We start from the raw sequence: 113,470 nt of genomic DNA on the forward strand, positions 1-113,470 counted from the left end.
GTTCAGGTCAGAATTCAGAGTGCTTGTGGCATTAATTTAATAGTAAGAGAACATGTTGAAATTCACTAATACTGTTCACCTCTAGATAAAATGTAATACATCACAGTTTAGAGCCTTTATGGCACTCTCTTATTTGGTCAGAAAGTTGTTGTATAAAGAATATTCTGGTAGTTTTTGATGTAAAATTAATTATCAAGGTGTGCTATTTGGGTCATATTCACATGGGAAACATGAAGTTAAAAATTGTGCAGTCAGGGCCGGCGCCATGGCTCACTTGGCTAATCCTCCGCCTGTGGTGCCGGCACCCTGGGTTCTAGTCTCGGTTGGGGCACCAGGTACTAGTCCAGGCTGCTCCTCTTCCAGTCCAGCTCTCTGCTGTGGCCCGGGAGGGCAGCAGAGGATGGCCCAAGAGCTTGGGTCCCTGCACCTGAATGGGAGATGGGGAGGAAGTACCCGGCTCCTGGCTTCAGATCGGCGCAGCGCTGGCTGTAGCAACCATTTGGGGAGTGAACCAACAAAAGGAAGACCTTTCTCCCTGTTTCTCTCTCACTATCTATAACTCTCTCTCTCTGTATCTCTCACTGTCTAAATCTGCCTGGCCAAAAAAAAAAAAAAAAATTGTGCAGTTGTTTAAAACTTTTAGGACACAGACAATCATGCTTTCTTCTCTTTAGCTATCAAAATTTTTAATGAAAATCTTATCAACTTTTTTTTTTATTTCAGGTACACAAGTACAGAAAAAAATCCTCTATGGATGGAAGGGATTCATAGGTTTGAATTCATAAAATGAAATGTGGTGCAAATTTACCAGTTTTATTTCAATAAACCCAGCTTACCATAAAATCTCCAATTGTAGCTGCACATTTAGGAATTCAAGTTTTAAACTTAGTCATTGCCCAGTTAAAAAATATTCTTGGCCAGCGCCGTGGCTCAATAGGCTAATCCTCTGCCTGCAGCGCTGGCACACTGGGTTCTAGTCCCGGTCGGGGCACCAGATTCTGTCCTGGTTGCCCCTCTTCCAGGCCAGCTCTCTGCTGTGGCCAGGGAAGGCAGTGGAGGATGGCCCAAGTGCTTGGGCCCTGCACCCCATGGGAGACCAGGAGAAGCACCTGGCTCCTGGCTTCGGATCAGCGCAGTGTGCTGGCCGCAGCCCACCGGCCGCATCGGCCATTGGAGGGTGAACCAACGGTAAAGGAAGACCTTTCTCCCTGTTTCTCTCTCTCACTGTCCACTCTGCCTGTCAAAAAAATAAATAAATAAATAAATAAATAAAAAATTTTCTTGGGGTGGGTGCTGTGGCACAGAGAATTAAGCCACCACTTGTGAAGCGTTCATCCCCATGTCAGAGTGCCAGTTCAAATCCCTATTACTTTTCTTCCAATTAACTCTGTTAATGTGACTGGGAAGGCAGTGGAAGATGGCCCAAGTAGTTGTGACCCTACCACCAACATGAGAGACCTGAATGGGATTCCTGGTTCCTGACTTCAACTTGGTCTTGCTGTGGCTGTTTCTGGTATTTTGAGGAGTGAATCAGCAAATAGGACACTTCTCCTCTCCCTATGCCTCTCCCTTGTTTTCTACCACTCTGCATTTCAAGTTAGTAAATTCTTAAAAAATTTATTCATTTTACCTTACTTTGAGTAATTTTTTTCTCTTTCTTCTCTGTATTTCTTCACTGCTCTCTGCACAGCATATGAAAAGGTTTCACTGAGGTTTGGATCAAATGTCTCTGCCCCATGTCTTTCCACTAGGTCCATACTGATAACTGCTTGCTGTCTTCCATGATGAGTAACTAGCTAATTGCTGGATTCCATGATAATGTGCTTAGTTTCTCACATGGTCTCCACCTGCAAGGAACACACTGTGCCTTCCTTCTGCTGAAACCACTTTCCCCTTTCACTCTTCTACCTGCACTGTCAGCATTTTCAAATTCCCCATAGGATCTTTTTGAAAACTGTAGATCTTCCTCTTGTCCCTAGATTACTATGAGGAATTCTGGAGAGGGTAAGTGAAATATGTCCCAAGGATTTCTCTATCTAAATAGTCATATTATTGCTTTTATTTTATCCTGTTCACTCCATTTTGTCAAATGACAACATACAACTCATTTTCTCCAAGAGTTCCAAACCACAGAAGCACCACAAGATTTCTCTGCTTTTATCTCACCTCACAATTTACTTAAGATTCCCATCATGTTACTCTTTCCCCACTGCTTAGGTTTATAAGAACTAAAGCACCAGATTCTTTGTTAATGACTCCAGCAGTGTTTTAATCCTGGTCTTATTGGCTATATAGTTATATAGGAAATGACTCAACACTTAAAAAGATTTATTTATGTATTTATTTGAAATGCAGATTGGCAGATAGGGGGAGGGAGAGGCAGAGGCAGAGGCAGAGGCAGAGGCAGAGGCAGAGGGAGAGGGAGAGGGAGAGGGAGAGGGAGAGAGAGAAGGAGAAAATCAATCCATGGATTCACCTAAGCCAGGGCTGTGTTAGGCTGAAGCTGAGAGCCAGGAATCCCATCCTGACCTCGCACATGGGTGGTAGGGTCCCAAGTACTTGCACGATCTTCCACTGCCTTCCCAGGTAGATTATCAGGAATGCTAAATCTGAGGCAGAGCAGCAGGAAATCAAACAAGGCTTCTGATCCAGGATTGCAGGGGATAGCTTAACCCACTGCACCATGATACTGGCCCCCTGCCCAAACATTTTTGACTTTTTCTTTCCTGAATATTACACTATTTTTCAGAAATTATATGCTTTGTGCTTTATTTTTCTGTGATTTTTTTTTGCTTCTTCTTAACAAAAATAAAGCTTGCTGATATAATGTATAGAGAGTCTCAGGATAAGCAAGAAGCAAGTCTCATGGTACAATTCTTTGGGACTGAGGTCCTTCATGGGAAGTTAGTGCACAATGACTCTTGGTGTTTATTTAACAAATAACACTCTTATGTATGACATCAGTGATCAGCCATGGCTCTTGATATGAGCTGCCTTGGGTATGGAAGCCTTTTTGGATCCACTAGCTCAACAAAGCAATAAGCAAAGTGGAAGTTCATTCTTCCTATCAGAGAAAAGTACATCCTTCTTTTTTGGCCACTTCTTTCCACTGGGGTCTCACCTACAGGAGTCTTTTATTTTATGTAAGATGTTTTTGACCAGAGTGTCTTGGCTTTTCATGCTTGAAATGCTCCCCTGGGCTTTCCAGCCAGACCAGAGTGCCTTAAGGGCTGAATCTGAAGTTGGAGTGCTACTTAAAGCAGTTGTCTATGACCACTTTTAAATTAAGTCATAAAAGGCTTTTCTAGGTCATGTGACTCACAAGAATTTGAAATTCAAATCCTTCCATCCAAATGCAGTCTTAGTTTGTCAATATCCCTTGCTTTGTTTTATATTGGATGTTTGTAGATAGGAAGATTTCATGATTGTATGGCCTACAGTATTTCCAGAATAACAAATATTTCCTTTCCTTTCTCACTCACTGCCAATTTATGTTCATTTCATAGGCAGAGGCATTCAGCTTCCACTAGTATGGGGTGGGAGAGCATTTTGTGAATATTTCTTGTGAGTCTTACTTTCTCTGCACAAAGAAGTCTGATAAGATATAATTGTAAGCAACAACAGTTTGGATTCTAAAATAGATTTCAATGACATCTATGTTTCAGTGCTATTTTCTTACACAACTTCTTTGGTTTTTCCAAGATTTTACTCATAAATCATTAACAATGCAATTTTTAGCAAGTTTTTGTTTGATCTTTCATTTGGAAGCATTTTTAAAAGTATTTTTTAAGAGAACGTACGCACAGTTGGGTTTTTCTTTCCTTCAGTATTGGAGTCCACCAGACATTATATCCAGCTTTCTAAAGCAATGCCATTCAAAGTGTGGTCTGTGTAAAAATATTGGTCCATGAGCGTTTGTTATTAATGTCTGGTGAAGTACAGATGCAGAGTGTCTCAAAACTTTCACAGTAATTTCAGAAATATCCAGAATTTAGTAATTGACTAGCCTTTTTCAGCAGGTTACAGCCTAGTTGTGTTGATGGTAAACTCATGCTGGTCTTTTGTGCAATAAGTATGGATAGAAGAAACTTAAAAGTCCATGGAAATTGTAGGTGAAGAGATTAAAAACCAGTCCCCTATAAAATATAGTTTGAGAAATATTGATCTAAGCAATAAATGGCATTTTATATCTTCCTATAGACTCAAAACATTTCAGCTGGAGGCATATAAGCTATTTAGAATATATCACCAGTAAGACTCAATTCTAGATATTGTCCGTTATGGAACAATTTAAAGTTGAGCACCTACATGTCTTCTAAATGCGCTTTAGGTCACATGATGTAATAAAACACTCAGGTTGTAGACATAAATCTGTCATGTGTATTGGAAACAAAGTACATGTACCACTTTCAGTTGGTAGTAGGTGTGATTATACTCTGTGATGATAGTGTAATGACTGTCACCACCCAATACAATGTAGACTGAGAGCTTAGAATCCAGGCTCTGAAACAATAATGCCTGATTTCAATTCTGGCCTCCACAGTCCAGTAGTGTGATACTGTTACTTGATAGAAATCACATTTCTACTTAATAAAGTTACTTGAACTCTTGTACCTTCTTTATAAAATAAGGGTCAAAGTAATGGTTCCATGACATTAATTTGTTTGCAAAAGAGTCAATAATTATTTCTGTAATCGTGCTGGTTATTATTTCACTGGAAGCATGGAAAAATACTGTGGCAATCCTCATTTTAACACAGCATATATATTTTATTTTGAGTTTTAACAGTAGATATAACAAAATGGAAATATGCAAAGATTAACTGTTTAGCTTTACTCTATTCCTTTACTTTTTCCAGCGCAATAACTTTTTTTTTTTTTTTTTTTTGACAGGCAGAGTGGACAGTGAGAGAGAGAGAGAGAGAGAGAAAGGTCTTCCTTGGCCATTGGTTCACCCTCCAATGGCTGCCGCGGCTGGCGCGCCGCACTGATTCGATGGCAGGAGCCAGGTACTTATCCTGGTCTCCCATGGGGTGCAGGGCCTAAGCACTTGGGCCATCCTCCACTGCCTTCCCAGGCCACAGCAGAGAGCTGGCCTGGAAGAGGGGCAACCGGGACAGAATCCGGCGCCCCGACCGGGACTAGAACCCGGTGTGCTGGCGCCGCAAGGTGGAGGATTAGCCTAGTGAGCCGCAGTGCCATCCAGCGTAATAACTTTTTTCCTGAGTCTTCGTTCATCTCCCAAAATCTTATTTGTATTCTTCCTCACCACAATTTTTAAATGTTCTCTTTGTCGCCATTCTTTTACTATGGACATTTATTAAGTACCCTCTAGGTGCCAGGCAGTGTTATTGGCTCTTGGCATAAAGAGTCATCTCAAGGACCATTTCTAGCTACCAGAAACTTATAGTATAACATGGATCATAATACATGAAGTGAAGATGAGTAGTAAATCTTCTGAAGAAAAAAATCCATGAATGGGGCATAGTAGATTAAAATGAGTTGTCTCAAGATTCTTCATGAGAGGGTCAGTTTGGTAATAATAAATAAATTAGGTGATGGTTAGTTGATCTTCAAAAATAGATGTGCTCTTTAAATGGGTACAGTGTAGCGAGGTGAAGTATTTTTTACCAAGCTAATTCAATGCAAGTACATTGGGGAATTTTATTTTTTAGAAGAGGATGTTTGGGGCTGTCACTGTTGCATAGAAGGCTAAGCCTCCACCCGTGGCACCAGCATCCTAAATGAGCGCTGGCTGCTCCTTTTCTGATCTGGCCCCTGCTCGTGGCCTGGGAGAGCAGTAGAAGATGGCCCAAGTGCTCCCATTCACATTGCAGCCCCAAAGAATCTCCTGGCTTTAGACTGGTGCAGCTCTGGCCCTTTGCTGCCATTTGGGGAGTGAACCAGCCATGGGCGCCCTCTCTCTGTTTCTCCCTCTCCCTCTCTGTAACTCTACCTCTCAAATAAATAAATAAAATCTTAAAAAAGAGATGTTGTTGGCAAACACAAAAAGCTCACACTTAGATCTAAAGCTGTGCTGAAATACCATCCCTTAACTTTTCAAGGCATGAAAACTATCACTGGTTGAACTCATGCTTTCCATGTGATCATTCATTTTTAAGAAAAATATTAATTATCACTATTGTACTTGCTTTACATTACCAGAGTCAAACAAAGTAATGAAAGAAAAAAATGACAATATTTCATAAAATGAAAAGAAGCTTGTTTTTAGCTTTGAGTAGAGAAGCAAAGTGGGGAAATATGCCTAGTCCAGGATAGAAGAGAGAAGGCCACTCACTACTGAGCAAGGATGACCAGCCCAGGTCTGCAGTGCACCAGGGAGCTGCAGGACAAGGTCTCAAGGAAACCTAGATTACAATGAAGCAGGGGAGAATTTCTGCACTCAGTTAAGTTACAGGGAAATGCTAAGCTAAAGAAATAACCCTTAGTGGAATGCACATTTCTGATAAATTATAAATTGCATAACTTTTTAGCTACTATCACTTTCCACAATTTAGTTCTGATTTCATTGCACATCTTTTCAAAGGAGAATGATATACATGGCAGAGGCTAGAATTTCCAATTCACTTTGTTTATTTTTCCTAAATGTCAATTTTTTAAGGAGACATATACAATAATGCTTGTATTTCTAATCTACACTACTTTGGCTAAATACTATCAAGTCTAAAGAGAGAACGCAAAGCGTGTTTACACAAGTGAGCTAGTTGCTTCTGTTAATATGTGTTCTTCTGAAATTAATTTGTCTTTATATTCAGTCTGCACACATAAACCCATATAAAAATAAATTCATGCATGTATGTATTCCCACATGTAGAATGAGAATATTATAGGCACCTTTGATTTATAAACTACAACTAAATAACTAATATAAACCTTCATCAGAAATTTGGAAAGAGGAGGAAAATAATAAAGATTTCAGCTTTAATTTGTGAAAGATCTCGCTGCTTGTTGTAAGTCACGATGGAGAGTGGAAAAGGCTCCCTCTATGAAAACTGGGTTTTGTGTGACTGACACATACTGCATTTTTAATAACACAGACTGAAATGCATTATTCAGAACTCAGTGTTGTCCAGCAATTCAGCTCTGCTGTAGCTCTTCATACTTCTAGTGAATCTGTTGTCTGTAAAAACTCAAATTCTTTTTGTGATCAATATTAGTAGCCAAGATCCTATTTGTTTGCTCCAGTAGAACATAGTGAGCTAGAAAAATGTGTTTGATATCTTATTTCAATGTATCAGATAATTGTGAATGAGTATTTAGTGTGAGATAGCTCAGTGAATATCTAAATGTATCTAGCCATTTTGATTTGATTTATTTTCTTTGGTGAGAAAACATCACATTTACACAAGAGATGTGTTCTATTTCAGGAAACTAGGCTTGAGTATAGATATCACTTCTTAACAGCACAACAGAGTTCTGCTACTGTTGCAGAAATTCCTGAAGCTCAGGGATCATAATTTTAAATACAATTTTAGTTATTGTCATTCATCTACTAATTAATAGATTATCGACTTTTTGGGATCAAATATATCTATTTTACAGTGACCCAGGTTACAGCCTACTATTATGATTGGGTGCGTGAAGGCTAGATGCATCTTAACAACCCCTCCCTTGTTGAAATTAATATTTTCATACACAGACAGTAAATCAGTCATGTTAAACTCAGAATAAGGAAAGTTTGATTCAATACCCAACTAGAGTACATGATAGTTGCTGAGTGACTTTAAGTCATTTATCCTATGTGACTGTCAATTTCTTCTTCTGAGAAAGGGGGGTTATATAATTCCTACAGCACAGATTCCTGTGAAATTCAAATGAGATGATATAATAGGTATGCTTTGGAAGCAATATTGTAAAGCCCTGTACAGGATACATTTTAAATTATTGTTATTGGTTTTGTTTTTAATTTTATTTTTATTACTACAAAGAGAACAGATTTCATGTGTTTCATAGATACAAGTCTAAGAATATGATACTTCCCTCCTTCTTCTTTCCTTTTTAAAATTTTTTGCAATAACATACTTTCAATTTACTTTGTAATCACAGGCTTAATGTTCATTATAGACAATGTTCCACAAGTAAAAAGTAAAAAGACCATTGTTCTGTAGGAACATATTTTGCTTCTATTATTTTAAAGCATGCTTTCAATATCAAGATTTATAATGATCAATTGTCAGTAACTTAGAGTTCCAATCTCTTTATACTTTGTAAAATTTTCAACCTGAACTCATTTGAGAACAATGTGTTAAAAGCAATTAAGAAAAACAATTAGCACAGTTTCAGAATATTTACCTTATATAGACACAGATCTACAAGGATAATGTGGTTGGTAAACCACACGTTCTTTGGTATTTGATACTTAGCATTCATACTTACTCCTTTCCAAGAGTGAACACCTGTAAGTTCATGATCTGGGTAATTTGAAATTGGGATTGTGTTATCTACTCCAAGGCATATCAAGGTAAATAAGTAAGGTTATGTATCTAAAAATACTTAGTGAAAATATGAATGAAATCTGACAATGTATGTTGAATATGTGGGAATGCAGGATTAGAAAGTTAATGATCTTAGGCTACCACTGATAAATTGTCTCAAAGCATGCTAGGGAAAAAAATTCAAATTGATTACAAAAAGTTCTGTGTATTTTTCTTCTTTACATAGGATACCATAAAGCACAATATATTTTTGCACAACAATAGCTATGTTCATCTATGAACAAAACTCTCCTATAACTGCTTATTTTATTCATATTTGGAACCAATACAGGAAGGTAAAGAAAAGAATAGAGGAGAAAGACAAGTAGAGGAGCAAGGAGGTGAACGAAGTGAGATGTGATATGGTAGTTGAATGAGAAAGAAGTAATGTTTAAGATGTGGAGGCTGCATTTCCACTCTCCATCCTCAATATTCTTTTAAAAAATTTCATTTAAGTTATACAAGTTTCATGTATTTCATATATACAAATTTAGAAACATAGTAATACTTCCCTCCCTACCCTTCCTCTCACCCATGTTCCAACTCTTCTTCTTTCTCGCTCTCCCATTCCCACTCTTAATTTTTACAAAGATTTACTTTCAGTTTACTTAATGAGCATTAAGTTAATCCTACACAAAGTAAAAGTGTTCAAAAAATAATATAAAGAAAAAAACAATCCAAAACACTTTTCCTCAACAGCAGAGACAAGGGCTGTAAACAATCATTGAATTTCAAAATGTCTGTTTCACTTCAATACATTACATTTTAGGTACTCTATTAGTTACATCAGATAACGGAAAACATAAGATATCTGTCTTAAAAGCTATTATTAATGATGAAATTAAAGCTTGATTGTATTTTCACAGAAACAAAGTTAAGAAAGTGTGATGATTTAGGTATCTATAAGATTCAGCAGTGACAATATTCTGGCACTGTTTTTTAGGAAAAAGGACCAGTATTTGGTTGTTCATTGAAGACCTGAGCCTTTTCACACATTTGCGCCTTTGAACATGTAAGCTATCATGCTTGTTGGAACTCATTTCCTCATTCTTGGACTCAACATGAACCTAAAATATTAGCTGCTTCATGAAGCATGTTCTTCTCCAGTCGGTAGCTTTTTTTAACCACTTTATTCATGTATGATTGGCATTCAAAGTACTGCAATATGAGTACTTAGTGTTTACAGTTTAATAAGCTTTGAAATAAATATACAAACATGGAATCATTATCACTATCTGGGTTATAATTATATATATTTTTTCAAAACTTTTCTCCTGCATACTTTGTTTATTATTATTTTGTGATGATAGAATAATTCAAATAAAATGTGCCCTCTTAGCAAAATTTTAAGTATACAAAATAATGTTGTTAACTAATGGCAATTTGCCGTGCAGTAGATCTCTAAGACCTGAATAATTGAAACCCTGTCCCCTTGCCCTGAAACTTCTCAGTTTCCTCTGGGTTTCCACAATAAATACTTTGCACACACTTCTATGTTAATGGTTCTCATTATATTGACATTATCTGTACAAACATGCAACAGATGCTTTGGGGGACTATTCCTATACTCCTTCAACACTGTAAGACACTCCTTCTACCAAGTACGGGAATGTTTGCTTGTTGATGACTTCCAACTGTGTCTCTCTCCAAGAACTGCACTCAGCTAAATGAGATTGCCTTGCCCCCTTCCCCAGGGAATCCCACATCCAGTAACTGTTTGATGTAGGAGTACAAAGGTTTGGCCCAGTGGTTCCAATGGGAATAACTCTGAGGGAGGATTCAAGCTTTGGAACTCCCTTGGGGAGTGGCTGAGTTTACTGTTGAACTGAAGTATAATTCAATTTCATCTTTTGCCTGAGCTGCTTCACTGTTGGAACCAGAGCACTCTATTAAATCTGATGCATACATATCTCTGATTACTTAAAGAAATCGATCTTAACCACGTGACTGTCTTTACCATTACACTGTATTACTAGAAAGAAAAATAAATATTTCCGTTTTTTCCATAGAATTACTCATAACTTGCTAACTTTTTTTAGGTGTTTTCTGTGGCTTAGGAATCATCATATATAATTTTTATAAAAACTCTTGAGATAGATAATACCTTATTTCAATGGTTCCAAAATCCACTAAGAAGTGCTTCGTAAATCTGTAATGGCTATTAGGGATTAAAAGGAAACAATTATGTAACAATAGTATATGTCCCTATAATTACATAAGAACATGTACTTTCACCTTTCACCTTTGGTAATTTTTGTTGTATATATAACTGTATTCCCTTTGTATTTTAATTAGCACTCAAAATTATACACATTTATGAAGTACCAGGTGATATTTGGATGTACATATACATAGTGAATGTTTATTTCAGTATGTCTACCTCCTCAAACATTTATCATTTCTTTGCTTTGAAAAGATTCAAAATCCTTTCTTCTAACTTTTCTGAAGTATGTAGTATATCATTGTCTAGAGTTACCCAACTGTGCAACAGAACATCAGAACTCTTTTCTACTCTCTGTCACTAAGTATGCCTTGACTAGCATTTCTCTATCCATTGTTTCATCTGTGCTCTCCCCAGCTTAGGTTAACTATTTCTCCACTCTCAACATCTATGAAATTAACTTTTAAAAGGAAAGGCCTCCTTCATTTTCAGTATAATCTTCTTTTTAAAAATTTTATTTAAGGTACAATTTTCATGGATTTCATATATGCAGATTTAGGAACATGGTGATACTTCCTACGTCACCCTCCCTCCCATCCATGCTCCAACCCTTCTTCCTCCTCTCCTATTTCCACTCTTAATTTTTATAAAGATCTATTTTCAGTTTACTTTACACTCGTAAGATTAACACTACACTAAGTAAAGAGTTCAACAAATAGTATGAAGAAAAAAACACTGTTCCTCAACAGTAGAGACAAGGTTTGTACATAATCATCGAATCTCAAAATGTCAAGTTCACTATAATAGATTACATTTTAGACAACATAATCTTCTAAATTTGTTCACCCCTTAGGAATAATCAATACTCACTTACATTACCAATTCAAGTTTAGGAATTTGAATTATTTAGTAACTTTCAGATTATCATCAAAAATTAAATGCATGTCTAAAAAATCAGAGTTTTACTTCTTTTTCTGTATTGTGAGACTGATACAATGTATGACTAAATGGAAACTATGCTTTATTGACATTAAAACACAGCATCTAAAAAGCAGGAAATTTGAATAGATTGATATTAACCTTTCTGAACTTAGAAAATCTAGTGTTGTATTTTAAGATGCCTCCTCATTTTTGCTTCCTTTAATTAGATTTCCTGGCATGTAGCAGTCATAACTCAACATAAACACAAGCACATCTCATTTTAGTATTGAATTATTATAGTATCACTTTAAGGATATTTAAAACAATGATTAAAATTCAAATTTAAGTAAAATTGCTTCAATAGTATGTGGTGATATCAATATAAAGGACTCAAATGAAATACGGTTTGGATGAACAGGTACTATCTATATTTTGTTGGTTCTACATGTATGAGCAATAACCAAAATGTCAAAACTCAGTCAGAATATCAAGATTACTCAGACAAGTGGCTGTAAACATTCAATTAGCATCACTGTTATATGCATCTTAATTTCAAAAAAATTATAATGTGAAAATATTTTATGAGATGAAACAGCAGTAGACTGAAGTTTGGAGAGATTAAGTAACCTGAAGTCACACAGTCTGTAAATGACAAAGCTGGCATTGGAACCCACATTTGTCTGATGCTAAAATCAATGCTCTAATGTCCTGTATAAGGTCTAGACTTATATAGGATCAATAAATGAATAAATTCATAGATCTAAGAATATTAACCTGAGGTATCCAAGACACAAAGACATCTGAACATATTTCAGTTTATTCTATTGTAATGTTTAAATTTAACTACCAATAATATTAAAATACAAATGGCATGTTATAAGACTAGAAAACGGATATTAGTCTGATAACATAAAGAAGAGAATGAAAGGTGATAGCTTTAATCTTTTTTTTTTTTTTTGAGACATTGAGAAATGTGGGTTGAACCAAGAACAATTTGACAGGCTAAGCAGAATCTTGTGGAATACAGAATTTTGAGATCTACTTGTAATTGTTAATATTCAACTAAAATCTTGAAAACTAATGTGTTCACTGGGAAACTTTGTTGGTCAAGCAACTTTCCTAAGTATATTTTTAATACATTAGTCATGTCTAAAAGTTAAAAAAAAAACAATCATCAGAGACTAATATGAATTCACCTTTAGGAATTTAAAAGATATTCCAGCATGAAATGCATAGATGAGGGTCCTTAGGCAATGACTTGTTTCACACTGTAGCAGATTATATTGCTGGCATTAATCAGGCATGTGTATCACAATGCCTTGTACAACTGCTTAAGGCCTTGGGACCTTATTTACAAAATGCATGTATGCTTTTGGTTGGCACATTTATTATTTTACTCATTTTAAGTACTTATCACTGAACAGACATAGTCTCTTAGTAGAATTGTTTTATTATTTTAGCATGGATTTTATTTTTTCTCCCCACTATGCTATGTAACACCAGGAACTTACAAATACCATGAATTTCAGTAGTGATTTTTTTTCAGTAGCCATTTATAAAAAAAGATATGTTTTGCGATTCCAAAGAGGTCAAAGAAAATAGATTTGTAGTCTCATTCAACCCTATTAAACTTTATATTCCAAATCAGCTATTTCCTATGTGAGAACTTTTGATGGCATTTACCAGGAATGCAAACATTTAGTGTAGGGCTTAACATGTTGGTTAGGAGGCCTATGACTAGTAACTCTGCTCCCTGATTCCAACTTCCTTTTAATATGGACCTTGGGAGGAAGATTTCTATTGTGATTCCAGTTTTTGGCTTCAGCCATCACCATCTTTTACATGCATTTGAAGAGTGAACCGGCAGACAGGAGTGCCCACTCAGGTCTATCCATCTCACTCTCTATCATTTATATCTGCCTTACTCTGTATCCAAAAAATCTGAAAATATTTAAAAATGCGTTTATCAGGATCACTTACTTGGTCAGGAATATTGCATAAGAGCATGTGTGTCCTTGGGGTAAGAAATAATGTTAAATATTTTATGATACTGTAAAAAGGTATATCTGGAGATTATTGTTATTTACCATTATTGATACCTTTAGTATAAATAAACTAAAATATGATATGGAAAAAATAATTATTTTCATATAATTGCATATGAATTAATCAGTGAAGTATATACTAACAAATAAACACATTGAGGAGGGAAGGCATCTGGCACAGCAGATAAGATGCCATTTAGGAGAGCCACATCTCTTATTGGATGCTTGGGTTTGAGTCCTGATTCCACATTCCTACCAATGTGTACCCTGGAAGGCAGAGGGTGATGGCTCAGGTGGTGGATCCCTGCCTCCCACTCATGTGGAGGACCCAGCTTGAGTTTCTGGTTCCTGGCTTAAGCTTGACCCAACACTGACTGTTAGGGGCATTTGAGGACTAAACCAGTGATGGACGGACGATCTCTCTCTCTCTCTCTCTCTCTCTCTCTCTCTCTTTCTTCTTCTTCTTCTTCTTCTCTTTCTCCTCCTTCTCCTTCTTCTTCTTCTTCCTCTTCCTTCAAATAAAATAAACAAAAATTTTAAGAAGTAATTTCCCTCTTCAACTCTTAGCAGGATATGCTTTCTCTGTAAAGCATGAGATATACATTAATTGGTTGTGTATTCCTGAATCTCTTGTATATGATGGATTTAGGATATAGCATAGTGAGCTGACAAGTGCAAAATATGGAGAAGTTAAAGAAAAATGATATATCCAGCTATGGGTAAAAGCTATCTGATATTAAGGTTTTAAAGAATAAATTAATATCTGTTTTGTTCAAGACTTTTCTAGAGTATAAAGTTAATATCCAATAACAAATTTTAAACACACATAATTAAAAAATTATAATGGGAAAAAAGACAGGGAGAAGAAGTTTATAACTGTAAAGCTGTATAGTTCTGTATACATTCCTACAGACTTACTTCTCTTTTTAAAAAATATTTATTTATTTATTTGAAAGTCAGAGTTACACACAGAGAGAAGAGTCAGAGAGAAAGAGAGAGAGAGAGAAAGAGAGAGTGAGCGAGCAAGCTATTTCATCTGCTGGTTCACTCCCCAATTGGATGGAGCTGCACCATCTGAAGCCAGGAGGCTGGAGCTTCTTCAGGGTCTCCTATGGGGGAGACCATCTTCTACTGCTTTCCAAGGCCATAGCAGAGAACTAGATTGGAAGTGGAGCAGCTGGGACTTGAACTGGTGCCCATGTGGGATGCCGGTGCTGGAGGTAGCAGCTTTACCCACTACACAACAGCACTGGCCCCCAGAACTTACTTCTAAGGATATAATTTAAAAACTTGCCATGGGACCCCAAATCCCATTAAGCTGGGTGGTAAAAATGCCATCTTAAGGGGCAGGCACTGTGGTGTAGCAGGTAAAGCCACCACCTGCAGTGCAGGCATCTCATATGGGCACTGGTTCGAGACCCGGCTGCTCCACTTCTGATCCTGCTCTCTGCTGTGGCATGGGAAAGCAGTAGGAGATGGCCCAGGTCTTTGGTACCCCGCACCCATACAGGAGACCCGGAAGAAGCTCCTGACTTTCAAATAAATAAATAAATAGATCTTTAAAAAAAATGCCATCTTAAGTGTTAAGGTGATCACATTAAGTGTTAAAGTGAGCATATAGATAGGATTAAGTGCTAAAGTGATCATAGAAATAAGATCTAGTGCCTGGTAATAATAATAGAATTAAAAAGGAGAGAATGTGCCAACATGGGAAGCCATTAACACAGCAGACTCATAGAATGACAATTGCTATAAGTAGCACTCTGGTCTCAGAATTAGCCCTTAAGTCTTCCTGGTCTGGCTGAAAAGTCCATGAGAGAATTTCAGGCATGGAAATCTATGACACTGTGGCAAATAATGTCCTATATGAAGGACCTTGGTGAGTGAGCCCCCAATGGAAAAAAGTGGCCATCAAAGAAGGATGTAATTTTCTCTGAAGGGAGGAGAGAACTTCTATTTTGCATATGGTCTTATCTAAGTACTGATGGAGAATGTGGATTCAAAAGGCTTCCATAGTTTAGGTAGCTCAAGTTAAGAGCTTCAGGTGATCACTGGCTTCATACATAAGAGTGTTAATAGTTATATAAACAACAGGAGTCCCTGTGCACTAACTTCCCATAGAGGACCTCTGTCCTAAATGAGTTGTACTATGAGAGTTAACTGTAAGACTTGTTCTCAAACAGTTTCTTTTTTTTTTTTTTTTTGGTGTGTGTGTGTGTGCGCACAAATTGTTGAAATCTTTATTTAGTATAGAGTTGGTCTTCTGTTTACAAAGCTAATTAAAAACGAATCTTAATGGAGAATGAGACTGGGAGGGGAGAGGGAGGAGGTGGAGGGATGTGGGTGTACTTATGAAATTCGTGTTCCTTAAGTAAAAGGTTTATTTGGGAAAATAAAAAAAATTTAAAAATTTAAAAATAGAAATATTTACATTAAAAAATAAAGAAAGGGAATGGGGATCACCGAACATTACACAGGGTCACAGGGACACTGCTATCTGCCATTTCCTTATGTGATGGGGAAAAAAGTTGCTTCCCTCTGGGCTTAGTCATCATGCCATATAACTAAGAAAAACATCCTGTATTATCACCATCCAACTAACATGAACTTAACAATAAAAATCACTCAAATTCCTGAAAGACTATATATCCATTCTCAAAATCAAAGAATAATTTGTAGAGGTTCAAGAACACATTATGAATCTTTTTACTGTATTCTATGTTTAGGCTAAATGATAGCTGTGAGAAAACTACATTTTCATTTTTTTAAATTAATTTTAACAGATTCAATATGATTTGTAGATACAAAATTAAGAACATAATGATATTCTCCTCTTCTCTCCTATCCTTCCCCTCACATCTTCTTTCTCTCTACCTTTCTTTCTGTCCTTTTTCTAGCATTTGAGATAATATTTTAAATTTATATTACAGAAAAAATAATCTCATTGTTCAAGCAAACACCAAGAATGTTGGAAGAATCAAAATCAGTATAATTCTATGTGAAAGTGCTACCATAATGAAAAATGGAAACCATGAGCTGTCCAGATATTAATCAGTACATACTTATGTCATCTATTATCAAAAATATCTAAAATAGGAAGTAAATGTCTCTTTCTTCCTCCTTTACTGAAACATAATTAACAAAAATTGTATGTTGTTGTTAAGGTATACAACCTGATGTCTTGATCTACATTTACATTGTGAAATAGTCACAACTTGCTAATTAACATATCCATCACCTCGTATAGTTACCACTTTATTTTCTTATATTTGTGGTGAGAATACTTAAGATCTGAAACTTTTTATTATGAGATAATTATAGATTCACAAGCACTTGTAAGAAGTAATACAGAGAGATGTCATTAATCACTTACTCAATTTTCCCAGTAGGTGCCATGCACAACCATAGTACAATATAATAACCAGAATACTTATATGCATAAAGCCAAGATACAGACAAATTCTCTCCTTGCAAGGGCTCTTCATACTGTTCTTTTATATCAAATCCATCCTTAACCCCTCCTTAAATCTTGACAACTAGGAATCTGGTTTTCACTTGCCCCCCCCCCCCCCAGCTTAACACTTTGGAGACCCATTCGGGTTGTCTCATGAATCAATAGCTTGTTTCCTTTCACTTAGTATTCAACGATATAGGTAGAGTGATGTTTGTTTAATTAGTCACTGTTGAAAGACATTGCCTCCTTTACCTATTTTGAGACTTTTATGAAAAGTCTACCATTAAACATTCTTGTACCGTTTTCTTTTATGAATATAAGCCTTTCTCTGAGATAAATAAATGCTTAAGGGCACAATTGCTTGGTTACATGGTAATTGCATGCTTTTTTTTTTTTTTAAAGAAATGGTAAAAGTTTTTATTCATTGATTATTACATTTTACATCTCCACTAGAAATGTTTGAGTGATTCAACTTCTCCAAATATTCATCATCACAGGGTGATATTACGGTTTTTTTGTCTTAGCCCTGTGTACATGTATAGTAATAGATCGGTGTATGTTTTAAATTTTCATTACCCTAATGGATAAGGCTGTAGAACAAATTTTCGTGGACCATCTTGGTAGTCCCTTTGTTGAAATATCTATTATGATCTTTGAAATATTTTTAATTATTTTAATTATTTTTCTGTTGAATTTTAAAAAAATTTAAACTTTATTTCAAACTTTATTTTAGTTTTAAACTTATGAAACAAATATTGTAAAGTAGCATAAAAAGATCCCAAATACCTTATATCTAACTTCCTCAATTGTTAACATTTCATATTAGTCTAATATATTTATCACAATTAATAAACCACATTTTTTCATTTTATTTGAAAGGTAAAGAGACACACAAGGAGAATCAGAGACAGACAGAGAAAGACCTTCCATCCTTTAGTTCACTCTCCAAATATCTGCAAAATCTGGAGTTGTGTTACATGGAAGTCAGGAGCCTGGAGCTCAATCTATGTCTCCCATGTGGGAGACAGGGGACTGAAGTACTTTAATTATTACTGCTGCCTTATGGAGTGTCCATTAGCAGGAAGCTGGAATGAAAAGTAGGTCTGGACACAAACAAGCACTCCAGTGTGTCAACCATTGCACCACATACCCATCTCTCCCATTGTGTTCTAAGAGTTCTTTAGATATTTTTGAGAGTCTTTCTTTGTTGGATTGCAGTTTACAATTGTTTTCTACAAGTTTTTAACTTGTCTTCATTGTCTTGACATAACCCTTTGAAGAACTAAAGTTTTTATTTGGGATGAAATCCAGTTCAAAAACTTTTCCTTCAAGGGTTGTATTTTTGGTGTCAAAGAGTTTCTTCATATTTGCGAAATCTTTCAAAAAATACCTCAGCCAATTTGTTAGGGTCAGTATCAAAGTTGTAAGCTATATTGAGTATGTACACTTGATGTAATGTGATGAAAATTGTACTTAATCTCTGATTCACTCTATATACAACCCACTCCAGTCTTATCAAGAGAAAAGCATTAGACAAATTCCATTTCAGGGACTTTTTACCAAATACATGTCAAAGTTTCAACACTGTCAAGTTTAACCCAAGCAAGTAAAGTCCAGAAGAGCCTAAGAAGACATGATTATTCTTGTAATATGCTATGCCAGATAGGACTGTGGAAAAGGATGTAATAGGTAAGGACACTTGACTGCTACGTGTAATAGACTATGGTGGCTGGGATTTTGGGACAGAAAATAATATGTAAGGGAAGACTAAGGACATCTAAATAGCACATGGACTTTGATTAATAATAATTTATCAATTTTAGTTGTTTAACTGTAGCAAATGTACTCTACTAATAAAATATTTCATAATCAGAGATATTAAGTATGATGTTATGAGAACTCTGTATTGCCTTCAAAATATATACATAAGTATAAAACTCTTCTAATATGAAAAATTTATTTTAAATGCATATTTATCATTTTTTGTAAATTGACAATTTCTAGATACGATAAACAACACAAGAACTGTTCTAGCACTTAGTGGAGCAGGATCTGAGATTTTCTCAAAAGGAAACATAGCTAAGTTTTAATAGTTGCTAAAATCATATAAATTTGGGCCAGTGTTGTAGCATAGCATGTAAAGTCCTTCCCTGAGATGCCAGCATCCCATATGGTCACAAGTTAGTGTCCTGGTTGCTCCACTTCCAATCCAGTTCCCCGCTAATGGCCTGAGAAAAGCAGTGGAAGATGGCCCAAGTGCTTGGGGCCCTGCCACCCATGTAAGAGATTTGGTTGAATCTCCCAGCTCCTGGCTTAGGCCTCACCATTGATACCATCTAGAAAGTAAATGAGTGGTTGGAAGATGTCTCTCTCTCTGTAATTCTGACTTTCAAATAAAATAAATAAATCTTTAAAATTATATGATAAATAAAATTCCTTCTCCATCATTCTCTCTACTTTCATGTATTCGAGAAATCTACATTTAAAAATGAAAAAAAGTATAACTTAAAATAGTAGTGCTATTTAATATGCATTGCTTTTTATGACGTGAGATTGTTTATAACTGGCATAGATGGACTAATATCCTATGAGCTTTAAGCGGTAGAGCCACTAACCCACTAACAGCTATCCATTTCCAATATATGTAAGAAAATCGACCAGTCTCTCTTAAGGGACAAAGACTTGTGACTCCAAATTGCTTTAACTAATAAAATGTAATTATACCATTCGCTTTATTTGCTTTTTTAAAAAATCTCTATTTACTTATTTGAAAGACTTACAGAGAGAAAAGGTGAGACAGAGAAAAAGAGAGAGAGGGAGAGAGAGAGAGAATCGATCTTCCAGCCACCAGTTCACTCCCCAAATGGTTGCAAAAGCTAAGGCTGGGGCAGCTGAAGCCAGGAGCTTGGAACTCCAACCTGGTTTCCCACATGGGTGTCAAGGGATGAAGCACCTAGGCCATCTTCTGCTGCTTTCCCAGGCACATTAGCAGGGAGCTGAGTCAGAAGTGAAACAGCTGGGACTTGAATTGGGGGTCATACAGGATGTCGTAACGAGAAGTGGAAACAACCCTCTGTGCTACCACACTGGCCTCAATAGTTTGTAGGGAAGATATACCCAGAGAGTTACTGAGACCTCCTTCTTCTGTTGGATGATATTCATGATTAATAACTTGTAGAAGCATAAAAGTCTTCCAAATTAATTGCTTCCTTTCTATTCTTTTTTTTTTTTTTTTGGACAGGCAGAGTTAGACAGTGAGAGAGAGAGACAGAGAGAGAGTTATAGACAGTGAGGTAGAGACAGAGAGAAAGGTCTTCCTTCCGTTGATTCATTCTCCTAATGGCCGCCACAGCCAACGCTGTGCCTATCCGGAGCTAGGAGCTGGGTGGCCGGGTGCTTCCTCCTGGTCTCCCATGCGGGTGCAGGGACCCAAGCACTTGGGCCATCCTCCACTGCCCTCCAGAGCCACAGCAGAGAGCTGGACTGGAAGAGGAGCCACCGGGACTAGTACCCGGCCCCCCAACTGGGACTAGAACCCGGGGTGCCGGTGCCACAGGCGGAGGATTAGCCAAGTGAGCCATGGCATTGGCCATCCTTTCTATTCTTTAGTTATAATTTTGTTTTTCTTTGGAAAAAATATGCAGGTTCCATGATTTGTTTTATAGAAGTAAACACAGATGACATCAGGCTAAGTTTATGTAAATTATGCTTTTTTTTTTTTTTTTTTTTTTTTTTTTTTTTTTTTTTTTTGCTGTTGCAGGGGTATACTTATGTATGCTTCACATCCAGGGATATGCACATTGAATGCTAGAGCCATACATTGTTGGAAACCTCATGTAAAGCCTGAGACCATCACCATTTCTCATTGACTCCTTTAGACACTGCCCTCTTTCTGCTCCTGCTGTCTCATATTTGTCTCATATTTTAAGATCATCCACTCTTCTTTATTTCTCAGCATATCTAGAGTGGTCACTCAATTTTACATGTTATCCATTCCAGTCAATCATTTTTTGTCTATAACCTCTGGCACTATGGGCAATATGCTACTTGTTGATATGACCTGTCTCTCCTTTTTCAGAATCTGAACTAGGAAATATTTTCAGTTTATTATGAAGTCAATTTATAATGTCTATTCATGTGATTAGGGAAAATTATATGTGGCATCAGCCAATGATATAGATTTTAATAAAATTTCATGGAAAAGCTCCCCTTTCACATTATTAAATATTATTCTTTTAAGGAAGTGTATTACAAAGTTTGCTACTTTGTATTTAGTGTCACATTATGTCCTTATCTTTCTACAATTTGTTTTTTGCTTTTCAGCGTCTTTGCTCAAAATACAATTTAAAAAAGGAAATGAGAATACAAACAAATCCCTCTATGCCAGACAACAGGGGCTTTCAATTCCAAATCTGCTGTTGACACACAGCTCTTCATACATACAGAGCTATAAGGTCAGAGAGTACAGATTTTCTATTTCTCACATAGCTGAACTGACAAAGCTATGTATTCTTGTTGCATTAACATGATGGAGGAAAAAAATCCTATCTTTACTATTCATGCTATTTTCATGAGCTTTCCCTTTGTTTTACACTCCATTGACATATGAAACCCATGGTCCTATACCAAATCACTATACTGTAGCATACAAACACACATATAATAGTACAGTGTAATGGGAACAATGTAATCCCTGCATTGTAATGCAACCCTAAAGCTAATGATGACACAAATAAAAGTTAACCACCCTGATTAGTATTTTTGATTTCTTTGTAAAAATTTAGTTTTTAAAGATTGTCCCAAATTAAGGTGTTTTACACTTATAAAATTATAAAGAGGCTATTCACTCACACCCTGCTCTTAAAAAAGATGTCTTGAATTATATATTTTCATTTCATAAGAGTTTAATGATATTAATACTTAAAAGTAACACAAAACCAAGCTTCACAAACAGTAGGCCATGGAACTAGAAGTTGAGATTGAAAACTGGTGATTAGGAGACCCACTGAACCCTTAGGTAGAGGAAAGGGACACTGTACAAGTTGGGGAAAGTTTGCATAAGTACCAGGAACAAATGTGATTACTGCTACCTGATAGGGATACAGGGAAGTCTTCCTAGAACCCAAGGTTTCTGTAGTGTTACTCTTTCACTTTTCATGCACCATGAAAACATTTAATGACAGGTATCCAAAGAGCAAAGATTTGGAAATTTTCTACCCCCCCCCTAAAAAAAATGTCACACAGTTTGAATTTTGGCTAAGGGCAAAGGGACCTAGGAATTGATGGTAGAAGCAAATATTATTAAAGACCAATTGTGACTTTATTACTAGTTCCAGAAATGACAAATGTAATAGAAATGGATATTTTCTTTTTGAATTGTATATTATATAGCATATTATTAGCACCATTTCCTCCATTTGCTTCTTTCTTGGGGGTACACAACTTTATCTACATACTTTAAATATTATTTATTTATTTATTTATTTATTTTGGGAGACAGGGAGAGACAAAAAGAGTCCCTATCAGCTGGTTCACCTCCTCAAAATACAGCAGCTGGAGCTGAGCCAGGACAAAGCCAGGAGTCAGGAGCCAGGAATTCAATCTGGGTCTCCAATCTGAGTGTCAAGGATCCTTGAGTGTCAAGGATCCAACTACTTGATCCATCACCTATGGCTTTCCAAGGTATGCATTAGCACAAAACTGAAATCAGGAATTGAGCTGAGCTCAAACCCAGGTAATCTAATATGGAATGTGGGCATTCATAGCATTGTCTTAAGCACTACTATTTACAATTTTAAAATTTGGTTTTTCTATTATATATTTTAGTTGGATTATGACTAAGACTATAAATTATTCAGTTTTAGGTAAACTACAACAGATATTAACCTTACAAGGAGTAGTAATTGTCACGGAATGACTGTCAGGATTTCTCATCTTCAGTTTTTGAGGGGAAGTAAATGTATTTATGTGAATACTGGTTGCATTTTAACTGGTGGATTAAATAAATTATTCCTGCTATAATGAAATAATTAATATTATTTAATTATTCATAGGTTCACATACACTAATTTGACCTAAGAATAATGATACATGGTAAAATACTAGTTTTCTGAATCTTTGTCCCAGAAATCTATGTACAGTTCCCACGTTACCCCTTTTAGTTTATTTTTCTCAATTTTGGGGGTAGTGATTGCTTCCTACAGATACTAATCTCAGAGTTCTCCAGCATATACATCCAGCTTTTCAACCAACTGGCACTTGAGTAACCAGTTTTCTTTATTATTATAATATAAAGACCAAAGGGATGTTAATAAGGGTATATGGGATGCCAACATTGTAAGTAGAAGCTCAACCCTCTGTGCCACAATGCCAGCCCTGAGAATCAATATCTTTCCTGATGATGGTATTCTTGCTGCATTATCATGTGATAGGAAGCAGAAAGACAGGAGAGGATGAGAGGAGCACCAGGGGTCTGAACTTTTCCTTTGACAAGAAACTCACTCCCACAATAATGACATTAGTCCAGTCATTAGAGGGATGCCCTCAGGACTCCAATACCTTCCATTCGGCCCCATTTTCCAATATTACCACAAAAGGAATCAAGTTTTTGACACATGAACTTTGTGTGTGGTGGTGGGGGGGCATTCAAACTACAGCAATTGTTTTGATAAGCTATTTGACGGTATTTATAAAACTAGACTTATGCATACCTTAAAACTAAGCAAATTTTACTTCTAGGCTTGTGCTTCAAAGTAGTGTGTGTGTGTATGTGCACAAAAGACATGAACAATAAACTTTATAGCTACATTATTCATAATAGCCTCAGCTGCAAACAACGCAAATATTTATAGAAGAATAAATAAACTATGTGTTATATTCATACCATCCAGTCAATGAATGACAGAGTGAATCAGAACTACACACAATAATATGGATTGTCTCATGCAATATTGAAGACAAACTGAATTAAAAAACATTATATATCTAATGATTCTCTCTATATAAAAGACAAAAATCAGCAACACTCTGCTCTGTATTGTGTTAAATGTCCTAATAATGGTTACCATTGGAAAGGAGAAAGAGCATGGTGAGTGGGGGCTTCTAGAATATCAGTAGTATTGATTGGCCAGGGTAGAAGGTCAATGAGGCATTCATTTGATTTAATGTACTGCACAGTTATGAATCATGTATTTTATTGAAATGAAATTCATAAAATATGAAATTAACCTCTTTAAAGTGTAGATTCAATGGCATTTAGTACATTCACATTGTATTGCAATTATTATCTGTACCAACTTCCAAAACATCTTCAAACTCCTCCTTCCAAAAACATTCATATACTGATTTAGTCACTTTCTATTTGTTCCTCTCCCTTCCCTGTCAATCATCAATCTGTTCTCTGTCTTTAAAGATCTGTTTTTATCCTATTATGAATATTAGAATTATACAGCATGCGACATTTTATGTTTGATTTCTTTTGCAACCAACTGTTCCCAAAGTTTGTCTATGTTGTATCACGTGTTAGTACTTCATCCACTTTTATGGCTGAATTATATTCTGTTGTATGCATATGGTATTTTATTTATTGATTGGTTGATGAATATTTTGCTCTTGGGATAGTGCTTCAATGAAAATTTGTGTAGAAGCTTTTGGTTAATTTCATGGTTTGGATTTTGGGGGGTATATAATTAGGAATGAAAATGCTGGGACATATGGGTTTTATGGGGAGTGGGGATTCATTAGCTTATTTACCACACTGACTGTACAGTCTTACGTACTTACCAGAAATGTATAAGAACACTTCAACTATTTCATGGAAAAACTGCATTAAAAAAAATTTGCGGGGCCAGCACCGTGACGCACTAGGCTAATCCTCTGGCTCCTGGTCTCGGTTCGGTGTATCTCTGGCTGTGGCAGCCATTTGGGGAGTGAGCCAACAAAAGGAAGACCTTTCTCTCTGTCTCTCTCACTGTCTGTAATTCAAATAAAAAATATTAAAAATCTTAAAAATAAAAAATCTTATAAAAAATCTGCTTCAATTTCAGATTATTTTGCTCCAAAGACAGCACAGCATTTAATTTTACCTTCCTAAAAACTTTTTGAAGTTCCGTAATATGAGGATTCCAATCGCTTTACACCCCCATCAATACTTTTTTCCATTCATTTAAAAAACTATTATAGCTACAAAAGTGGATTAGAAGTGGTATTTGATTTGTACTTCTCTAATGACTAATGATGTTGATTATCTTTTTTATGTGTTTCTTGGGGTTTCAAATCTTTGTCTCAATTTCAGTTCTTTGTTTTCAGGTAGATTAATTTTGTTAATTTGTTGTTGCGATGTTAGAAGTTTTTTTTGGTCAATATATTTAGGATATAAGATCTTTATCAGATATATAATTGTAAATATGTTATCAGAATCTATTGGTTATCTTTTCAAACTGACAGTAACCCTTGGTGCATAAAATGTCTTAAAATTAATTCCAATTTATCTACTTCTGTTGTTTATACTTTTGATATTATATCTAATTAGCCAATTCAAAGTCATGCAGATTTTACTTATATTTTATAGGAATTTTATTCTTTTAGGCCATTGATTCATTTTCAATTGATTTTTATTTATGGTGATGGTATGGATCTAATTTTATTATTTTATATATGGGTAACAGGTTGTCCCAACATGATTTATTGAAGAGACTGTTCTTTCTCCATTAAGTTGTGTTGGCATCTGAAAATCAATTTCATGTTGATTTTTTAATAAGCATTGAATATGGGTTTGTTTATAAACTGTAAATTCTATTGCATTAATCTATGCTATTATGTATATATATATATATATATATATATATATATACACACCATACTGCTTTGATTATTGTATTTGTATAGTAAGTTTTGAAACTGGGAAATCTAGGTTATTCATCTTTGTTGCTTTTCAATATTGTTTTGGCTGCTCAGGGTGTTCCTGGCTCATGGCATTGGCCTTTCCAAGCCCTGGATGTTATGGCCACTTCAGGGGTGAACCAGTGGATGCAAGATCTGTGTGTGTGTGTGTGTGTGTGTGTGTATCTTTGACTTTCAAATAAATAAATAAATCTTTAAAACAAAATTGTAAGAAACTTCAAAAGGAGTTACAAACCAAAGATGTAATAATTCTGGCTTTTATGTTTAGCTCTGTTGTTGTCTTTACTGAAGTTACTTATTTCTTCCAGTGGCTTCAACTTATGTAAAATTTGCAGGGGCAAATTTTTGGTGTAGTTTGTTAAGATCTGGCTTTGGATTCCCACATCTTCTGCTGTAGTGCCTGGGTTGAAGTCTGATTCTGGTCTCAATTGCAGCTTCTTGACTAATGTGCATCCCAGGAGGCAGGTGATGTTGCAAGCACTTGGATATCTGCCATCCATATGGGAGACTTAGATTGGGTTCCCGGCTCTTGGATTTTGCCTTGGCCAATCTGGCTGTTGGGAGCATTTGAGAGATGAACTAGTAGATGTGAAATCTCTGTTTGCTTATCTCATCTCTCTCTCTCTCTCTTTCCCTCTCTCTTTCTCTTTTCAAATAAAATAAAATAAAATAAAGTAAAATAAAATAAAATTCTGTTCAGTTTTAAATTTTATTAATTGCAGTTTTCAGCACCAGAATTTCCTTCCGTATCTTTTCTTATTATTCATGTCTTTCTAGTAATATTTCTTGCCCATTCACCATTCTTCTGATTAACTTTACCTTTGATTTGCTATACTCTAAAAACATTTCAAACTGGTAATTTTAGTTTTCATATTGAAAGTCCAGAGGCTTTCTTAGGGCCAGTCATCTCTGAATAGTCCTTACTTTCCTTTTAATTTACATGTTCCATTCTTTTTCTTTAACTACTGGGAATTTTGAATATGAGAATGAAGTTGTTCTGTAAATCAAATTTTTCTCCCTCTCTCGGGTTTGTTTTGTTTCTTTTTCTGTATTGTAGCTGTTGGTTTGTTTAGTGTGTTTTCTAAGCTATTTTTTGTGAAGACTGCATTAGGTTTTTATGTATGATTTCTGGAGTTTCTTTTTCCTTAGCTTGTATTCTGCTAGCTTCTTACAGATATTTACTTAGGCTTCTAGTGCTTTCTCTTCCCTTGCACTAAAGAAAAAAGCAGGGAACAAGGAAAATGGAGATGGGATGGGATAGAGGCAGGGACTAGAACAGGGAGAGAGAGAGAGGAGACACTTGACAGAAGATACAAAGAAAAGTTCTCTCATCCCTGCAAGCTGACTCGGCATTGGGGTCCTCTTTCAATGCTTCTTTACCAGACCGTTTTACGTTCAGATTTCATATTCATTCATGACTGGTGCTGGTTTAAAGTTAAACCAAAGGGGGGCCAATGCTGTGGCTCACTTGGCTAAACCTCTGCCTGCAGCGCCGGCACCCCAGGTTCTAGTCCCGGTTGGGATGCCAGATTCTGTCCCGGTTGCTCCTCTTCCAGTCCAGCTCTCTGCTGTGGCCTGGAAGGGCAGAGGAAGATGGCCCAAGTCCTTGGGCGCTGCACCCGCATAGAAGACCAAGAGAAAGCACCTGGCTCCTGGCTTTGGATTGGCATAGCCGCGGCCTTAGTGGCCATTTGGGGGGTGAACCAATGGAAGGAAGACCTTTCTCTGTCTCTGTCTCTCTCTCACTGTTTAACTCTATCTGTTAAAAAAAAAAAAAAAAAGTTAAACCAAAGGGAAACTTAGGGTCTTTTCGTATCTTTGCAAAACATTCATCCTGCGGTGGGTATAGGGACTGCTTTCTGCCTTTTTCAGTCCACGTAGACACTGTTAAGTGCTCTAATTTACCAAAGAAATGATCTCCCTAGCTTTTCTTCTCAAGAATGCAGCACTCTTATATGGCTATATTTGTAATCCCTTGATCAAGACAGCTTCTGGTTGTTTCTCTGCTTCACTTGGGTTTTGAGAAATGCCCACCACTTCTCTGCACTTAGTGGGTTTGGAGTTGGGCAGAACAAAGGAAGGCATGTGGAGAACCCCTTCCCTGGTTAGATCAGACAAACTTGATTTGTGGAGAATGCTCTGCTCTGCCTCTCTGTAACCAAATTCTAGGGTCCCACATGAGTGATATGGGCTGCCACCCTCATGACTGCTGCAGTGCCAGAGAAGGTGGTGGTGAGTGTGTGTTGAGGGGCAGGGTGGAAGCAAATACAAATGCCCTACAGCTTTCCTAATGTTTGTAAGTTGTCTTCTGCTTAATTAAAAATTTTCTTGGCTGCTATAAACTTTTGGCTGCTTTACAGAATTCGGACAAAATTGATTCTAAAAGTTTTTGCTTGAGTTTTCTACAGAAGATGGACCCTTGGAATTCATTCCTCTGCCATTTTTTTCTGGTTTCTGTCATATATATATATATATATATATATTTACAGGCAGAGTGGACACTGAGAGAGAGAGAGACAGAGAGAAAGGTCTTCCTTTGCCATTGGTTCACCCTCCAATGGCCGCTGCGGCCGGCGCGCTGCGGCCAGTGCACCACGCTGATCCGAAAGCAGGAGCCAGGTGCTTCTCCTGGTCTCCCACGCAGGTGCAGGGCCCAAGCACTTGGGCCATCCTCCACTGCACTCCTGGGCCACAGCAGAGAGCTGCCCTGGAAGAGGGGCAACCGGGACAGAATCTGGCGCCCCAACCGGGGCTAGAACCTGGTGTGCCGGAGCCGCTAGGCAGAGGATTAGCCTATTGAGCCGTGGTGCTGGCCTTCTGTCATATATTTTTAAAATATATGTTATATTGGTAGTAGTGCTGTGGTTTGCTACAGAAACTGTCCAACCAGAACCAGAAAGTGCCCAAAGGGTTGGTGCAGATCCATCAAAGCTAATTTCTTCCTTGGAATTTCTCTGGGTTGAAGGAAAATGTCTCTCCTAAGACCCCTGGAACCAGGTCATATCTAATGAATGACAAGTCAGTAAGGAAGAAGAAAGGCTTGACCTTCTTGTCAAGACATCCGATGACTCAGGACAAGTCTAAGAGTTTACCACATGTTCAGATATTTTAGGATTGTTGAACTTTTTTCACATTGTAATGAATACTATTCACTTTTCAATGCAGACAATCTCCAATTCATGATGATCTGACTTAAAATATTTTAACCTTATGATAGTACAAAAGTGATGCACATTCAGTAGAAACTGTGCTTTGAATTTTTAATTCAATACAGGAGAGCAACGTGTGGTACAATCTTTTCTCACTTGGCAGGGGTTGGAAGATGCAGCTTCCCAGGAACTATCCGATCATAAGGGGACACATTTGATACCCTGATACTTTACAGGGTGTTGTGTTGATAAGCAAAGATGTTTGGTAGGTTAGGTGAATTAAATCCATTTTTGACTTATGATATTTTCAATTTAGGATTGGTTTAATGGTTCATAACCCCATTCAAGTTGAGGAGACTGTATAATTTCCATAAACAGAATATGAGTCGCAGAGTCTTTCTTGTAATATGACAAAAATCATAGCTAAATTCAAATAAAAAACTGAAGAAAATGCATTTTGTTTGTGTTAACTTGCACCTTTTACTTTTGCCTTGCTTCTGGCCATTAATTATTATTTTCCTAACTCCTCATGGTTAATATTTAATGTTTTTTTTTAAAAAAAGTCCCTAGGCTAATTACGAAATTAGATAGTTTATGTTACTTATCTTCCTTCCTTTTTTGAAAACCAGGAGGAAATACCTGTGCTTATTTTTGTAAATTTGTTCAAAATTTTTTCAATGGTTATATATACAAGTCAATCATCTCATTTCATCCCATGGTAAATACTTAGTTACCACATAAAGTTTATCTTTTTCAAACTTATATATTTAACTGATATAGTGAAAATTCTCACTTCCTACCCCAATAAAATCTTATTCCTGATCTCATTGTAAGAGAAAATAAGACAAATAATATGTTACTAAAATTTTATTTAAACTTTATATTTTTTTGAAAGGCAGAAAGAAACAGAGTCAGAGCACTCCCATCTACTGGTTCACTACCCAAATGCATGCAATGGCAGGGCCGGGCTAGAGCCAAAAAATAGGTCTAAGGAACTCCAATTGTGGATGGCCAGAACACAATTACTTGAGCCATCCCTTCTGTCCCCCAGGACCTGCATTGGCAGAAAGCAAGAGTGAGAGGCTGGACATGGAAGGTCTTCTACCCACTGGTTCACTCCCCAAATGGGCACAATGGCTAGGGCTGGACTAGGCTGAATCCAGAAATCATGAGCTTAATCTGGGTCTCACATGGGTGCAGAGTCCCAAAAACTTGGACCATCATCCACTGCTTTCCCCAGGTGCATTAGCAGGGAGCTGGATTGGAAGTAGAGCTGCCAGGACTCCAAACAGTACCCAATAAGGGATGCCAGTGTTGCAGGCACAGGCTTAATTTATGACACTACAACCCAAGCAGAATTTGGATGTCTTAATTGGCATTTTGAATGCTAACCTGAACATCTACCCAAATTCTATTTTTAAAGTCCATATCTATATCATTTTCTCACTGTTGAGGATATTGATAAAAAACAAAGTAATTTTGATTAATGTAAACCTTTAACATAGGAATTGATGGGCAAAAGTGGTAAGTTTATTTCAGCCTCTGGGTTCAGTTTATTTCTATGCTTTGATTTTATTGATGCATTGTTGAAATAATCATTATAAATAAGAAGTTTAAAATAGAAAATTAAAAAAAATTGCTATAATGTATTTTGTCGAAAAAGATCAGTGAAAAGTAGTGCTCTACTTCTATATGAACATTGCTTATGCATAGGCTAAATAACTGGGCCAGAGAGAGTCTGGAATTTCACACATAATCTTCTAGTCTTGCAGTGTGTCTGAGCCTTGAAGCATTTGGAAAGAAATCAAAGATATTTTTAAGGGATATGCATTCGCCAAAGCAGTTAAGACACTGCTTGAGTTTTCTGTCAACCATTTGAGTGTCTGGGTTTGAGTCCAGGTGTGTTTCCCATTTGAGTCTCCTGATAATGTATACCCTGGAAGTTGCCAGCAAGAATTCAAGATTGATGTAATCCTATTTGTTAATTTTGGATTTGATTTCTTGTACTTCTGGGGCTTTTCCAAGAAGTCTTTTCCTATGCCATTGTCTTGCAGAATTTTCCTAATGTTCTCTATAATTTGAAAGTATCAGGTCATAGATGTAGATCTTTGATCCATTTTGAGTGAATTTTTGTGTAAGTTGTAAGGTAGGGGTCTCCTAGAAGGCAATTATACATTCCTTTTTGGTATAATGGTTTAAACATGCCTTGGAATTAATTTTGAAAAATAAGTAGGGCACATTTAAACCAAAATACCAAAGAAGAATGCATAATTGCCTTCTAGGAGAAGAAATTCATCGTGGAAAGAAGGAAGGAAGGAAGGAAGGAAGGAAGGAAGGAAGGAAGGAAGGAAGGAAGGAAGGAAGGAAGGAAAGAAGGAAGGAAGGAAGGAAGGGAGGGAGAGAGAGAGGAAGGAAGGAAGGAAGGAAGGAAGGAAGGAAGGAAGGAAGGAAGGAAGGAGAGGAAGGAAGGAAGGAGAAGGAAGGAAGGAAGGAAGGAAGGAAGGAAGGAAGGAAGGAAGGAAGGAAGGAGAAGGAAGGAAGAGAGGGAAGGAAGGAAGAGAGGGAAGGAAGGAAGTGAGGGAAGGAAGGAAGAGAGGGAGGGAGGGAGGGAGGGAGGGAGGAAGGAAGGAAGGAAGGGAGGAAGGAAGGAAGGAAGGAGAGGAAGGAAGGAAGGAGAAGGAAGGAAGGAAGGAAGGAAGGAAGGAAGGAAGGAAGGAAGGAAGGAGAAGGAAGGAAGAGAGGGAAGGAAGGAAGAGAGGGAAGGAAGGAAGAGAGGGAGGGAGGGAGGGAGGGAGGAAGGAAGAGAGGGAGGGAGGGAGGGAGGGAGGAAGGAAGGAAGGAAGGAAGGAAGGAAGGAGAGCCTTGTATGTGAGGATACCTCAAAATGTTTACAGAAAACTAAATTTAAAATATTTAAAGAATTACAAGATAAGCTTATTTTGATGTAAAACATTTTGAAATCCGTGTATATGAGGCATTTTGAAAACAGGCATATTTTCTAAATGTATATTATGAAAACATTATTCATGGATTTCAAAATAAACTCTTTTACTTACATTTTTACATGAACTTCGTGAAAATCTCTCTTTGACAAATGAGCCAAAATCAGTCCCTGGAGCAAGGACAGTCTCTTCAACAAGCAGTGCTGGGGAAACTGGATCTCTGTGTGCAGAAGTATGAAACAATGTTTTTAAATCCTTATTATTTCAAATTATAAAAATTCATATCGACTTTAAAAAGAAACTTTAATGTTAGGATGATATTGGATTTGGATTTACAGAAAATTATGACTTTAGTATTGCAAATTACTGTATAATTTGCAACCATTTTGACTACTGATAACATCTATTGATATGGTATATTTGCAAGATTAATGAAGCTTTATTGACATATTGTTATTAACTGAAGTTCATATTTCATTCAGAATTCTACTAAATCTTTTTTTTTTTTCTATTCTCAGATCTCATCCAAGATACTACGTTGCATTTAATTTTCCTGTCTTCAAAGAGTCCTGTTGTCTTGTGACATTTTCTCTTTTTCTATGACTTTGACAGTTTTGAGGAGTACTGGACAAGTATTTTGCAGACTGCCTCTCAACTGGGATTTGTCTGATGTTTTGCTTCATGATTCAGTGCTGGTTGTGTGTTTTTGGAAGGAAAATTACAGAGTTACAGTGTCAGCCTCTTAATATTCTATCAAGGGTATATACTATAAACATGACATTTCACTGTTGATGTTAACTTTGATCACCTAGTCTGAAGTAGTGTTCATCAGGTTTAACCATTGCAAAGTTGCTGTTGCATTACCTCTTCCATGTAATAGTCTTTGGAAGATCACTATACAGAGCTCAGACTGAAAGAAGGGAAAGCCATGTTCCAAAGGAAGAATACCTCTACTACAAATTATTTGGACTTCTCCATGAGACATTTGATTTCTCCTCATTATATTTATTAATTCAATTCTCTTGTATCCTTTATTGACTAATGTAACACTTTCGAAATTTTGTTTTTAAGAATACTTGTCAATTTTTAAAATTTATTTGAAAGACAGAGTGCATTTAGAGAGGGAGAAAGAGAAAGAGGGAAAGAGAAATCGAGAGAGACCTTTCATTTGTGCTTTAATTACTCAAATGCCTACAGTAACAGGGACAGCCTGGGTGGAAGCCAGGATCCAAGAACTCCATCTAGGTCTCTCACATTGGTGTCAGGAACTCAAGTACTTAAGCCATCATCTGCTGTCTCCTGGTCACATTAGCAGGAAGCAGGATCTGAAATGTAGGCAGGGCTTAATCCCATGTGTTCAGACATGGGATTTGAGTGTCATAACTGGCAGTTTATGCCACTACACCAGAAAAACTGCCCCATTAATAAAATAATTTTTATATCACTATGGATTAAAGGATATATAATTTATTCTTTAATTATGATAACATACTGATTTGTCTGTTTCTCAAAATCTTCCACCTTTAGCCAGTGTAGTTCATGTGTCCTGCACACTCATCATGAAATTTTGCTCTTAATTTTTGCTTAATTTTTAGTAACTTTATATTTTCTGACATTATAAGATGCTCCAGGTTCATCTTGTGTGTTTTATAAAGCAGTCCCTGAGTCAATATTTCCTGATTCAATCCCAGAGTCAGAACACTGGGGCATTTCAAAGGAGAATGGTATCAGAAATAGATTTGGGAACTAAATGTCCCTGATTCTTCAATGCTGTTTTTGCATCTAGGTACTCTTGATAAACAGAGCAAGGAGACATTACAATGATACGTCAAAATGTTTATTTAAAATTAAATCAAAGGTAAGTTTATTTTGCTGTGAAACATTTTGAAATTCTTCATATGAAGGGTATTCTAAAAGTTTGTACAAAATATATATTATGTAAAACCTATGCACAGATAACAAAATATTTTTTCACCAAAATAAACTTGTCTCTTAATTCCATTTTCCACATTTGAAGTTCTCTAAGATAAGTATATAATATGCTATGTGTATGCATAAAATATTGTAGTATTTACAGCTGTATTAAACTAAAAGTGAATTAACTTTGTTGCATCCAGCCCTAATTCACTACCTACCTTCCTCTTCCAACACTAACTGTGTGAAAACTAATTTCCACTATTTTCCATACATTTCCTAAATTGCTCCATTACAATAAACATGGATTGTGGGTTTAGGTCAATAATCCATACCCTCATGGGAAATAATTTCATCAACTAATGCACAGGTTTTATGTACAGTCATTTTGACTTTAAGTTTGCAGACTACATTCATTTCAAAAGTTACTTAGGTCAGAACTTGGTTCTTCAACTCCTTTTAGTGAGGATGTTTAATAATTTTTAACTATATTTAGATTTCTTGTCAAATTCTGCATTCTATCCTGTGTTTCCTCTGTCTACAGATATTTTTAAAAATTAGCATATGTTAAGGTATATTCTTTTTGTTGTAAATTTCTGAGTTTTAGCAAATGAATAATATATGCATTTACTTTTCTGATATAATATAGAGCTGTTTTGCTACTCTAAAAAAATCCCCTGTCCTTTACCTATTCAAAACTTCTCCTTTCCCTCAAACTGAAAATTAACAATACTCAACATTTCTATAGTTTTACCTTTTCAGTATGTCATTTTATTAGGATCATAGGGTTATTTTGCCTCTGAATACTGATTTCTTTCATTTAAGTAAGAGTATTTTAGAATCCTCTTTGTTCTGGTACTGCTTGGTAGGTCATATACTTTTAAAACTAGTTATTACTTCTTTTTTATTTGAAAGGCAGACACATAGACAGATAGAAATCTCCCATCTTCTGCTTCATTCCCTTAATGCCAGTGACAGCTGGGCTAGACCCAAGGTAGGAGTCTCCAACTCCATTTAGGTTTCCCATGTGGATGTCATGGCTCCAATGGCTTCTGCTATAGATAGGCAAATCTCTTCTGTGGCTCTACATGAATGCCTGTTTCTTTGGATTTTAAAGGTGTCGGTTTTCTCTGAAATCTTAATTCCTTGATGGAACCAAAAAGTCATTGATTTTTTTCCCCAGTGTTTTCTCATGGCAAGTACAGGAATAATGACTTCTAATCATTTTATATACTAAGATTGAAAGTGGAAATTACTCAATAATTTACTCCAAACAACTTTATTCTCAACTTTATTCTGAATCTTTTCACATTTCTTTTTATAAAGATTGCATTCCATATGCACGCACTCTGAAAACCTTAGGCCCACTATATTATACTCATTTGGGCAATCTCAATTTTGCTTAAATTCAATTATTTTTCTATTCCATACAGCATTTGTGTAATTGAGTTATAACTTTGATACATTTTCTTACTTGAAATTCTTGCTAATAGCTATAAATAAGTCTAATACTACTCACTTTAACCCTTTGAGTCCCTTCACTTCCTGAAACTGCTGGGCAATTACTTAATGTTCTTTTTCCTACCCTAATTCCTCAAAGTTTCCGCATTTTCTTTTCCTTTTTAACTTCAGCAATATGAATAGAATTTCCATGCAATTCCTTTCACAACCTCTAATAACTCATCTCCCTCCATGCATATACATTCTACCTTCTCTCTGCTTCAAATGGATACATCTCTGTGCTTCTGGACAAGAAAGAAATCTCCCCTGGTGCGCTGTATTCCTTCCTCATAACATGCAATGGCTTTAGCCATTTTGTCTCCTGGCCTCTGTATCATACCTTTTCCTCTTTCTTCTAAAATATTGTTAGTGGTATTAAGTTAGTAATGTGTTGCTTCTCCAACCTTAAATTTACAAATTATAACAATGCTTCTTGGTTCTACTTCCTTCATTACTATGTCTCCCTGTTTCAATATTTCTCTTTAGTAGTTTCACTGCTGTCTTGTTATAAGGTATTCTCACATTCTCTAGTAATTCACTACCATATAAGTTTGGTGTCTACCATTAATCTGAAAATGTTCTTGTCAAAGTGACCAAAGACCTTTATGTTGCAATATTGGTGATCTTTGAATTGTTTTTATTTATCAGAATTATTTGATAGAACTGATGTTTTTGTCTAAATATACTTTCATGTTCTGGTTTCCAGGACACCACAGTTTTTTTACTTACTTTCTGCTTCATTGGTTCATACAATTTCATTTCATTTTCTTATTCCTATTTACCCTCCACAACCTCCTCTATGAAAGAATTATGTCTTCAACCTGTTTTTCTCTATTTATTCTATTGGAGTTCCTATCCATTAAATGACATTTTCCAAATTTATGTCTGCATCCCAACTTCATCTAATATGTTAGTTGTATGTGTAGTTATCATCTTAAATTTAACATTTCCAAATTAAAACCCGCTCTTCCTCTCACAAAGAAATAATACAAATACCCGAAATCACAATTAACCAATTCTTTTTCCCATATTCCATATCTGACACATCAGTTCATTTTTTAAAAATTTATTTATTTATTTAAACATCAGCGTTACACAGAGAGAGAAGGAGAGGCACTGGTTCACTCCCCAATTGACCGCAATGACTAGAGCTGTGCTGATCCAAAGCCAGGAGCTTCTTCCCAGACTCCAAACGCGGGTGTAGCGGCCCAACGACTTGGGCCATCTTCCACTGCTTTCCCAAGCTATAGCAGAGAGCTGGCTTGGAAGTGGAGCAGCAGGGATCCAGACCAGTGCCCATATGGGATGCTGGCACTGCAGGTGGCAGCTTTACCTGCTTCACCACAGCACCAGCCCAAATCAGTTCATTTTAAAGTATATACCCAGAAATGAGTGCTTCTTAATACCATCACTGCCACCCTGACTTCACAGCACCATCAATGCTTATTCAGCTTTCCCTAATATCTCTTATTACTGATCTTCTTGCTTAGTGTCAAGGTCTATAATGAACTCCAGGTGTTATTATTTCAAGTACATTTTTTCTTCCTTTCCTATGGTGCCCTTGTATTTTTTCTTTGTTTGTCAGGATTATAATTATATAATAGATTTCTATAAGTCATACATGATTACTTAAAATCTGTCATATACAAAAGTACAAAATTATCCAATGACTGAGTATGGTTTCATCAATTACAAAGCAAAAGTAACCCTGATACACTAAAAAACTAAAGCTAAGTACCTTTAGGAGGAGCTTTGTTCAATGTCCTTAATACTAAAACTTGGATAAATTATGCTACAGTACTCTTCCCTATACAGATTTTCATTTTCTGTAACTGAAATTGTGTTTGATGTCTCTACTTTCCTCGTTGTTGACATAGTTTCAACATGATCACAAAATAAGAAACTCAAGAATTCTCCCTAATTGCTACCTTTTCCAGCTTTATCATAATAACCCTTACTGATCAAATACTGTTAATTCACTTAGTAAATATTTCTGGAACACGTTCTTCCCATCTTCTAACTGGCCTGCAGTGTTAGCCTGTTAGTTTTTCCTTTGAGCAATCTCCATCAAGTCTTTAATACAACCTTCACAGAAGATGCATTTGTACTCAAACTTCACTACTTATTCTTCAATAAACAGATAGCATATATTTTAGACTTTGGACTATATGATGTCTTTCAGACCTCTTAAATTCTGCCATTTTGGTGCAAAAACAGAGCAGACAAAGACAATAAATAAATGCGTGGCTATGTTTCTACAAATATCTATTATAAAAATGGAATGTTAGTCAGATTTACTTCATGAGCCAGAGTTATTAACCCCTGTTCTTATCTATACCATCAGAATCTAGAATGTATGCAGTACATGGTTGAAGATATGAAAGACAATATTGAAAAATAAATTAATGATTCCAAAAAAGGAATAATTAGTGTTTGAGCAAATGTCAAAAGTCTATTCTAAGAACCTTTTGTATAAAGCAGGGTATTGACTTAATCATTCATTTGGAAAGAAACTGTTTAGAAGGGAAAAAGATGTAATTTTCATGATGTGTATAACTAAAGTTCTTCATAATATAATTAGTAATGGTTTGGTAGATTTTTAGGTGGAGATATAAATTTTGGAGTTGGTAATCAGTTCCTACCATGCAGTCAAAGGCATGAAGAACTAGAATGAGCAAACAAGTAAGCACCAAAAAACAAAAGAAAGGGACACTTAGTGTAGAGCATGTAAGATGAAAGTAATGAGAACATTCAGTGCTAAGGTGCCAGCAGTGAAAGCGGATTCTTCACAGAAAGGTCTGAGAGGTAAGACGAAAAAGACAGAAACAATTCAGAAACAATTCTGAAGTTCATACCTTACTAAAAGACAAAGATAAAATGATTTTAAATTATAAGGAAGTCAGCAACAGTAGTAAATGCCACCAAGACATTCAGCTAAATTCATTCTGAAAATACTCATGAATTTTTAATTTGGAAGTCATGAAATGGATGGTGTTGTGGTGCAGTGGATTAAGCCACTGCTTGGGAGTCTCACAAACCATATCACAGTGTTGACTTGAGTCCTGCCTCTATAACTGATCTAACTTCCTGCTAATACATACCCTGGGAAGCAGCAGGTTATGGCTCAAGTATTTCAGTCCTTACCTTTCAAGTGGGAGACCTGGATGGAGATCCAGGCTCTTGGGTTTGACCTCACCCAGCCATGGCTATTGCAGGAATTTGGAGTGTGAATAGATGATCTCTCTCTCTCTCTCTCATTCTCATCTTTTTATCTTTGTTATTTGCTTTGCAAGTCAATAAAAATAAGTAAAATTCACAAAAAAGAAGTCATGGAACTTTATTAATTTAGAGAAGCGAGGGGGAAAGCTAAATGGCTATGGGCTTAATAGTAGATAAGTAATAAGACATGACAGTGAAGGTGGTGACATTAAAAACAAACGAAAGGGGCCGGCAATGTAGTGGATAAAACCACCAGCTTCAATGTTAGAATCCCATTGTTTCTTGGCTGCTCCATTTTGGACTCTGCTCCCTGCTAACAACCTGGGAAAAGTGCAGATGGCTCAAGTGCTTGGACTCCTGCCATTCACATGGGAAACCAGGAAGAAGCTGCTGGTTCTTGGCATTGATCTGGCCCAGCCTTTGCAGCCATCTAGGGAGAAAACCAGCAGATGGAAGACCTCTCTCTCTCTCTCTCTCTCTCTCTCTCTGTTTCTCTGGCTGTCTTTCTGTCTCTTCCTCTCTCTTTGCTTGTCCTTCTATTTTTGTAATTCTTACTTTCAAATAAATAAATAAATCTTAGCAAAAGAAGACAAAGGTAGAGTTATCATGGTATGCTAGATCATGAAGAGTTTATTGAATGTTTTTTATTGCTTATTCTTGTTTCTCTAATATAAATATTAAACATTGTGTATGTATAAATGGTTAGGAGTAATCAATACATAAAATGAGACTGAAGGTTCATCAAAAACTGGGAAGCAATGTTGGATAAAGTTCTCAAAATGGAGAGTGGTGAAAATAGCTAGGACAGAATTGGCTTAACAGAGCAGAAGAGATATATTATTCTCTGAAAATATCATCAGAAGGTGGAAGTAAAGATAAATATTTGGGGGATAAATAAATAAGTGAAAAAATTAAGTAAAATAGTACTGATATTTCATAAGGAATGAAAACAAAGCAAGCTGAGAAAGAGACTGAAAGGAAAAGTTTAGAAGTAAGAGAGATGCAAGTTTCAAGGAACAAATGAGGATTTGTAGTAAGGTGACAAAACAATATGGGGGGCTCAGCTTAGAGTAAATCATAAATCTTCAGTGATGAAACATGCATTGTTAAGAGATTTTCTTTTGTCATATTCAGTAGCTAGTTACAGATGCTTGGAAATTAGATGTTTGAAATTATCTATGATTAGCCATTAAGAAGAGGAATACTGCCAATAAACACTGGCTGAATGATGTTGCATAGTTGCCAATGTCATCGTGATGGACTCCAAGAGGCAAGGAAGATGGTTAAAGTAGAAAATTGGAATAATGGATCACTACAGACTGAAGGATAAGTCTAATAAGAACAAAGAAGCATATCAGAAAGTTAAGAAATTATGTTTAGAAATGAGAGGACTTTTTTCTTCAACTCCAAAAGCAGAAAAGTTATAGGCCATGACAAGGATCCAATTGCAGCTACAATTAGAGGTGGCTGAGGTAGTGTGCAGCTAGAGTCAAGCAGAACTTATGGCATCAATACAACATGAGGCCAGGGTGTTAAGATTGCCATTCACCATAGCTGACGCGTAGCAACCTGTCCTGCTTTGCCCCTATTCCCTCACTCTTACAAATGACAGCCAAACTTTTAACTGCCATCCTTTGCACATTTTCTTGTATATGGGTTTTCCTTAGCTCTTGGAGTCTGCTTTGATACCTGTAATAGGATGAAAGTGCTAGGAAATGAGTGTCCTCTCTTACCTAAAGCTCTCAACCAGTGAGGGAGCTGGTCCACTCCCTCCCTTGAATGGCATCATGCCGAGTGTGTAATTTGCCCTGGCATGAAGGTTTTCTCCACCAGAATTCAGTTTCAGTCTTCAGGGGTAGCTGGCTTGAAAAGACACTGTTCACTTTATTATCTATCTTGTTATGTCTCCCACAAATTCTTATCTTAGGGTTCTGCTTTAGTCAGAAGGTGTATATTTGTGTTTGAAATGGAATAGTAGGAAAACAAAAGGGGAAGTTATAAAGAGGGGTATACAGAAACCCTTTTCGTAGTGACACTAATATATGACAAATGTCCACAGGTGAAAACAAAAGGCAAGATGGTTCAGAGAGCAAGATTACATTATTCATCAGACATTTATTGAGTATTTATTGTGTGCTAGAAACAACCTAGTGCCAGAGACACAAAAATAAATCAAATGTATTCGTGACCTTAACACGAAGTAAACATGTATTCAGAAAGTTCGAAGGAACTGTGAAAGTAATGACTAAAATATCCATGGTGTATGGGCGTACCGAGAAAGACACCTTAAAATCTATGAAACCAGAGAAGACTTCATGAATGAGGTGTTACTGAAAACAAGAGCCAGAAAGAAATTATAGCTGTTAAGGTGAGTTTGTTTTAAAAAAAATTGCAATTGAGGAAAAGAATCTCTAGCAGAACTCTGACCTTAATTATGAATTCAGGACAGATAAGGATTTAGAGTCATAGAGGAGGGTGGGTCTCAGTAGATGGAAAATTACTAAGAGGAAACATAGGCAGTAATTGAGGATGACTCGATATGGAGGTGGGGGATTCTCTCTAAACCAACTTAGCAAGATTCCTACTAAAAGTGCGTAATACAGGGCAAGTTGGGATAGAGGTCAATGTTAAGGCCTAGAAAGCTTATAGAAACCTCATTAAAGTTTGGTTAAGGAAAGTCTCAAAGGTTATTTCTAAACTGGGTTTTACAATTAAGTACATATTAATCAAACAAAGGATGGGGTAATGAGAGTGGTTGTTGTAAAAAGAAGGGATAAACAATACTGAGGAGTGTCACAATAGTAGGGTATATGTAGTATACTACAAGTGGTTTAATGCTTTTGGAAATTAGATGGAGGAAAAGAAAGTCATGCTAAAAAATCAGGCCAGGTGTTTTAAAACAATCATTCTTCATATGCTGGCTCAGGGAGTTTGGAAATCTATTCTTAGACCATGAAGTATAAAAATTGGGAAAATTTGAATAAGTGAAGAAATTTGCTAACACCTCTATTAGAATATAGAATAGTGTTTGTGCATGTGTGTGTGTGTGTGTTTGATAAAAGTTAAACAAACCAATAAATTCATGAATAAGAAAAATAGAGATTAATAGAGAATTTATATTTGGTGATGTTGAAATATATAGATGATTTCTTTAGCAGTGTTGGCTCTGGGGGCTCCTGCTGTGGTGCAGCAGGTTAAGATACTGCCTACAGTACCAGCATCCCATTAGGGCACCAGTTTGAGACCCAGATGCTCCTCTTCCAATACAACTCCCAAATAATGCACCTGGGAAAGTAGTGGAAGATGGCCTACTCCCTGGACACCTGCAACCCTCATGGGAGATGAAAAGAAGCTCCTGGCTTCAGCCTGGCCCAGCCCTGGTCATTGCAGCCAGTTGGGGACTGAACCAGTGGATGGAAGATATCTCTCTGTCTCTCCTTTTCCCTCTTTCAAATAAATAAATAAATAAATCTTTTTAAAAATGAAGTGCTTGCTTACTAAACCATCACTGAAAAAGCAGAATTTAAGATGTAATGATAAAACTTATGAAAATACAGTTAGGCATTATAGCCAGAGAATAACTAGTTCAGAGTGCCTGTGATATATTTGGTTTTCCCTGCCTGATGAGTAGAAATAAAATGATACTGAAGGACAGTGGCTATGAGCAGAGTAATCAGACATGAAAGTGGATGGTAGGGAAAAACCTAATTCAAGTAAGGTTGTAGAAGCCAGAGTAAACAGTTGACATTTTGTTCTAATTGGGATCTTTGAAAGGCAGAATTAGTGGGTCCCCAAAGAGGTACATATCCTAATCCTTGAAGCTTGTGAATATATTACATTATATGGCAAAGTGGTATTATGGTTTTAATCAGCTGATCTCATGATAGGGAGATTATCCTGAGTTTTCTGCAGTGCACCTTTAACAGGGGGAGAAGAGGTCTGGCGCTGTGGTGTAGTGGGTAAAGCCGCCGCCTGCAGTGACAGCATCCCATATGGGGGCTGAGAGGAGTCCTGGCTCTCCACTTCTGATTCAGCTCTCTGCTACAGCCTGGGAAAGCAGTAGAAGATGGCTCAAGTCCTTGGGCCCCTGCACCCATGTGGGAGACCTGGAAAAAGCTCCTGGCTCCTTGCTTCAGACTGGCACAGCTCCAGCCATTGCAACCAATTGGAGAATGGATCAATGGATGGAAGACCTCTCTCTTTCCCTGCCTCTCCTTCTCTCTCTGTGTAACTCTGACTTTCAAATAAATAAATAAATCTTTTTTAAAAAAAAAAGGTGTGGGGAGAAGATGGCAGGGCAGAGTCAGAGGAAGATATGACTATGGATGAAAGCAAAGCACAATGCAATGATGCTGACTTTGAATATGGAGGAGGCGCCATGAGCCAAGGAGTGTGATGATCTGTAGCAACTCAGAAATGGATCTTCCTTAGAGCCTCACAAGAGAACAGGGCCCTACTGACATCTGGTTTTAGTTCAAAGATAATAAATTAGTTATTTTAACTTATTACATTTGTAGTAAATTGTTGCAGGAATAATAGAAATATAATACAGATGCTATTGGATATTAATAAGCAATGGGGTCACAATATCTGGGTATGGTTTCATTTTTATGCTGAAAAATATGTATTAGAGACAGAGAGAGAAAACTCTCATTTGCTGGTCCGCTCCCCAGATGCCTGTGACAGCTGATGCTGGGCTGAGGCAGAAGCTGGAAATTGAATCTAGGTCTCCTACTTCAGTGACAGGGACCTAGTCTCTTGAACCATCACTGCCGCCTCCAAGGGTATGCATTAACAGGAGACTGGAATCAGGAGCAGGAGGTGAGGTTTTTGTTTTTTTTTTTTTAATTTTTTTTTTTTTTGACAGGCAGAGTGGACAGTGAGAGAGAGAGACAGAGAGAAAGGTCTTCCTTTGCCGTTGGTTCACCCTCCAATGGCTGCCGTGGCCGGTGCGCTGCGGCCGGCGTACCGCGCTGATCCGAAGGCAGGAGCCAGGTGTTTCTCCTGGTCTCCCATGTGGGTGCAGGGCCCAAGTACTTGGGCCATCCTCCACTGCACTCCCGGGCCGTAGCAGAGAGCTGGTCTGGAAGAGGGGCAACCGGGACAGAATCCGGCGCCCCAACCGGGACTAGAACCCGGTGTACCGACGCCACTAGGCGGAGGATTAGCCTGTTGAGCCACGGTGCCAGCGGAGGTGAGTTTTGATGCACTTAACTGCTATGCCAACACTTGCTCCTGCACATGGTTTTAAAGCTCTTTCTAGGATTAATATATAGAAATAGATTATGGTATAAGAATAACAAAATCATGAAGTCCAGTTATGAGATTATTACAGTAATTTAACTGAAAATGGACAGGTTGGACAAAGTTATTCAGAGTGGATATAAAGAAAAGCGGATGGATTATGATATGTTTTGGAATTAGCAATGGGGATATTTTCTCATTATATTTGTAATGAGAATTAAAAATAGCTATCAAGAAAAATGTATAAATTATAGCCTTGCACAAATAGGTTGATTGTGATGCTACTTACAGATAGAGCTGGAGAAGAAAGTGCAAAGACAAGTTTAAGAGGTAAAAGAGGAGCTCTGAGAGCACAAGGCTGTTTTACATCCCTGTGGTTTTATCAAATAATTAGTTGGTTATATAAATCTGAATTCCTGGGAAGAGCTCAGATATGCAGGTTTAAATTTGAGAATCATAAATATAGAGGTGCTTTTTAAAGTCACAGGTCTAGATTCAGTCACCAAGGGAGAATATATAATAAGAGAAAAGAAAGATATGTGAGAAATAGCCATAGGGTATTCCAGAAACTAAGGTAAAAGGAAATTACCCAAGAAGTGAGGAATCCAGAGTTATAGGAAGAAAATGAGAGTTGCTTGGTATTATAGACATGGAGGAAAATGCTTCTAGATCAATATGGTCTCTCAAATATTGCTAACAGTTTAATAAAGTGCAATGAATCCGTTAGATTTCACAGCATGGAAGTCATTAGGTACCTTCTAACGACAAAGTTTCAGTTAACTGGTGGGAATGGAAACCCAGCTGAAGTGAATCAAGGTTTGAACAAGAGATCAGGAAGTGTACACAGTGTATTCATGGCAATTATTCAAATAAATTTTCCTGGAAAAGTAAGTGGTATAATGGTATAGCAATCCTGGTGGGATGTTTCTCCTTGTTAACAAAATAACTCCCACAAAACAAACTAAATGTTTTGCACATTAGTTTTACTACTCCCATCTCATCTTGAAATATAGTCATTAATTTGCTTTCTGCCTCAAGTAGAATTATTCATTACTAAGTCATTTATTTACTCTCTAATTTCCAGTGAATATATATTGAATATCTGCAAATATGAGAGGAATTGAAAAGTCACGAGAAAATGGAGTGGATTTTTTTATGGGCTCAGAATCCAAGGTGAATATCCCTGGCTCACACAGAGTGCATAAGCATACCTATGGGGCATTAGCCCCAAACTCCCACAGTTGCAGGTGGCAGAAAATATGTATTTGCCCCCCATGTTGCCCTGAGTCTGACTATGAAGCCATTAGCAGCAGAACAGAGGCATGCCGCACGACTTTTTGCTGCCAAGTATGGCGCTCTGTGTGGGTGGGGGAGGAATGGAAAGCAATGAAGCTTCCCTACTCCAAGCCCAGCAATTGCTCAGACCCTAGTTAGCTCCCCAGGCTGAAGTAAAAGTCAGTGGGTGACTGCAGACGTTTCTCTTAGCTAAAATTTCAAGCAGCGGGATGCTCAGCAATTTCTTCACAATCTCTTGCTGCCTCGACATGGTGAAGTGGAGCCTCACAGCCAGCAGCTGGCTGCATCATGTAGCTGGTGGCAGCAGTACCTGCCTTCGCTCCTCTTGGCCCACGGAGTCTTAGCTATTTTTTTTTTTTTTTTTTTTTTTGTTCTCTTCTTCACCAACAATTTCCATCAGACAGACCTTTGGAAATGTAGTCCTTCCGTTGTTTTTTTTCATTTGCCAGAGTATCTTAACTTAGTGTGGTGGTGCCTTATTCAGCCATCTTGGATCTCAATCTCTTGTATTTATTTTGAATATCCTTTGTTCTGTTCTTCCTTGTTCATTGAATTGACATGACATGACTCCTTTCTACATCTCTTTTGTGCATCTATGTGTTAGTGGAATTTTTTGTTGTTGTTTTCATGTGTTATCCTGACAGTAGTTATCTTTATTTTATTTCAGCATGTTAATTATATTTCTGTTTTGTAATCATATTTTCTAAGTCCAGTCTTGCGGTGATGAATTTCCTCAGTTTTTGCTTGTCTTGGAAAGTGTTTATTTCACCTTCATTTCTGAAGGATGATTGTTTTATTATTTCTGTTGTTGTTTTGATTGATAATTTTATTCTGTCAGAATTTTTAATAGGCCATGTCTTCCCGGCCTATAAGGTTTTTTTTTTTTTTTTTTTTCTGAGAAATCTAATGTTAGTCTTATCTATGGTTCATTTAAATGTGACTTGGCCCTCTTCTCATACCATTTTTACACTTCTCTCTTTTTCTTGTGCTTTTGACAGTTTGACTATAACATATTGTAGTGAGGATCTTTTTCTGGTCATGCCTATTTGGTCTCCTATACTTGGATGTCTGTATTGTTCCCACAGTTGAGGGTATTTTCAATTATTATTTCACAGAATATCCTTTCTATGACTTTCACCCTTTTGGCACTTTCTGGAAGGCTCCAGATTAGAATTAACTTATTTAATGATCCTCCTATGGTTTCAAGGGCTCTCTTTTTTTTTTTTTTTAATTTATCTTCTTTTTTTTTTTTTTTTTGCAGTACTTGGGAATATCAAAATACTTGTATTCAACTTATTATTATCTGCAAGTTCAGATATTCTTTCTTCTGCTTGATTTAGTCTATTGCTAAGGCTTCTGAGAATATTTGTATGAACTTACTGAGTTCTTAATTTAGATTATTAACTTAGATGGAGTTCCTGGTCACTGGCTTTTGTGGCCATTTGAGGAGTGAACCAGTGGATGCTCTGTCTGTCTGTCTCTTCTCTCTCATTTTGTCTGTCTTCCTCTTTTTCTCTCTTCCCTCTCTGTTCAATGCTCATCTTTCAAATAAAAAAAATAAATCTTTAAAAATAGTGGACTGGCAGCATGGTTCTGCCCCAAATATTTTGCAATTCTGGTAATCCTGTGCTCTAACTGTTGGAGGGAGGCAACATAAGAACTTTCCTTGAAAGAAAGTTAAGGTATAGTCTCCAGTTTGCTTCCCTAACTGGGCTGCAAGCCTGTGATACGTGGGCACATCTGTCGCTAGAGTTTCTGGCATCTGCAGTGATGAATTCTGATTTTTTCTCTATAATGAGGAATTCTGCTGGCTGGGGAACCACAATTGCTAGTGTACTTTACTCTCTACGTTCATATAGCAAGTGCCTGTCTTACAGAGTTTCTGTCTCTTCCTTGCTGGATTCTAGTGTCATTCACCTCAAAATGCAACTATTTATTTCTTGCTATGATTCTTTTTTTGTGGAGGAGAAAGCAAGCACTGTGTACCTCTATTGTACCATCTTATTCTGGCCTCTTATGAACTTCTTCAATATTTTATATCTTCTAGACATCTGAAAAATTCATCCAGAAGGGATATTGGTTTGCTTTAAGTTTTTGCATCCATTTTATATGTACTTCATATGTGGTTCCATCATATTGCTGACCATAGCTGGAAGGAAAGATGGTAATTATCTTTCACCACGCTCTTGAATGTATTTTTCCAAAGTGCTCAAACTTAGTAACTCTTCACTTTTAAAGATTTATGCATTTATTTGAAATAACTACAGAGAAGGAGAGGCAGAGAGACGAGAGAGAGAGAGAGAGAGAGAGAAAGAGAGAGAGAGAGAGATGCAGTCATCTGCTGCTTGCTTCCCCAAATGGCCACAACAGCCAAGGCTGGGCCAGGCCAAACCCAGGAGCCCATAGCTTCTTCTGGGTCTCCCTCATGGGTGTAGGGGCCAAACACTTGGGCCATACTCTGCTGCTTTCCCAGGTGCATCAGCAGGGAGCTGAATTGGAACTGGAGCAGCCAGGTGTTGAACCAACATCCATGTGGGATGTCAGTTTCCCAGGCAAAATCTTAACCTACTGTGCCAAAATGCCAGCCCCAAACTTAATACCTTGTAATAAATATACACTGAATACATATTCTGAAGTGCTTCATGGAATAATTAGGGAAAAGCAACCCAGAACTGAGCTCTCAGCATGATGAAATTATTGATTTACTAGAGGCTACATACAAACAAATCCCTCCAAATCTAACTTAATGAAACAAGATCCTACAAATTCTCAAAGGCAGTTTTTATTGATGTGTTATTCAGAGAATTGTCTTCTTCCCTTTGGCTTTTAGTTATTAGAAGAAATAGACAGAATTCAGATAGACCCATTCAAACGTGCTTTTAACATTATAGTCAAATGCCATTGCAAGTTCTGAATAATGGAATTATACTTTGAGAATTTATGTTAAATAACTAAATACATCATCAGCACTGCTGTTTATCAGTGATGCATTGTTTTAGACATTGAGATGTGAAAATTATTCTTGAAAGAAAAAAAAATCCACAGATTCTAAAAAAGGATGATTTAAATAGAAGCAATTTTGAGTTTCATTTTGGAGGGAATTATAAAAGATCAGACTTTTCCCATAGGAGTTATAGTACTTCCAGATTTGGGTTTCAGTTATAAATATCTCAGAAACTACCTTACTCATGATGTTTCAATTTATTCCCAGTTGTGTCTCTTACTGAAACAAAGATGTATGGCTATACCTGTATATAGTAGTGGGAAAAATTCTCCATGTCTTTGAAAAGGTTACATTGAGTTCAAGTATGGATCTGGGCATTACATGAACTAAACTTGCTTTTCAATAATTATAAAAAGAAGAGGATTCACTATTACTTTTACCTTGTGTGTGCATTTTATTTCCTCTGAAATTGATCTCACAGCTTCTGAGACTTCTTATGTGGGTAGGGTAACTTTATAAATGTCTAAAAGTGTCATTAAGACAAATGGAAAATGCTTCTCCATTTTAGCACTTATCAAATTTCTAAATTATCATTAAATAATATTCTATTAAAATAGAAATTTATTTGTGTATTGTGAGACAATGTGGAAATGCAATAAATTAGAATTCCTTATTTAATATCCCTAAGAGTTAGCATGTATTGTTATACTGTAGATGATATTTTTAAATTAGCAAAAACAATCAAAAAAGAAAAGAAAATGAAAAAATTAACTTGAAATCCATATAGAATTTTGAGATAGTGTTTGAAAGAAGAATCAATTCATTACAAAGAAGAAGCATTTCATAGCAACTAGGTAATATGTTTTCAGCCTGAATCCCAGAGGCACTATCTCTGAACTTCTTAGTGGTAAATAAAATAGAATCAGCAAAGGAAAACTCATCTATTCTATAAGCAGGTTAATAGACAGTGTTAGCTATATGTCAGGAGAAAAGAAGATAGCTTTATTTTTTGAGCACTAGAAAATCACAACCATAAATATACATTGTCAACCTCTTATTTGTGGCACTATTAATTATTTTTTATTTCTTTGATTCATAAAATGGAAAATATTTCTTTCTTCCTTAAGTCGTCTACCATTATAATACATAACTTAAAATTTAAATGATTAAAAACTGTATGTTTTGGAATAATAAGTAAGACTTCATATCTTTAAGACCAGCCTGGTAGATGTCAGATTGTGTCAGCTGCATTGCACTCTGCTGATGACTATACAGCAATTAACAGTTGATCCATTCCCAATTCCACACAAAGAACAATTTAAGAATGTAAGGTTTTGTGGAGGAAATTTGGTAAGTGGAATGATTTGTAGGATACAAAATAAGCTGTATAGCTCAAGAGATCTTTAGGTTCCTGATTCACAGATTGATCTACTCTAGCTTCTGGTACTTCTTGCTAGGAGTTAAGAGTCATATATGACCCAACACATAGGAAACTTAAAGCATATTGCCACCTGAAAAGAAACTAGTCACAAAATAGCACATATTATATGATTCAGTTTTTATGAAATGTTCAGAACAAATGCACAGAGACAGGAAATAGCTTCCTAGTTGGCAGCAGGAAATGGGCAATGCCTGCTAATGAGTATGGTGTTTCTTTTAGAGATGAAAATGTTCTAAATTAGATAATAGTGAGAGTTACACAACTCTATGAGTATATGTATTAATAATAAAGTAATTGAATTTCAGAAAGTGAATCTTATGGTACCTAAATTATATCTCATGAAAGATATCAAAAAGAAGGTGACAAATTTTGAGTATACAGGCCTTGATTTTCCTTTGGTTTGTAACTGGTCAACTAAACTATTTGTAATATTCATAATAATGCTATCATTATTTTTAAAATGATCTTTTATATAATGTTTTTCCAAATACATATCACTTTTTTTTTTTAAACTTTTATTTAATGCATATAAATTTCCAAAGTACGACTTATGGATTACAATGGCTTTCCCCCCGTACCGTCCCTCCCACCCACAACCCTCCCCTTTCCCACTCCCTCTCCCCTTCCATTCACATCAAGATTCATTTTCGACTATCTTAATATACAGAAGATCAGCTTAGTATACATTAAGTATGGATTTCAACAGTTTGCTCCCACACAGAAACATAAAGTGAAAAATAATAGATGATTTTTTAAAATGATGATGAAATCAGAGCAGACCTATTGTCATGTTTAATCCCAGTGAGAGTCAAGTTGGGAATTGATAATTTCTTTTTTTTTTTTTTTTTTTTTTTTTTTTACAGAGGATCATATCTCTCTAAAATGCACAACAGCCCTATTACTAAAATCATTATTCTCATTTTAAGAAAGATTTTAGGGTTAAGGAAAATGAGTGATTTCTCCAATATTAATTGAGCTAGTGAGTCACATAGTTGGGACTCTTCTCAAGTCAAGCTTTATGGTATTTCCTTACATCACAGATGACTTCTGGAAGATTTACTGACATCATCATATAAATGAATATGAAAGAAATAGAAAGGGTTCCAGAAGGGACTACTGTAGTCTCTGTTGTCTTTAGGGAAAAACAGGGGTGGTACAAAATGAGAAGTTGGTTGCAATTTACTGTTTAATTTATAAATTCCCAGAATATAAATTACTCTATGTTGGATTATTTCTTCCTGTGTAGAAACAAATTACTTAACATAGATTAGACAGATAAGGCTGTTTTATAGGAGTGTTAAGAATAGCATTTATTCAGTATAATTTAAAAATACAAATATGAAAAGTAGTTCAAGTAAATAAGATTTAACTTTCAGGAAAACTCCTAAGTAAGCATTAAAGAAATTATTTTAATCATAAAATAGCCTCAGGATTCTTTATAAGGGCTAGTTGACTAATTCTGGTGTAGGAATGTGGGCAGCAGTCATTCCTACACAGAAATGAAAAACCAAAGTAACCCCTTGATCCTCCTTTCTCTCGTTTGCCTTTGTTCTGCTGTGGTGACATTGGAGCTTTCATATTCCATATTGCACACAGCCAGGACAGGGCCAGCCAAAATTCAGGAGTCTGGAACTCAACCCAGGTCTTCCATATCAGTGGAAGGGAGCCAAGCATTTGAACCATCCCATCATCTGTTGTTTCACATCATGTGCCTTAGTAGGATGCTGAACAGAAAGCAAAGTATGTCAGACATGTTTCCCAATCAGCGTTTTAACTGCTGCAAAAATTACCCACCCCATCTTCCTTTTTAATTTTTTTCAATATGTGGCATTGAGGTAGCAATGGGCAAAAGCAGCGGAGAAGCTAATTACAGCCTTGAAATATGGCAATCCATATTATCTTCAGGCAAAAACAGTAAAATCATTACTTGATATAACATTGAAGCCAGACTACTTTGCCTGTTAACTGCTTTGGTAAAGTATCAAAAAGAAAGAAATATAACTAAGAAATAATTAACAGAATTGTAAGCATAAATGGAAAGAAACAGAGAGAGTTTCTCAAATTTAGAGGCTTACCCAGTTGGGAAATATTCCTAGAAATTCTGGGAACAAAGGTCCAATAGATTTCCTCAGTTGATGCAAAACAAGAATGTACTTGAGGATGTGATCTTTATATCAGGTTTGATAACCTCTAGCCAGCCATCATTAAAATGTGGAGGAGATTCCAAGATGGCGGTTTTGGAAATGACATACTATGCTAGGCTAGAAATAAATAGTAAACAAACAAACAAACAAAAAAACTGTAGGAAGTGCATTCTCAGGAGAATTGTAGAGAAAACACGGTGGAAATCCTACAACAAGAAGAGGCAGAGGAACACTGTGGACCTGAGTGGAAGGTGAGGACACACAACACAAACATGATCACAATACACAACTGCCGAGAGCCAGAGCAGGTGGCAGCTTGCAGATGGAGGAGAGTGGACTGCAGCAGCCCATGATAATATAGCCAGAAGGAGAGCATGGCATGACCCTGGACTGGAGCTCTGCAGGCTAGCAGTTGCTAGCAATTACTTGTGGACTCAGTGGAAGTAGAGGGGGAAAGGTTTATCTTAATCCAACTTCCCCACAGCAGCACACACTGCCTGGCTGAGACATGGCAGGCACTGTTTTGGGTTTGGGCAGGAGCTGTGGAAGAATTTGTGCAGATGCACAGCAGCTGGCTTAAACTGGGTTCCATCTTCTTGGCAGTTACTGGCAGCAGTGGAGGGGAGAGAGCATTTGGCCAGTGGCTTTTGTGTATGCATGTGATCTAGAGATTCTAGTGGAGGGAACAACCAGCAGTCCCCACTGACTTTGAGCCTGGCTGAGATGTGGCTGGGCAACCACATAGGACGGCAAGGCGCCTGAAACCTCCCATGATTTAGATACTTGGGCAGAGTTGTCTTGGGGAATATCTGCCTCTTTTGACTGGACAGGCTGGCAAGGCAGAGAGAAACCTCTGCACCCAGTGACTGTGGGAGACTTGTGTGCAGAGACCATAGGGACTCGGTGGTTACATGAGAAGGTACAGAATGTAACAGGGCCTTGGGCAATCACTGGGTACTGCTACACATTCTTGGAACTCCTTGGTTGCCTAGAATAGGTCATTGCAGTGGAAACTGCGCTCACAGTAAGGACTGCACAGATCATTTGTGTGGTTCATATGTGGTGCAGAACACACTGAGGGATAACACCCAGGCATTGAGATATGCCATGCCCATCAGATTACCCTGGGTACTTGCCCTACCCTGGTGCATTGACCAGAACCCTGGCCACACCCACCATATACTTCTTGGCATTCATTGAAAGTGCAGACATTCCACTAAGTCATAGAATCATAGCTTGAAGATAAGAGCCATCAAAGGAAAAAGTAAAGAAAAAAATCAACTCCACAAATGCCTAAAAACAAATGCAGAAATCTAAAATAAGAATAAGGAAGACATCATGATATCCTTCTCAGAACTAGAAAAAATATTAAAATTCATATAGAAACACAAGAAATTCCGAGTAGCCAAAGCAACCTTATACAAAACAAAAACAAAAACTAAAAACAACAACAAAAAAAAACAAAAAACAAACAAAAAAAAAACAAGCAAAAAAAAAAAAACCTGGAGGCATTACAATGGCTGATTTGAAGATATTCTACAAGGCAGTTATAATCAAAACAGCCTGGTACTGGCACAAAAACAGATTTGTAGACCAATGGAACCAAATAGAAACTACAGAAATCAATCCACACATCCACAACCAGCTTATCTTTGACAAAGGAGCTAAAATCAATTCCTGAGCAAGGGCAGGCTCTTTAAATAATGGTGCTGGATAAACCAGATCTCCATGTGAAAAATTATGAAACTAGACTCCTATCTTACACCTTACACAAAATTCCACTCAAAATGGATCAAAGATCTAAATCTATGACCTGATGCTATCAAATTATTAGAGATCCCCTCCACAATGATTCTGATAGAAAAAAGAAAATGTCCAAAGATTCAATTCAGGAAAACATCAAAATTAGAAGTTGGTTAAAAAAAAAGAGAGTAAGGAGTATTCATTTGGATGGGATAGATAGAGTTCATAAGAGTAAATGATGTATTTTAAAAAGAAGGAATTGATCAAACATCTCAAATTTTAGTGACAAGTTAATTCAGATTCAGACTAAAAACTGGCCATGGGACAGTGGTGTTGCCCTGAGTAATGTTATAAAATGGTGAATCTGCATCTGAGTAGAATGTAGTCAGGAGAGAGAGAATGAGTGAAAGTGAAGGCACAAAGTATGGACAAAAATTTTTAATATGTTTTGCTGTTAAAAAGTAAAGTAAAAGGATTGTTGCTGAGCAATGAAATTCATGGGTGATTTTTAAAAGACTGGAGATAATATAATAGTATGGGAATTATTTTATTTTAATGGAAAAATTGAGGATGCAGAAAACAGAAAGGAAGACAAAAGGTCTTTCGATAACAGGAGACAATATAGCTCTTTTTTTAAAGATTTATTTATTCAGATTGTATTTTTATTTATTTATTTATTTGAGAGGTAGAGTTACAGACAGTGAGAGGGAGAGAAAGGCCTTTCTTCCATTGTTTCACTCCCCAGATGGCCCCAATGGCTGGAGCTGTGCCGATCCGAAGCCAGGAGCCAGGAGGCCCTTCCTCCTGGTCTCCCACACGGGTGCAGGGACTTAAGCACTTGGGTCATCTTCTACTGCTTTCACCAGACCATAGCAGGGAGCTGGATTGGAAGAGGGGCAGCTGGTACTAGAACCGGCACACATATGGGATGTTGGTACCACAGGCGGAGAATTAACCTACTGCGCCACGACACCAGCCAGACAATATAGTTCTTTACGTAGGTGAAGGTTTTGGTGTAAGAAAGGAACAAAGTCCAGAGAGAAAGTGTAAAATGACTGTAGGTATTGGTAGCACTGTAAGTATGGGGAGGGGGGGGGGAGAGAGAGAGAGAGAGAGAGAGAATCTCCTATTTGCTGATTCACTACCCAAATGCCCACAGTGGTTGGGAATAGACCAGACTGAAGCTGGGACACAAGACCTTCATCCAGGTTTCCCAAATGGATTTCAGAGATCCAACTACTTGAGCCATCTCTTGCTGTTCCCCAGGGTGTGTATTAGCAGGAAGCTTCTATCCAGGTACTCAGAAAAAGTGTGGATGTCCCAACCAGCATCTTGGTAACTACACCAAACATGTATCCCAGTTTGTATTTATTTTTGAGAAGAGTATGTAATATTCCCTTAAAATTATCATTTTATTCAAGCAAAATATGAAAGAAGGGAATTATCTAAGGCTAACAAAAGAGGAAAAACTGTAGGAGGTTGTAGAAGTGAAGTTAAATTAGATATCATTTTTGGGTGTATGGAAAAGACAATATACAATGACTGCCTGTCCTTACTAAGAGGTCACCTGAGGTAATAATAAACACCAAGTATAGAAAGCTAGTGTGGTTTGGGGGCCAGTGTTGTTGCATATTGGGTAAAACTGTCCATTGTGACACTGGTATCCGATACAGTCACTGATTCCAGTCCCAGCTATTCCACTTCCAATCCAATTCCCTGCTAATGACTCGGGAAAAGCAGCAGAAGATGGTCCAAATGCTTGGGCCCCTGCTACCCACATGGGAGACCTGGATGAAACTCCTGGCTCCCAGCTTTGGCCTGGCCCAATACCAGTCGTTTCTACCACATGGGTAGTAAACCAGCAGATGGAAGATCTTTCTCTCCCTGTCTATCCCTCTCTCCCTGGAAATTTGACTTTCAAAATAAATAAATAAATCTATAAAATTAAAGTGTGATTTTGAATTCTACTTCAGTTATGCTAAAGTTGCAGGTACTGGGTGAACAAACAATTGAATTTATCTAGATTTGTGGTATTTTTAGGTAAGTACACTAGAAAGAGAAATGTTAAAGGAGCAATTCTAATGATAGATCATGGCATATAAACTGGAGAATTACATAAAGTAGCATATGGAAATAGTGAAGAATACAAAAAATGTAGCAGGTCAAAGGAAAGGCAATTCCAGTGATGTGAAGACATTTTTGAAGTTAGACAATTCATGAATTGATCTGGAAATTTGCAAGTTTGTTGTGTGAAAATGCAACTACTAATGATGTGTGGGTATTGAAAAAAATAGCCCCAAGCTCAACAAGAAAATAAAATGAAAAGTGTTTCAGAAAGAGACGTCACAGTGGATATTGAAATTATAAAGAATTGTGGTAGAAGTGTTAGAGAAACAAAAAGAGGAGAAAGAGAATAGGGGAGTGGGAATAGAGTAGACAGAGACAAAATACTGTGTTTTAAGATATTCAAGGGGAGCTGGCATTGTGGCACAGAAGGTTTACCCATATGGGCACTGGATGTCCTGGCTGTCCACTTCTGATCCAGCTCCATGTCAAGGCATTGGAAAAAAGCAACAGAAGATGGCCGAATCCTTGGGCCTCTGCAACCACGTGGGAGACCTGGATGGAATTCCAGGCTCTTGGTTTTGGCCTGGCCCAGTCCCAACCATTGTGGCCATTTGGGTAGTGAATGTGGGGAAGGTAGGTCTCTCTCTCTCTCTCTCGGGTAGTGAATGTGGGATGGTAGGCCTCTCTCTCTCTCTCCTTCTCTCTCTCTCTCTCTCCATTTCTGTCCCTCTGTCTCTGCAGCTATGCCTTTCATATGAAAATAAATCTTTTAAAATATGATATCCAAGGAATATGTTGCCAAACAAATTGTGTACTAGCTGCTGCAAAGTGAGGTAATTTGTGGTGTTGTATGATAACAGATTAGTCTCAAAGCATTTGTATTTCTTTTGTTAAATGCATCATATATCTTATAAATAGATAAATTATATAGCTAATATTTGACTGAAAACAAGTAATTCTAAATATGTTCCTTGAAATTTCAGATTTATTTTCAACTTTATATCCCTAAAACTTTTAAAATATTGCCTATTTCATTATAGACACTAAAGATTTTCTAAAACTAACTAATCTTTTCCAATATGATCCAATATGTAAAGAAAGTATCATCTCTTTTCTTAACAAACAGAATTATGATACACTTACATAATCTGTAATTCATCCATTTAAAGTGTACATTTTTATTTATTTTAATATAGTCACAGACTTGTGCAACCAGTTACCACCATCAATTTCAGAAAAATTTCATCATTTCAAAAGAAAACTATTTCCACTAGCAATCACTACCCATCTGTCCCTAAATTCCATAGCCTATAAAATACTAATGAACTTTCTATTGCTGTAGATTTGACTTTTGTGGATATTTCATATTTTGAATAGTACAGTATGTAAGCATTTGTGACTGGCATGTTTCTCTTGTGATGTTGTCAAGGGTCTTCTATGTTGTAGCCTGTAGCATTATTTATTTTACTTTTGTGACAATATATAAACATACCACATTTAGTTATTCACTCATCAATTGATGGGTATTTAGGCTGTTTCTACTTTGGAGCTATTGTGAATAATGCTACTAAGAATGTTTCTATATAGGTTTGTGTAGACAAATATTTTCATTTCTTTGGAATGGATATCCAGGAATGGAATGGCTGGCTTGGTCCTATGGCAATTTTCTGTACAATAATTTGTGGAATTACCATTACACTTATTGAAATAAGCCAGTACCCAAAAGAAAAATATCACAAGTTTCCTCTGAAATGTGGTGGTTAATTCAGAATACAAAAAAATGTAAAGGAATGAAATGGATATCTTGTAATTTGAATGTTGTTTTTAGCCTCTTATACTATTGTGGAACAGTGGTCTTTCTAGTTTTTACTTGTTGATATTATGGTTAATGGTGCATTAAGCCTGTGATTATAGAGTGGATTGAAATTATGTTTTTGCAAAAATTAAAGAAAAGAAGGAAGGAAGGGAGAAATTGAATTGAGAGAGGAAAAAAGAAAGGGAAGGATGCATAGTTATTTCAGAATTGTACCTATGAACACATGAAATATGTCCTCTCTATATTAATAAACATTTAAAAAGTATAGACCTGCCAAACTATTTTCTAAAGTAGTTTGATAACATTATTATCCCTGCAATGCATTAGGGTTCCTCTCCACATCTTTGAAAAAATATTTATTATCTTTTTATGTGGTCATTCCAGAATGTGACATATATTTCATCCTACTAATGACTAACAATATTGAACATATTGGCCACTTGTACATCTTTTTTGGAGAATTCCAAAATTTTCATCTATTTTGATTGGATTATTCATCTTTTTATATTGGATTGTTTCTTGTTTCTTGAAATTCTAAATGCAGCTTATATAACTTGCAAATGTTTCCTTTGATTTTGTAGGTTGTTTTTTGCTTTCTTGATAATGTCTCTTAGTACACCAAGGCTTTAAACTTTTATGAAGTTCAAATTATCTATTTTTTTCCTTCCTTGTACTTTAGATGTTAAAGATAAGATGATTTACTTAATACAGATTCAAGAAGATTACTGTTATATTTTGTTCTGCATATTTTATAGTTTTATTCTTATATTTAGTCCCATAATCCATTTTGAACTAATTTTTGTGTAGAGTATAAAGAAATGATTCAAATTCATTTCTTTGCATGTGACTATCCAGTTGTCAAAGAACTCTTTGTTGAAAAAATTACAATTTCCTTATTAAATTATTTCAGTGTCCTCACTGGAAATACTGTGACTATAAATTCAAAGTTTATCTGGCCTCTAAATGCTATTTCATGTTTTTATATGTCTATCCTTATGCCAGTAATATACTGTCATGCTTATTGCAGTGTTGTAATAAACTTTGAAATTGAGAAATGTGCATAGTTTAACTATTGAAGATTTTTTTGCCAATTTGAAGCATAGAATGTTCTTGAGTTCTAGGATCAGATTATCAATTTCTGCAAAAAAAAGAGGATCATGTTTAATCTGTAGATGAAGTTGAGTAATAGTGCCACTTGAAGAAGAGTAAGTCCTTCTAAACTATGATCATGAGATATATTTCCATTCGTTTACACCATCTCCAATTTCTTTCACAAATGTTTATGCGGTTTTCATAGTACAAATTTTGGACATCATTTGTTAAATGTATTCCCCCTTGCGGCGCCGGCACACCAGGTTCTAGTCCCGGTCAGGGCACCAGATTCTGTCCCGGTTGCCCCTCTTCCAGGCCAGCTCTCTGCTGTGGCCAGGGAGTGCAGTGAAGGATGGCCCAAGTGCTTGGGCCCTGCACCCCAGGATAAGTACCTGGCTCCTGCCATCCGACCAGCGCGGTGCGCAGGCCGCAGCGTGCTGGCCACAGCAGCCAATGGAGGGAGAACCAACGGCAAAGGAGGACCTTTCTCTCTGTCTCTCTCACTGTCCACTCAGCCTGTCAAAAATAAATAAATAAATAAAAAGAGTGAAATTGACATTTGAAATCCTATGATTGTTTACAGTCCTTGTCTGGGCTGTTGAGGAACAGTGTTTTTATAATTCATACTATTTGTTGAACTCTTCACTTATGTAGGGTTATTTTTCTGAGTATAAAGTAAACTGAAAATAGATCTTTATAATTAAGAGTTGGACTAATATAGAGAGGAGGAATAAGAGTGGAAGCATGGACAGGAGGAAAGGTAGGGTTTATTTTTGCTTTTATTGCCTGTGCTTCTGGAGTTTTATCCAAGAATTTTTTCCTAGGCTAATTTTCCTAATTTCCTAGGCTAATTTCACTAGCTATAATGATTTACAATTACATCAATTTTGTTGCAAAAGATAGTAGTATTCCATATTTTCTTTATCCAGTCATCAGTTGATGGACATCTTGGTTGATTCCATATCTTAGCTATTGTGAATTGAGCTACAATAAACATGGGGATAAAAATAATTTTTCAAATACATATTTTATTTCATTTGGGTAAATTCCCAGGTATGTGATGCCTAGATCATATAGTAGATCTATATGCAGATTTCTGAGGAACTTCCATACTGTTTTCCATAAGGTTATGCTAGTACACATTTCCACCAGCAGTGTATTGGGATATTGTTTCCCACATCCTCAACAGCATTTTTATTTTTTTATTTTTTGATGATAGCCATTATAACTGCAGTGGATGAAACAAACCTCTTTGTGGTTTTTATTTGCATTTTTTGATGATGAGTGATCCTGAGCATTTTTTTCATGTCTGTTGGCCATTTTATGTTTCTAAATGAAGCAAAGTATAAAAATCAACTATTTTTTGTTTTCAAAATTAGGATACACTAAGATGAAAAGTTAAAGGGATTGTAATATCATTAATGCTGTTTTATATAATGTACAAAAATGGTAGTATCAAGCCTTATGCTCCTAAAATACATTGGTTTCTAACTTTCAAACTGCTTTTCTTTGATAAATTCAAGAATTGTGAGAGTGATATTTGAAGGCACCTCTTCAAAGCGTAAGTTGTTGGCAATCTTGATTATCATTATGGAACATGCTATTTCCCAACCCAGTTTTCCTCGCCCCTATGTTGCAGGGGTTAACCTTTCAGATGAAGGTGAAAGAATACACAGACATCTATAAACTTCAACATAAAAGTGCTGAATAGCAACACCAGTGTCCATCATTGCACCTCCTGAAGGTGGGTGTTTATGAGAAATGTCCAGAGGACAAAAGTAAGGCAAAGAATTGAACGACCCCCTGTTGGTAGCTTACATCCTGAAACAAGAGATTTGATTACCCTTATCATTATCTCTGCTTGCTGAGCAGAGCTCCCAAAGCTATTAGTGGTCATAAAATTACCCAGCTGTTTTTTAAATTCAGCTGTAGTATTTGACTCAGTGACCTCTTTGGTCAATGAATTTCACAGGTTGACTATACACATTCATAAGGCATTATTTACCTCAATTTGTTCTGAATTTACTGCCCCTTATTGTTATCAAGTGTCTCCTTGTCCTCATCTTATTATGGAACAAGGTTAAAAAAAGTCCTTGCAATTTTGAATATTTCAATCAAAGACTTTACTAAAATATACCAGATTTTAAAATCTCTTAAGAAAATGAAAAGTCCAGCTCTCATCCATCTAGTCTATGTTAATATTTTATCTCACCATGATTTCATTATTTGTGAATTCAATTCTTGTTTTACATCATCATTCTATTTCTGTATTATTAACAACACGTCAATAACAATCATGAATAGATAATATTTCTAGTAAGAAAATTCAAGTTTGTAATGATGTGAAAAGATTAAATTCTTCCTGATACTATATTTTCTCAAAGTATTTTTCTTGTAAAAAAAAACAATGTTTTCAAAATATTTAAATGTATATGGGTTATATTGATATTAAAATTTAGAACAGGTTCTTTCTGCTAGATTTTTGTGGAATAATTTGAATCCACCAAAAGCAGAAGAATAGATAAGCTGATCATTTAGTCATGTGATCCCATTATAATTCATGTGACTAAATGATCTTGTATTCCACTACCATGTTGCTTTTCATGAACTGGGCCTGTATTTCTCACCACAATATTCAAAGATACACTCAGTACTCAGAGAAGTAATTTGTTTTTATAGAATTTATGAGCTTTGCAGTGTCTTTTTTTATAGTTCTAAATAGCTTGGCTGAACTAAAATTGGCAATCTTCTAGTGCATAGTTACATACGATTTCATTTTACACAGGGCAATTTTTCATACTTGAGAATGTTTACAACTCCTGTTGTGTGTCATGTTCATTCTATACTTCTTCATTCATGCAATAATGGTATACGATGCTACTTTAGACCTAAAATGGGATACAGTGCATGTGTACAAACAATAAAAACACAAGACAGCACATATTTACTCCTTGTTATTCAATCGCTCTTAACAGGTAGTTCAGAGAACATCTGCTTAGTAAAGACACACATCTCTGGATTCCATTGCAGACCTATTAAGTCAAATCCTCTACAGAGTGGAACTCAAGAGCCACCTCTTAACTGACTCCTACTTTGTGCTCACCACAATTCTCTTTAGGTATCTTCTCAGGTTCAGCTCCATCCCTGCAGCTTCAGCTACATACCATTGCCTCCTAAAATATCTCCAGCTGGTGCTTAGTTTTTACCCAGTTTTCCTTGGAGCTATTTCATTATCAAACTGGAAGTAGTGGCTTACCTCGCAGGGACTAGTTATACCACTTAAGTGTGCAAATTAGAAACTGGTGATCATCCTTTTCTCCTCTTGCCTTTTAAAATTTTTATGTAGTAACATCTATGTTATCCATTATTGAATTGCTATTGAATTTTTTTTAAAAGATTCATTTTATTTATTTGAAAGACAGAGTTAGAGAGTTAGAGAGAGAGAGAGAGAGGTCTTCCATCCACTGGTTCACTGCCCAGATGGCCGCAACGGCTGGAGCTGTGCTGATCCAAAGCCAGGAACCAGGAGCTTCTTCTGGTCTCCCACGTGGGTCTCAGGCCCAACAACCTGGGCCATCCTCCACTGCTTTCCCAGGCCCTAGCAGAGATCTGGATTGGAAGAGGAGCTGATGGACTAGAACTGGCACCCATATAGGATGCCCTCGCTTCAGGCCAGGGCTTTCAATCCACTGTACCACAGAGCCAGCCCTGTTTTTGGATTTTAAGTTTAGAAAATATACTCATCCCTGAGGTAGGATTAACCATGAGTTTTCATTTATATCTTTATGTATTAATTTCAAAGAGAGAGAGAGACCTTTCATCTGCTGGTTTGCTTGTTTACTTCTCAAATCCCCATAACATCTGGGTTTGGGATAGGCTGAATTGGAACTGTGTCTCCCATGTGGTTATCTGGGACCCAAGTACTTGAGCCATCACCTACTGCCTGCCCTGGAAGAAGCTGAATCAGAAGCAGAGCCAGGAGTCAAACTCAGGGACTCAAGTACATGATGTGGTTTTCTCCAGTGTTATCTTAACCACTGCACCCCAATGCCAGCCCTTTATGGTGTTTCTTAAATGATGGAGATTGCTAATTCTGGGTCTGGGTTAGATCCAGAATGTACCTCATAAAGCTGAAAAATTCACAAGTCAGGTCCTACTCTTGAGGTAAAAACCCAAGATGTTTTTTCATCAGTAAGTTTATAAACAACAATCATAATTAATATTAACAGAGGATGAATTGTGCACTTATTGAATATAAGAATCCTAAGAAATTAAAATAAACCACCTATATCGCAGTGACTTAGAAAAAAGTAGATGAAAAATAGGAAAGCTAAAAATACCTAGATGTCTATGATATAAAATCTTATGGTTAAGTCAATATTTCCAAATTACCCATTTATAAAAATTATAAAGAATTCAAATTAACCAAAATTTAAAATTATAGCTAAATTACTATTCTTATAATCTTATAATTTTCAACAGGCTTATATCTAATTTCATGAGCTAATAAGACCTTAAATTTTCTGCTTTTGCAATATCACTATATAGCTTAGTTATCAAAGTTAAAATAAATGAATAAGAAGCATTTCATTCTTTGGGATAATAGTTATAAGGCTGAAATTATTGGTTTTTGCATAATAGTATTTTCCTGTTAAATAATAATTAGTGTTTTTTAAGATTTATTTATTTATTTGAAAGGCAGAGTTACAGAGAGTCAGAGGCAGAGGCAGAAAGAGAGAGAGAGGTCTTCCATCCGCTGTTTTATCCCTCAAGTGACTGCAAGCTGAAGCTGAGCCATTCAGGAACTAGGGGCCAAGATCTTCAGGTCTCCCATGTAGGTGCGGGGCCCCAAGGACTTGGGCCATTCTCCGCTGCTTTCCAAGGATATAGCTGAGAGCTGGATCAGAAGTGGAGCGGCTGGGACTCGAACCAGTGCCCATATGGGTGGGATGGAGGCACCGCAGACAGTGGCTTTACCACCTATGCCATAGTGTTATTCTCAGTGTTTTCTTTGAAAGAAGGTAATTTATTACAGATACAAATAGATCAATCCTATAACTTTTGGCATATTCTCTACTGTAATTGAATATTACTTTGCTTCTATTTCGTTTTCTATCTCCTTCTTGAACCTAACTTAGATAATTGTTAGTCATGTCAATTATATCCTAAATATGACTTGTGGGGAGCAACTCGGACTAGACTAAGTTACTGGAATTAAGACTTATTCTATGCATCTGCTCTCCCACAATATGGCACTGAGAAGGGAGAAACAGCTTCTACACAGCTGCCTCCAGTTCAACCAATAAACTGTAGGACCTACTCCTGATTGGAGGAGAGCAGCGTACTCGGAGTGTGGGTAGCAGAGTTGGGATTGGTGGAAGAGGACTATAAAGGAGGAGAGAGACAACATGCACCAGGAACATCTAAGGGGAACATCTAAGGGGAACACCTGTGCAGCCCCCGAGAGAGCCGGCCGGCGGTATGCCGCTCCCCCGCGGAAGTGGGGAATGTGGCAGGGGGAACCGCCCTGCCACGGAGGTGGAAGGGACGGCAGCCAACCCGGGAAGAACCAGCAGCAAACCCGGGGAGGGCTGAGCAGACAAAAGAACAGCGCAGGGTCCTGTGTCGTTCCTCCACGAAGACGGGGAGCGACAATGATTTAACCTATCCTATATATGTTCATAATCTTATCTCCCGGTATTTTCATTTTGAGTAATGTCTCTGTAGAGTTGTTCCTGTTCACAAATTCTAACTCCACTTCTCTCTAACTTACAAAATAAGCCATTCTAAGAGTTGAGTGATTATGCTTTAATTCTACATTTTTACTTTCCCAATCAGCTTTAATAAAGTTGCTTTTTTATGATATTTTCTTTTCTGATGTGTGATTTATCTTTATATTCATTTTACCATTTTACTCTTTTATTGTATTATATTGTATACTATATGATAATTCTGGTGTCTGGAATTCTTGGAGTTTAATGTTTTGCTTCTATATGTGTATATGATCTTTAATTGTAATCTTTTAATTGTTGGTTAAAACTGAAAAGAGTCTTGGGGACTAAATTATATATTTGTTCCTCCAAAAAATTTAAATTTATTTATCCAAAGAATCAAAGAACACAATAAATCTATGATCAATTTAGCTCCTTTCCAGACTTAATTTTAGAGTTTTAGTTTCTACACTGAGCCAAAGGTCTAAGAGTTAGTAGACAAAGCCCTTGGTGATGGTTAGAAGCTGTTCTGACTACTGTTGGAGTGTGTTATGCCTGGCCCACAAGCAGATTATAGACTTTATCAATATAATCACAAATGTACCATATAATTAATTAAGAAAAAATAAGGGAAACATTATTATCTTATTTATCTTCCCCAGTGGGTGATTTCTAATTTATAAATGATTTTGCATTATTAATATTACCACAAAATACCCTAAGGTTGTTATATAAAAGAGGTTAGATAATTACTAATATTATATTATATTAATCATAATAAAATACCCTTTGGGCATTATAATTCCTCTTAAAATTTTTAGAAATTTTAAGATAATAAACAATATAGAGTAATACATAAATTATCTGTACTGTAACTATTCGAATATATTGAATAGAATGAAAAAGTCCATAATTAAAATAGGATAAATTTTGCATACTAAGTATATTTACTCTATTATAATTTTATATTACACATAGTGAAGGAACTCCTTACTTAATAAGCTTGGCACAATTTAAAAATTTGAATTTTTTTTTCAACATCACTATGCAGTAAACAAGTAGGAAACAGGCAGGTAGTAACTTATGTTATTAGTCAGACACCCAGGATATGTTTAAGTGACACAACAGGGAGAGTCTATGAAATTATTAAATCTAGTTGTCAACCTGAAGAAAAAGTAATCACTTCAAAATATTCAGTCTTAGAAATTACCACTTTGAGTGCTAGAGATGAAAGCAAAGTTTGTAGCTGTCTGTTCTCTAAATTAGAGTATTATAAAAATCACAATTGTTAAATTCAGCTGTTTTACAAGTCAAAAAACAGATGTGTCATTATTTTTCAACAATCGCATTAATAACTGAATTTTAAGTGTAAAATTAGTTACTTTTTCCAAAGAATTTTTACCGTGTTTAGCACTGTGTTGTTCCTTTTTTTTTTTTTTTATTAATTATGATACCTAGACACTTCCTTTATAATTAGCAGCTCCTCTTCAGGGATGCTCTTTGTGCTCTGATCCCACAAAATACAGTTACACATTTGGAAAAAAGCAAGATTTAGAGAGAAAATGAAATCTGCTTTTCCAATTCTGCTCTTCCTGTATTTGTCCTTTCTTTCAGATCCTAACAAGTCCTTTACTCCAGTCTTTTCTTTTTATTTTTTCCAGTCCAAGACTGGTTCTACAAGTTCCTGGAAAAGACAGCTGAGTATAGAGTTATTGCAGGGGCAACATCATGGAAACAAAGAAGGAAGCAAAATCAGACAGGTTAATCAGGTAGATATACCCAGGCGCCATGTCAAGTTCATGGGAGCTCTGATGAGCACCATTTTGACAGCGGCCAGTCAGGGCAACCCAGCTTTCTGAGGAGGTCTTAACCTCCACCACACACACACACACACATACACACACACACACACACACACACCATCTAGCTTTGCTTGCCTAGGCTTCTGCTATGAAACGCGGACTGGCTTCTTTCATAAGGCAAATCTTCTAATCCCCTGGGGTCTCAGTGCACCCAGGATACTTAAGTCTCAGAACAAGAAATGTTTGTGAATGCGTTCAGAATGCTGAAAATCAGAAATGCAGCTGGCTGGGGTTTACTAGATACAGAGGAGGAAGGCTACTCCATTTGGCTTTCAATTGTTAGAATTTCTGTCATAAAAATCGAGTACATTGTACCATTCTTCCTTTCTGGGTGGGGACCAGAAAAGGGCACCCTGCCTTTCTCCCTAGGAAAAGCTAATATGACAATACTTAGAAAAGCTTCAGAAAGCCTGAATTGTGTCAATGTTTTCAAAAACAAATGTCCAGCTGAGTGAGAGTAGAATCAGAGGTAAGATGTGAAGGAGAAAGAGAAGACAGAAAAAAGAAAGAATATCATAGGTTGTATAGAACGCTTTAAACATGAAAACAAATGAACGAGTACATACAAAATAACAGTGAAAGGCAAATGTCTTTAAAATTTCCTTTTATTGAAGAATCAAATTCTATCTTGTGAAGAAAAGGGAGGATGAGTGAGATGGGGAGGAATAAAAGGAAGGGAGGAGTATAAATTCAAACTTAGGAGTGTAAAAGAAACTGAAATGTTAATAATCTTCTTAAATAACACATTATTTACACTTTTCACTATGTGAGAATAAGTTAAACAATTCTCAGTCTCTTTCAGACACACACACACACGTTGACATTATGTAGTTATTTTGTTCAGAATGTTTTAAGAAATATGAAATCATCTGCTAAGTCTTGACCACTTAACTTTAGATATTGTTTCATTGCTCTGTTCACTGAGGGGCCATTTGAAGAGTAAACCAGTGGATAGAATGCCTCTCTCTCTCTCTCTCTCTCTCTCTCTCCTCCTGTCTGTAACTTTTTCTCTCAAATAAATAAAAATTCTTTATTTAGGGGACTACTACTAAGAGATTATTGGAACTCATAGAAGAGTTTGGCAAAGTAGCAGGGTATAAAATCAATGCACAAAAATCAACAGCCTTTGTATACACAGGCAATGCCACGGCTAAGGAAGAACTTCTAAGATCAATCCCATTCACAATAGCTACAAAAACAATCAAAAACCTTGGAATAATCTTAACCTAGCACGTTGAAGATCTCTACGACGAAAATTACAAAACCTTAAAGAAAGAAATAGAAGAGGATACCAAGAAATGGAAAAAATCTTCCATGCTCATGGATTAGAAGAATCAATATCATCAAAATGTCCATTCTCCCAAAAGCAATTTATAGATTCAATGCAATACCAATCAAGATACCGAAGACCTTCTTCTCAGATCTGGAAAAAATGGTGCTGAAATTTATATGGAGACACAGGAGACCTCGAATAGCTAAAGCAATCTTGTACAACAAAAACAAAGCTGGAGGCATCACAATAGCAGATTTCAGGACATACTACAGGGCAGTTGTAATCAAAACAGCATGGTACTGGTACAGAAACAGATGGATAGACCAATGGAACAGAATTGAATCACCAGAAATCAATCCAAACATCTACAGCCAACTCATATTTGATCAAGGATCCAAAACCAATCCCTGGAGTAAGGACAGTCTATTCAATAAATGGTGCTGGGAAAATTGGATTTCCACGTGCAGGAGCATGAAGCAAGACCCCTACCTTTCACCTTACACAAAAATTCACTCAATATGGATTAAAGACTTAAATCTACGACCTGACACCATCAAATTATTAGAGAGCATTGGAAAAACCCTGCAAGATATAGGTACCGGCAATGACTTCTTGGAAAACACCCCAGAAGCACAGGCAGTCAAGCCAAAATCAACTATTGGGATTGCATCAAATTGAGAAGTTTCTGTACTGCAAAAGAAACAGTCAGGAGAGTGAAGAGACAACCGACAGAATGGGAAAAAATATTTGCAAACTATGCAACTGATAAAAGGTTAATAACCAGAATCTACAAAGAGATCAAGAACTCCACAAAAACAAAACAAACAACCCACTTAAGAGATGGGCCAAGGACCTCAACAGACATTTTTCAAAAGAGGAAATCCAAATGGCCAACAGGCACATGAAAAAATGTTCAAGGTCACTAGCAATCAGGGAAATGCAAATCAAAACCACAATGAGGTTTCACCTCACCCCGGTTAGAATGGCTCACATTCAGAAATCTACCAACAACAGATGCTGGCGAGGATGTGGGGAAAAAGGGACACTAACCCACTGTTGGTGGGAATGCAAACTGGTCAAGCCACTATGGAAGTCAGTCTGGAGATCCCTCAGAAACCTGAATATAACCCTACCATACAACCCAGCCATCCCACTCCTTGGAATTTACCCAAAGGAAATTAAATTGGCAAACAAAAAAGCGGTCTGCACCCTAATGTTTATTGCAGCTCAATTCACAATAGCTAAGACCTGGAACCAACCCAAATGCCCATCAACAGTAGACTGGATAAAGAAATTATGGGACATGTACTCTAAAGAATACTATACAGCAGTCAAAAACAACGAAACCTGGTCATTTGCAACAAGATGGAGGAATTTGGAAAACATCATGCTGAGTGAATTGAGCCAGTCCCAAAGGGACAAATATCATATGTTCTCCCTGATCGGCAACTACTAACTGAGCACCAAGGGGGAAACTTGTTGAAATGAAATGGACACTATGAGAAATAGTGACTTGATCAGCTCTTGTCCTGATGGTTGATGTACAATGTAATACTTTATCCATTTTAGTATTTTTTTGTTCTAGTACCATTGGTTGAACTCTGTAATTAACACACAATTATTCTTAGGTGTTTAAATTTTAACCGAAAAGTGTCCCTGTTAGGAAATTGGAAAACATTATGCTGAGTGTAATAAGCCAATCCCAAAGGGACAAATACCACTTGTTCTCCTTGATAGGTGACAACTAACTGAGCACCAAAAAGGAAACCTGTTAAAGTGAAATGAACACTATGAGAAACGGTGACTTCATCAGCCCTCACCCTGACTGTTGATGAGAAACTTGATGTTATCCCTCTCAGTATTTTTTGTTTGTTTGTTCTACTTAATACTTTTGGTTGAATACTGTAATCAATACACAATTCTTCTTAAGTGCTGAAACTTAACTTAAAAGTGATCACTGTTAAATGTAAGAGTGGGAATAAGAGAGGGAAGAGATGTGCAATTTGGGACATGCTCAAGCTGACTTACCTCAAACGGTAGAGTTAGAAACATACCAGGGGATTCCAATTCAATCCCATCGAGGTGGCATGTACCAATGCCATCTCACTAGTCCCAGTGATCAATTTCTGTTCACAAATGATCATAATGATAGGACTAAGAACCAAAGGGATCACATAAACAAGAAAAGTGTCTGCAAATACTAGCTGATAGAATCAAAAAGGGAGAGAATGATCCAACATGGGAAGTGAGATACACAGCAGACCCATAGAATGGCAGATGTCCTAAACAGCACTCTGGTCTCATAATCAGCCCTTAAGGCATGCGGATCTGGCTGAAAAGCCCATGAGAGTATTTTAGGCATGGAAAGCCAAGACACTCTGGGGAAAAAAAAACAAAAAAACAAAACACCTAAATGAAAGATCTCTGCGTGTGAGATCCCAGTGGAAAGAACAGGTCTTCAAAGGAGGAGGTACCTTTCTCTGAAGGGAGGAGAGAACTTCCACTTTGACCATGGCCTTGTCTAAATATGATCAGACTCAGTGAACTCAGGGGGCTTCCATAGCCTTGGCAGCTCATGACAAGAGCCTAGGGTGATTACTGAGGCCATAAACAAGAGTGTCAATTTGTTAAGTCAACTACAGGAGTCACTGTGCACTTACTCCTCATGTAGGATCTTTGTCCTTAGTGTGCTGTACATTGAGATTTAATGCTATAACTAGTACTCAAGCAGTATTTTTCACTTTATGTTTCTGTTTGGGAGCAAACTGTTGAAATTTTTACTTAATGTATGCTAAACTGATCTTCTGTATATAAAGAGAATCGAAAATGAATCTTGATGTGAATGGAAGGGGAGAGGGAGCGGGAAAGGGGAGGGTTGCAGGTGGGAGGACGTTATGGGGGGGAAGCCATTGTAATCCATAAGCTGTACTTTGGAAATTTATATTCTTTAAATAAAAGTATGAAAAATACTTTAAATAAAAGTATGAAAGCAAAAAATAAATAAATATATATATATTATTCATACCAAAAGACAAACAAGTTTACTAAGGGAAAGAATTTGACATTTATATAGTATGTGAAATTATGATTTCTGTAATATACAGAAATACCTTAAATACATTTAAAACAGCAATTTAATTAACAATGGGCATAGTATGCAAAACAGAAGATTTAAATAAATATAAAAATAAAAGATAAATATAAAATGTATATTGAAAACAAACAAAAGATAATCACCTCAACAAAATCATGGCAAATCAAATCTAGCAACAATAAAAAAATAATTATAAACCATGACCAATGAGGTTGATTTTACATCTGAAAGTCAATTCATGTATTATATATATTATATATCTAATATATAGATTGTGGTTATTAATCCTTTATCAGTTTCATAGCTTGTAAATATTTTCATCCTTTCTGTTAGTTGCCTCTGCATTTTGCTGAGTGTTTCTTTTGTAGCACAGGTGCTTCTCAGCTTTATGTAATCCCATTTATCGATTTTGACTTTGACTGCTTATGCTTTTGGGTTTTTTCCAAGAAGCCTAAGAAGTCTTTGCCTATGCCATTGTCTTACAGAGTTTTCATAATATTCTCTAGTAATTTGATGGAATTGGGTTGTAGATTTAGACCTTTGATTCATTTTGAGTGGATTTTTGTGTAAGGTGTAAGACAGGGGTCTTTATTCATACTACTGTATGTAGAGATTCAGTTTTTCCTGCACAATTTGTTGAAGAGACTGTGCTCCAGGAATTGACTTTAGCTCCTTTGTCAAAGGTAAGTTTGATGTAGATGCATGGATTGATTTTTGAAGCTTCTATTTTGTTCCATTTGTCTACATGTTTATTTTGTTGCTAATATCACGATGTTTTGATTATAGCTGTCTTGTAGCATGCTTTGAAATCTGGTATTGTGATGCTTTCAGCTTTGTTCTTTTTTGTATAAGATTTTTCCATTTTTAATGTCTTCTTCTATTTATTTCTTTAGTTCTTTGTAAATTTCATCTTAGAGATCTTTGACATTCTTGGTTCAATTTATTCCAAAATATTTAATTCTTTTTGGAGCTATTGTGAATGGGACTGATCTTAAAAGTTCTTTCTCAGCCATGACATTGTCCTTGTATATAAAGGCTATTGATTTTTCTGTGTTGATTTTATATCCTGCCATGTTACCAAATTCTTTTATGAGTTCTAATAGTCTCTCAGTGGAGACTTTTTGATCCCCTATATATAGCATCATGTCATCTGAAATTAGGGATAATTTGATTTCCTCCTTTCCAATTTGTATCCCTTTGATTTTTTTCTTGCCTAGTGGTTCTGACTAGAATTTTTGGGACTATATTAAGTAGCAATGGTTAGAGTGGGTACATAAACATTTAGTTTTATTCTTCACCTATTTTAACAGTTTTTATGTTAAAATCTATTTTGTAAGTTGTTAGGATGGCAACACTTGCTCTTTTTTTGCACTCTGTTAGCATGGAATATCTTTTTCCATCCTTTCACTTTTAATCTGTGTGTATCATTGTTGGTAAGATCTGTTTCTTGTAGGCAGAAAATAAATGGGCCTTATTTTTTATCTATTTATCCAGTCTGTGTCTTTTAACTGGAGAGTTGAAGCCATTTACGTTCAAGGTTACTATTGACAAGTAACAAATTGACGCTGCAATTATTGCATAAATATTCCTATTGTTTATTTGGATTTCTTTTGTACTTTTACTGGGGGATTTTTTACCTTCATATTCTTTCATAATAATGGCTATCTTTCTATGTTTCTGTGTGTCACACATCCTTGGGCATCTTTTATAAGGCTGGAGAAGTGGCAAAAAACTCTTTCAATTTCTGTCTGTTATGAAATTTTTTAAGATTTATTTATTTATTTGAAAAGCGGAGTTACAGAGAGGCAGAGGCAGAGAGAGAAAGAGATGTGTATTCCATCCACTGGTTCACTCACCAAATGGCTGCACAGATGGAGCTTGGCCTATCTGAAGCCAGGAGCCAGGGGCTTCTTCCAGGTCTCTCACATGGGTGCAAAGGCCCAAGTACTTGGGCCATCTTCTACTGCTCTCCCAGACCACAGCAGAGAGATGGATCAGAACTGGAGCAGCAAGGTCTTGAAGTGGTACCCATACAGGATGCTGGCACTGCAGGTGGCAGCTTTATCCACTATGCCACAGAGCAGGCCTCTGGAATTTCTGTATTTCACCTTCATTCATAAATGAGAGCTTTGCAAGATACTGTATTCTGGGTTGACAATATATTTCTCTTAAGACTTGGATTATATCTTTCTGTTCCCTTTTAGCCTGTAGGGTTTCTAATGAGAAGTCAGCTGTGAGTCTAATTGGGTATCCTCAGAAAGTAATTTGGCATTTATCTCATGCACATTTTAGAATCTGGATCTTTTCTTTATGTTATACTGTGGGAAATTTGACTACAATATATTGTAGTGAAGATCTTTTCTGGTCGTGTCTGCTAGGAGTTCTATGTGCTTCCTCTATGTGGACATCCCTTTCTTTCTCCAAATTGGGAACATTTTCTGTAATTATTTCACTTAATAGGCCTTCTAGTCCATTCTCTCTTTCCATACTTTCAAGAACTCCTAAGACCTGTAGATTGGGTCGTTTGATAGTATTCCATAAATCTCCAACACTGTTTTTAATTTTTCTATTTTTTTCTTTTTTTGTTTTGTTTTGGTCTGACTTTAAGTTTTCCAAAGATTTGTCTTCTAGTTTGGGTATTCTTTCTTTTGCCTCTCCAAGTCTGCTGTTAAGGCTTTCCACTGAATTTTTTATTTGATGTATTGAATTCTTCATTTATAATATTTCATTTGATTTCTCTTTAAAATCTTAGTTTCATGGGAAAATTTCTCATTCATGTCATGTACGGTTTACTTTAATTTGTGGATTTGCTTCTGACTGCTTTTGAGCAATCCTATATTTAAGTTTTTTAATTCCATTTCTAATAATTCCTCAATCTCTTCATCTTCACAGTCTAATTTGAAATGCTGTCAAATTCCATGGGGGAATTGGATTGTGGTGTCTTCCTTGTTCTTGTTTCTTGAATTTCTAAATTTGTTTTTAGCATTTGTGGGTTGATTTTTGTATTTTTCTTCTGATGGCATTTATCTTTGGGCTATGTCTCTGTGGCTTAGTGGAATGTCTGCAGTTTCATTGAATACAAAGAGATGTGTTATGGGTGTGGGCAGGGAGCTCTGGTTGGTGCTCCAGGATGGGGCAAATATCCAGGATACCACCCTTGATGGACGTGGTTGATCTCAATGTCTGCGTGTTATCCTTCAGTGTGTTTTGCACCACCATATGAACTGCACAAATAACCATCCTGTGAGAATAGTTGCCACTGCAATGACTTGCTAGGCAAAGGAGCTCTGAGCATGTGGAGCAGCACCAATTAATTGCTCAGAGACCCAGGTACACCTTGCACCTTCTCATGTAACCACCAAGTCCCTACGATCTCAGCATATAATGCTCCCACAGTCACTGGGTGCAGAGATTTCTCTCTGTTTTGCCAGCCTGTCCTTTCAATAGAGAGGCAGGTGTTCCCCAAGACAGCTCCGCCTACGTGTTTTCATCCTGGGAGGCTGCAGGCACCTCACCATGCTATGTGGTTGCCCAGCCACCTCCCATCTAGACTCATAGTCAGTAGATACTGTGGAATTTTCTCTCTGCTAGAATCTCTGTTTCACACGTATACACAAAAGCCACTGGTTGATTGTTGCTCTCTTTACACCACTGTAGAAAGATGGCATCTTATCTCAGCCAGTTTCTGTGTATGCACACAAAGTCTTCCACCGTTCTCTCCCAAAACCAAAATGGTGGCTTCTGTTTCTCAACCAGGCAGAGGGTGCTGTTGTGGGGAAGCTGGGATGAGATAAACGTATCCCCCTACTTCCACTGGGTTTGTAGGCAACCGCTAGCAACTGCTAGCCCCCAGGACTCCAGGACTCACACCATATTCTCTTTCCAGCTATATCACCATGAGTTGCTGCAGTCTGGTCTCACCTCCATCTCCAAGCTGCCACTCACTCTGGCTCTCAGCTGCTTGTTTTTGAGTTGAGTTGTATTTGAGTTAATGCTGTGTGTCCCCACCCTCCATGCTTGTCCATGGTGTTCCTTTTCCTCTTTTAGAATTTCCAGTGTGGTTTTCTCTTCAATTCCCCCCTTAGAGTACACTTTCTACAGTTTTGTTTTGTTTTTTTTTTTTTTTTTTACTGTTTATTCTTAGCCTAATGCAGTATGTTGTTCCCTATTCCACCATCTCAGAATCCTAGTAAGAAATAAATTTTCTGCCTTCATATTCTTTCATGATGTTGATTTTTTTCTGTTTCTGCATGTAGTACATCAGTAAGTATCATTATATGTCTGTCCAGGTGGTGACAAATTCTTATAATTTTTGCTTTCCTTGGAAGGTGTTTACTTCACTTTCATTTATGAATGAATGCTTTGCTGGGTAAAGTATTCTGGGTTGGGATTTTTTTTTTTTTCTTTTTAGTGTTTGGACCGTCTCTCTCCGTTCTTCCCTGGCTTATAGGTTTTCTTTCTTTCTTTCTTTTTTGTGATAAATCTGTTGTAAATCTGGTGGGAGTTGCCTTGAAAATGGTCTGCTCTTTCTTGCAAATTTAATGTAATCTCCTTATGTTATACCTTTAAAAGTTTGGCTATAATGTATCATGGTGAGGATATGCTCCCTATTTGTGTTTCAATGTACTTCCTGTATTTGGTGTCCATGTCTTTCCCCAATTTGTGAAAACTTTCTGCTATTATTTCACTAGGTTTTTTTAAGCCATTCATTTTTTTTCAATAATTTCAGGAACTCTAATGACTTGTATATTTGGTCATTTGATGGTTTCCCATAGACCTTAAACACAATTTTTCTTCTTTCTAATGTTTCTTCTTTTGTTTGAGCTATTTCAAAAAAAAAACCTATTTTATAAATAATATTTTCTTTTGTCTACATTATTAAGGATGTTTTTAAGACCTTCCACTGTATTTTTCAACTCACTATTTGAATACTTCATTGGCATATTTCTGTTTTTTCAATATCTGTGTTTGTTGAATTTCTTGTCTAAATCATGTACTGATTTCCTAATTTAATTTAACTGTTGCTGTTTATTTTTAAATAAACTTATAATCATTGTTTTGAATTCTTTTTCAGACATTTCATCAAACCCCCCTTCTTTGCAGTCAAATATGAATGCATTATTTTGTACTTTTGGGGAGTCAAAATAGAGTTTTCCAAAGCTGTTGTACCATTTTACATTCTAAGAAATCTGGTGGTTACACATCCTTTACAATACTTTGTTTGATCAGTATTTTTAAAATGTTAACCTTTATAGGCTGATAAAGGTAGCAGTTAAGTTAGATGCTTCAGTTATCACACCACACAGACATCAGTTTGAATAGCTATTTATATATCAAATCACCTTCATAAGAATCAAGAACTTAAGTCAAAGACCACAGTGCCTGCTTTTAGTATAATAATAAAAGACATGCTGAAGAAAGCGGGGGGGGGGGGGGCAGAGTTGCCCATATTACCCTTTTTCAAAAGTACCAGTACAGCCACCCATCCAGTGCACCAACTCACTCCATAATGTTTCCCCTCTCTCTACTGTGAGATCCTTCCCCTGTGTGCAGGGAGCTCTGAGTCTCTGCATTCAGGTTGGGTTCATGAAAGGGGATCAAGCTGAAACCCATTACATTTCTAGCTCCAGGCTTATGCCCAGAACTTCCATAGCCACATGGCACAGGAGGTCAGCTCTCTGCCCTGCAAGCTGCCCTGTTTCAGGTTCCAGCAGCCTCTGACAGCAGTGGGACTGCGTGTGGTATTCTGAATCATAACAGAGTTCAGTAGTGACTCTGCCAACAGCAAGACTGAATCTGGTACATTGACGCAGGGAAGGAGGGAGGCAATGTGCTTTCCCTTTTCAGAGCAAAGTAGTAGCTCAGAACCCTGTCAACTCCATAGGCTGGTCTGGAAGTCAGGGAGGACTGTGGAATTCTCCTGAGTTAAGTTGCCAGTGCCAGGGGCTGTGGCATCTTTCTCCTACACTCTCTTGACAAGATGCCATATCCCAGCTAGAAGGCAGTCATGTAGATTCAGGGTTGACTGGCAGTGTGGCCAGCAGCAGTGGAATATCTGTCCTCTGTCACTGCTGTCCCCATGGAATCTCTGTTCTGTCTCATGCACAAAAAATTTCTCTCAGTGTCCCAGGAATGTGGTTCTTCCTTTGTTTAACTGATCTCTTTCTGCGGTTGAGGTCAATGTGACTTCTCCCTATTTTGACATGTTGAATCCCTCCTAGTTCAAAACTTTAAAAACTCTCTTGAAATTTTGCATTTGATCCATGTATTATTTAAAAGCATGCTGTTTAATTTCCAGGTATTTGGGGAATTGCTTAGCTATCTTTATGTTACCAGTCTAGCCTAAATCCATTGTGGTCTGATTGTAGAAATGTTTTACATCTATCATTTTAAATTTGTTAATTTATGTTGTATTGAGGTCAAGTGAAAGATGTATATTAAAATCTTAAATGTTGATAGCATTCTTATTTCTACCTTTTTGATTATTTCTCTTTTAAATTAATTATTTTATTCTTCTTGTATTTCTTTGCATTTATTTACCTATTTAACAAGTTTACCCATTATTAAAGGCAGTCTCCAAGTGGTATATTTTGTGTCTAAATATTCAAATATTTAATGGATATTGAAATCTAAGGGGCTAAGTAATGAATTTGAATCTAAATTCTTTCATCTACTGAAGACATTTGCTTCAGTTATTCAGGCATTTCTGAGGTTACAGTAGGACCTTCGATTTTCCATTTCAGAGTATTCTGATTTTTTTCCCAAAATATGGATAATTTAAGAAATGTGAGAGCAAACATTTACCTCAGTGAATGTAATTCTATTATTTTATGCCAGATTTCATTGTACTTCACAAATTCATACTAATGGAGTAAAAAAGAAGCAGATTAGGAAAGTATATGCTATGTTTTTATATAGGAATGAAGGTTTCTCTTTCTCAGCATGAGCTGAGAAATCTGGCTTTGAGCATGCCTCAGTTTACAGTTCTAGGAAACTTCAGCGAAATGTGAGTATGGCAGTGATTGCATTATTCAGCTTCCCTGAGGAACCTCTTACCTTTGAGAAACATTCATTTGTAAACTTTTAGCTGTGTTTCCGTTGGGTGTAACACTGATTTTTGCTATTGTTTTGCTATTGTTCCAACAGAAATTGAATTATCTGTTTTGGTAAGAGAGTAGGAGGGGAACATAGAAGCTCTTCTTTATTTCTCTTTGCAACATAACACACATTCATTCATAAATTGTTGTTTTTGGTAAATATTAATCACTCTACTGAATGTGGAACAGGAAAGAAGCTAATTGAGGCATTTTCCATTGGTGAGTGTGGAAAACAAAGTCTTGGTCCAAAAATGACAAGGAATGAAGCCAGAGGATGTCTTAAGGTAGTTTGTGGGAAGAGAAACAACAATAGCATCTGAGTCGGCATAAAAGAGTATAACAACTGGAGAGAGAAATTGTAGAACAATCGCTCATAAAATTGTGTAATGAATACAGAGAATAACTCTGGGTACTCGGTGATAGGGTACTAAGGGCAAGATAAAGCCAGAATCAGTAGCATGAGCCATGATCACAGCTAAAGCTCTGTACTTAATCTGTACAAGTTACTATGCTATGGACTACAGAGAGATTATTTTTTTTAGTTTCATGAAGTAGGTACTATTAGTGATGAAATGAGGAAAACAAAGCATACAGTGGTAATCTGCCCTATGCCAAACATCTTGTAGTGAGGTAGCCCCAGAAGTGAGCTTTGAGTGTGACTCCACAGCAAGTGCATGTTAATAACCAGTAGGCACAGGCTGCATCAAGCATACAAAGAGCTAAAGGAGGAAGAAAAGTAGAAAACCAACGACGCTAGTAAGATATAGCCAGAGCCCAGTTTCTGTGTAACTGAAGAATATGTGTCAACCCCTTTGTCATTATTCACTAGTAAATATCTTTTTCCAAAAAAGTGCAAGTAGCTATATAATATATACAAATATATAATATATGTAAGTAATATATATATATATATTTAGAATTTGGTTACTGGTAATGTGCTTTATATAGCAAATTTAGTGATTTCATTGTTGAATGTGTGTTAAGCAAATGCACTTTATTGAATGTCCAAATTTGTATACTGAAATAAATTTTACTCTAAAAACCCAGGTAGAAACTTTATCATCTGGACTATACAGCAGAGACTGTACAGAGACTCTTTGCCCCATTTGTTATCTGGCTCCCAACTTTCAGCCTCCCTAATAACAGGAGAAATAAAAGCAGTTAATTTTATACAATGAAAACCATAGAACAAATTATATTAGTCGGGTATTTTAAGTCCACAGATTAAATCTATATTTGTCTGGTAACCAGAAATTATGAAAGCTCTTGTTAAATGATGAAACTTACAACATCAAAACAAATGATTCAGAGTGGTTGAAATGTTAAATAGCTGTGCCTTGTATTTCTAGGACAATGAAACAATTAAGAACTTAGCAATCAGAAAGACCTAGACGGACACAATGTCCCCATAAGTGTGAGAAATAACCATTTCCACTGTTATTTCCTGTCAAAAATTATATCATGACCTACAAAACATCAAGGGTCAACTAAGTAATGACTCATTCTCCCATTTTGAATCTACACAAGAAAAATATTTTTTTTAATTTTGCTTTGTTTTATTTCAGATGATATTTTTTACTTTTTTTTTCTGTTTTATCCTTTTCATTTTAGTATAGTAAATGACAATCCCAGAATTACTTTGAGTCCTGCCCCCGCTAACAAATAAATCTTGGTTTGTGTGTTTTTTAGTTTTGTTTTGTTTTGGTTTTGAAATCAGATACAGATAGAAGGAATAGATGTGCTGCCTGATCTTTCCCTAGCAAATAAGTGGCTCAGTGCTATATATTCTCCATTTTCTCAACAGATTTTTAATGAGGGTATGTCATATAATAAGCATTGGAGACATAATATTGAGTATGGTCAACACTTTATCTTCACTCATTGAGATTACATTCTAACGAGAGAAAGATAGTTGGAGCACCTAGGAACTCAAATTTATTATTTTTAAACGTATTATTAATTTGTTATTTATATTATTTTTATTGTAGTATGTATCATAAGACAAGTGTAGCAGGTTACTTAGAATGGAGACTGAATCTAGACTGATCAGTGGAGTAAGAAGTTAAGGCAGGCTTTTCTTAAAAATGTTATTCATTTCAAAGGCAGAGTGGAAAGAGTGAGGGGGTGGGGGTAAGAGAGAAAGAGACTGAGACAGGGAGACAGAGACCGAGAGACAGAGAGAGAAGGGTAACTTGCATTTGCTGGTTAGCTCTCCAAATGCCCATGACAGCTGGGAATGGACCAAGACAAAGCTAGGAACCAGAATCACCCACATGCATGGCAGGAATCAGAATATTTGAGCCACCATCTGTTGCCTCCAAAGGGTACATATTGTCAGGAGCTGGAAAGGAAGCAGAGGCAGGACTCAATGCTTGGCACTCCAGTATGGAACGCAGGTGTCCCAAATGGAATCTTAACCAGCTACACAACAACACCTGCCCCAGGAAAGGCTTTTTTGAGGAAGGGATATTTAGTGTAAAACTCTGAAGGATAACTAACAATCTGTGTACAGAAAGATGAAGAAGCAGTCAAGATCTTAGGCAAGAGTACATGCAAATGTTAGGAAAGCTGGCATGAACCCAGGAGGTCACTGATGCTAGAATAGAGAACATGGGGACAAAAATGATGCGGGAGTGGACCCATGGACATCGGTGCCATTTAATAGTTATACAGAGTTAGCAACAACCCGAAAGCAGAAAAAGGGTTAATCTTTGTTTTAAAGGCCACAAATGTCAGCAATGACCTTCAAAGTAAATGTCCTATACTATTAATAAGTTGATTACAAGAAAAAATATTGTGTTGTTTTCTTTCTAGCTTCAATTTCCATTTTACTCTTGGTCAAGGCTGTCTTGTACCAGAGAGAAATAAGAAACTCAGATGCTAATTGTACTGTATTTTTGCAGCACTCAATTTATATAAAATATTTAAAGATTAAAAATGATGTACCTTTCATACAGTAAAGTTGTTGACATATTTCTTGTTAAAATGATGAAAATTAGAGGGCTAAAACCATCTGAAATGGAGACAAGCTTACTAGCAGGCCAGTTGGTAGGGCTTGGAAATAGTACTACCACTTGAAGAGTAGCTTGAAGAAATGTAGTTACTGTAATTAGGCTGCATCAGTAGACTTTAACATTTTAGTGCTTTTGTTGTCTCCATTAAGGAGTATTTGAGTAATGAAGGTAGAAAATGACTCTTACCACAAACTAGCTTTAATTGTATTTACATCCTGATCTACAATAGTCGGTTACATGAGTCTGTCTTGCCTACTAAAATATGCCTGAGTTTTACTCCAAAACCTCTTCTCTTCAGTTTTGGTATCGAACAAGAAATGAACATACAAAAACATTGATTCACTCAAAAATATTTCCAAGTACTTATCTTATGTTGATCACTTTTAGATGTTTTGCCCTTCAGATAAAAGAAACAGTTTCTATCCTTAAGATATTAGGGAAATTTAACTTTCTTATAAGTCAAATATAAAAGATGGCAAGATATAACTAATGGAACAGAGAAATGCTATAACAGATTGGAGGAAGAAACCCTCAATTGAAATGGAAAATGAGCTAGAGAAACCTCACAGTAAAGGTAGCATTTGCATCATCATTAAAGGAAGAATGGAAACTGATGACATCAAGACAACAAAATAGAAGCTACCTTTATTGACTGCCAAATGTCTGGCTCTGTGTGAAGTATTTTACAGACATATTCTCATTCATTTCTCTCTGGAATTCTTTGAAATGGCATTGTTATCCCTATTTCAGTGATGAAGAAATTGAGTGTCAGAGAGAGAAAACAAGCTGTCCTAGGTTTTAGCTGGGAAATTTGATTCAGGCATGTCTTGCAATAAAATTTGCCCATTACTAGTTTTTCACCTCAAGTTGTGAGTTCAGAAAAAAAAAAGATATATAAAAGTTCAAAGCATAAAGCATATCCTGAAATACCAGGAGTCCTGTAGTTGGCAATGTAGAGTACAGATAAGAAAGCAGTGCACTTTATAGTCTGAAACACAAGCTAAAGCTAAATTTTAGAGGACTTTGAATGCCAAACTAGAAATGAAACTATTTAAGAGATCATAGAGGAAACTAAAAACTCTGATTAGAAGAATGATATCACAAATGTACCATTCACCAGGATTAGTCTGGTCAGGCATGAAAAGTGTATTAGAGCAGAAAAAGAAGAGAAAGAGTGAGATCAAGATCAGTTCAATAGCCCAGGAGAATGACACTCTGAGTCTGAGTTTTTGGTAGTGGTTATGGGAATAGGAAGAGAAAAACACATACAAGAGACAGGGGAAAAAAATTTTTTTTAAAATGTTAGTGAGAAGCTTTGAAAGGTTTTTAATTCAGGAATCCATTATTTTTTAATGTTTTGGGAGACATAAAAGGTCTCTGAGCAAGAAAATAAATAAATAAATAAATCATCTTTCAGGGCTTTCCCTTCCCATCTAAGCAGTCCAGTTTTATTTGGGGGAAATGCCCACTGCTGTGCTTGCCGGGCTTTTGCTGGGCTACCTCATTATTGCTCCTGCTTTTGTGCCTTGCATGTTCAGATGGATGGCTTTTTCCATCATATATCATCACCATGACAGCACAGGGATGATATACTACAGCAAGCGCTGTAACCCTGATGATGTGGATGGTAGTAATAACACAGCCTACTCAGGGGAGAGAAAGGCAGGATTTTTTTTCTTAAAGGTAAACTGAAAAGGTGCAGAGAAGAAAAGTGAACTAAAATTTAAATACTGTCTTTTCAACAATTCGAATTAACTATGCAGTGTTGGCAATGGTCGCTGTGATATGGCAGAGATCATAGAGAAATAGAACACTTTGGTTAATGCTGACATTCATTGTGGGTAGCACAGAGGTAGAAATCAATTTTAAGATTAAAAAAATGAACTGGGTAGTCCTTGAGCCATATGGTGATTGAATTATATGCATCTTGGATCTTAATTAGAGTCACATACCCATCAGGTAAAAACCTCCAGTATGTATAAAGCAAAAATAACATTTAAACATGTTCTTAATTAAAACAGAATAACTTGAATTTGGAATCAGTACTTTCTAAAAATTATTTTCCTTTTAGTTTTTATTTATTAGACCTTGAGAAAAATCCAATACCTAATTTTTAAAAAAATTTTAAATAATTAATTTACTTTATTTGAGAGGCAGAGACAAAGAAAGAAAAATCTCTCATCCACTGGTTCATATCCTAAATGCCCACAGCAGCCAGTGCTGGTCAGAACAAAGTCTGGATCCTAAAATTCGACTCTGGTCCCTGATGACAGGGAACAAGCTACCTGAGCCACCACCTGCTGCCTCCCAGGATGTGCATTTGCAGGAAGCTCACTTCTGAGTGGAGCTGGGCCTCAAAGCCAGCACTTTGATAGGGGATATAGAAGTTGCAAGTGGTATCCTATCTGCTATGCCAATATCCTTCCCAAAGTCCTGATTTTTTTAATTGATAAAATAAAATATTGTCGAAACATTTCATTTAAATACTCATCAGGAAAACAGATAATGCTGTAAATCTTAATTTTTTGTTTGAAATTCTAACAGAAGTCAGATTAATATTTTAGAATAAAAGCCATGCTCTTTAATTCGGTCCTTTTACATCTCTTCTGAACAGATCCAGTATTTTCCTTACCTAAACACTCTGGACTACTTAATTTTCAGATTTACAGCTGTGGCTTTAAGGAGTTTCTCTTCCTTCCCTTATCCACACTGATCAATGTCCCTTGGGTGCTGGTGTCTTAATCATATAATCATTTAGGTTGGAAGGACCTATGCTGGGGCACAAATCTATCCTTGTGAATCACAGCAGGATTGATTTTATTATTACTAAGTCATTTCTGATCAATGGGTGTGGGGATTCAGCCTTTAATCTCTCCAATGATGGTGATTCCACAGCCTCCCCTGGCTGCTGGTGCCATTCCCAACTATTCATATTGTTATAAAGATAGTTCTTATATTTAACCTAAATTTTCCCTCCTGGAATTGAAGCCTATTACTTCTTGTTCTGTCCTCATTGACTAATGAGAATAGGTCCCTCTTCTCTTTCTAACATTCCTTAATGAACCTTCAGACAGTTATGTTTCCCCCCAGTCTTCTTTTCTCCAGACAGAACATGCCCACTTGCCTTAACCTTTCCACACAGGTCTTATTTTCCAAACCCTTTATCACCTTTGTGGCTCTCCTCTGAACTCTCTCTATTCTGTCTCTGTCTCTTGAAATGTGCTGTTATAACCTAAATGCAGCATTTCACTAGAGACCAAAACCACAGAGTGGGGAGAAGAAAAACAGCTTTTTGTTGTTTTGCATGACACTTAACCTGTATTAACTGCTTTATTGCCAGTTAGTAGAACTAACAAAAATTAAAATGTATGTAAGTATATTTGCAACAAGATCCTACTACTTGCATAAACTAAGTTAGTGACAAATCTGGTAACATTGACTCATATGAATTTTTGAAACGGTTATTGACTGGAGAAGTATTGTTTCATAGTTGAAGCAACCTTGAGATTCTCTGAACTTCAATTCTTTCAGTTCTAACACCAGCAACACACAGAGAGAAGCAAAGTAAAATGCCCAGTAAATTACAATGCTTAATGGTCATTCACTTTTAACATTTTTATTGGTTGTACCTTTGTCAAGGACTCAAAAAGGAAATCATACAAGGAAATGGATAAAAATCGCATTATGTTTTTAAAAGAAAAATGTTTTAGAGTTTCCTTTTTTCAGGTGGGTATTTTTGTATCACTTGGATGTAGGCTTTTAAAAATCACAATTCAATATAGTGATAAGATTTCCCTAAATTTCACTGCCAAAGTCAATAGTAGAACTCAACGAATCTTAGAATATCAGATCTGGAGGAAGTCATAAAAATATACTAAAACCTAACACAGAGAGATAAAATCAATAGTTTAAAATTGATTAATTAATTAAATAATTTACCAAAAATGTAATAGTGTGCCTAATAAGTAGTGTGCATATTAAATGTTGGTCGAGTCTTAGTACACGAAAATATAAAACAAAATATGAGATGTGTCTTATCCTTAAACAGCTTATTAGTTGGAGTCCATGTCTCCTAACTCTTTATTTTCTGTTTGAGAAATCTTCACTTTTCTTATGACCTTCCACTTTTCTCAAGCAGTCAGTCAAATTGGTCAATTCAGTCCATATGCCATTTAATTGGTCAATATAGTATGTTGTTTGTTTAATTTTCTGGGGTGTTTTTCTGAATATATAAGTGGATTTATTTAGACTATCATACACTCAGTAGACTCTAAATGTTCTGTTCTCTGGAACAAAATATTTGTGTAAGGATTAGAGTGAGTTCTCTGGGGCGCTGTGGTGTAGTGAGTAAAGCCACCGCCTGCAGTGCCAGCATCCCATATGGGTGTTGGTTCGAGTCCCAGCTGCTCCACTTTCGACGCAGCTCTCTGCGATGGCCTGGGAAAACAGTAGTAGATGGCCCAAGTCCTTGGGCCCCTGCACCCATGTGGGAGACCCGGAGGAAGCTCCTGGCTCTTGGCTTCAGATCGGCACAGCTCTGGACGTTGCAGCCATTTGGGGAGTGAACTAGTGGATGGAAGATCTCTCTCTCTCTGCCTCTCCTTCTCTCTGTGTAACTCTGACTTTCAAAAAATAAATAAATCTTTTAAAAAGAAAGGCTTACAGTGATTTCTCAAAAGATTTCCCCAAATGCCTAATTTTTTCTCAAACATATACTACTCATTATAATCGCAGAATATCTCCCATTTAAAAACTCCATCAAGACTTGAAGTTACCTTAGAGAATATCTTTTTATTATTGGACAATTTTTTTATTTGACAGGTAGAGTTAGACAGTGACAGAGAGAGAGAGAGAGAAAGGTCTTCCTTCCATTGGTTCACTCCCCAAATGGGCACTACAGCCAGCACACTGCGCCAATCTGAAGCCAGGAGCCAGGTGCTTCCTCCTGGTCTCCCATGCAGGTGCAGGAGCCCAAGCACCTGGGCCATCCTCCACTGCCCTCCCAGGCCACAGCAGAGAGCTGGACTGGAAGAGGAGCCACTAGGACTAGAACCCAGAACCCATATGGGATGCCGGCTCCACAAGGCAGAGGATTAACCAAGTGAGCCATGGTGCCGGCCCCTTTTTATTGGACAATTTTTAACAGATAATTTTTTACCTTACAAAGTCTAGGGAACTCTAAGTTTACAGGTAGGAATAATATTGGAATTTTTCTTATATAACCAACCATTGATAAGTGGAAATATTTGCAAAAGAGCTGGGAACTGATGTCTACTCTTCATTTCATGGATTCTTTTAGATAATATTTTAGATTAACAATTAAAATAATTTGGTTTATTAAATCTATTTATTTGTATGTTTTATTTATTTATTTGATGAGGGGGACTGGGTGAGAGAGAGAGAATCTTCCATCCACAGGTTTCCCCCCAAATGCCCAAAACAACAAGAAATGGGACAAGTGAAGTCAACAACCTGCAACTCAATCTAGATTAAGTCACCACCTGAGACTCCCACCTTCCAAATCAGAGTGTCTAGGACTGATTTCTGTTTCCACTTCTGATTCAACTTCCTACTATTGTAAATGGGAGTTGGCAGATGATAGCCCTATACTTGGTTTCTTGAGACCCAAGTGAGAGATCCAGATGGAGTTCCTGGCTCCTGGCTTAGGTCTTCTCCAGCTCCAGATTTAGCAGGTATTTGGGGAGGGAACTATACAGAAGATCTCTTCCTCATTACCTCTGACCCTCCAACTCCCCCCATCTCTGTTCAAACAAATAAGCAAGTCTTTAAAAATAAATGTTATTTGAAGTTATTTTCCTAAATCTCTGAGTATAAATTGCCATTAAATTATCTGTGTTGGGGCAGGTGATGTGACAGAGTAGGTAAAGCAACCACCTGCTGAGCTGGCATCCCATATGGGCACCAGTTTGAGTCCTGGCTACTCCATTTCTGATACAGCTCCCCACTAATGCACCTAGGAAAGTAGTGAAAGATAGCCCAAGTGCATGGGCCCTGGCAGCCACTTAGGAGACCTGGAAGTAGCTCCTGGCTACTGACTTCAGACCAGCTGAGCTCCAGCCTTTGCTGTCATTTGGGGAGTGAACCAGTAGATGGAAGATCTCTCTCTTTCTCTAACTTTGCCTTTCAAATAAATAAATAAATATCTATATACATATAAATTTAAAAGAAATTCTCTATCTTGATTGTTGTATCTAAGTTTCTACAACTCAATATTACCTATATTTATACAAAATTCTAATAATATTGTTTATCAGCATATTCTTCCTTATTCTGTGTTGTGTAGAGTGGACAGCCTTGCCCCTAGAGACTGTCTCATTTCCTTGGTGGTGCTTCTTATCTTTGTTATTTGGGGTAATGTGAGGCAAATATATCATCCAGTTACTTGAACGTGAGATTGAGGTCGTTGCATAAGCTACTAAACATAGTTTAAGGAGTCAAAGAAGAGCAGATATGTGGAGCACTCATGGCTTCAGGGCTAATGCAGAGCACCCAAGAAAGTCTAGGAGAGGCATAATGACATCCAGGGCCACAAACTGGATCTTGTTTTAGAGGGTGCAGTTCTGCCTTCTTGATGCTGGAGAAGTTGTTGAAACAGTACATGTCTAGTACTTACCAGAAACTTTGTCAGGGGGAAGTGTAACACTTCACAACTTATTGTGAAGCCAAGTAAGGTGATGTGCAGAAGCATCCATGGACAGAGGAACTCACAGCGGGTGACAGAGAAAGCGAGCTACAGAAGTCTAGAAGGATGACACATCACACATCCAAGGGTCTACCAATGATGAAGCTTGCCATTATTACCTCACAAACTGATGAGGAAGAAATATTCCAATATTGCCAGCAAGACAATGAAGGATGGCTATGGAGTGAAGAGAAAAGAAAGATTGGTAATCGAGACAAATTCAAACACCATACTCTCACAATCTGTCCATTACTGCTGGCTATATCTTATTTATTTATTTATTTATTTGACAGGCAGAGTGGACAGTGAGAGAGAGAGACAGAGAGAAAAGGTCTTCCTTTGCCATTGGTTCACCCTCCAATGGCTGTGGCGCCGGCCCTGCTGGCTATATCTTAAGATATAAAAAAAAGATAATAGAATGATGGAACTTTCAAACATGGGAGAATATTACCTAAGCTAAAATGAGTACTGCTAAATATCTAATATATATATTTAATATTTATAATACTTATCAAGTATTATTGGTGGGGATTTTAGTATGTTTTCTTATATTTCCTTACTTGCAGCTTTAGTTTCTATAATTCGTTTTTCTTTCCTCTTTTTATCTTTTAACTTCCCACAACTTTTTCAGTATTTTCTTAAATCTAAAGACATTGAAATAAGTGCATACAATAAACCATTTCAAATTAAATCAAAACAAATATTACATAGTTTCAAATTAACCTTGGATAAAATTTTTCAAAGTTTCTTAACACGAAGGAAATATTAAGAAATGCATTTTTGGCTGGTGCTGCGGCTCACTTGGCTAATCCTCCACCTGTGGCACCAGCACCCCGGGTTCTAGTCCCGGTCGGGGCGCCAGATTCTGTCCCAGTTGCTCCTCTTCCAGTCTCTTCCACAGCTCTCTGCTGCAGCCTAGGAGTGCAATGGAGGATGGCCCAAGTGCTTGGGTCCTGCACCCGCATGGGAGACCAGGAGGACGCACCTGGCTTCTGGCTTTGGATCAGCGCAGCGCGCCAGCCATAATGGCCATTTTGGGGGTGAACCAACGGCAAAGGAAGACCCTTCTCTCTGTGTCTCTCTCTCACTAACTCTGCCTGTCAGAAAAAAAATGCATTTTTCATGTTATATTATCAATATGATTATAATACATGTAACTTTCAATTCAGAATTTTTATGTTTATCCAGAAATTTTAAAGAAGCATGAATTTTCCATTATGTAAAATTTTGCATAATTAATTGAGAATAAAAAACAAGCAATAATTTTGGGAATATGAAATAATAATTTTTAATCTCTCAGTTTGTCTTGACAAAACTAGATAAAATGACTATGTAAGAAAAAATAAAAACCTATAGACACATTTCTGCTTCTAGTTAGTACATAAAAAAACCACATGCAACTGTTGTTTCTATTTTCAGAATGAGAGCAAGCTGGAAAATATGGATATTATTTGGCTTTTTGTAAGTTTTGTCTTACCATAACTGAGAAGAATAGACAAAGCATGTATTTAACTACATTACAAAGTCCTAGTAATGTAAGTCTACATCCACCCATCAGCAGTTTCCCACAGGTCTTTATTGGATGAATAGAGGATAGTGCATTTAAGCCTGAAGAGAATGCAGGAGGGAAAAATGCATTTTTTCGCTCTGGTGTATTTCCCCAAGGCCACACTTGGGGCAGGTCAAGAGAAGAGGGAACTCTCTTCCAGCACAGTCTTGAGTAAAATGTAATATACATCTGAAGGCTGGGGAAATAACCGGATTCCTGATGGAGGCTGTTAAGTCCTCACCAAGAACACCAACATGGTTCTCCAACTCCTAGGGACAAGCCAACAGGGTCAGGGGAGTACCCCTAAAGAAAGCAAAAATAACGAAGCCCAGGAAAGAATCTGGTAGGAAAGATATTCTCCCAACCCCCTAGCAGAACAAAAAAGCTGATGTCTAGGCTGTGAGGCAGAGAACAGATCATATAAGCCTGAAAGCTGTAGTTGAGCTGTAAAATAAAAACTGATATGCAAAGTCTCATAAGTGCTGAGACTCAAAGATCTACTGAAAACAAAATCTTGATTCTGACTTCAAAACATTTGATGCACGAGATGAACCTACTTAGAGCTGTACCAAAGCTCAGAGCCAGCTCACAAGCAGCTCAGATTTGCTCAGTTCTTTGTACAGAAAACTCACCAGGGAAAGGGACATGCCCTTATCTGGGGTAGATTATTGTTTTCCATATTCTTCACTTTTTGCATTTCTATCTATCATAATATCACATTATGATTCATGTAAAGAAGCAAGGACATTTGATTCCATATTAAGAGAGGTTACAGGGTCGGCGTCGTGGCTCACTTGGCTAATCCTCCTGTGGCGCCGGCACCCTGGGTTCTAGTCCCGGTTAGGGTGCTGGGCACTAGTCCCAGTTGCTCCTCTTCCAGTCCAGCTCTCTGCTGTGGCCCAGGAAGGCAGTGGAGGATGGCCCAGGTGCTTGGGCCCTGCACCCGATGGGAGACCAGGAGGAAGCACCTGGCTCCTGGGTTCGGATCAGCGCAGCACGCTGGCTGTGGTGGCGGCCATTGGGGGAGTGAACCAACAGAAGGAAGACCTTTCTCTTTGTCTCTCTCATTGTCTATAACTCTACCTGTCAAATAAGAAAAAAGAGAGAGAGAGGTTACAGAGCTAATACAAAGAGACCCAGTGATCCACAAATCTTGGAATAAATAAGCAAGGATTTTAGTGTTAAAGAATCTGTTGGAAGACTTGAGAACATATGTGGGTAATGAGAATTGCGTCAGAGAACTAGTAACCATGAGAATGGAGAGGAGTTCTGTGTCTGTCTAGGCAATGATTTCTTGAAAACTTGACCCTTTCATAGTAGTAGCTATAACTATTCTGGAAAAATACAAATGAATTCCTGGAGAGATCTGGGAAGATATCAGCACATGTAGATTTTGGGAGAGTGGAAAATAGAGTAACTGAAAAGTGCATAATAAGTTATTCATTTTGTGTCCCTTCCCAGACAGTAGCATGATTGTGATGGCAGCAGAGGGAAGCTAAAACTGCAAAGAAAGTTCAACATATTTATGGGCAGAATATCTAGGGTAAAGTTGCCAGATGGTGAGGAGAACACTGGAAGGGAGGAATCCATAAATTCTGTATGCAGCAATGCTGGTGTCTGCTGCCTCCAGGACCACGCATGAGTGGAACAGACTGGAAGCAATCTTAACTGAGACATGAATCATCACCAATGGCAACCAAATTCCTAAAACTTGGATAAATTAACTGCCTGGTAAAATGAAAACATCAACACTCATTGGAAGAATAGTACAAAATCCAAATTGTATTCAGCATAATATTCACAATGTAAATTCAAAATTATTCACTATGCAAAAGGGAAAGTATGAATCATTTGTTAGAGAAAAGATAATAGATAACTCAAAGTTTAGAATTACTATTACTTGACTGAAGTGCTCTATAAAGTGAAAATATACTAACAATGAACAAAATATAAGACATGTTAGCCAAAAAATAGAAAACTTTTTAAAACAAATGTAAATTTTAAGCCTGAACATATGATACCTGAAATAAAAAAGACACACTGGATAAAAATAATAGAACAGTAAATATCAAAATAAGTTAATAAAATTGGTGATAGAACTGAATATATCATTTTATATGAAGAAGACAAAAAACTAAAATTAACCAAACCTCTGGAATTAAAAAAGAATCACATTTGTAATTTACATATAATAACTCCTAGAAATTGAGAAAAGCCAGAATAAAGTAGAATTACATTTAAGGAACTGAGGGCAAAACAGAATTTCCCCAAATTAGATGAAAGACTGAAATTTTAAAAAATCAAGAAACATAGTGAATCCTCAACAATATAAACTCAAGTTAAATATTGTCTAAAGCTGGCGCCGCAGCTCAATAGGCTAATCCTCTGCCCATGGCGCTGGCACCCTGGGTTCTAGCCCCAGTTGGGGCACCAGGTACTAATCCCAGTTGCTCCTCTTCTAGTCCAGCTATCTGCTGTGGTCCCTGCACAAGTGGGTGCAGGGACCCAAGCACTTGGACCATGCTCTGCTGCCCTCCTGGACCACAGCAGATAGCTGGACTGGAAGAGGAGCAACTGGGAGTAGTACCCGGTGCCCCAACTGGGGCTAGAACCCGGGGTGCCCGCGCTGCAGAAAGATACTTTTTAATAAATATCCACGTGAAGAACATTACAGGCAGAAAAAACATGACCAAGATAAGGGCCTTAAGGTGGGAGCAACCTAGTGGTTTCACAGAATGGAGAAGAAATTACTGCAGCTGTCACAAAGTGATCAAGGAGGAGTGTCACAGGATGGCTCATACAATAGCCAAGGATTGTGTAGTTAATTACTGTGTAAGAATGTAGGGTTATAATCTCATTTGTCTATTTTATCTTTTGTGACCTCTGCTTCTGGGTCTTACTCAAGAAATCTTTACCTATGCCAATGTCTTGAAGCATTTCCCCAATATTTATCTATAATAGTTTGATGGTTTCAGATAGTAGATTTAGATTCTTGATTAATTGTGAGTTGATTTTTATATAGGATTTTGTATAGGATATACAAAATTTTGTTTAGGATTTTGTATAGTTTTGTATAGGGTGTAAAGTAGGGGACTTGTTTGATAGTTCTGCATGCGAGATACAATTTTCTCAACACCATTTGTGGAAGAAACTGTCCTCTCTCCAGGGAGTGATTTTAGCACATTTGTCAAAGACTGGTTGGCTATATATGTGATTATTAATTTCTCAGGTTTCTATTCTATTCCATTGATCCATATGCCTATTTTTGTGCCAGTACCAGGCTGTTTTGATTATAACAGCCCTGTAGTATGTCTTGAAATATGGTATTTTGATGCCTCTCACTTTGTTTTTATTGCTTAAGATTGCTTTAACTTTTCATGACCTTTGTTTTTCCATATCAATTTTAGGATTTTTTTTCTTGATCTGTGAACAATGTCTGGTTTTGTGATTAAGGTCACATTGCATCGCTTCTCAGCCTTTTGGCTAAGATCAAGTGTGAGATCATATTGTATTTGTAAATTGCTTTTGATACTATGGACTTATTGATTAATTCTTCTAATCCATGAACATGGAAGATTTTTCATTTTTTTTTCTTCTTCTTCTATTTATTTCCTCAATATTTTGTAATTTTCCTTACAGAGCTCTTTCATACCCTTGGTTAAATTTACCCCCATGTATTTAAAACTTTCTGTAGCTATTCTGAATGGTACTGATCTTACATATTCTATCTCAGCTATGGCATTGTTTGTGTGTACAAAGACTATTGCTTTTTTAAAAAGATTTATTTTTTTATTTGAAAGTCAGAGTTACACAGAGAGAGGAGAGGCTGAGAGAGAAAGAGAGAGAGAGAGAGTGCTTCCATCTGCTGGTTCACTCCCCAAATGGCTGCAATGGTTGGAGCTGTGTCAATCTGAAGCCAAGAGTCAGGAGCTTCCTCCAGGTCTCCCACATCGGGGCAGGGATCCAAGGACTTGAGCCATCTTCTACTGTTTTCCCAGGCCATAGCAGAGAGTTGGATCAGAAGTAGAGCAGCCAGGACTTGAACTGGTGCTCATATGGGATGCTGGCACTGCAGCTGGCAGCTTTACCTGTTATGCCATAGTGCCAGCTCTTGGACTATTGATATTTGTATGCTGATTTTATATCCTGCAACTTTACTATGCCATCTGCAAATGTATAATTTCACTCCTTCCATTTGTATCCATTTGATTTATTTTTCTTGTCTAATGGCTCTGGCTAAAACTTTTGGAATTATACTGAATAATAATGGTGAATGTGGGCATCCTTGTCTGATTCAGATCTTAGTGGAAATGCTTTCAAGTTTTCTGCATTCAGTATTATGATGGTGGTAGATTTTTCACATATTGCCTTGATTGTTTTGAGGTATGTTCTTTCTATTCCTCATTTCTAAAAACCCCAAAAGCACAGACAAGAAAAGCCAAAATAGGTAAATGGGATTACATCAGTTAAAAAGGCTTCTGTCCAGCAAAGGAAATACTAAACAAAGTGAAGAGTCAACAGAAAGAGTGGGAGAAAATCTTTGCAAACTATGCATATTATAAAGGATTAATCTTCAGAATATATAAGTAGTTCAAGAAACTCAACAATGACAAAACAAACCATACAATCTAATTAAAAAAAAAAGGGCGAATAATGTGAACTGGAATTTTTTCAAAGGATGAGATTCAATTGGCCAACATACACATGAAAAAGTTCTCAGGATCACTATCCATCAGGGAAATGCAAATTAAACCACTATGAGGAGGTTTTATCCAATTAGAATGACTACCATCTGAAAATCAAAAATTAACAGAAGTGGGTGAGAATGGGGAGAAAAAAGTACCCTACTACACTGCTGGTGTGAATATATACTGTTATAACCATTGTGGAAGAGAGTATAGAGATTCCTCAGAAATTTACATGTCTACCATTTGACCCAGTCATCCCACTTTTGGAAATACACCCAAAGCAAGCAAAATCATCATATGAAACTGTTAGTTATAACACCATGCTTATCACAGCTCAATTTATAATAGCTAAGATATGGAATCAACCCAGATGTCTATAAACTGATGACTGGTTAAAGAAAATGTGACAATTATACATGATGGGTTACTAATTGGCCAGAAAAAAGTAGGCAATTCTAAATATTTTATAACAAATGTATGCAACTGCAGACCATTATGTTTAGTGAAATTAGCTGGACCCAAAAAGAAAAATACCAAATGTTTTCTCTGATTTATGGTAGCTAATAAATAGAGTGTAAAAAATTAATATATATCAGTGAAATGGACATCCAGGGATTAGATTATTATTTATAATTCTTGTGGATGTTTCTGTTAAACAGTGGTATTTCTTTTTACTTGTCAAGCTCTTTATTTAATAGAGCATTAAGATTATGACTATAAAGTATATTAAAATGTTATCACAAAAATTAAAAAATAAATAACTGAAGGAAGGAGAAGAGAGGAGAGTAAGTATAAGTATAGTCTTAGAATTATATCTTTAAAGTAGATGGCATCTCTTCTCTTCATAATAATAATTTTTTAAAATGTATAAACTCCTCTTGGGTGAGTTAGTGTTTCATTAGAATGCTTTAAACAAAGAATTGGCATGATTTATCCCACATTTTAGAATCTGACGGATGTGTGAAAAAAGCTGTTGGGAAAACGGAGCTAGCAGGAGAATGGCTAAGTGATTATTGCAATTATTCAGGTAAAATATGTACCTTAAAGTAGCATGAACATGACAAAATGAGCAGCTGGAAACAAAGAAATCATGGAACTGAAATTGAGAAAAGCTGAAGATCATAATAACATAAAGGTGGATGGAAATTTAGGTCCCTTTTCGGATTGAAGCAAACTTAGATGACAGCAATCAGGGACACTTCCAACACACTGAAGCATCATAGGCCCCCTATACAATCCTAAAGAAAGGAATGAGGAATTTAAAACAAATAGTGATTAGGCTTCCAAGTGATATGCCTTATAAAACTTGTGTTCCATTGTGGAGAATAAGTTGTTTTAATATCTGAATCTGTCAGCGAATAGTTATATCTGATATCTGTGTAAATTTGAGCTCTGTGTCTAAGACCTCAAAATGATCTAGAAGTATAGCAACTGTATCGCTAATGGCTACCTGAGGGGTGGACAATAGGACTTTTAGGGATGAAAGGATTTATAGGAAGATGGACAATAAATTAGCTTTTATTTCTTATATTTTTACAAGGTTCATACAAAAGTTTTGTGATTTAAAAAGAGAGAGAGTTTTGAAAATTAACTGTAGTTTTAAAGGATATGTTGTAATGGTTCTTTTGCTAGATTTACCTTTCTAAAATTAGTATTCTACAGTGAATATCACTGTCGATATGAATGTATTCCAAGTTGCTTAGATGCTTTTTAAGCTAAATGTGGTTCAAACTTTACCCAGTTACATGTTTTCCTCATTAACTCTTATTACCCCGAAGTTCCTGTTGCTATGATAATCGTCGTGAATGACTGAGGTAAAATGGCTATTAAGAATTTCAACACTCACCTTGTAGGATCCTGCTTTTCCGCCTGTCCCTGAGAAGTACAGAGCCCACTCTTTCCACTACGTGATTAGACTTCACAATTGCTTCCCTTCCCTGACATCCTTCCCTTTTATATCCCTTGCTGATGGTAACCTGTTATAGCTTTGCTGTTTTATATGTCCCTTGGATGCCCTTACTAATTATTTTTTTTTCTCTGAACATCATTTTTTAAACTCATTTGTCCTTTTTAGGTGATTGCCTTGCTTCTTTTGTTCTGTGTCTTCTTTTATTCTGTGCTCCTTAAATAGAGCGGAAATCTTGAGGAGAATAGAGATCAGACATTTTCCAAGGAGAAATTTTTTCCTGATTTGATTCTTCAGTTATAAAGTGTAGATAGATTTTGTACCTTTAGTACACATTGTCTTTCAAGTCAGTAAGAAATTATGCTGTAACTTTTGGTACCCTCATAGTCCTTGTGACTTATGAAATGAATAAGAAATGCTCATATAACCATTGGAGGAACTGCAATTTTGTTGCAAATGAAAACAATTGTAAAACCATACACTTTATGCTTTTTTGAGTTGTGTGTTAGTGTAGCATAATATGTGGATCTCCACTCAAAATGCCCTGTTGGCCATTACCAAGTCTGTTTGTTTTTTTCTTTTTGAGGATAGTAAAGAATGAAAAATTAAATGATCCTGAGACATTTGTAGACAAAGAGAATTCTGTCATATAGCCACAATGCACAAAGCTTAAGTAGAGTATAAGGAATTAGAAAGCCAAGTATCTTAAAATATATTAAAATATGTAAGGGGGTTGGAAGCCTTCTTATGTAACTGGCAAATGTATCTTATCCAAATTAAATTTTCTGGCTATTTTTTAACCTATCTTGAGATTTTGCATTTATTTTGGGGGCTTGTAAAAATGTTATACTATAAGAAATAATATTCAATAATTAAACTTCAAATATTATAGTAATTCAAGTAGGAAGACATTATCACAAAATGGATTTTTTGTACTTATTCAGCTATATTTACTTTTGTTTTTCTCTGCATTCTGGATGTCGCTCCCCGTCTTCGTGGAGGAACGACACAGGACCCTGTGCAGTTCTTTTGTCTGCTCGGCCCTTCCCGGGTTTGCTGCTGGTTCTTCCCGGGTTGGCTACCAACCCTTCCACCTCCATGGAAGGGCGGTTTCCCCTAGCCACTTTCCCCACTTCCGCGGGGGAGCGGCATACCGCCAGCCGGCTCTCTCGGGGGCTGCACAGGTGTTATTCAGATAGATGTTCCCCTTAGATGTTCCTGGTGCATGTTGTCTCTCTCCTCCTTTATAGTCCTCTTCCACCAATCCCAACTCTGCTACCCACACGCTGAGTACGCTGCTCTCCTCCAATCAGGAGTAGGTCCTACAGTTTATTGGTTGAACTGGAGGCAGCTGTGTAGAAGCTGTTTCCCTTCTCAGTGCCATATTGTGGGAGAGCAGATGCATAGAATAAGTCTTAATTCCAGTAACTTAGTCTAGTCCGAGTTGCTCCCCACACTGGATGTTCCATTTCTCAGTGTGAGGAATCAAGAGAACAAGTGATGTATTAGTCAGCATTCTCCAGAGGAATAGAACCAATAGGAAGAGACACATGGATATAGATATAGAGATGTATATATGAAATTTAGAATGGAAATTTGTTTATGCAATTTTGGAGGTCAAAAAGTCCTGTGAGCTACCATCTTAGAATTAAAGAAATGGGAAAGTCAGTCCAAATCCAAAAGCCTGAGAAGCAGAGCACCTGAAGGTGACACTCCTGGAGTCTGAAGGCCCAAGAATCAAGACGCCCAAGGACAGAGGAAGATTGATGTCTCAGCTGAAGGAGAGAGAGATTCACACTTCCTCTGTCTTTGTTCAACCCAGGCCCTCAACGAATGGGGTGATGCCTGCCTACATTGGTGAGGCTTGATCACCTTTGCTTAATCTACTGATCTGAATACTAATTTCCTGGGAAAAAAATCTCAAAGTCATACCTGGAAAGCATGTTTTAGAAGATGTTTAGACACTCTTTATCCTAGTAAAATTGACACATAAAACTGCACATCACAAATGGCTTAACTGCACATGTGACCAGCATCCATGCTGGTGAAGAAGCTATGGCATAGGTTAGCAATGCTGAATAGAAAATAAATATATAAATGTGGCTGAATGGAAACACTCAACCATGCTGACTAGTTTCATTTTCAAATTCATCATCACAAACTTGCAGAGATTCTGTGGTATAATCTGGATTATTCCACTACAATTTCCTGGAAAACACAGTCTCCTTTATTCTCCTAGGTGACTGTTTTTACAATTTCTCTTTCTTCAAAATCCCAACACACTTATTTATTCCTCAGTCGCCAGATAAGAGTTTTACTTTGTAGTTTCATGATTGCTTAGAAACAATCAGGGGAAAATTTTACAAGAGCTCATTACCAAATATAACAAGAACCTACATCTGAATGCTTGTATCCGAATTCCTTTCAGTTTCCCTGGTGATCTGCCAATGCTTGTACATAAGGCTACATCCTCTCCAGCCCTTTCACATATTGAAGGATTTTATCTCTATATATGTAGACTTCTCTTTCTTGAATCATTAATTACCATTCTGATGAATCTTTCCAGGCACTTCCTCATCTTAAAATAGCAAAACCAAGCTCCTTAATCCAATTTATAATTTCAACTACTGCTCTCTTTGAAACAAAGTATTTTTAATTAATCACTTATTTTATTAGAAATATAGAGAAAGATAGACACATATCTTAAATCCACTGGTTAATTCCCCAAATACACACAATGCAAAGAGTTGGGCCATGGTGTAGCCAGGAGCTGGAAATCCAATCCAAGTTTTCTACATGAGTGGGAAAGATTCAACTACCTCAGTCATCACTGGTGCCTTCCAGGGTATACATTAGCAGGAAGCTGGAATCAGAAGCAGAGATGGAACTTCTATGTAGGCTCTCTGATATGGGATGCAGTTACACTAAGCAGTGTCTTAACCACTGCATCAAATGTCTGTTCTGCAGCAAATCTTTGTTAATGGTAATAATTTGTCTCCAATTTCTCTCTTTGCTTCTTTTCTTAAAATATTTCAAATAATAGAAGTGAACACATACAGATGTTATAATTTTTAATATTTTGCCATATTAGCTTTATATGTAAACATGCTATATATATATATATTATTTTGAAACCAGAAATGAAAAATGAATTTCACATAATGTGGGATTCATGACAAAGATGATAAAATGAGCAAAGACACATATATTATTATGCAAGGTGTATAATCTAATGAAGATACCATGTACATTTATGTACTACATACTACAGCATTCACAAATTATATATAAATGCTTCCACAATTTATATATATAAATATATATATATATATATATATATATATAGCTTCCACATATGACAAAAATTACTGGGTATTTGTGTCTGGCTTATTTCATTAAGCATAACAATCTCCAATTCTATCCATATTGTTGCAAATATTACAATTCCATTTTTTTCCTATGGCTGAGTGATATTCTATCGTGCATAAATGTCACATTTTGTTTATCCATTTATCCATTGATGGGCAACTTGGTTGATACCGTATCTTTGCTATTGTGTGTGGTGATACAATAAACATTGGAGTGCAAATATTCACAAGCTGACTTTATTCCGTTTGAATAAATTCCTAGAACAATGATAGCTGGATCAAATGGGGGATCTAGTTTTAGTATTTTGAGAAATCATAATACTGTTCTTCATAAAGGTTGTACTAATTTGCATTTCCACCAACAGCATACAGCACTTCCCTTTTCTCCACGTCTTGGCCAGTTTTTGTTATTTCCTGGCAGCTTGATAATATACATTCTAACTACAGTGAGATGATAACTCATTGTGGTTTTTATTTGCTTTTCCCTTGTGGCTAGTGATCCTGGGCATTTTTTCATATGTTTCTTGACTACTTTTATTTTTTTCTTTAGGTAAATATTTATTTAGTTCTTTTGTTCATTTCTTTCTTATTTATTTATTTATTTAAAAGGCAAAATTCCAGAGATGAAGATTCAGAGCCAAACAGAGAGAGAAATTTTCCATCTACTGATTCACTTCTCAAATGGCTGCAATGGCCAGGGCTGGTTCAGGCTGAAGCCAAGAGCCAGGAGCTTCATCCAGGGCTCCCACAGGGGCCCAAGCACTTGGGCCATCTGCCTCTGCCCTTTTGGGTTCATTAGAAGGGAGCTGGATTGGAAGTGGAGCAGCCAGGGCTCGAACTGGCATCAAAATTGGATTCTGGCACTGCAGGCAGTAGTTTTACCTGTTCTGCTATAACACCAGCCTCCTTTGTTAACTTAAGTGGGTTGTTTGTCTAGCTGTCCTTGAGTTTCTTGATTTTTGTATATTCTGGTTATAAACCTTTTTAAAGTTGCTCTTTATTTCTTTCTAATCTTACTGTATCCCCCTTTTCAGTCTCTTTGACTGATTCTGCCTTACATGTCAGACTTCTAAACATTTTGTTTCCCCAAATCTAGGGTGTGTTTTCTTTCCAATTATTGTCTAATTTTTCTTTGCTATCTGGCTTTTCCTGATTATTTGAAAAAAATATGGACATGAGGACATTTGAATTCATATCTTTAGTCAAGACCTCTGATCCCAACTCTAAATTTGTATATCTGTCTATATTGACATTTCATCATGGGATATCTAGTAGTCATTTTGAACTTTTCCATAGAGACGTTTTTTCTCATTTATTCTTAATGTTCCCTCTCATTAAATAGAAAATTTCCTAAATGCTCAAGACAAAATTCTTGGAATTATCTGTTATTTTCCTCTAACTCAATCTCTCATCAAATATATTAGATAATATTTTCAACCTTTTAAAATATATCCTAAATGTTACCATTTCTCAATACTTATTTTCAATAAACTACTAATTGTAGCTATTGCTTTTTGAGTACTTGCAGATACCTGTATCACTGATTACACAAATGGTGATGTTTAATTATCATAAGAAACATATGCAAACTATATTGTTATTTTCATCATCATTTTATAGGTGAGAAAATTGAGGTTCAGAAAAATTAATTTACACGTCACATAGATAGAAAGTCAAAGATCCCTCATTGAAACCTTAAAAATTGTGCCTCAGAGATCTTCATATATCTCCATTTGCAGAGCATCTCAAATGGAATTTTTCACCCCCAAACCAATTTACCTACCCTATTTTCTACATCCAGGTAACTAGAAGTTTCATTCTTCCAGTTCTACAGCACATACCACTTACAAACATTGATTTTTCCTCTCATACACAGCACAAGCTATAATAAGCACATTCTGTCAGTGATAACTTCAAATTAAATCCTACATTTATTGCTACATCTACTGCTATCATTTAGGTTTGAGATAAGCAATCACAGTAGTTTTTAACATTGCCCAATGCTTTTTAAAATTCCTTTTAGTGCATTTTCAATACTGCCTGCAACATAATTCCAGAAATGGTAAATTACATCATGTGAGTCCTTTGCTTAAAACTTCCCAACAGTTTTTCATATGACTAAAAATAAATTAAAAGAGAAATCTAATAACACTAGTCCAGCATTGCATTGTGTATCATTTCTACTATTCTAATCTTGTATTTCCCTTCTATTTTCCACTTATAGCTATTTTGATAATCCTTACATTCAGCATGCCTTCCAAACATTCTGCACCATGCTCTCCGTAAGTGGCCTGAAGTAATCCCTTTGATTCCCACTCTTCCTACTTGCATATATATGTCAATTTGTTGTCAGATTATCAGAAAGGCCATCCCTAACAACACTATGCAAAGTAAATTTCTAATCTAATCTCTTTGCTCCTTTATCAGTGTTACTTTTTTCCTTAACCTCTTTTTTTTGTTAGTATTAATGAACACCTGGATAGTGTACACTCATATTCATGAGGCACTGTCTAGAATATGGACTCATGAGATTTGTTATTTATTGTTGTATTATTTGATTTAGATTACTGCCATGTGACATATATTTATTAAATTAATAACAAAGTCTATTTTTTGCTGCCACATCTTCCTAGTGTTTTCATTAAGTTCTCATTTGGCATAAAGGTTCATGTAATCTTCAAAGAACTTTCATTTTCTATACCCAATTTTTAAAACGTCTCTTTTTCCAACTAAGACAATGAGGGCAATCATTTGTTTTAGAGGTAAAGATGTTCCCATCCCATATCAGAGTGCCTGGATTCAAGTCTCAGTTCTTCTCTCAAACTAGATCCCTCTCATGGAGGTAGCAGATGATGGCTCAAAAGTCTGATTCTTGCCACACACGGGAGACCCGGATTGCATTACCAGGTGCTGGCATTGGCCTGGCAACAGCCTTGACTGATGCAAGCACTTGAAGAGTGAGACAGCCAATAGAAGATTTTTCTATGTTCTATTTGTCTTTTGTTAAAAAACTTATTTAAGTTATATGAACTTCATGCCTTTCATATATTCAAATCCTTCCTCCTGCATGCACTCTCACACTTCTTCCACCTCCCTTTCCTATTCCTATTCTTATTTTGTAAAGATTTCATTTATCTATTTGAGTGGTAGAGTTACAGATAGAGGGAGAGAAAGAGAGAAAGGTCTTCCATTTGCAGGTTCACTCCCCAAATGGCTTCAATGGCTGGAACTGGGCCAATCCCAAACCAGGAACCAGGAGCTTCTTCCTTTTTCTCCCATGCACATGCAGGGGCCTCAGCACTTGGGCCACCTTTCATTGCTTTCCCATGCCATAGCAGAGAGCTTGATAGGAAGAGGAGCAGCTGGACATGAACTACTGCCAATATGGGATGCTGGCACTGGACACAGAGGGTTAGTCTACTGTGCCACAGGGCTGCACCTCTCATTCTTATTTTTCACAAATATCTATTTTCAGTTAACTTTATACTCATAAAATTAGCCCTACGCTAAGTAAAGAGTTCAATATATAGCATGAAGAAAAAAAAAAAAAAACACAGTTCCTCAACAGTAAGACAAAAGCTATTCAAAATTATTGTAACTCAAAGTGTCAATTTCACAACTATAGATTACCTTTTATGTACTCAGTGACCTCAGATCAGGGAGAACATATGGTAGTTATATTTTGGGGATTAGCTTATTTCACTAAGTATAATGACATCCAGTTGCATCGATTTTGTTGCAAATGCCAGGACTTCATTCAGAGCTTTATGGTATTCCATAATATATATTTCTTTATCCTGTCTTCAGTTGATGGACATCTGGGTTGATTCCATATCTTAGGTTTTGTGAATTGAACTGCAATAAACATGGGGTACAGATAACTCTTTCATATGCTGATTTCTTTTCCTTTGGGTAAATTACCAGGAGTTGATGGCTGAGTCATATACTAGGTCTATATTCAGATTTCTGAAGTATTTCTATACTGTCTTCCACAGTGACTACATCAGTTTACATATCCACAAACAGTGGATTAGGGTACCTTTTCCCTCACATCCTCACCGCCATTTGTTGTTTGTTGACTTCTGTATGAAAACCATTCTAATTGGGGTGAAATGAAACTTCATTGTGATTTTGATTTGTATTTTATTGATGGCTAGTGATCCTGAGAATATTTTCATATGTTTGTTGGCCATTTCAATCTCTCTTTTGAAAAATGTTTGTTAGCCAGCGCTGTGGCTCATTAGGGTAATCCTCAGCCTGCGGTGCCGGCGCCCCGGATTCTCACTTTCTAGCTCTGCCTGTCGGGAAAAAAAAAAAAAAAAAAAGAAAAATGTTTGTTTAAGTCTTTCGCTCATTTCTTAACTGGATTGCTTGTTTTATTGTTTTTGAGTTTCTTGAGCTCTCTATAGATAGTGGGTATCAATCCTTTATCAGTTTCATAGTTTACAAATATTTTCTCCATTCTGTCAACTGCCTCTGCACTTTTCTGAGTGTTTCATTTGCAGTGCAAAAGCGTCTCAGTTTGATGTAATCCCATTTGTCCAGTTTGGCTTTGATTGCCTGTGCCTCTGGAGTCTTTTCCAAGAAGTCTTTCCCTATGCCAATGTCTTGCAGAGTTTCCTCAATATTCTCTAATATTTTAATGACATTAGGTTGTAGATTTAGGTCTTTGATTTATTTTGAGTGAGTTTTTGTCTGAGATGTAAGGTAGGGTACTTGCTTTATACTTCTGCATGCAGATATCCAGTTTTCCGAGAACCATTTGTTGAAGAGATTGTTCTTTCTCCAGGGATTGATTTTATGTCTTTTGTCAGAGATAAGTTGGTTGTACATGCATGGACTGATTTCTGGATTTTGTATCCTGTTCCATTGGTCTGTATGTCTGTTTTTTTATTTTTCCCAGTACCAGGCTGTTTTGATTATAACTGCCCTGTTGTATGTCTTGAAACCTTGTTTGTGATGCCTCCTGCTTTGCTTCTGGTGTTTAGCATTGCTTTAGCTACTCAGGATCTCATGTGTTTCCCTCTGAATTTTAGCATCATTTTTTCTAGATCTGAGAAGAATATCCTTGATATTTTGATTGGGATATATTTGAATATGTAAATTGCTTTCAGTAGTATGGACATTTTGATGATACTGATTCTTCTGTTCCATGAAGATGGAAGATTTTTTTCCATTTCTCTCTCTCTATTTTTCCTCTCTATGTGTTTCTCCTCAACATCCATCTCTTAAATAAATAAGTAAATAAATAAATATTTAAATAAATTATTTACTCCCATGTTTATGGCAGCAGTATTCACAATAAGTAGGAAATGAAAACAACTTAAGTGGCCATAAACTGATGAATAGATAACGAAAATGTGGTCCATAAACACAATGCAATACTACTCAGCTGTAAAAGAATGATCTAGTCATTTGGCACAAAAGTAATGAAACTCGAGGTCATTATGTTAAGTGAAGAAGCAAAGGTTCAAAAAGACAAATATTACATGATCTCACTCATATCCAAATTTTAAAAAACAGGTGATCTCATAGAAGTTTTAAAAAATAGTAGCTACAAGAGACTGGGAAGGAAGAAATGGGTCCTGGAAATATCTAAATAACAGTAAGTAGTTACAAGGTTCTATTCAACAGTAACATGGCTACAGGTGTGTCCATTTACTGTATATTTTTGGGATGTTTTAACATTTGATAAACAAATGCTTTAAAAAATAAATATTTTTAACTTTATAGGATACTATACAATTTGTATATATAGTGAAACATTACATAGTCTCCTTTAAGTTTCTATAATTATATGTCTATTAATTTTAATTGAAAATTAAACAAAAATTTAAGTAAGACATTCACAATTACTATGGTGACCTTCTTTGGTGAAGATAGTCATTGGAATAGTCATCAGCTAAATCTTTCACAATTCTGCTTTCAGCTCCTCGAAGACAACATAGATGACAGGAGATCAAATCTCCAGGACCAGATACCTTATGTAGGGCTCAAAGTGCAGTGCAGTGTAGATACTAGAGGTCACATATTTTGTCAGCAACATGCTAGGAATATCTAAGAACCACTTGACTAGATCAAATGGTAGAACTAATATGACATAAGGAGTATTAGAGAAGCTTCAATAGTTTAGTATTTTAATGCTAGGTTTGAAAGAACCTTAAAGAGGCCAGTAAATACAAATGTGTGGCCAATTAGATGTGCATATACGAGTTGACCAAAAAATTTAACCCAAATCTTTTTTTTTTTTTTTTTTTTTTTTTTTTGACAGGCAGAGTGGACAGTGAGAGAGAGAGACAGAGAGAAAGGTCTTCCTTTGCCGTTGGTTCACCCTCCAATGGCCGCCGCGGCCGGCGCGCTGCGGCCGGCGCACCGCGCTGATCCGATGGCAGGAGCCAGGAGCCAGGTGCTTTTCCTGGTCTCCCATGGGGTGCAGGGCCCAAGCACCTGGGCCATCCTCCACTGCACTCCCTGGCCACAGCAGAGGGCTGGCCTGGAAGAGGGGCAACCGGGACAGACTCCGGCACCCTGACCGGGACTAGAACCCGGTGTGCCGGCGCCGCTAGGCGGAGGATTAGCCTATTGAGCCGCGGCGCCGGCCAACCCAAATCTTTTTTAAAGATTTAGTTATTTATGGCTGACGCCATGGCTCAATAGGATAATCCTCTGCCTTGAGGCGCCGGCACACCAAGTTCTAGTGCCGGTCGAGGTACTGGATTCTGTCCCAGTTGCCCCTCTTCCAGGCCAGCTCTCTGCTGTGGCCCGGGAGTGCAGTGGAGGATGGCCCAAGTGCTTGGGCCCTGCACCTGCATGGGACCAGGAGAAGTACCTGGCTCCCGGCTTCGGATCAGTGCGGTGCGCCAGCTGCAGCACGCCGGCCGCAGCGGCCATTGGAGGGTGAACCAACGGCAAAGGAAGACCTTTCTCTCTGTCTCTCTCTCTCACTGTCCACTCTGCCTGTCAAAAAGAAAAAAAAGAAAAAAAAAGATTTAGTTATTTATTTGAAAGAGTTATAGAGAGAGAAAAAGGGAGATAATCTTCCATCAGAAATTCTCCCCAGATGCCTGCAACAGCTGATGCTGAGCCAGGTTGAAACCAGGAACCTCACCCTGGCCTCCCATATAAGTGGCAGGAGCCCAAACACTTGGTCCATCATCCTATGTTTATCCCAGACCCTGAAGTGGGAGCTGGGTCAGAAGTAGAACAATCGATATTTGAACCAATGACCATGTGCGATGCTGGTGTTGCAGGCTGTGGCTTTACCTGTTGTGCCAGAATGCCAGCTCCTAACACAAATCTTAACCCATGTCAACATGGATAACAAACCACTGATTCCTTGGTAGTGGCTCCAGGAAACACAGCTCTTTCCAGACAACTAATTATGTATGCACTCATCACCGTGGATGTCAACAGGATAATTGGGGAGATGAAGTCAGAATCTAGAAGGAAATTACCCAGGAGCTGCAGATTAGCTTACAGCAGCAGAGTATCTTGAAATAGCTAAAGCACACTAGGAAGTTTCCTTCTCCCTACTAAACCTAATATGTGTTTATTCATTCATTCAACAAATATTTTGATTCATCAATTATGTGCCTGACACTTTTAAGTCCCTGGAGATAGAGAAGACAACATAAAAGAAAAAATTTTGCTTTTATTAAATTTAGTTTTGTTTACTTCCAGATGTTTGTATAGTATTCTGTATGATGGTAAATTCTAAAAAATAATACAAAGCAGAGATAGAGGGGTGAGAGTGAAATGATGTGAGGAAAGATCTCCTTAAAGCTACCATTTAAAAAGAGGTTTTCTGAGAGGGTGGAAGTGAGCTTGTGAACAGATGAATCAATACGATTACCAAATGTAGTTCTATGTTGGCTCAGGCTAAATATTTTCTCACTGACCTGGATTTATTCTATTTTTATTCTCATAGCAACCTCTATGTTGAAATAATTCTTTAATGCTAACAATTCCCTGAAGGGAACGCTGATATTAGTAATTTACTTTTATTATACTTGAGGCAAATTCATTTGATTGTTACTTGTGGAAAACATTAATTTCTAGAGACTCCTTAGATGCCTAGAACCATGGCATAAGATACATATCTATAGATCATTTTCTTTATTGAGTTTCCAAAAAATGAGCTTTCCAATCATTATCAAGCTAAAATGATGCTTTGTTTTATTCCTGATATGTGATGATGTTACCTGAATTCAGTTTTCCTTATATTTAATAATTCATATTTTTTCTTACAAAAGTCTTAAGGAATGCCTTAAATGTAGACACACACTCATGCACATATATTTAAATGTGCATAGGTATGTATATATATATACACACAAAGGTTTAACTTCTGTTATCACATAAACACTATCTCTTTGATTTTTGTTTTCTGATTTGTTGGCATTGTTTACAAGCAGAATCTCTCTTATGATGAAAAAATTGTTGCTATGAATGCTAGTCTTATACCGCTCTTCTCAACATGTTTAGGAAGGCAAAAAGATCAATTACTCCTTGTTGTTCAAGTAAAATTCAGGAATTAATTCTCAGAATCTGACTGTTCTGGCTTGTATTGTGGCACCATCTCTGAAACACTCATGATGTCGAGGCTATGCAATGCTTTCCTCAATTGGCTAGACATATATGCATTTAAAGTAAGCTACATTGAAATTCATAGACTTAGAATAACTGACTTTTGGTCTCAAGGGAAACTAGGTGCTTTTACCAGAAAGAATGATATATTCAAGTACAGAGATCCTCACACACCCTTAGTACATAATATAAAGAACTTTATTTCCTAGATTGTAATGGGCCCATGAGAACTTTCTCTCTCTCTCCATTATCATCTGCATTCCATTAATTTCTGGGAGTGGAACCATCTGATTATAGGTCAAATAATATTTAATAGTGTATAAAAGTAAGGTTTGGGAAGTGAGAGAATTAGTACAATGTGTTCCTGATTACCTCAACTCTCAAGTGGTAAAGGAAACATGGCCATTGTTCTTGCTAGTTATGGTTCTCTCTGAATGCAGAGGATATAATGAGGAACTAAATGTTTTTCTAATTACTCTTATACCACCTATTTAGGTAATGGATATTTAACCCTTAACCATAGTTTGATACTATCTGCCAGTCAATTTTAACCACTCTTGTGTATATCTAGGAAAAATGATGGTGAGAGCTTCATAGAAGTATATTTCTCCTTTCCTCTTTATTTCTTCTTCTTTCATATTCTGTTCAATCATAAAGCCATTAGGTGAGGGTAGAGCAAACAGAAGGGTGTGGGTAGGTGGGTAGGTGAAGGGGAGAAAGGCATAATAGCTAAGAGGCAGCATAACCTGCCAAGCAGTCTAAGAAGGGTCTTTACACTGGGAAGGAGGCAATGACAAGCTTGAGGTTGGTTACATACAGAAGTGGGGGATTGATCATGCAAACAAGCATGAATGAAAGTGAGTTTTCTTACCATCAGAGAAAGGTGAAATAATATCTAAAGTGTAGAAACTAAAATGAAGGCTGTGTTATTAGTTTATAAATTCAAGTATTGAGTTATTAGCTCCTATGGTGTCTATGGATGGATAGATTTAAGACAAGCGGATGGATAAATGGATGGATGGATGGATGGATGGGTAGGTACATAGAGAAAACCAGATATAAGTTTGCGTGTTTGGTTATGTGTGTGTACACACTCACATTTATTTCCCAACTTCTGTCTACTAAGAGAGTTTAGGAGCACACATATTTTCCAAATATTGTTTTCAAAATACTATTCCTTTTTAGATGGAATCAATAATACTTGGAGATTCCTAAATTCAGGGCTTAGACAAAAAATGTAGAACATAAGTTCAAGACATAAGGTGATGCTGACTCATAATAGAACTTGGAAGTATTCCCTCCCTTTAAATTGTTTTTACTAACTTGAGAAGAATTGTAGTTAGTTCTTTAAATGTCTGGTAGAATTCAGTTGTGAAACCATCTAGTCCTGGGCTTTTCTTTCTTGGGAGGGTTTTTATTACTGATTCAATTTCCATTTTTGTAATGGACATTTCTAGGTATTCTATGTATTCATGGTTCAATTTAGGTAGACTGTGTGTTTCTAGGTATCTATCTATTTCTTCTAGGTTTCCCATTTTATTGGCATATCACTCTTTGTAGTAGTTTCTGATGGTTCTTTTTATTTCTGTGTAGTCTATTGTTACATTTTATTTTCCATCTCTAATTTTAATTATTTGGGGATTTTCTTTCCTTTTTATGCTATTTGGGCCAATGGTGTATCAATTTTGTTTAAATCAGATCTTAATTTTTCTGTTCCTTTGCAATTTTTTTTAATTTTGTTGATTTCTTCTCTAATTTTAATTATTTCTTTTCTCCTACTAATTTTGGGTTTGGTTTGATGTTGTTATTCTAGAACCTTGAAGTACATTGATAATTCATGTATTTGGTGTCTTTCCAATTTCTTGATGTAGGCACCAATTGCTATAAACTTTACTCTTAATAATGCTTTTGCTCTATCCCAAAAGTTTTGGTATGTTGTATTGTTGTCTTCATTTGTTTCCAGAATTTCTTATATTCTCTTTTGATTTCTTCTATGACCCACTGTTCATTCAGAAGCATGTTGTTCAGTCTCCTTGTGCTTGCATATGTTCTATAGATTCCTGAGTTGCTTATATCCAGCTTCATTTCATTGTGATCTGAAAAGATGCATGGTATGATTTCAATATTTTAGAATTTGCTGAGACTGGCTTTATAGCTTAGCATGTGGTCAATCCTAGAGAAAGTTCCATGCACTAGTGAGAAAATGTGTATTCTGTGGCTGTAGGGTGTAAGGCTCTGTAGTTTTCTACCAGGTCTATTTGGTCTCTAGTGTCATTTAACTCTGTGGTTTCCTTATTGATTTTCTGTCTGGTTAATCTGTCCACTGCTGAGAGTTGGGTACTGAAGCTCCTATTATTATTGCATTTGAGTCTATATCTTCCTTTGAATCAATTATCATTTCTTTTATATAGCCAGGTGACCTGCGATTAGGTGCATAAACATTTATAATAGTCACATCTTCCTGTTGAATTTATTTATTTTTTTTGATGGGCAGAGTGGACAGTGAGAGAGAGAGACAGAGAGAAAGGTCTTCCTTTTTCCGTTGGTTCACCCCCCAATGGTTGCTACTGCTGGTGCGCTGTGGCCGGAGTGCTGCAGCTGGCGCACCATGCCGATCCGAAGCCAGGAGCCAGGTGCTTCTCCTGGTATCCCTTGGGGGTGCAGGGCCCAAGCACTTGGGCCATCCTCCACTGCACTCGCTGGCCACAGCAGAGAGCTGGCCTGGAAGAGGGGCAACCGGGACAGAATCTGGCGCCCCAACCGGGACTAGAAGCTTTGGCCTGAAGCGCCAGCATCCCATGTGGGTGCTGGTTCTTGTCCTGGCTACTCCTTTTCTGGTCTAGCTCTCTGCTATGACTTGGGATAGCAGTAGAAGATGGCCCAAGTCTTTGGGCCCCTACACCCACATGGGAGACCCAGAAGAAGCTCCTGGCTCTTGGTTTCAGATTGGCATAGCTCCATCTGGGGAGTGAACCAGCAGATGGAAGACCTCTCTCTCTGTCTCTACCTCTCTCTGTAACTCTGTCTTTCAAATAAATAAGTCATATAACGAGTACTCAAACAATACATTTCACTTTGTGTTTCTATGGGGGTGCAAACTGTTGAAATCCTTACTTAATGCATACTAAACTGATCCTCTGTAAAAAAAAAAAAAAAAAATTATCAATTCCCAACTTGACTCTCACTGGGATTAAACATGACAATAGGTCTGCTCTGATTTCATCATCATTTAAAAAAAATCATCTATTATTTTTCACTTTATGTTTCTGTGTGGGAGCAAACTGTTGAAATCCTTACTTAATGTATACTAAGCTGATCTTCTGTATATTAAGATAATCGAAAATGAATCTTGATGTGAATGGAAGGGGAGAGGGAGTGGGAAAGGGGAGGGTTGTGGGTGGGAGGGACGGTATGGGGGGGAAGCCATTGTAATCCATAAGTCGTACTTTGGAAATTTATATTCATTAAATAAAAGTTTAAAAAAAAAAGTCTATCATCCAAAAATCAAAAACAAAACAAAACAAAACAAAACAATTTTTGTTAAGGATGTGGGGAAAAAGTTACCCTAGTAAACTCTTGTTGGGAGTGTATAAATAGTACAACCACCGTTATGGAAGACATTTGGGAGATTCCTCAGAAATCTGAAAATAGATCAACCGTATTACTCAGCCACCCCACTCTTGGGAATTTTCCCAAAGGAAATGAAATCAGCATATGAAGGAGTTATTTGTACCCTCATATTTATTCTAATTTAATTCACAATAGCTAACATATGGAATCAACCCAGATGTCCATCTACTGATGACTAGATAAAGAAATTGTGGTATATATACACAAAGGAATACTTTTCAGCCACAAAAAAACAATAAAATCCTGTCATTCTCAACATAATGGATACAATTGAAGATCACTATATTTAGTGAAGTAAACCAGTCACCAAAAGACAAATATCATATTTTACCTGAACTGTGGTAATATGCAAAGTACAAAAATATATAATGTATAGGAGTGAAATTTATAGTTTGAGGTTTGATTATTGTTTATAGTCCTTGTCTATACTCTTGAAGAACAGAGGTTTTTCTATTTACTACTTGTTCAATTCCTTATTGAGTGGAGGGTTAAGCTTCTGGTTATGAAGTAAATTGAAAGTATGTCATTGCAAAAATTAAAAGAAAATAAGAGAGAAAGAAGAAGGAAGGGGAGGAATATGAAGGGAGGGAGGATAGGCTGGGAAGTTTAATTATGCTCTTAGGACTCTATATAGGAAATATATGAAGTCTGTCCCCTTTTTATAAGTTAAAAAAATTCTGTTGGTGACTATTAAGTCTATTTTTTCTCTCTACCAGAAACAAACTAAATTCTTGTTTGTACCCAGTCATTTCAAATTTCTCTTTAACATCTTTGTTAACATTCTGGCCACAAGCTAGGTGGATTTACTGATTATAATTCTGTCATAGGGAGCTGCAGATACGCTTGTAGATCATTAAAGAATGATTGAGTCGGGAATTAAAAAGACAATGATAGGGGGCCTGAGCTATGGGCCTGCAGGCTAAGTCCCAGCCTGTGTCCCTGGCATCCCATATGGGTGCCGGTTCCTGTCCAGCTGCTCTTCTTTGATCCAGCTCTCTGCTATGGACTGGGAAAGCAATAAAAGATGGCCCAAGTGCTTGGGTCACTGCACTCCTGTAGGAGACTCAGAGGAAGCTCTTGATTCCTGGCTTCAGATCTGCCCCAGCTCCAGCATTTGTGGCCATTTGGGGAGTGAACCAGTGGATGGGAGACCTTTCTCTTGTCTCTCCCTTTCTGTGTCTGTAACTTTACCTCTCAAAGAAATAAATAAAAATTTGAAAAAATGGTGTAAGAAGTAAAGAAATAATCCACTTGCCTTTTGAGTTAGAGACAATACTGCCTGAGTTGTGGCACCAAATAAATTTGGTGTAGTAGTGAGGGCAAGAACAAGGAAGCACTGAAGTTATCTCTCCATCTGCTATAATCTACTACAGTATATAATTGAAGATCACATAAATGACTCAGAGTTGTCAGAAATAGATTAATGGACTGAAGACTACAGAAAGGAATGTCAAAAGCAAGGGGGAAATGAGTGTGATGTTTGACTAGAAGAGGATCTGTAGTGCTACCTGGAACTGACACGATGCTAAGGACCGGGAAAGGTACTGCTCAAGCTAAGGAACAATTATAGAGCCATAGACCTCCTTAACAAGTGGCTATAGAGCAGACTGCCCCCAGTAAAAAGGGAACATAGATTCCTGCCAACATATACCCAAAGAAGAGCATGAAACTTTGGGAAGGGGCTCATTCTAACCGAGGTCAAAAACCCTCTTATGTGTTTCTATCCTTCTAATTATCTAGATATCTTTTAAGAACAAGAGACATACAAAATGTATCATCTGAGACATCACCCAAAGAATTATTTAAACTTAGTTTCGGCTTAGACATTTAATTTAATTATGTTCTCTACTAACCAGAGGACTTGGAGGGAAATCCACGTTAGCTATGGAAAAACAACAGATATAGGTTATTTAAAAAGCTAAGTAGCCCTGTGATCTGTGCTGTTGTGTTTAGGGCCATGTTGAATAAATATTATGCACTGCAACTTTAAAAATTAGAATCATGATAATTGATATCATCAAACTATTTTAATTATACTTATTTTTCTGGGCCAGTATTTACAGCACAATTTGTGTAAATTCATACTATTCTGTGACTTATATACTGGTTGTTTTCATTTAACATGGAATGAAAATTTTCCATGTTTAAATATTCTCTAAAATATGTTTGTAATATCTTTATAATATTCAAATGGATTTAAGGGAATGCATTTGCATATTCTCCTCTATTTGGAGATGAAATCCAGTTTTGCAATTAATAGAAATAATATAAATGTATAACCACTTTGTACTATCTCCCTAAATATTAATTCAGTGTTTTTCATAAAATTAGAATTTGTGAGTCAAAATAGATGAACATTTTTAAAGTTAGCATATATTGCCAAATTGCTTTCCAAAAGCTCTGTGAAAATTTACACAGCTACTAGTAGGGAAGAAAGTGCCAATCATTGAAAGAACCCTTGCCAGGATTATATAATGACATTGTGAATTTTTGCTAATTTGA

At 36.8% G+C, this 113,470-nt stretch overlaps 1 long non-coding RNA gene across 1 annotated transcript; it reads right to left on the bottom strand.

The window, feature by feature from the left end:
* Positions 1-12,679: 12,679 nt before the first annotated feature.
* LOC127483285 (uncharacterized) lies at positions 12,680-87,299 on the bottom strand. Its single transcript, XR_007909421.2, has 3 exons — positions 87,173-87,299; positions 32,182-32,287; positions 12,680-14,133 (listed from the first exon to the last, which is right to left on the bottom strand). It is a non-coding gene; the product is annotated as an uncharacterized lncRNA (long non-coding RNA).
* Between the last annotated feature and the right edge of the window lie 26,171 nt (positions 87,300-113,470).

Source organism: Oryctolagus cuniculus, chromosome 8 (genome assembly GCF_964237555.1).
Source record: "Oryctolagus cuniculus chromosome 8, mOryCun1.1, whole genome shotgun sequence".
NCBI lineage: Eukaryota > Metazoa > Chordata > Mammalia > Lagomorpha > Leporidae > Oryctolagus > Oryctolagus cuniculus.